The 144179-nt window shown below is 44.5% G+C and overlaps 1 protein-coding gene across 2 annotated transcripts; it reads left to right on the top strand.

The window, feature by feature from the left end:
* Positions 1-2134: 2134 nt before the first annotated feature.
* On the top strand, positions 2135-116508 carry SCAF11 (SR-related CTD associated factor 11). Of its 2 annotated transcripts, XM_040410600.1 has the most exons (15): positions 2135-2378; positions 19164-19236; positions 23273-23427; positions 28098-28175; positions 30807-30898; positions 31251-31303; positions 32486-32520; positions 37494-37588; positions 79906-80001; positions 82022-82116; positions 84126-86987; positions 96711-97069; positions 107440-107658; positions 114068-114187; positions 115792-116508. In XM_040410600.1, the coding sequence occupies exons 2-15, from the start codon at positions 19176-19178 to the stop codon at positions 115903-115905; spliced, it is 4434 nt and encodes a 1477-aa protein (XP_040266534.1). In that variant the 5' UTR covers positions 2135-2378; positions 19164-19175; the 3' UTR covers positions 115906-116508. The 2 variants fall into 2 exon arrangements, with proteins under 2 accessions (XP_040266534.1, XP_040266543.1); XM_040410609.1 differs by lacking the exon at positions 107440-107658.
* Positions 116509-144179: the final 27671 nt, after the last annotated feature.

The raw sequence follows: 144179 nt of genomic DNA on the forward strand, positions 1-144179 counted from the left end.
GGAGGTGAAGTTCTGGATCTGTTGGCCAGTCTGTTTCAGAAGCTGGATGAGTGCATTACCTTTACTGAATCAGTCCAAACATGACCTCCATAGTCCTCTACCATCTGCAATAAATCAATGCTTTTTTTTTTTTGTCTCAGAGGTTAATCCTCTTTCTGGCAGCTTTAACAGGAACAGTGTTTTTCTGGAGTACGGTTTGCCTTGGCCTACTTGTCAGGCACACACACCGAACCAGTCTTCAGTCTAGCTTGCTGGCTTGCACATTCTCTACTAACCAGGGGAAATGGGACCAGCTGATAACCAGGCAACCAAAACAAATAAACCGCCCGTTAACTGTTTCTTACCTATACATAGCCTTTTTGGGTTACATGGTGCATAGATCATAGTCAGTAGCACAATGAATGTTTCAAACACTTTAGCAATGAACTTTGTATTAAAAGGTTTTCCAAGACTTAAATAATGAGAACCTATCCTAGGTCAACACTATCTGAATGGTGGGGGTCCAACACCCAGGACCCCCACCGATCAGCTGTTTGAGAAGGCATTGGCGCTCAAAGTGCCGCAGCCTTCTAGCAGCTTACCAAGCCGAGCGCGGTACATTTGATAGTGGCTGTGCTTGGTATCACGCTCAGCCCCATTCACTTGAATGGAGCTGTGCCTAGGCCACATGATCGATGACTATGTCGTCACTGGCCTAGGAAAAGCTGAGAGAAGGCTGCGGCGCTACTGCAAGCACTGCTGCCTTCTCAAACAGCTGATCGGTGGGCATCCCTGGTTTCAGACCCCCACCAATCAGATACTGATGAACTATCCTAGTAGTTAGCAGCAGGTCTCTGCTGTTTGAAACAGCAGAGAGCTGCCTGCTATGACGCCTGCTGCATTTGCGAGCAGGCGCCATGTTTGCCTATCGCTCCAGCGCCATACATGCACGGAGCTGGTAACGAAAGGGTTAAAGTATCGGAAAACCCATTTAACCATTTAACAGTGAACAAGCGGGTCACTGCATGTGTGTGCTTAATCTGGCGCTCCGTTTATATGGGAGACACGCTTCCCCCTTTCTTATACTTATCTTGAGGATAGGGGAAAAGTCTGTAACTTGGAACAACCCTTTAAATATCTCTGGCAGGCTGGAATAGTAAAGAGGTTAACAGAAATATCAAGGTGTCAGGTGCATTTCCCTACGCTTAAAGGGGTTGGCCACTTTCTGGCTACTTGTGACCAATGTGTATAAAAGATGACTATATGACACTTACTAATATAGCCTTTGTTGATATTGTGTGCCGTTTGCTATAAGTCATAGAGGTCGTGTCCATAAGATGGCCGCTGATGGAGGGTCATGTGACCAGACACATGACTTGGCCTCCTCCATTCTAACACACTGCACCTACACTAAACTCCCACCTGAACAAATGCAGGTGCAGTATATTTGGATGGAGGAGACATCACATGGAGCTGATTTTTTTTTCTGGTCACATGACCCTCCATCAGCAGCCATTTTATGGACAAGACCTCTGTGTGGACAGCACAAGACTGGCAAACAATGGGGCATACCTTATGAAATATAGAAAATGGCACAGAAATTCAAGGCTATATTAATAAGTGCTGTATAATTATTTAGCATACACAGTGGTCAACAGTAGCCAGAAAGTGGACACCCCCTTTAAACTGAAAAAAATGTTACCCTGTTATTCGTTGGTTCGCTATACATTTCCTTCCAATACAATGGGATATTTTCTGTTTTTAAATGTTGATATTTTTACATAAATGTGTGCATAAAACAATTAAATTAAATTAAGTTCTGTTTGGAATCCATTTACTAGAATATTATAAACGCACCAACACAGTTCTATTCCTCCAGCTGGAAACATTCTATTAGCATGGTTGTTATTCTTCTTGTGACCAGCAGGAGGCGAACCTACGGAATATGAACACTGTATAAATGCAAGGAAAACAAAAAAACCTAGAGAAATGGAATGACCCACTCCAGCCCCCGTCGTCGGATTTTCCGGAAGGCGACGTCAATGACTTTCTTCAGTTTGTCCCGCCTCCTTTGGCGGGTTCTTGCTGTCAATCATTCTACGTCGTGTAGATGGTGGCAGCTGATTGGCTGTGTGAAGCAGAATTGTCCCCCTCATTGGCAACCAAGATGGCGGGGGCTGTTTTTGTGCTGTGAATCAGGCCGTCGAGCGCCGCCGTGCGGTTGTGTCGCTCAGGCTTCCCATACTACGTTAGGACTGGCATGTGGCCCATGTGAATTCCGCCTAAAACCAAGTCTTCCGACGCTATCGATGAGGTGTGCGGCTGCCGCGCACTGACACACGGAAGGCAGCGGCCCTGATAGCGCAGCACGCGGCGGCCGGGACGGGCTGCCCTCGCTGGTGAGTTGTGTGCGGCCTGCTCGGTGTGGGGATGGGTGCCGCAGCTGTGCGTGCCTCTGGCCTGGCGTGGCCTCCACGAGACCATGCGTGCAGGTGCGGTCTGCCCTGCGGTCTCATTGTGTGCTGAGCGCTGTTCACACAGCTGACGCGGCTGATCAATGGTAGTGACAGGAGCCTGCATCACGAGTAATGGCTACTAATGCAGATGAATGGGCGATCTGCTAGTTGCCTAGACACTTGCAGGAAATCTGACCTACTGAATTTCTTTCAACTGATGTGTTGTTTTTTTTGTTTTTATTGGCCAGCCACATGAGCCTGTCTGTCAAATATTTTTTTCCCCCATTACGGAGGCAGATTATTGGGAACGAATGCTTGTACCTAATAACTGCCCTGTGAATTTATATATATATATATATATATATATATTTTTTTTTTACACAGGGACATTATCGGGATTGAACCTGGTCCTGATAATTGCCCGATCAAGGTGAGAGCTGCTTTTACATGCTACAGTATCTCCTTTGGATGGGGAGTAGCGATCCCCATAGAGCGTCACTGGTGATTGTTGGTGCCCTTACACAGGCCAGTTATCTACAAACACTCATCCCCCGATAATTGGCCAGGTCCCAGTAAAAGGACCTTAAAGGGGTTGTTCACCCCCCCCTAGGGGCTTTCTGCCAGACCCAACAGAGCGGCCTGACCTGTGGAGAAAATCATGCCTGATCTCTACTGCTTCAGCTCTCTGTTCTCCTCATATCAACATCCTTTTTGATGTGGGTCACGTGGCCACTGCAGCCAATGACTGGCTGCAGCAGTGACACTTCCTCCATGCATCACACAGAGCATGGGGGGACACTTGACCTCTGCAGCCAGTCAGTAACTGCAGTGGCCACATGATATAAATGTGTAGTGACCGGAGATCTGCAGTGGCGCACGCCATGCAAAGGAGCAGGAACCTGGCATCATCCATCCGGTAAGTATGATATCCTCCCAAAAGTCCCCCAGGGGTGAACAACCCCATTAAGGCCTCATGCACACGACCGTTGTGTGTTTTTGCGGTCTGTAAGTTGTGGATCTGCAAAACACGGATGCCGTCTGTGTGAGTTCCGCAATTTGCAGAACGGCACGGACGGTCATTGATATAACTACCTATGCAAAACGGACAAGAATAGGACAGGTTATATATATATATATATATATATATATATATATATATATTTTTTTTTTTGCAGACCACGGAACGGATGCGGACAGCACACAGAGTGCTGTCCGCATCTTTTGCGGCTCCATTGAAGTGAATGGGTCCGCATCCGAGCCGCAAATACTGGGGCTCGGATGCGGACCAAAACAACGGTCGTGTGCATGAGGCCTAGGTGTGCTACTGATCACCTGATGAATGAGCAAAGCAATTGGCAGCCTGGGGCTTGTGAAGGCTCCCAGTCCTACCATAGCAGCAGAACTTAAAGGATAGGTCATCACTGTCCGATCGGTGGAGGTCCGACACCCAGCACCCCCGCCGACCATAGACGGCAGCTGACGGGAGGAGACACGGCACGTGCGCACTGCATGCACAGTCTCTGCATACAGCTGACCGGTGGGGGGTGTCGGACCCCCGTCAATCTGATATTGATCACCTATCCTGGGGATAGGTCATCAATACTTAAAGCCTGGAAAACCCCTTTAATAGGAAGCCTGTAAAAATCCTATAGTAGTATACTATTGCAACCTATGGTATAAATGATCTCATATTCGACTTCCCTTACAGGGACTTAAAAAGTAAAAAAAATGTTCTTTAAAATAAAAGATCAAATTACCCGGTTTCACAATTTTACCTATAAAAATACACAATTAGTATCTACACATCTGAAAATGTCTGAAATATTAAAATCTGAAAGTATTTATCCTGTAATGATATTGCCCCAATCTGTGTTTTTTTTTTTTTTATTACCTATCCCCCAGAGAAAAATTGAATAAGTCATTTTTACCTCAAAACGGTACCAATAAAACCGACAGTGTCAGAATATGGTGATACAAAAAACTAAAAATTTATCAAAGGTTATTTCCATAGGCTGTTTTCAGACCTCCATTGTGAATTCCGTCAGGCTGTTCCAGAAGAGAATTCACCGGGTCCGGCACTGCCGGATGCCAACAGAATGTCCGCCGGCCCCATTAAATATAATGGAGATCCGTACGCATTCGGGCAGACACACGGAGAATCAGTCGGACACGCGGTGGTTTGTGTCTGCTGGAACAGTTTCACACAACACACACCCTAAGCTAATGTCTGTGGTGTTGAGTGAACTTGTGTTTTAGGTTCGGCGTCCAAAGTTCAGGTTATCGAAAAATCCCGTTACGGATTCCAAATTCCGCTATGGTCCGTGGTAGAGGAGTCCATAACAGGATTCTTTGATATCCCAAACTTGAACTTTGGACGCCGACCTTAAAACACAAATTCGCTCAACACTAAATGTTTATAACGCCAATCGCGGACGTTTAACTCCTCAGATGCCGTGATCAAATGTGACCATGGCATCTGAGTATGGAAAAACCTGGCAGCGCTTAAAGCCGATGGTTGTTTCTGAAAGCAGTGTTCTCTCTGAAGAAAGCAGGGCTAAAGCTCCATTCACCCGTCCGTAGCGTGTTTTACAGATCCGTAAAACACACCCGGCAATGTGCGTTCCGCATTTTGGGGACCGCACATCACCGGCACTAATAGAATATGCTTATTCATGTCCCGGACAGGAATTGGACATGATATATAGATCCGGGTGGCAGTGCGGCCCCATAGAAATGAATGGGTCCGCAATTCCGTTCTGCAAAATGCGGAAAGAAATTGCGGACGTGTGAATGGGGCCTAAAGCTGCAGTTCAGGGAGCGGCAGCCTCCTTCACTCCAGGTGTTAGGAAACCCTCAGCATGCACACTTGCATAGCTGTGATTGCTTTTTAGTCACCTAAGGCTCCATTCACACGTCCGCAAATGGGTCCGCATCTGTTCCGCAATTTTGCGGAACGGGTGTGTACCCATTCATTTTCTATGGGGACGGAATGGATGCGGACAGCACACAGTGTGCTGTCCGCATTTGCGGAGCGCGGCCCCGATCTTCGCGTCCGCAAAAGATAGAACATGTCCTATTCTTGTCCGCAGCTTGGCCCCGATCTTCGGGTCCGCAGCTCTGCAAAAGATAGAACATGTCCTATTCTTGTCCGCAGCTTGGCCCCGATCTTTGGGTCCGCAGCTCCGCAAAAGATAGAACATGTCCTATTCTTGTCCGCAGCTTGGCCCCGATCTTTGGGTCCGCAGCTCCGCAAAAGATAGAACATGTCCTATTCTTGTCCGCAGCTTGGCCCCGATCTTTGGGTCCGCAGCTCCGCAAAAGATAGAACATGTCCTATTCTTGTCCGCAGCTTGGCCCCGATCTTCGGGTCCGCAGCTCCGCAAAAGATAGAACATGTCCTATTCTTGTCTGCAGCTTGGACAAGAATAGGCATTTCTATAGGGGTGCTGTGAATGGAGCCTTAGGTGACTTAAAAAATTTAATATAAACATTTTTTCAATCATCACCCTTTCCCATAATTTAAAATAAAAAGAAACCATAAAAAAAGATAGGCATCGCCATGTCCCAAAATGCCCAAACTATTAAAATACAAACGTATTATTCCCGTGCGGTGAATGCCAGAATGGAGAACAATCTAAATGGTCGATTTGCCATTTTTTTTATTGCTTTTCCAACCCCCACACCCCCCAAAAAAATATGTAATCAAAACACATCACACACACACGCCAAAATGGTATCATAAAAAACTACAGATCACCCAAAAAAAAAAAGACCCCTTACATTGTCTTTTTTTTTCTTTTTTCCCCCTGTCTTAAAGCAAAAATGGTGTGGTATTACTGTAATTGTACTGACCTGGAGAATGAAGGGAACAGGTCAGTTTATCACATAGGGAATACTATAGAAGTGTGACTGAATTGTATGATATATATATATATATTTTTTTTTTTCCAGCTTAGGGCTCTTTCACACCTGCGTTATTGTCTTCCGGCATAGAGTTCCGTCGTCGGGGCTCTATGCCGGAAGAATCCTGATCAGGATTATCCTAATGCATTCTGAATGGAGAGTAATCCGTTCAGGATGCATCAGGATGTCTTCAGTTCCGGTACGGAACGTTTTTTGGCCGGAGAAAATACCGCAGCATGCTGCGCTTTTTGCTCCGGCCAAAAATCCTGAAGACTTGCCGCAAGGCCGGATCCGGGATCAATGCCCATTGAAAGGCATTGATCCGGATCCGGCCTTAAGCTAAACGTCGTTTCGGCGCATTGCCGTATCCGACATTTAGCTTTTTCTGAATGGTTACCATGGCTGCCGGGACGCTAAAGTCCTGTTTGCCATGGTAAGTGTAGCGGGGAGCGGGGGAGCAGTATACTTACCGTCCGTGCGGCTCCCCGGGCGCTCCAGAGTGACGTCAGGGCGCCCCAAGCGCATGGATCACGTGATCACATGGATCACGTCATCCATGCGCATGGGGCGCTCTGACGTCATTCTGGAGCGCCCGGGGAGCCGCACGGACTGTAAGTATACCGCTCCCCCGCTCCCCGCTCCTACTATGGCAACCAGGACTTTAATAGCGTCCTGGGTGCCATAGTAACACTGAAAGCATTTGGAAGACGGTTCCGTCTTCAAATGCTTTCAGTACACTTGCGTTGTTACGGATCCGGCAGGCACCTCCGGCAACGGAAGTGCATGCCGGATCCCAACAACGCAAGTGTGAAAGAGGCCTTACCGCTACATAATATGAAATGTTAAATTAGAAAGTACAATTTGTCCTGCAAAAAACAAGCCCTGATATGTGAATGGAAAATTTAAAAAAAGCTATGGCTCCGGGAACACCGGGAAATGCAAAAATGCGGCTGAGTTAAAAGTAGTAAAACATAAAAACTACTAGTACGGAAATTACATTTTATATAATTGTTCTATAGCCGAGCGATAGAAAATGAATGGAGGGAGGCTGCGCATGTGCAGGGCTCCGTTCTCGATATAGGTGCGGGTCCCTATAAGACAATGGGGGCATATCCTAGCGATATGCCCCCATTGTCTATGATGAGACAACCCCCTTTAATGTCTGGTTACACTTCTAGTACTCCCATCTAATGGGAGAATACATGAAAGATGCATGTGAGCAGCCATAAGACATGGACATATATGTCTGTTACCAGTTGGTTGGGGGCCCCACAGAATGGTATCGAGGGCTGCCGATTGTGCACCCCTGATCTGCCCCAATGTTTCTACTGCACTGCGGGATATGTCAGTACTCGGCACTACAATAAGTCACTGGACTCCTCTGGCTGGGGCGCACATATCTTCTTTCAGTTTCTTGCTCTCCTAAGGCTGGCCATACACTCCAGGTCACTTCCTTGACATGGGGACAGAATCATGCAAAATGGGGAAAAATCTTAAAAGCACCTCCCTAAGATGTGTAGTGGCAGATTATAAACTATCACCAGAATCTCTATACATTTGCTGACCACGCTGATCACATTGATGCTTTTTGGAGTAATCCTGCAGCGGTGGTCTGCCCTTGTGCACCTGATACAGTTATCCCACATTATAAATTTGCCGTCTGCTACAGTCCTGTCTGCACCATGTCAGCTCTGCTGTTTCTGAAGGCTCTCCTAATAATCTTTCTGTGTAAAGGGTGACTAGTGTTTTCCCAGACTCGTGAGGCGTCGCTGGCTGTCCTGATCTAGGGGTGTGTAAACTTGCTGCCTCGCTGATACAAAGTACAGGTCTGCCGGGAGGGCACGTAGTAAAACAATGGCTCAGGAAGTTCGCAAACGCTGAACAATGTACGTAAATCCTCTTGTACGGCTAGTAGAGGCATAATGAGCAGCCTCAAATGTAATGTCTACTTCCACATCAAATCCCTCTCCAAATGTTTTAGATGGGTACTACACAAAGCTGACATGGGGCAGCAGTGTCGGACTGGGGCGCCTAGGGCCCACCAGTAACATTTATTTTTGGGGCCCACCGTACGGATGCATTCAAATATTACCTGCTCACACAGCAGCAAGATGCTATCAGATGATTGAATATGGGGGTCCCTGCAGAAACATTGAGAAGGTAGGTCCTGGGGAAAAGAGGATGCTAGTAGCTTTCCTCTAGACCTAGAAGTCATCTCAGCTATCAGATTGTGTCTATGATAATAAACTGGGGAGTTTCTTTAATAATCTATCAGGTTTTTATATGAACATGGGTTGTTTGAGGTTCTGTACATTCAATATACATATGTAGTGCAGTAAGTCTACTGTGTTATGTGCCACTAGTGCAGGGGTTGGGAGACTAGGGGCCCACCTTGCTCAGGGGCCCACAGGGGGATTAATCTGTACCCCTCTGGGCCAGTCCGAGCCTGTGGGGTGGTAGTAGTGTACCTCCTTGCAGAACTGCAGCAGTTTGCCCCAAATTGGCGCTGCTTCTTCAGATGAATCGTCTGTTTAACCCCTTAAAGGGGTTCTGCACTTTCATTTAACTGATCTATCCTCTGGATAGATCATCAGCTTCTGATCGGCGGGGGTCCGACACCCGGGACCCCCGCCAATCAGCAGCGCCGCGGCCTTCTCACTGTTTACTGCCGGCCCACTGACGTCACGACTAGTATCAACTAGCGTGGGCACGGCTAAGCTCTGTTCACTTGAATGGCGCTTAGCCACGCCCAGGCCCAGTGTGTGGATTAAGCAGTGAGCCAGGCCACACGTTTTTCATTAAATAGAGACACTTTTTTGGAACAATACTACCAGTGGGGGACAGCAATTGGATTTATTCTCCAGAGATTATTTATTTATATATTCACGATTTTATTTATTTACACCATATTGTTGATTCAATATATCTTGCCACTTTTAGTCACTGTGTTATATCACGCATTGTCGATTTTTCACATATTATCTATTGATTTATTTGACTATCCATTCACTCACAGATTTTCCCTGGAGGTATATTTGCTGTTAGCCACTGTTGTAGGTAACGGACTATATTGTGTCCGTCCTATTAACGCAGGACTGGACCTCTGGCCTTCCATTAGCTATAACAGTGGATAGATCTATGCTTATTTTATCTATTAATTTTATGTGAGTTTTTATCAATTTATCCAGAGGGTTAAGCTATTAGGTTTTCATCATCAACTGTATATTGATATAAACCTGCATATATTTATCGCTATCAATAAATTAATATATCATTACTATATTGCTTGAGTCGCATTGCCTACCTAGTGAACTAGGTATAAGAGTGCCCATTCCATTTTTACTACGATAGATCATCAGTTAAATGAAAGTGCAGAACCCCTTTAAGGACCTTGCCATATTTCTCCTTAAGGACCAGGCCATTTTATTTGCAAATCTGCCATGTCACTTTATGTGGTAATAACTATAAAACCCTTTGACTTATCCAGGCCATTCTGAGATTGTTTTCTCGTCACATATTGTACTTCATGACACTGGTAAATTTGAGTAAACATTTTTTTATTTTTAAAAATTTCAATTTCTCTACTTTTATAATAGTAATACCTCCAAAAATTATTACTTTACATTCCCCATATGTCTACTTTTATGTTTGGATCATTTTGGAAATGCCATTTTATTTTTGGGGGACATTAGAAGGCTTAGGGGCTCATTTATATTTTTTTCGTGATGAGATGAGTTTGATTGGAACTATTATAGGGTGCATATGACTTTTTGATCGCTTGCTATTACACTTTTTGTGATGCAAGGTGACAAAAATGGCTTTTGTGACACCTTTTATATATTTTAATTTTTTTTACGGTACCCGCACCTGGTTTTGGCTCACAATAACTGATGGAAATAACTGACCAAATAACTGTAGTATGAACTCCGCCTAACTAGGCCTTGAGACATGACTCCCATCAGCCAGCATCCCATCTGCAGACAGCTGTTTCAGCGTGATTGGCCCTCATCAGAGCAGAGTACTGGCTTAACTGGGTTAGGGCTCTTTCACACTTGCGTTGTCCGGATCCGGCGTGTACTCCACTTGCCGGAATTACACTCCGGATCCGGAAAAACGCAAGTGTACTGAAAGCATTTGAAGACGGAACCGTCTTCAAAATGCTTTCAGTGTTACTATGGCAGCCAGGACGCTATTAAAGTCCTGGTTGCCATAGTAGGAGCGGGGGAGCGGTATACTTACAGTCCGTGCGGCTCCCCGGGTGCTCCAGAATGATGTCAGAGCGCCCCATGCGCATGGATGACGTGTCCAATGCGATCACATGATCCATGCGCTTGGGGCGCCCTGACAACACTCTAGAGCGCCCCGGGAGCCGCACGGACGGTAAGTATACCGCTCCCCGCTCCACTTTACCATGGCTGCCAGGACTTTAGCGTCCCGGCAGCCATTGTAACCATTCAGAAAAAGCTAAATGTCGGCTCCGGCAATGCGCCGAAACAACGTTTAACTTAGAGGACCTTTCACCGATTCTTACCCTATGAACTAAGTATACATACATGTGGAGCGGCGCCCGGGGATCTCTCTGCACTTACTATTATCCCCGGGCGCCGCTCCGTTCTCCTGCTATGTCCTCCGGTATCTCCGTTCCCTAAGTTATGGTAGGCGGAGTCTGCCCTAGCGCTGGCCAATCGCATTGCAGAGCTCACAGCCTGGGAGAAAATAACTTCCCAGGCTGTGAGCTCTGCGCTGCGATTGGCCAGCGCTAGGGCAGACTCCGCCTACCATAACTTAGGGACTGGTATCTCCGCCTACTATAACTTAGTGAGCGGAGATACCGGAGGGGAGAACGGAGCGGCGCCTGGGGATAATAGTAAGTGCAGTGAGATCCCCGGGCGCCGCTCTACATATCTGTATAGTTCATAGGGTAAGAATCGGTGAAAGGTCCTCTTTAAGGCCGGATCCGGATCAATGCCTTTCAATGGGCATTAATTCCGGATCCGGCATTGCTGCAAGTGTTCCGGATTTTTGGCCGGAGCAAAAAGCGCATCATGCTGCGGTATTTTCTCCGGCCAAAAAACGTTCCGTTCCGGAACTGAAGACATCCTGATGCATCCTGAACGGATTTCTCTCCATTCAGAATGCATTAGGATAATCCTGATCAGGATTCTTCCGGCATAGAGCCCCGACGACGGAACTCTATGCCGGAAGAAAAGAACGCAGGTGTGAAAGAGCCCTTAGAGGCTTAAGTCAGGATTTGGGGGTACTATCTCTCCTTGGGGAGAAAGCGCCTAAGTCTGTGTGAGGAGCCTTATAGACTATACATTCTCCTCTGCAATTCTGGGAAGAAAGGGATGCAACTGACAAAGCATCCTGGACAGGAAGTCTGTGTCTCTTATCACTCCTGTGACAGCTTGGACGTCCGTCTCCTAGGTGTGAATAGAGAACAGACTTCCTGTCCACACACATGGTGTATCAGTCACATGACAGAGCTGAGGACCAGAAGGAAGGAGATAACTCGACTAAATCCACCAGTAAGAAGATTTCCTTCACTGCAATTTACATCATATACCTTTCTGATGTGGCAGAGAATAAGCATTTTCCCCTCACCCTGACGGCACCCTATGCGACCAGGGACCTCCCATCCGGGACAGGAAACCTGAGAAGATAAAAGGTTCACACCCCCACCAAGCACCAGTTCAGGTTTCCTGTCCTCTGGATGGGAAGTCTCTGGGAAGCTCATGTTGGTTCACGTTGGTTCTTACCTACAGCCGGGGGGAGGCCCAGGTTCTTATCCGGTGGGTGGCCTCCCCCAGGTGGCGTCAAGCTCTCCGGGGCTGCTGCCTACAGTCTGGGCCTCTTCCCCCACATTCCGGCGCTGGCCTGAGGAAGCCGCCGTGGCCGTGTTCAGGCGGCTTCTCTCCTTGCTCCCGGGTTGCCTGTCTTCCTGTCGGCGTCGGAAGGGGCGTCTGCGCATGCGCACGCCCCGACGCGGGGGGGCGGGGCTTAACCCGGAAGTCGGGTTGAACGCCGATGTGTGCCCTGGCGCGTCTTTTAAAATATAAATGGGGCAGAGGGGGGGAACCCAGCCGGCTGATGTGGCACACAGTGTGGTGCTGAAGAGGCTCTTTGCGGTCAGCAAGATGTCGGAGCCTACAGACGGACGCGCCGAACCCCTGGAACCCTCAAGGCCCGTGAGTCCGGTACCAGTCCTGAGGAGTGGGGGCTAAAGAAGGCTGGTGAGATATATCCTTCTTTATTAATGAGGTGTTATCTGCTTATTTGTGTAGGTGGCAAAGCCCCCCAAAAAAGCGGCCTCAAAGACGAAGCATAAGGAGTGTGCAGGATGTAAGACCCCCCTAGCTTCCTCCTATTCTAAGCCGTTATGCACCCCATGTATTGATAAATTGGTGGCAGAGGAGTCACGGAGTCTTTCCAGGAATATGCGATCTTTAATAAGATCTGAAGTGAAAGCATCCCTTAAATCCTTAACTACGAATCGCCCGCAGTCTCCGGGAAGATCTCCGGATGTGAGGGGTTCGGATATAGACCGCTCTGACGCGGAGGAAAGAGAAGCAGGCCAGTTACTCTCTGATGATAATACTTCATCAGCAGAAGAAGAAACAGGGGGATCCCTTTTCTCGCCTGAGGATACCCAAAACCTCCTTAAAGCGGTCAGAGCGACGATGCAATTAGAAGAGGTGAAACAGCCTAAATCAACTGCAGACGTTGCCTTTCAGGGGTTAGGTCCCAGAAAGCAGAGAGTTTTTTCCGTTCATGAAAATGTGCAGGCATTAATTAAAAAGGAATGGAAGAATCCTGATAGGAAATTTTTTATTCCAAGCTCTGTCAAAAGGAAATATCCCTTTGATGAAAAGGTAGCAGCCTGTTGGGACAAGGCCCCTATTGTTGATGCTCCGGTGGCAAAGATTGCCAAGAAGTCTGCTCTTCCGTTCGATGACCTGGGTAACTTATCCGATCCTCTGGATAAAAAAGCGGATTTTTATTTGAAGAAGACCTGGGAATCATCCTCTACCTGCTTGAGGCCGGCGGTTGCAGCGTCATGGGTCTCTAGGTCACTACATATCTGGCTGGAACAGCTGGAACAGCATCTCAGTGAGAAGAAACCAAGAGAAGAAGTTCTGGCCTCTCTTCCCACCTTTTTTAAGGCTGTTGATTTTTTAGCCGATGCCTCCACAGATATAGTTAGGTTTTCAGCCAGATCTTCCGCCTTATCCAATGCAGCTAGAAGAGCTATTTGGCTGAAGTCCTGGAAGGCGGATCAGGGTTCTAAGGCTAGGTTATGCGCTATCCCCTGTGAGGGTGACAGGCTCTTTGGGTCTTCCCTTGATGATATACTTGAAAAAGCCTCAGATAAGAAGAAGGGTTTTCCAGCTCCTCAACGCCCCCCCTTTTTTCGTCTTTTCCTCCTTTTTAGGGATCAGTCCTGACCCCTTTTCTCCTCCAGATGTCTCTAGGGTTCTAGATTTTTTACAAGCTGGCTTGGATAAGGGGCTTAGGGCTTCCACCCTAAGAGTACATGTGGCAGCCTTGAGTTACTTCTTCGATTCCCAGCTGGCCCTGCATCCTTGGGTTAAAAGGTTTCTGTCGGCAGCCTCCAGAATCCGCCCTTCGATAAGACCCTTGTCCCCTCCTTGGGACCTAAACACGGTCTTGACGGCCCTGTCACAGAAACCTTTTGAGCCCCTGTCAGATTTGCCATTGAATATGCTCTCATTTAAGATGTCCTTTTTACTGGCCATTACTTCAGCTAGGAGGATCTCAGAGATTCAGGCTTTCTCGGCTTTTCCTCCTTATACCCAGGTCTTGGATGACAAAGTTATCATTAGGCCTCTCCCGTCCTTCCAGCCAAAGGTGGTTTCGGACTTCCATAGAAGTCAGGATGTTGTCCTTCCATCTTTTTGCCCTAATCCCTCTAATAGTTTAGAAAGGGAGTATCATTGCCTAGATGTCAGAAGATGTCTGCTTGCTTATTTAGAGTCTACCTCGGCCTGGAGGTTGGATGAAAACCTCCTTATTCAGTTTTGGGGTAGAAATAAGGGGCGGAAAGTGTCCACGGCGGTTATTGCCAGATGGGTTAAAAGGGCCATTTCCGAGGCCTATTCAGCGCAGGGTCTCTCTCCCCCTTCAGGGTTTGGAGCCCACTCCACTCGAGCGGTAGCTACGTCCTGGGCCGAGAAGGCGGATGCCTCCCTGGCCCAAATTTGTAGAGCAGCAACTTGGAGCTCTCAACATACCTTTTTAAAACATTACAGGCTCCATCTTCATGCGGATTCCGCCTTTGGTAGGAAGGTGCTTCAGGCGGTTGTCCCCCCCCTAATTTCTCATTAATAGTCTATCTCGCATGGGGTGCCGTCATGGGTGAGGGGAAAACAACATTGCTTACCGGTAATTGTTTTTCTCGATACCCATGACGGCACCCCCGAAATTTTCCCTTCCCTATAATAGAAGTATATTTAAAAAAAACTAAAAAGCCTTTAGTTGTCCTTTATTAGATTATATGCGGAGTAGCCCGCTACTTCCTTATTGGTTTCTGAGAGTTCTCTCTCAAGTATTGAAGAGATATAATGTACCGTATTGGATCTCTCTCTCTCTATTTTTCTTACGTGTATTCACCTCCGGAGTACTGTTTATTACTATCACTGGTGCTTGGTGGGGGTGTGAACCTTTTATCTTCTCAGGTTTCCTGTCCCGGATGGGAGGTCCCTGGTCGCATGGGGTGCCGTCATGGGTATCGAGAAAAACAATTACCGGTAAGCAATGTTGTTTTCTCGTGCATGGCATTGGGGGACACAGCACCATGGGTATATGTCCAACTACCACTAGGAGGTGACACTAGACATAAAAGTGTTGGCTCCTCCCCGTTGGGCTATACCCTCTCCACAGACACTAGGCAGATCAGTCTTGTTCTAGTGTCCGTAGGAGGCAGACCTGACCTGCCCTTTTTGTGCAGGTCATCCTGCTACTTTTTTATTATTTTTTCTTCAATCTTTTTTTTTTTTTTTCTCTTCTCTGCAGTTTCCGGCCTGCTGCAGGGGTGGCTCCATCATGTTCCACTTTAGTTGCCCCCCTGCGGGCGCGTACTAGGGTACCTGGCAGCCACCCAGTCCCCAAATCTGCTTCTGCAGTGGAATTCCGGCTGTCCCACGGTTCCCGTGTTGAGTCCGCCGAGGGGGTGGTTATTGCTGCGCCTGAAGACGTCTGAGGGTGAGTATGTTCCTTTAGATTAGGGTCTCCCATCCTCCTCCCCGGGCCTGGGCATGTTCCCCCCCTCTCCTCTCTTCCCAGATACCTGCATAGGCCTTCCGTTTTTTCTCCTCTGGGGGTCGCTTCTCCAGTTTTCTCCCCCACCTGGCCCCCGTTCGTCGCGGCAGCTCCGGAGCACTTTCACGATCGCAGCCGTTCGTTCCCGGCTGCGCTCCACTAATCGAGGTCCCAGCTTTTCGGGCCAACTAGGCCGCAACTCCCCGCCCACTTTCTGGCTTCCCGGGCTTGCTCAGTCACCTCCCCTCCGTGGGGGGAGCCTGGGAGGGGCCTCTCCTGCCTGCCTTTTCCAGCTCCAGGTTCCCTGCTCTTCTCAGAGGGGCGGTTCTTCCTCCGGCTGTTGGCTTCTTTTCTGACACTGGGTCGCCATCTTCTGCTATCCTGCATGGGCCGTGCTGCACAGCTCCTGGGGTCTGGTAGGCAGCCTCTGGCTGATTTGCTCTGCAGGCTCCCCCCCCCCCCCCCCCCTCTCAATTGCCGCGTTCTCCTGCAGCCCTGCACCTGTTCTATAGCTGCTGCAGCACCTCTTGGGAACGTGGCATCCGGGGACAGATAGGACAGCCCTGCTGCTCTGAGGGCCTCTTCTCCCTGCCTCCCTACGGAGGTTTCCATGTGGTCGGCTTGTCCTCCTCTCCCACCCTTTTGTGTAGGTCCCCCCTAATGGGCTCCCACCCTGTCGAACCATGGGAACCTTGCCTGACTCTCCCAATCACTGGTGGAGTCGCTGGAGCGCTACCTACAAATTGCGGTGTCCTCCTCTCTCCCCCCCCCCCACCCCCTCCCCAGGGTCCTCCCTGCAGATGGGCCACGCTCACGCTCAAATACAGGGTCACGCAAGGAGTAACCCACGGACCTTCCTTGGGTGGTCTCAACTAGCTTCCACCCCTCCTCGGGTCTCCCAGGACAGGCCTGAGGCTGATGACAAAGCCTTCTCTGTCAGTTGCCTCTGGGGACACCTCTGCACCAATTCCCTCGGAACAGAGCATCAGGCGGTCTTCCACCATGCAGAATCCCTCTGTGAGGTCTAGACAAACGTGCACGGTGGAACCTACCCTACCCAGGTTTGGTGCCCCTCTAGCGGAGGGGGAGACCTCTTTCGGATGGCGCTCCCCTGCCTGCACAGGTAATTACCGCACAGGTAACGCAGCCGTCACCGTGCTTGGCAACTGGGACACCTACACAGTGTCTCTGGTACGTGCGCCCTCGTAGGCTGTACACGACAGACCTTCCTGGTTCCCCTATCCAGGGGCTATGTTCTAGGCAAGCTGATAATTCAGGCAAACGCCTCTTGTAGGGTTGGTAACCCTTCTCGGCCTCTGAAGGTTCTTTTGTAGTGCCTGTACCAGACAATACAGGCCGGCTTCTATTGCCGTGGCGATTACATCTGTCTGTTTCCAGTTACTTCCATGATGCCTATAATTATTTTTGTTTTTATTATGGGGAAAGTGAGGAACTAAACTATAGCTGTAAGAGCTCTGGTTTCGTCAAAGAGATGGGAAATTTACATCTAACCAACAGCTCCCCCGATAGCTGCCCAGTAAGCCTTTCAGGCTCCTGGAGCACAGCGCACCCGGGGAAAGTTGCTTTAGATGCCATGGTCACAATTTACCACAGCATCTGTGTGGTTATATGTCTTCGATCAGCATTATTGCCAATCGCAGACATTAGCCCCGGGTGTCCACCAGAAATCCAGGGGCTATGGCCCTTGTAAGCTGGCGCCATTTTTAAAGACCAGACTTCCACCGTATCTGTATGACAGTCGGAAAAGGGTTGAAGAGTACTTAAAGGGTTTCTACCACCACATTTTGGCAGAAATGGTGAGTGGACGGAGTCTCTAGGTGCTGAAAAGACACCCCCATAGCACCTAGAGGCTCATTTGCATACCAATAAAACAAATTTTTTTAGGGTAACCGCTGCAGAGAAAGGAATTACAATAGCATGGTTAGGTAAAGCAGACTCTAGCAGATCGCTAGTGTCTGACAGCTAATTAGGTCAAAATGTGGTGGTAGAAACCCTTTAAAGTAAAATTCCTTGAATCAGTAGGACACAGTAGGTTATACATTGGTTCTCTGCTAAGTGTTCTGGCAATGGCCATTAGAGATCAGAGTCTCCTAAAACTGGTGCACTTTTAGGCCCCTTGCAGATGAGCGTGTCCAGATACGTTGTGTCTGCGATCAGGGAAAATCGTGCGAGTAGATACGCAATTGCAGTCAGTTTTGACTGCGATTGCGTTCCGATGTTCAGTTTTTGTCACGTGGGTGCAATGCGTTTTGCACGTGTGCGATAAAAAACTGACTGTGGTACCCAGACCCGAACCTGTGGGGGGGAACGCACCTCATCCACTTGATCGCGCAGCCGGGCTCGTCTTCTACTTCTTGCAGGACCTGGCTGGAAAAGGACCACGAGGTGAGCGCTGTGACATCAGCGCAGGTCCTGCTGAATGAAGATAGAAGGTTCTTCTATCTTCATTCAACAGGACCTGCGCTGACGTCGCCGCGCTCACCATGTGATGGCGTCACCGAAGGTCCTTTTCCAGCCAGGTCCTGCAAGAAGAAGAAAAAACGAGCTCGGCTGAGCGATCAAGTGGATGAGGAGAGTTACTTTTACTTTTGTGGGGTTAAAAAATAAATAAAAAAAACTCGCCTCATCCACTTGATAGCTCAGTTGAGCTAGTCTTTTTTTCTTCTTGCAGGACCTGGCTGGAAAAGGACCTTCGGTGACATCATCGCGCTCACCATGTGGTCCTTTTCCAGCCAGGTCCTGCAAGAAGAAGAAGAAGAAGAAAGAAGACGAGCCCGGCTGCGCGATCAAGTGGAAGAGGTGCATCCCTTGTCTCCTTAGCAACCCTGCGTGAAAATCGCATTGCATCAGCACTTGCTTGCCATTTTCACGCATCCCCATTCATTTCTATGGGTCCTGCATTTTGTGAAAAACGCAGAATATAGAACATGCTGCGATTTTTCACGCAACGCAAAAGTGATGCGTGAAAATCACCGCTCATGTGAACAGCCCCATTGAAGTGAATAGGTCCGGATTCAGTGCGGGTGCAATGCGTTCACCTCACGCATTGCACCCGTGCGGAATTCTCGCCCGTGTGAAAGTGGCCTTATGTAACTTAGTCAGAATTACAAGAATTCTTCAGCTTTGAGGGGGCTGTCCTCGCTGCTGAAGAAACTCAAAGCTCACCCGCCCTCTTTATTGACAGCATAGACATCTCGCCCAGCCCTGACAATCTCCCACCTGCGCTGCTGCTCCGAATGGGGGGAAGCAGAGCCTCTGTGCTTATGCCGTTAATTGGGGCAGTGGCACAGGTGTTAGATTGTCAGGGCCAGGTAAGATGTCCAGCCCTGTAAAAGCGGGCGAGGGGCCTGAGCTTCTTCAGCAGCGAGAACACTCCCTCAAAGCTGAAGAACTCTTGATGATGAGACGATTCGATTTGCTTATCTATAGTCATGATTAGTAATTCTGCCCCACCGTCTCCCAACCTACTATCTTTTGTGAAGTAGTGCAGTCTTTGACAATTTCAACGCATTTTTTATATTGTAGTTTGAGGAAAAAATGAAGAACAAGAGTGTGTGCTCCCCAACTTCAAGAAATGAGCAATGTGATGAAAAGGATGGTAAGTGTTCTCTCCCTCTTTCTTGTACAGGACGAGTTGTTGCGGATAGCTTAGAAAACAATCTTCATAGTGATTGTAATCAGCGACATTGTAATCCATCAGGTATTTCTGTGCCACCTATATGAAGAAGTCTTTCAGATGGCAATATTGAAGGGGGGGGGGGGGGGGGCGTGGGGCTCTCTGCTGCAGTTCTCTCCCTATCAGGCAGATGAAGGATGGAACTGATTGTCCGTCCACCTCAGGTGAGATGAACAGAGAAAGAAGTAGAAGAACAAACAGCAGGTGGCGCTGTACAGTTACATTTCATTGAATAACTCAGCGGTTATACTGAACTGTTAATGACATGCAATTACAAAAGTACCTGTAGAATATTTTTCGAGTGACAACCCCCTTAACTCTGCAGGTTTGTTCTGTGGTAGTTAATACCTTGCTTGTTCCCCATATGCAGTTATTGGCAGCTTCCAGTTTGGATATCTATCTTTTTCAAATCAGCGGCCTGGTATTGCATTTGTCTGTAGTAATCTTCACATCTCAGACATTTATGACGAATCTGTGTTGGGAAAATACGGGTCCTCTGCTCTTAAGTTTGGTATGAAGGAGAAGACCACTCATTAATGTGGTTCTCTTCACTGTAGTCTGTGCTGGCGAGCTAAGCATTTCACAGTTCCCTTTCCCTTCTCTCTTGAGTGCTGAACGGGGGAGCCCAGAGTTGGAACCCTAGCCTAGCACTCATTTTTGCCATGTCCTATGGAACAATGCCAGAAGATGCCAGTAGCACAAAGGTTAAGAAATGACAAGCTCAGATTCTTATCTACAAATGCTCGCAGTTTAGGGAATAAGATCAATGAACTTGAGGCTATAATGGCATCTGAGAATATAGATGTAGTGGCTGTTACTGAGACATGGTTCAAGGGGAATAATGACTGGGATATATCAATACCAGGGTTCTCTCTATACAGGAAAGACAGAGAAGGGGGGAGGGGTGGCCCTGTATGTGAAAGACCGCATAAAATCAAATTTGATACAAGTTAGCGAGAACAATTTAAAGTCAGTTTGGGTTACCTTGCAGCTTGATAATCATAAGGTAACTCGTGTAGGTGTGATATATAGACCACCTAGCCAAGTCAAAGAATTAGATGATCTACTAGTTGAGGAAATAGCTAAAATGACATTGAAGGGGGAAGTTATCATTATGGGAGACTTCAATCTTCCTGATGTAAACTGGAAAACCAAAATAGCTAGTTCTGCCAGGAGTACAGATATTCTAAATTCCCTACTGGGATTATCTCTACAGCAAGTAGTGGAGGAGCCAACCCGGAAGGAGGCCATTTTAGATTTAGTATTCACAAATGGGAATTTGGTATATGATATTACTGTAGGGAAAAGCTTGGGATCTAGTGATCACCAGTCAGTGTGGTTTACTACAAGTACAGTGACTGAGTCACACCACACAAAAACAAAAGTTTTAGATTTTAGAAAAACTGACTTTTCTAAAATTAGATCAGTGGTATACGAGTCCCTATCATATTGGAACAGTTTCATTGGAGTCCAGGAGAAATGGGACTACTTAAGAGGCACTATTGAAGGCAACAGAAAATTGCATTAGGCTTGTCTGTAAAAGCAAAAAAGGAAAAGACCACTGTGGTACTCAGCAGAAGTGACCAAAATCATTAAAAACAAAAAGATAGCCTTTAGGAAGTATAAAAAAAAAACGAGGATGACAGGCTAATTTACAAGATTAGGCAGAGAGAGGCCAAACAAGTTATAAGAGCTTCTAAAGCACAGGCAGAAGAGAAATAAGCTCAGTCAGGGAAAAAAGGCGATAAGGCATTCTTCAGATACATAAATGAAAAAAGGAAACTAAAACAAGGAATTACAAAATTAAAAACAAAAGAAGGAAGGTATATGGAAGAAGATAAAGAACTAGCTGACTGCCTCAATGAATACTTCTGTTCAGTCTTTACGAAGGAAAATGAAGGAAAAGGACCTCAGTTAGGAAAGAAGACTAATGAATCTTTTGATGCATGTGTCTTGACAGAGGAAGAGGTTCTAAGTCAGCTGTCTAAAATCAATACAAATAAGTCACAGGGGCCTGATGGGATACAGCGGTGAACTAGCAAAACCATTAACAGATTTATTTAACCAATCACTGGCAACAGAAGTCATCCCAGAAGATTGGAAATTAGCAAATGTTGTGCCCATTCACAAGAAAGGTAGTTGGGAGGAATCGGGCAACTATAGGCCAGTAAGCCTGACATCAATAGTGGGGAAATTAATGGAAACCATACTTGAGAGGATTGTGGAACATCTAAAATCCCATGGATTAAAAGATGAAAAACAGCATGGGTTTACTTCAGGGAGATCATGTCAAACTAATCTTATTGATTTTTTTGATTGGGTGACTAAAACAATAGATGGCGGAGGTGCAGTAGACATCGCTTATCTAGACTTCAGTAAGGCTTTCGATACTGTCCCACACAGAAGGCTTATCAATAAATTGCAGTCTTTGGGCTTGAACTCCCATATTGTTGAATGGATTAGGCAGTGGCTGAGGGACAGGCAACAGAGGGTTGTAGTCAATGGAGTATGTTCAGACCAAGGTCTTGTTACCAGTGGGGTACCTCAGGGATCTGTTCTGGGACCCATATTGTTTAATATCTTTATCATCGAAATTGCAGAAGGCCTCGCTGGTAAGGTGTGTCTTTTTGCTGATGACACAAAGATTTGTAACAGGGTTGATGTTCCTGGAGGGATACACCAAATGGAAAAGGATTTAGGAAAACTAGAGGAATGGTCAAAAATCTGGCAACTAAAATTTAATGTGGATAAGTGCAAGATAATGCACCTGGGGCGTAAAAACCCAAGAGCAGAATATAAAATCAGTGATACAGTCCTAACCTCAGTATCTGAGGAAAGGGATTTTGGGGTCATTATTTCAGAAGACTTAAATGTAGGCAGACAATGTCATAGAGCAGCAGGAAATGCTAGCAGAATGCTTGGGTGTATAGGGAGAGGCATTACCAGTAGAAAGAGGGAGGTGCTCATGCCGCTCTACAGAGCACTAGTGAGACCTCATTTGGAGTATTGTGCTCAGTACTGGAGACCATATCTCCAGAAGGATATTGATACTTTGAAGAGAGTTCAGAGAAGAGCTACTAAACTGGTACATGGATTGCAGGATAAAACTTACCAGGAAAGATTAAAGGACCTTAACATGTACAGCTTGGAAGAAAGAAGAGACAGAGGGGATATGATAGAAACTTTTAAATACATAAAGGGAATCAACAAGGTAAAAGAGGAGAGAATATTTAAAAGAAGAAAAACTGCTACAAGAGGACATAGTTTTAAATTAGAGGGTCAAAGGTTTAAAAGTAATATCAGGAAGTATTACTTTACTGAGAGAGTAGTGGATGCATGGAATAGCCTTCCTGCAGAAGTGGCAGCTGCAAATACAGTGAAGGGGTTTAAGCACGCATGGGATAGGCATAAGGCCATCCTTCATATAAGATAGGGCCAGGGGCTATCCATAGTACTCAGTATATTGGGCAGACTAGATGGGGCAAATGGTTCTTATCTGCCGACACATTCTATGTTTCTATGGATATGCTATGAAGGTGAAATCTGGGTAAAACCGATGCACTCTTATGACGGTGCAGGATTTGAGTTGTGACAGCCACACAATGCCCCCTATACCAGGACCAACCACAGAACATAGCTACTGTCTTTTGACAGCCATGTGTTTCAGATCTGTCAAGATGGTCAAGCATGCCTGTGTCCCGATGATTGGTGACTGTTATGCACCCCGTCCTACATATTTGTGACCATAATTTGACTAGTGGAACTGAACTGTATGTAGCTGGCCCACTGGATTTCTGGCTTTTTATGCACGATTCATTTCTTTTAATAGCTGTTTGAGTAACTTGGCATTGCAGTATCAAACTGGTCCTATTGAATATTGGCCTATGCTCTTCCTAAATGTAGATTTGGTGAAGTATCTAACTGAAATATGACTAGTATTGTTTCTCTTGTTTCCCAGGGGAAGGAAATAAAGATGGTAATGCTGCCAGTGCCGACATGTTGAGTACATCGGAAAGATGCCCGATATGTCTTAATATTCTCACCCTAGAAGTTGGATTTCCGGAAGAGTGTCGCCATGCATTTTGTATTCCCTGCATTCTTAAGTGGTCTGAAGTAAGTTTAAAGGGGTTGGCCCATCTCACACATTGGGGGCATATCGCTACCCATATAGGAGTGGAGCGGTGGCTGCGCTTGGGTGGTGTGTTTCCCATGCACTTCTATGGGACTTCCAAAGTTAGCTGAGCGCGCTGTTCGGCTATTTTCGGCATTACCATAGAAATGAGGGGAGGACAACCACTCCTTTTATTTTACCGGCTGTGTTCTAGAGATCTATTACACAGAGGTGATATCAATAAGACAGGATCCACCATTCACAATAGGTGATTGTCAAAGCTTATCTATTCGTTTCTTGCACAATGATCTCTGCACAGGTCACACAGCATGTCTAAAAAACTCTCCCATAGAAGTCAATGAGGTCCCCTCCTGACCATTCAGTCTATGGCCCATGTGGCTGCCGTAAAGCTATTCTTTAAATGCGTTCTAAATGCTGTTAAGAACAGCTCAGGCAAGAAGGCAGCCCCTGTAATTGTGTTTAGAAAATAGAACAAATAAATCTGCAATCAGAAAATAAAAAGATTAGAAAAAATGTTTTTGCTATCTGATTTTAACTGGCAGGTAAAAAAAACTGGCGGCATATTTCCTTTTAAAGGGATTATCCAAGAGTGAATAATTTTCCCCCAACAATGCCTGGACCAGCTATATTGACAATACTTACCTGGTCCCAGACACTGGTTTCCTCCTGGATCGCTCTGCGCCATCTTCACATCTCCTCTGCCTGCAAAAATCAATGACTGAGGGATAGCAGCCATAAGCAGGCAGGCCGGGGACCAGGTGAGTACTGTCAAAATGGTGGGTCCGGGCGTTGTCGGAGGGTGGGTATTCACTCTTATAACCCCTATAAATGTTCTATAGTACAGACGTGTGCCAGTGATTTTTGTTTAAAGGGTTTTTTCAAGACTTTACTATTGATGAGCTGTTCTTAGAATCTAATATATAAAGCTGAGTGTATGTGTGTCGCATTTACAATCACGAAATTTGGCACACAGGTACATCAGGTGTCCGGGAAGGTTTTAGACCAGTTCTTGGCTCTCTAGGGTGTACCGTTCCTGAGAGATCACCAAACAAATGCAAATATGGCACATCACATGACCTACATTAGCCAATAGAAGCCTGCAGGTCTTTCTCTTCATATCCCAACTGCCATACACCCAGTTACATGACCCTTATCAGCCAATAGAAGCTTGTAGGCCATTAGTCTCCACATACACACTGGGTTTCCATAACAACCCAGCCATTTTTCTTCACTGCTGTAGGTCCGCTTTAAATAGGCAGGGTGCTGGTGATGACACTGTTAAAGGGGTTGTCTTATCATGTACAATGGAGGCATATCGCTAGGATATGCCCCTCTATTGTCTTATAGGTGCAGGTCCCACCTCTGGGGCCCGCACCTATATCCAGAACGGAGTGCCGCAAGGTGGTGGCTGGAAGACTGCGGTCCGTCCACCACAAATCCGGCTCCCCATAGAAGTGAATGGGAGCGTACCATGCATGCGCGGCCTCCACTCCCATTCATTTCTATGGGGAAGACGGAAATAGCCGAGCCAGCCCTTGACTATCTTCGCCGGCACCATAGAAAATGAATGGTGGGCGGCGGCGCATGCGTGGTGCGCTCTCCTTCACTTGAGGGACTCCGTTCTCGATATAGGAGGTCACGGTTAAGGGGGCAGGTAGGGTGGCCATTTAGGCCACCCTCAAAAGACAGACCTAAAAACCACGCCCCCAAGTCTCACTAAGCCATGCCCATCACACTCAGCGGCTGACGGGGATTGAAAAAAATTAAGGTAAATATAAACTTCTGTCAGCCACAGGGGTGGGAGGAATGGTGACGTTCTCCCTGCAGCTCATGCTCAGACAGTACAGTGCTGCTGTCTGAGAGTGAGCTGTTCAAAAGGACATCCCTCTGTCTGTCCAGGCCTTGTGCTGGACGGAGGACAGGGAGTCTGAAAGCCGGACTGTCCGGCTTAAAACTGGACCTCTAGCCAACCTAGGGGCAGGCTGCTGTGAAGGTCACAGTTAAGGGAAGGTCCGCTATGGAGGTCAGTGTTAAGGGGCAGATTGCTGTAGAGGCAACTATTAGGGTTTCTGTCATCAGAAAAATCGTTATGTATCTGGCTGACATTAGCGATGTCAGCAGAACATAACTATGATTTTTTTTTTTTAACTCCCTGCCTGCCGCCGTTCCCTCAAAATAAAGACTTTTATAATATGCTAATGAGCCTCTAGGTGCTAGTGGGGTGTTGCTGCAGCACCTAGACCACGCCCATGTTCAGTTGATTGACGCCCTAGTTCTCTGTGCCCATAAAATTCCACTCCTGCGCCGTCCCATTTAGTATTTGGCGCATTGAGTGAAGCCGGCAGCAGGAGAGCGTCCTTCACTCACTGCGCCGAATACTAAAGGGGACAGAGCAGGATTTTACGGAAACGGCGGCAGGCAGGGAGTTAAAAATCAGTTATGTTCTGCTGACATTAGCGATGTGCTAATGTCAGCCAGATACATAACGATTTTTCTGATGACCGAAACCCTTTAAGGGGACGGGGTGTTGTGGAAATCCCTGTTAGGGAGATGGGGTACTGTGGTTGTCACTAATAAAGGGGCAGCTGCTGTGGAGGTCACTGTTAAGGGGGCGGGGTGTTGTGGAGGTCACATTTTAAGGGAATGGAGCTCTGTGGAGGTTACTGTTAAGGGGGTGGATTATTGTAGAAATCACTTAATGAGACGGGGTACTGTGGAGGTCACTAATAAAGGGGTGGCCACTGTGGAGGTCACTGTTAAGGGGGCGGGGTGTTGTGGAGGTCACATTTTAAGGGAATGGAGCTCTGTGGAGGTTACTGTTAAGGGGGTGGATTATTGTGGAAATCACTTAATGAGACGGGGTACTGTGGAGGTCACTAATAAAGGGGTGGCCACTGTGGAGGTCACTGTTAAAGGCGAGGGCGCTGTGAATGTTACTGTTAAGGGGCAGCCCGCTGTGGAGGTCACTGTTAAAGGGGCAGAGGTTTACTGTGAGGTCACTTAAGGGGGCGGGGTACAGTGGAGGTCACTTAAGGGGGCTGGGTGCTGTGTACTACTGGCCCCTCAACTTGTGAAAACAGCTGAGTGGTAAGAGTGTGGTAAATTGGGCCCTTCCCGCACCAATCTAATATTGATGCCCTTTATCAGGGATGGTCAACCTGAGGCTCTCCAACTGTTGCAAAACTACAACTCCCAGCATGCCCACAGCAGGGCATGGTGGAAGTTGTAGTTTTACAGCAGTTGGCCATCCCTGCCCTATAGTCTGAAAAACTTTAGTGTGCAGTCTTTTAAAGGGTTTCTACCACCAGAATTACTGTTATGTAGCTGACTGATATAGCAATGCGCTAATGTCAGCACTACATAACAGTGTTTCTAACATTAGTCCCTGCAGCCGTTTTTGTTAAAAAAAAAAAAAAAACACTTTCATTATATGCTAATGAGCCTCTAGGTGCTATGTGGGCGTAAAATCAGCACCTAGAGCCTCCGTCCACTCACCCATTATCCCGCCCAGGTCCAGTGTTGTGCCCGCCCCACTCCTCTTGATTGATGCCACTGTTCCCTGCATCGTGAGCTGTGCGCTGCAATTGGCCAGCCCTACAGCCTAAGAGAAGGACTACCACAGGACAAGGGCAGACACCGCCTACTATAACTTAGTGAGTAAAGATACCGGAGAGGATAGCGGGAGAACGGAGCGGCGCCCAGGGATAATAGTAAGTGCAGCGAGATTCCCGGGTGCCGCTCTCCATGGCAGCATACTTAGTTCACAATGTTTTTGAAGGTGAAAGGTCCTCTTTAAAGTGTACATGTCATATTTTCACTCAAAAATCTATTTATTCATATCATATATTTTGTTTCTGCTGTGGTGATATACCATAATGACTAATTATTGTGTTCACGTACCACTTGTTTAATATGATTCCATCCATAGCAACCGCTCCTCACAAGCCTACATTCTCATAATCTTCTCAAGATGGCCGCTAATGCCCTTACCCTGAGGCTAAGACCGCCCTCCCTAACTACCCAGAATTACTTAGGATCATCTCAGGAACTCGCAGCCTCACCCAAACCAGTCTGCTTTCCCCACAGTTAAAGGGCTTTTGTCACCCCCTATTGTGCAATTTTTATTAGCCGACATTAGCTATTTGCTAATGTCAGCTGAGTGCAATCATACATGTCCTACCTTTTTGTCTGTGGCTTATTTCTTGTAAAAAATCATACTTTTATCATATGCAAATTTCTTCACTACCAGCAAGTTGGGTGTGTACTTGCTGGTAGCCGCCGCATCTGCCGCTTCTAGACACGGCCCATCTCCTCTTGATAGACAGGGCCAGCGAGCGCTCTCCTTCTCCCGCTGGCCCCGTCAGCTGCTGAATTCCCGCGCCTGCACGTTCTTCGATCAGCCAATGACTCCGTGCGCTCCTGCAATGCCAGTCCGGTATCTCACAGACCGTGTTCCATGGACTTCTGCAATATTTTTTTTGCGGGGCCACGGAACGGTGCGACGGATGAAGTGAATAGGTCCGCACCCGAGCCGCAAAAAAACGCAGCTTGGATGCGGACCACAAAAAACAGTTGTGTGCATGAGGCCTTAGTTGGACATCAATGTATAAAAAATACTCAATACCAGCTTATTTTTTTTTTTCTCTTTCAGACTTCCACTTCTTGTCCTGTTGACCGTAAACCATTTCAAGCTATATATAAAACAGACCCACTCGGCTCATGGACTAAGGTAGGTTTATTTTAAAATGGACAAACCAAAGTATAGGCTTAAAATCTACTTTGAACCTTTCTATAACATCTAATTGAATATTGGTGAAATCAAGTATTTGACCGGCTCTTCACTGGGCTCTGATTTTATATACACTGCTCAAAAAAATAAAGGGAACACTTAAACAACACAATGTAACTCCAAGTCAATCACACTTCTGTGAAATCCAACTGTCCACTTAGGAAGCAACACTGAGTGACAATCAATTTCACATGCTGTTGTGCAAATGGGATAGACAACAGGTGGAAATTATAGGCAATTAGCAAGACGCCCCCAATAAAGGAGTGGTTCTGCAGGTGGTGACCACAGACCAATTCTCAGTTCCTATGCTTCCTGGCTGATATTTTGGTCATTTTTGAATGCTGGCGGTGCTTTCACTCTAGTGGTAGCATGAGACGGAGTCTACAACCCACACAAGTGGCTCAGGTAGTGCAGCTTATCCAGGATGGCACATCAATGCGAGCTGTGGCAAGAAGGTTTGCTGTGTCTGTCAGCGTAGCATGGAGGCGCTACCAGGAGACAGGCCAGTACATCAGGAGACGTGGAGGAGGCCGTAGGAGGGCAACAACCCAGCAGCAGGACCGCTACCTCCGCCTTTGTGCAAGGAGGAACAGGAGGAGCACTGCCAGAGCCCTGCAAAATGATCTCCAGCAGGCCACAAATGTGCATGTGTCTGCTCAAATGGTCAGAAACAGACTCCATGAGGGTGATATGAGGGCCCGACGTCCACAGGTGGGGGTTGTGCTCACAGCCCAACACCGTGCAGGACGTTTGGCATTTGCCAGAAAACACCAAGATTGGCAAATTCGCCACTGGCGCCTTGTACTCTTCACAGATGAAAGCAGGTTCACACTGAGCACATGTGACAGACGTGACAGAGTCTTGAGACGCCGTGGAGAACGTTCTGCTGCCTGCAACATCCTCCAGCATAAACGGTTTGCCATTAGGTCAGTAATGGTGTGGGGTGGCATTTCTTTGGAGGGCCGCACAGCCCTCTATGTGCTCGCCAGAGGTAGCCTGACTGCCATTAGGTACCGAGATGAGATCCTCAGACCCCTTGTGAGACCATATGCTGGTGCGGTTGGCCCTGGGTTCCTCCTAATGCAAGACAATGCTAGACCTCATGTGGCTGGAGTGTGTCAGCAGTTCCTGCAAGACGAAGGCATTGATGCTATGGACTGGCCCGCCTGTTCCCCAGACCTGAATCCAATTGAGCACATCTGGGACATCATGTCTCGCTCTATCCACCAACGTCACGTTGCACCACAGACTGTCCAGGAGTTGGCAGATTATTTAGTCCAGGTCTAGGAGGAGATCCCTCAGGAGACCGTCCGCCACCTCATCAGGAGCATGCACAGGCGTTGTAGGTAGGTCATACAGGCACGTGGAGGCCACACACGCTACTGAGCCTCATTTTGACTTGTTTTAAGGACATTACATCAAAGTTGGATCAGCCTGTAGTGTGTTTTTCCACTTTAATTTTGAGGGTGAATCCAAATCCAGACCTCCATGGGTTAAAAAATTTCATTTCTATTTTTTTCTTTTGTGTGATTTTGTTGTCAGCACATTCAACTATGTAAAGAACAAAGTATTTCAGAAGAATATTTAATTAATTCAGATCTAGGATGTGTTATTTTTGTGTTCCCTTTATTTTTTTTGAGCAGTGTATTTTTTGATATTCATTGTTGGAAAGAAATCTGCAATCTAATTGGTTGCTATAGGCAACTTCTCCACTCTTCCTTTGCACCAATTGTACTAAATCTCCCCCAATTTTTTAATAATCTATCTCCACTCTTGCTCACAGGGAGAAATGTGAGACGGGAACCCCCAGCTTGAACAGAAAACAGCTTTTAACCTCTTTTAAAGGGGTTGTCCTATGACAAACACTATTCCTTTTATGGAGAGGATATAAGTGACCACTGGGCCCCCGCCAATCACAAGAACAGGGTCCCGTGTGCACTCTGCCACTCCTTTCAACTTCATGGCTCTGCCGGAAGGTAGCCGAACACTTGTAATCTGCAGCCCCGTATAGTTGAATGGAGCATGAAGCCAAAGCCAGCCAGACTCTGAGCCCTCCCTTGTGATGCTGGTGTTGTTAATGGCAGCATCACAGTAGTTGAACATTCATGATTGGCAACTTCTCTGATTCTGACCATTGTGTATTCTATCTGCTGGTTTAATTAATTTTTCCATCACCTTATGCACTACTCATATCCAGAGGTTATGACCACTGCTGCAGCACAGATACGAGGTGGCCAGGACGGGAGCTTCTGCGCATGTGTGTATGCGTGCTCCCACTGTTCCGGTCACCAGTCCTTTAGTGCATGAGTAATCCAGCAGCAGAGGCTGTAACCCCTGGATACGAGCAGTGTTTAATGTGATGGAAAATTGAATCCAGCCAGTAAAGGAGGCAATATGGACAATCACAATAAATTAGTGAGTGCCTTGTATTAAAGGGGTTGTCTCACTTCAGAAGTGGCATTCCAGACTTTTTGTTGAAGTAAGAACCCCTGTGTGATCTTGAAACTTTCTGGTTATTATGACGTGTGACTGATTTACTACTTCATTATTTTTTTTCCCCCCACTTTTAAGATCTATGTAAAGGAAAGAACACCAAGGGAAATCCTGACCTGCATTTGTGATCAGACGTTAACACACTGTACACAAGGGAAGCTTTGTTTCAGGTCAGTGTGAATAAGTTATGACTATCAAATAGCTATGAGAGAGCGATTTGCTTCATTCTTAGATTTTCCATTTCAGTTAGTACAATGGGAAAATAACTTTGATTTTTTTTTTTTTCATGGCTTGAGCTTTGGCAAATAGAAATTGTAAGCTACATGCAATATAACAGACTGGTTTCTGTCTGCTTAGATAGTGATTTGTCTAATTGACCCTGATAGGACAGCGCTGAACAAGTTCTCCATTTTCAGCCATAGAAATCTGAGTGCACGTGTCTAAGCAGGCAAACATTTGGAGTTTCCAAAAGTGTCTGTGTGGTTTCTTGAGGTGTACATCTGAACATTCTTACTTTTACAGAATCTGTGTGAAAGAGGAAGCAACTGAGGTTGCAAGTCTGCACAAGGAAAACAGTAAGTTTAAAAAAAAAAAAAAAAAATTTTACTTTAAATTTTTTGTTCTCCATAAAAAAAAACTCCTGGTTAGTGCAAATTTTTTACGACTAATAAAAAACCTGGTTGCAGAATGTATTTTTACATACCTGGTGCAGGTTCATGCAACTGTGTGTAAACGTGGCCTGTGTCACCCAATTCACCTAGACAGACTGCATTTTAGTGATTTTTATGGTGCAGTGAGATCTGATCACGGGTCTATTGTACAGTACTCAAATCGTCATATGAATACAGTACAATAGACATGTGGTCAGACTCAACTTACTGCTTTGTAAATCTGTCATGCAGTGAGTTCAGGTCAGATGAGCCGCTATTGATCTGAGAGATACAGGCTACACAGTGACTGATTTTTAACTATTGAACTACAGCTGCAGTCCAAACGAGTGCATTTAGTTGAAAGTCTTTATATACAATTCAGCCGTATATTATTCTTCATATATATTTGTAGGTGAGAAATAGATATTACTCACTTTTATGAAGTACGATCAGCACTTTCAATCCTTTATTTCAAAGTTAAAAACTATTCATGGCTCGCAGGCCTATGTCTTTGAGAACGCCAAGTTGTGTCCTATTCCATCGTGCGATCTCAAAGACATAGGCCTGCAAGCCATAAATCGTTTTCAACTTTTAAATAAAGGATTGAAAGTGCTGATCGTACCTTATAAGAGTGAGTAGGATCTGTTCTATATTCTGAGATTTTCACGCAACGCTGGCCCCATAGAAGTGAATGGGGCTGCGTGAAAATCATCGCACCCGCAAGCAAGTGCGGATGTGATGCGTTTTTCACGGATGGTTGCTAAGAGATGTTTGTATACATTCCTTTTTTTATCACGCGTGTGCAAAATGCATTAAATCTCATTGCACATGCGTGATAAAAACTGTACGCGATCACAAACAAAGCTGAATGGACTTGGCTGTGAAATCGTGCAGTTTTCACTGAGTGCATCCGGACGCGCTCGTCTGCAAGGGGCCGAAGTCAGATCGGGGTGAATAACACGTGGGAGCAATTTGATTGCATTTAGTTGAACACAATGTTGTGGACTGCTGCTGTTACTAGTTAAAATCAGTTGCACTAGTTGCTGTGTAGCCAAGGCCTTATTTTCCTGATGTATTTCTGCTTACTTTGACTTATTTTTATTCCAGGATGTCTGGAGCATAAAGAAAAGTCTGAAACTGAGGTGAGATCAGTTTTACACAACCGTTCTATATATGATAAATCATATTTTGTTTTTGATAGAGATATTATATATATATATATATATATATATATATATATATATATATTTATTTATTTATTTTTTCCCCATCTCCTGGCCGCTCAAACTGAGAGATATATAAAATGAATTTTTATTCATCTTGTCCAGATAGTGGAATATACATCCAGTCAATTAAAGGTCTGTAGCATATTGTAACAAATTGAAAGTAAAGGTTAATTTAGACGCTCGGGTGTACAGCTGATTGTCGGGAAGAAAGGACAGCCAACGTTCAGTGGAGGACACTGCTGCATGTAAATGAGGCAATCTTCACAGTATGAGGACGAGAGATCGCTATTGCAATGGCTTTCCCCTACAGAATCATTGTTTCTGGGCAGCATTTCACTGTTTACACAGTACGATCTGCAGCCCAAAAAACGATAATTGGCGTGCCTGCACGAACAACAGGATCACCTGATGAACGAGCGGGTGATCGGCAGCAGATTGTTGGGAATGAGTGGTTATATGAACATCGATAATCTGCCCGATTATCGGGCAGTATCAATCCACCTTTACAATTTTTATACGATTTGTGTTTTACCTATTCATCCCCACTCTGAAACAGACACAAGCGCAAGGTGTGCAAATAGAAAAGATGGAAGAAAAAAACAAATCTAGAGCAATACAGAAAGAGAAAATAGTATTAGTTAGGTTTGAACAGGTGGTGAAAGCCAAATACCAAATACGGTGAGCTACAAAAAAGTGTGCAAACCGGGTGTTGCGTTCAACAAATTTTGAAAAGCACTAGTTAAAAAAAATTTTTTCCTTGGGTAACGATGCATGAACCTGTTATTGCCCAAATGCGCCAGGGACATTTTCTGAACAAACTGGGTTGAGATAGAAAAGTTACTAGAGCCAGCAGCAGCATCTGTGTGTCTGCCTTTACTTCCAGCAGCTTAGTCTTTGCCATGCAATCTGACCCCTCACTTGTGGTTGCCAGCTATACTAGTTAGCTGACATCCTGCTCTCAATGTTGGGTTCAGACTGAAAGTGGTATTCCAGCAGAATAACATGAAAAAAGCTTTTCTAGGGACTGCAAAAGCTGTAAAAAAAAAAAAATTAAAATGACACAATTGGGGGAGTTGTTATGGCAGCCTATCAGGCCCTCAAAAATCTTGTTTGGTTTAAAATAAAGTAAAAAAATTGACTTGTGTTTAAAATGTTTCACCACTTTTATCCCTGCTGGGCCTGCAGTAGTCGCAAGCTGTTTATTGCCCAGGAATGCTACAGTCAGTCACTGGCGTCAGTGGTCATGTGCCGTTGATATACATGGTCTCTGACTGTTGCATCGGGAATCAGAGCAGTAGGACATTTTAAAAGTTGAGTAAGGTTTTTCCCTTTATTTTATACCACCCTCTGGTCTCTTTACAAAACTCCTTTAATGCCTGATTAAGCTCATCATTTTGATTTAATGTCCGCAGATTACTGATGTATCTGAATCTCAATATAGAGTCCGGTTTCTTCTAGGGCCTATTACTTTTAATACTTTTCCATCAGAGAATCATTCAAACTGCTGCGCGCTGCAAGTGTTTGTCTGCTAAAAAACCGAGGTGTACAGTGTAACTCCATGTGCAGTCAGGACAGCACATGGACAAAAAATACTGTTGTCTGAATTGGATTGTACCTTTTCAAAAGCTTTGCAGACAATAGCAGAATAAGCACCAGTGTATTTGTGCCAACAGTTTTTGCTTTCCACCACTTCCAAGGATATTGCCAGGAGGAGTTAACTTGTTCACACAGATTTTATTACACCTAAGTAAAGCTTGAGGGGGGTGATTCGGCCCAAATATTGATTGCATATCATTAGCAAGAACTTTTTAAAGAGGACCTTTCATGTTTGTTTTTTTTAGTTTAGATAAATAACTTTACTTGCAGGGTACCCCGGCTGATGCTGCCACCCTGCCTGTTTTTTTTTTTTTTTTTTTTTTTAAATCTCGCTCCTACACCCCAATGTGCAAACCCCCCAGCAGTTTTCGCACTTAGTATGTTAATACTGGGCATGGGTACAGGGAGGAGGAAACGCCAGGGTTTCTCAATGGGCGTCTTCTTCTCCCAGGCTGTGCCGCGGTCCAATCACAGCGGAGCGAAGAAAAAAAACTCGCCTTCTCCCTGGCTGTGACGCTCTCTGCTGTGATTGGATCGCGGCACAGCCAGGGAGAAGGAGACTCCCATTGAGAAACCCTGGCGTTTCCTCCTCCTCCTCCCTGTACCCATGCCCAGTATTAACATACTGAGCGGGGGGCACAGCGGGGCGTAGGAGCAAGATTTGAAAAAAAACTGGCAGGGTGGCAGCATCAAGTAAAGGTATTTATCTAAACAAAAACAAAAAAAAAAACATGAAAAGGTCTTCTTTAAAGTCCAATAGACGTGAACGAAGAGCCCACCGCTCAGGCGCCTCTCCATTCACTGCTATGAGACTTCCAGAAATAACTGAACAAGCGCTTGGCTATTTTCGGAGCTCCCATTGAGGTGAACGGAGGTTGGCCCTGTCAGACATATGATGCCATATTGTTAGGATGCCAACAATGTCTGTCTGAGATGAGCCAACCCTTTTCAGTCAAAGTTTCTTATATGCTGTAAAATCTGTGTGAACAAGTTAAAGGGATTCTGTCACCAAGTTTTGGGCTATAGAGCTGCGGACATGCACGGCTAGATCGCCGCTAGCATGTCCGCCATATACCTGTCCTAGAGGGATGTGTGCTTTTATTTTCTTAAAAAGATTTTAGAGATATGTAAATTAGTCTTGTATGTGTCCAAGGGGCTGTACGAACCTTCCTGGTGCCCAGCCAGGCCCGCCTGTGGAGGAGCCCAGCACCGCCTATGTCCTCCGAATCTCCTCCTTTCAGCAACGATAGATTGCCGTAATCTCGCGATGCGCGAACTCGCGCATGCGCAGTTCTTTCCCTGAGGCTGATGCCAGCACAGGGAAGGAACACTATACCGGCACTGCGCGAGCTCGCGCATCGCGAGATTACGGCAATCTATCGTTGATGAAAGGAGGAGATTCGGAGGACATAGGCGGTGCTGGGCTTCTTCACAGGCGGGCGTGACTGGGCTCCAGGAAGGTTTGTACAGACCCTTCGGCACCTTACAAGACTAATTTACATATCTCTAAAATACTTTTTTAAAGAAAATAAAAGCACACAGCCCTATAGGACAGGTATATTGCGGACATGCTATCGGCGATCTAGCCGTGCATGTCCGCAGCTCTATAGCCCAAAACTTGGTGACAGAATCCCTTTAACTCCTCCTGGCAATAGTTTTCAAAGTGGTACGAAGCAAAAACCATTGGTGCCCAGTACACTGGAGCTTTTTTTTTTTTTTAAATCTGCATCCCTCACCTATTCTCCGTCGAGCAAGGTCCTACGTGGAGTCCAGATAAAATAACAATGTACTTTTTTCTAGTTGTTTGTAAACAGTCATGAGACTTTTTTTTATTGCATTGCTCTTTCTAATCAGTGCAAATCTGTACTGGTTGCGTTTGGACTTATCCCCTGAAATGAATACACTGCACCTGGTAGTGCCCCTGTTTTGTTCCTTTGTGTTTTCTCGATCTAAACTAATCAGTGGTGTCATATTGTGATGCTTAAGGCAGCACCACTTTGGTGCGGTGTGATATAATAGGGGAAAAAGCAATTCTGCTATTTTATTTTTTTAATTCGTGGGTCAGTAGCATTAGCTCAATACCAAAATTATACTTTTTATGCTTTGCTGCTTAAATAAAAACCTTTTTTTTAAAAAATTGCTTTGTGTTGCTAGAATGATTTTATATTATTTGGAAAGTTGTTGCTATTTATATTTTTTTAAAAACTTAATATTGTAATTTTTCAGTTGTGGAAATACAGTGTGTGTGTGTGTGTGTGTGTGTGTGTGTGTGTTTTTTTTTTTGTGTAAAAGTAGGTGAAGGGTTTTTACATTTTTGTAAATATTTTAAAAAATGAAAAATAGTTTGGGCTGTATCTGTAGGTATTATGTAGCACAAGCTGAGTAGACTAGAATAGTTTCAGTAAAACTTGTGACTTGATATAAGCCTTTGGTAACTCTGGCTTTGGGTCCTGTGATTGACAGCCTTCCTTCCCTTTTGTAAATGGGAGTGCAGAGAGCCCACAGCGTGCAGCCATTTAGTGCGAAGCCCCCCTCCCCAGGGATATTCTGGTTAGATTGTTATCCCCTATCCACAGGATGTACCCCCTGCAGCCCCCCTGAAATGAAAGGAGCTGCTTGTCGGGCCAGCGTGCGGCCGCTCCACTAATTTCTATGGAAATTCCAGGGATAACCGAGCATAGTACTCCGCTATCTCCGGAACTCCCATAGTAGTGAATGGAGCAGCAACGTGCGTGTGCAACTGACCTCTCCGCTCATTTCAGGGTGTATGGCCCCCCTTCCCCCCTCTTGTGATCGGTGGAGGTCCTACTTAATCTAACCAGAACTTCTAACGTCAGCTGAAGTTGTGCCCTTTCCATTATTAAATTGAAGCGGAGGGGGGGGGGGGGGGGGGGGGGTGTCCGTCCGACTGCTAGGACCACCACCAATCTCAAGAACTGGGGCCCTGAAATGAAATGGTACTTATACTGTGAGTATAGGGTAACTTCATCTAACCGGAATACCCCTGTAAGGTTGAAAATGAATAGTGAAGCTACTTAGGCCATTTTAATAAAGACTATTTGCAGAATGGTTTTATTTTAGATGTATTGGGGGGGGGGGGGAGGCTGTGAAGGTGGACATAACCTTTAAATATATTACAGTTCTACTGAATCTTTTCCTGCAAAACTATGTCAATCTGCTCCACTCTTCCTGCTCTATAACCTGCTGCCTGCAGATAACAGAGTTGGCACATTAAACATACTGCTCTAACTGCATAAAAAGAATGACTACTAATTTAGTGTTTGTTTCCGCAGGTCGTGAGCCTAAGCTGGCCCAGCTGTTTTACTGGAGATAACATTGCCGTATGTCCTTTCACCCTCTCCGAGGGAACAGCTTGTTTTACGAACAGGTAAGCAATAGAGAAACTTTTGAGATGTAAATTTCTTTGCTCATAGATTTTTTTTATTACGTTTGCAGATTGGCAGGAGGAGAATATTTAGTGGTGTAGTTGTTAAAGTTATCTGATCTCAGCAGTCTGTCAATGCTGTGATGGCAGTCAGTACTTTTATAGTATTGACCTGCAGAAGCCCACAGCATGCACCAGCGCTGCGAGAGGAGAGTCTAATGCTGCACGCTGCCCCTGGACGATTAGTGACGGGTTTCTTTCCTATGTACAACAGGAAAGACACCAGTCACTCATTGTCCAGAGGTGGGGAGGATGGGTGCAGCACTAGTGCATGCTGTTGGCAGTCAGTACTTTTATAGTATTGACCTGCAGAAGCCATCACAGCATTGACAGACTGCTGAGATCATCGGGTCTGTCACTATACTATGCTGCTCTCAGTGGGAGCTGACCGGTTCTGTTTAACAGCTACACAACTAAAAATTATCCTCCTGCCCAACTGCAAATGTAAACTAAACTTTTCTACTCTGCATGGCTGTATTACAGTTCCATTTTGTGCTGAGCCGTAATAGTGTTTTTTTTTTTTGGTTTGTTTTTAATCACTGAAAATCCTTTGGTTGTCCATCCTGAAATGTTATAACTCTGATATGCCATAACATTACGATCGGTGGGGGAATGTCCTCTGAGACCCTGCTGATCCACAGTCCAAAAGGACTAAGGGCATTTTCACACAAATGAGTTTTCCGTCCGGGTGCGATGCGTGTAATGAGCGCTTGGCATCTGCATTAAATCTTGACCCATTCATTTCAGTGTACACCTGAGCTGAGCTGTAATGGGTCTTTTCATGCATCATCTCTGCATTCAGGAAAAATTGCAACATGTTTTATACTGGCTCCATAGAAGTGAATGGGGCTTGCATGAAAAACAGAAGTTACCCAAATGCAACATAATTTTCACTGAGGGTTGCTAGGAGATGTAGATGGTGGTTCTTCAGTTTTTCTTCACGCACGTGAAAAACTCATCAAAACTGATTACATCTATGTGGAGAAAATTGAAACACTGATTTAACTTGCATACAAAACCATCCATTTTTCCTGAACCGATCCTGCTTCTGTAAAAAAGCCGCCAATTTCTTGTGCAAGCAGCTGCGGCAGTTGTAGTTTGGAAAGTGCTGCTGTGCAGGAGAAATCGGTGAAGCAGCCAGATCACCTAACTAGTGATGCAGCACTTTAATTCTAAAGGTCGTTTTTGGTCTTGACTGTAATTTTCACAATATCCTACCAACCTGCTATCACTTACTTTATTGGGGAAAACCGCTTAAAATGACTGTAGCACATAGTTAGTACACCGTAGCTGCAATTTTTATGGGTGGTCACGAATCGTCTGGTGGTGGGAGTAGGAGGCCTTAATGGCAGCAGTGTGTTCGGCACCCAGCAGGAGTTCACATAGATTTCCTAGACCTCGGGCAGTGCAAACAGCGAGCCCACTTTGTCAGCCACCCTCGGTGTAGACACGGAGCACGTGGTTTCAGAGGCTGTGATGGAGGAGATAATGAGATTTTTGTGAACTCACCTGTAAAATCTTTCTCGCTTGATTCATTGGGGGACACAGGACCGTGGGTATAGCTTGCTGCTTCCACTAGGAGGCGACACTAGGCTGAAAACTGTTAGCTCCTTCGCTGCAGGCTATACCCCCTCCAGCCTGGAGAGAGCATTTCAGTTTGTGCTCCAGCAGTAGGAGAGACCAAATTAATGTAAAAATCAACAGAAAACCGTACACTGTCATGAGACCGAACCAAACACAAGGTCCCAACAGACAAAACAGGAACCCCACTTGCCTCACAACAATATGTGGGTGGGTTCTGTGTCCCCCAATGAATCAAGCGAGAAAGATTTTACAGGTGAGTTCACAAAAATCTCATTTTCTCGCTCATATCATTGGGGGACACAAAACCGTGGGATGTCCTAAAGCAGTCCCCGGGGAGGGAAACTAAATTCTCCCAAACCAACTCTCTATGGAAGTCACTGAACTGCGGCCTGCAAAACCCTGCGGCCGAGAGAAGCATCCGCTGAGGCCAATTAATGCACCCAGTGAAATTTAGTAAAGGTGTGTAGAGAGGACCAAGTCGCTGTTTTACACAACTGAGACGCAGAAGCGTGGTGGAGGTGTGCCCAAGAAGCCCCGACCGCTCTGGTAGAGAGCCGTGATCCCGGGTGGAGGAACCTTGTCCCTGGAACGATAGGCCTCGGCAACGGAAACTTCACTCAGAGGTTCGAACGGCGCTGTCTGGAGTGCACCAAGAACCAGGTTCAGGTCCCAAGAATGTAATGGGGGCCGATATGGGGGAACGGTATGAGGTACTCCTTGCAAGAAAGTCTGGACCTAGGACGGCTAGAGTACGTTGGGAAAAAAATGGACAGGGCCGAGACCTGCCCTTTGAGGGAACTGAGGGCCATGCCCAGGTCCAATCCCGACTGAAGGAACGCTAGAACTGTCGGAAGGGAAAAACGCCTGGGAGGAAGAGCTTGTTCCTCGCAGAAACGCAAGAAGGATTTCCAGGTCTGGTAGTAAATCCTAGAAGAGGAAGGTTTCCTGGCCCTAATCATGGTTCGAATGACCGCATCAGAAAAACCTCTGCATTTCAACAGAGGTTTCAACAGCCACGCCGTTAAACGTAGCGCATCTAAACTCTGATGGAAGACTGGGCCCTGGGAGAGTAGATCGGTTCTGATTGGCAGAGGTCACGGAGCATCTCCTAGCAGAAGAATGAGTTCTGAGTACCAAGCTCATCGAGGCCAGTCTGGGGCGATCAGGATCATCTTGATGCCTTCCTTCCTGATTCTGCGTAGGATCCAAGGTAGAAGTGGTAACGATGGGAACACTTAAAGAAACGCAAAGCTGTCTCAAAGCGCCACAAGAGCGTCAACGCCGTGTGCTGCTGGATCCCTTGCGCGTGAGAGGAAGCATGGGAGCTTGTGATTTGAACCTGGACGCCATCAAGTCCACTTCCCGACGTCCCCACCTGAGACAGATGGCCTCGAACACCTCCGGTTGGAGGGACCACTCCCCCGGGTCCACTGTTGTCCGGCTGAGAGAGTCTGCCGTCCAGTTGTCCACTCCCGGGATGAAGACTGCCTAAATCATTGGAACATGGGACTCCGCCCACTGCAAAATCTTCGCAGACTCCTGCATCACCGGAAGGCTGCGAGTCCCTCCTTGGTGGTTGAACTAGGCCACAGCTGTGGCATTGTCCGACTGCACCCTAATCTGACGACCCTGCAGAAGTGGAGTCCAATGGACAAGGGAGAGATAAATGGCCCGGAGTTCCAGTATATTGATGGAAAGTTTGGACTCCGATGGAGACCAAACACCCTGCACCGTCCGTGTGGCAAGAACTCCGCCCCAACCCGAATGCTGGCGTCTGTTGTAATCGTCCATATCACTGGAAGGAAGGATTTCCCCGCCAACAGATGCGCAGACTCTGTCCACCAACTGAGGGCTGTACGCGTTTGGAGGGACAGCCAGATCCGGCGATCCAGAGAATACGGGGTTTTGTCCCAAGATGACAAAATGGCTCGTTGAAAACACCTCGTGTGAAATTGAGCGAAGGAAATGGCCTCGACGGAGGCAACCGTCATGCCCAGCACCCGCATGCAATTGCGGATAGACGTATTGCGGCGTTGGAGTAATATGCGTATAGATCTCTGAATGTCCACGCTCTTGTCCAATGGCAGGCGTACCACGGCTGCACCTGAGTCTAGTATCCTGCCCAGAAACCTGATTTGTGTGGTGGGAGATGAGCAGGATTTCTGCCGATTGACTGACTATCCACCCGAAGCGGGACAGGGTGCTCAAAGTGATCTGAAGACTCTCCTCGCATTGGGAGACTGTATATGCTTTGATCAAGATATCGTCTAGATACGGGAGGAGAGTGATGCCCCTGGAGCGCAGGAGACCCAGGAGGGGGGCAAGCACCTTTTGTGAACACACTCGGAGCTGTCGCTAGGCCAAATGGCAAGGCGACGAACTGGTAGTGACATGAATGGATGGCGAAACAAAGAAAACGTTGATGAGCGGGTGCGATGGGAACGTGTAAGTAGGCGTCTTAGATGTCTATCGATGCCATAAGTCCTCCCTGTACCAAAGAGGCAATCGTGGAGCGGAGTGACTCCATCTTGAACTGTTGAATGCGGAGGAAGCGATTCACTATGTTTAGGTCCAGCACTGGGCGAACATCGCCTTCCTTTTTGGGTACTACGAAAAGGCTTGAATAGAGACCTGTAAACCTTTCGTGTAAGGGGACCGGAATTCACGCCCCGTATGAGAAGGGACTTGACTGCTTGGAAGAAAGCAGCCGCCCGACCTGGATCCTTGGGCGGCTGGGAGAGGAAAAAACGGTTGGCTGGGATAGATTTAAATTCTATCTTGTATCCTGATGTCACTACCTCTCGTGCCCAAGCATCCAATATGAGTTTGCCACATTTCCTGAAAAAGGAGACTACCCCCCCCCCCCCCCCCCACCTGTAAGGGTGGGGCCGCACCTTCATGCTGAGGGCTGTTTCCCGGGAGCGGAACGAGGCTGTTGTGGACGCCATGCTGGCTGGGGTTTGAAGGATGGGCCTTTTCGCTGGTCCTGATTAGGTAGCCTAGATGCAGGTGAGGCCGCCAGACGAGTGCCCGCAAACCTACGAAAGGACTGATAACGGGAAGATGTGACCCTAGGACGAAAGGAATGTTTCACCTTAGGTTGCGGTAAATGAGTGCTTTTTCCCCCTGTTGCTTCCGAAATAATATCATCTAGCCGGGTACCAAAGAGTCGAGACCCGGCAAAGGGAAGTCTTGAAAGAGAACGTTTGGAGGATGAATCCGCCGACCAAACTTTAGGCCACAGTTCTCGGATAGATTCCGCGAGAGCCGAGGAACGGGCGACCATCGTCCCCGCGTCCAGAGCCGCTTCGCAGAGGTACTTTCCTGCCTGCGAAATTTGTACCGCCAAGGACTGGAGTTCCGCCGGAGGAATATTGGTCGCAAGGTCTTGGTTCAAACGGAGGGCCCACTCCGAAACCGACTTGGCTACCCATGCAGATGCGAAGATCGGGCGTAAGGCTGAACCACTGGCTGCAAAGACAGACTTCGATAGCGAGTCAATGCGCCGATCTACTGGGTCCTGGAGAGAGGAGCCACCCGCCACCGGAATAGTCGTGTTCTTTGCGAGGCGACCGACAGGTGGGTCTACCTTCGGAGGTGAGGCCCATTTTTCCACACAATCAGTTGGAAAAGGGTAGAGCAAGTCTAACCGCTTTGGGACAATGAAGCGTAAACCTGGCTGGTCCCAAGCCTTTGCGACAACAACGGAAAAATCGTCGTGTACAGGGAAGGACTTGGGGGTCTGCTTTGTACGCAAAAACGACACTCGCTGGTGGAGGGGAGTTCCTCCTGAACTTGGAAAAAGTCTGATTTCAGCTATCCGGGACAATCTACCATAGACGCAATCTGGGAAGACTGCTCCAGGTCCATCTCCGTATCTGAATCCGCAATCTCACCATCTGTGCGTCACCTAAAATGGAGGACGTCTGAGAAAACGGGAGGGGATGCAGAGGCGTCAGACGAGGAATGACGACCTGATCTGGGACGCTTTCTAGTAAGCCTGCTCCTAGTTTGTGCGCCTTGCGAAGGTGAGGGCTGCACTGTGGGCGATCTCTCTACCAAACGACCCAGTAATGAAAGGGTGGAATGGGAGACTTTAGAGAGGTCTTCTACTGCCCGGGACAGGGACCTTGCCCAGTCAGGTTCTCCACAGACAGAGGGGTCTTGAACTCCTGTGGGTTGTGACAATATGGATGGATGGCTCTGTGGGGCTGCCTGACTTGCAGAGCATAGAGAGAGTGACTGCCCACGAGGGAATTTAACAGAACATGAAGTGTAGGCATAATAAGTGCGATCTCCTACCGTTAGAAGTGCCAGGTCCTGTGTCCTTGTGGCAAGGGAGCGCTGGAGAGGTCTTCTGGAGTGCCACGGTGGGAAAATAGGCTCCGCCCCCGCACAGGAAAATAGGCTGTTAAAATGTGACCATGTTTGATGCCCAGCCCCCGGAAACCTTAGCTGCAGTTTTTAATTTAGTTTTCTTGGTAGACAGTTATACCATTTCTACAGTGTGAGTTTGATCATCCTGCTTAGCGTTTAAAGTGCCAGATCACCTATGCTTTACTAGCTGGAGGCAGCATTGGTCTGAGGGTTCAGTTCGGACATTTGTTTAATTTAATGCCATTAGGACCGTAGAGTAAAGCAGTGACTACTTTGTCCAAACCACACACACAACTTTCTTTTCATACAAACTTGGACTTGAGTGCTGGTCGCCTTTAAAGAGATTATCCCATGACTAATGTTGAAAATGAAAATCAGACATTATATAGAACACGACTAGGTCTTTCTAACACAGCTTGAACCAGCCCTGTACCTCACATGGATCCAGAGATCTCCACATTTATTGCTCTACTAGAGTTATCTCGATCTGACAGCTCAAGGAGCGCTGAGACACACCCCCTTAGCTGCAGCAGAAAAGAGCTCTCCTATCACAGCTCAGGGGGCGTGTCTCAGCTCCCCCCTATCACAGCTCAGGGGGCAGTTGAAGGATGAAACTGAGCATGTGCGGCCATCTCAATGAGCAGGTCAAAGGAATGAGAAAGTACAGCAGATGGTGCTATGCAGATACTTTAGTGAATAACTCACTGGTTATGCTACATTTTTAATTACATACAGTTACGGAAGTATTCAGATCCAGATGCTGGTTTGAAAACTAGAATATTTTTCGTGGGACAACCTCTTTTAAGTAGCTTTTCAATTGAAATAATTTAATCGTATTTAAAGGACTTCTGTCACCCCACTAAACTTTTTTTTTTTTTTTTTTTTTTTTTTTTTTTTAGTTATTTATAATCCCTATACTGCGATTTATGCATACATACGGTAATTAATCATTTTGGTTCAGCAGATTCTGTTAAAAACGTACTTTTTAAAATATGTAAATTACCTTGCTACCAGCAAGTAGGGCTGGTAGCAGCCGCATCCTCCTATCCTAAAGATGCCCCCTCCGCATGTTTGACAGGGCCAGCGGACGGGACCTTTCTCTGCTGGCCCTGTTTGCATTCAAAATCTGGCGCCTGCGCCGTACCTGTCTTCAGTCGGCGCAGGCGCACTGAGAGGGGAACGCTCGCTCGGCCACTCCTTCCTCAATGCGACTGGTGTAGATGTGACGTCATCGGCGCAGGCGCCTTGAGGATGGAGCGGCTGAAGGAGCGTCCTCCTCTCAGTGCGCCGACTGAAGACAGGTACGGCACAGGCGCCAGATTTTGAATGCAAACAGGGCCAGCAGCGAAAGATCCCGTCCGCTCGCACTGTCAATCAACATGCGGAGGGGGCGTCTTTAGGATAGGAGGATGTGGCTGCTACCAGCAAGTAGCCGTCCTACTTGCTGGTAGCAAGGTAATTTGCATATTTTAAAAGTATGTTTTTAACAGAATCTGCTGAACCAAAATGATTACAGTATGTATGCATAAATCGCAGTATAGGGATTATAAGTAACCAAAGAAAAAACTGTTTAGTGGGGTGACAGAAGCCCTTTAATTTAAGTCATAGAAGGAAGGTTTATAACCTTTTTCTATTTTGTGAGCTACATTCAACTTTCAGTGATGGTCGGGAGCAACTACCAATTCAAAAATAGGGGAGAGAAATTTTGAATGTGGATAGGTCTGCCACAATGTTAATTACCAGTACATAACTCAGGACTGCAATGCATCTGCTTGGGGACCACTGCTCTAGCTCAATTCCCCCCCCCCCCCTTCATCCTATGCCCTCTTCTGGGTAGCATAGAAGACAGGACAGAGCCACTTAATAGAGTGACTGGGTGTGTGTGGCACCTCTTCTTCCTGGGTCTAGGTTTCTGTTCTTGGGACTGGTTGTGTCCTCTCTTGTAACATCAATGATATGTCTACTAGATATGATGTAAAGTAAACCCTGTTGCGCTGAAAGTTTTGAAGGTAATCCTTTTGATCGGAGTTAGGCCTCATTCATACAACCATGTTGGGTCCTGGGAAACGAGGCTTGTTTGTAGGCTGAATTTCCCGGACTGACCTCACCTACCCTGACCCAAACTGACTGCATCATAGTGATTTATGATGCAGTCAGTTCCTGTCTCATCTTTGGGTCTGTTGTACTGTGCTCAGATCATCATTTCAGTACAGTACAATAGACCTGCGATCAAATAAGAACTGACTATCAGATATCACTGTGATGTAGTCAATTCGGGTCAGGGGAGCTGCGGTCAGCACGATCATGTGAATCAGGCCTTAGTGATGGCTGAAAAGTCAATAGCATATATGTATATAGAAAAACAATATTGTACCAAGAAGGCTATACATTTGTTTGTAGGATTTATTTATTGAATGAGTTTTTCAGTAAGGCCACATTCACACATTGGTCCAGATTTGCTAATGTCAACACTAGAATGCTATAATCAGTCTAAAAAGTAGTTTCTAGGTGGCTCCTCACCACTACTTTTGAAAAAAGTGCCAGGGCTTAGTGGGAGGGGGTGACTCTTTGCTGGAAAGGGACCCAATATGCGATTGTGCCACAATTCTAGTGTAAAATTCTGCCTCGAACGAAGCTAACAATAGCTGGTATAAAGTGAGACACAAGTGTCTATTTCTGCACCAGATTTATCACCCAGCCTGAGCCACTGTGATAAGGCTACTTTCACACTAGCGTTCGGGGCTCCGCTTGTGAGTTCCGTTTGAAGGCTCTCGCAAGCGGCCCTGAACGGATCCGTCCAGCCCTAATGCATTCTGAGTGGATGCGGATCCGCTCAGAATGCATCAGTCTGGCTCCGTTTGTCCTCCGCTCAGCAGGCGGACACCTGAACGCAGCTTGCAGCGTTCAGGTGTCCGCCTGGCCGTGCGGAGGCAAACGGATCCGTCCAGACTTACAATGTAAGTCAATGGGGACGGATCCGTTTGAAGTTGTCACAGTATGGCTCAATTTTCAAACTGATCCGTCTCCCATTGACTTTCAATGTAAAGTCAAAACGGATCCGTTTGCATTATCATGAACATGGTAATGCAAACGGATCCGTTCTGAATGGATCTAAGCGTTTGCATTATAGGTGCGGATCCGTCTGGGCACATACCAGACGGATCCGACCTAAACGCAGGTGTGAAAGTAGTCTGCTACAGGTCTAGACAGCCTATGTAAATTTACAACCTGTACGGGATTTGTATGTCTGCCCCAATATGTAAATATGCAGCCTAGAAATCCGCACTGAAATCTGTCATATACCTGCAAGGCAACAGACTATGCAGTGGTTGATATGAGAGGGCATGCTGCAGATCTGTTAAAATCCTATTCACTTATATCTTATTGGACTTTGCATTGGAATTCTGTACCTGACTAATCACGACTAAGGCGAATAATTTTCGGTTAGGACCAAAGAAATATAATCACTGCCTGGCAAAGACTGTTAAAAATAAAGTTTAAAAAAAATACCTTTTTCAATTGACTACTAAAAGTAGGGTGTCAGTCCCCGTGGCTATCCTCAGATAATTTACCAGGTATATGGTGATGTGTTGGCCAGTTTTTTCACTGTTTACTATCACATGATGTCTTTTTTCACCATGAACACTCACTCATCAGACACAGTTGATCACTTGGTACAAATAATATGAAATGCACCCCACTCATCTTTCCACACACCCCAATCACACAACACATACAAATAAATGCGGGGGGGATTTCGCCCCTAGCATTCTCAAGCACATGCACAATGGAGGCTGGACTGGGATCTGTGCTCTATTGGAAGGGCCATACATATGCCTGAAGATGAAGTGAGTGAGATGGCTGAGTGAGGGACCTGTGTAGGCGTATGTATGGCCGTTCCAATAGAGCACAGATCTGATCGCAACGCCTGCGATTTCTGGAATGGGATGTTCAATCTAGGGTTGAGCGATATACCGGTATCACGATATACCGCGGTATTAGAAAAACGGCGCTATGGCGATATCACCGTTTCGTAAATACCGCGGTATTTTGTGACGTCATAGAAGCGGTCATGGGCGCTGACCGCTTCTAAATCTGCGGCCGCCCGCCCCAGCATGAACCGATACGGGACATTTGCAGAGTACTTGTACTCGTGCAAATGCCCCCGATACCTGCTGGCCGCTTGCGGCGGCTCTCTCAGCAGTTCGGCCAACGTGGGGGAGGGAAGGAATTCTGTGACTCGCATTTCCTGCACCCGACCTTTGAGAGGACGCTGTGATCCACGCAATTAACCCCTCAGGTGATCACAGCGTCCTCTCAGAGGTCGGGTGCCGGGAATGTGGGCAGTGCCCCCCTCCTCCCTCCCTCCCCAGTATTAATCATTGGAGGCCACAGGGTCGTCCGCCCATCATTGGTGGCAGTTTGCAGTTCTGATTGGAGTCCCATCAGTGTAATGCTGGGGCTCCGATCGGTTACCATGGTAGCCAGGACGCTACTGAAGTCCTGGCTGCGATGGTATGTTAGTGAGCAGCATTATACTCGCGTGCGTCGTGGCCGCCAGGCGCTCCTTCTCATAGGTCTGTGCGGCGCATTGCTAATGCTATAAGCCTTAGCAATGCGCCGCACAGACAGAAGGAGCGCCCGACGGCCACGACGCACGTGAGTATAATGCTGCCACTAACATACCATGGCAGCCAGAGCCTTAGTAGCGTGACTCCTGGCTGCCATGGTAACCGATCGTAGCCCCAGCATTACACTGCTGGGACTCCGATCAGAACTGCAAACTGCCACCAATGATGGGGACGACGACCCTGTGGCCTCCAATGATTAATACTGGGGAGGGAGAGAGGAGGGGGGACCCACTGCCACCAATGATTGGGGGACGACCCTGTGGCCTCCAATAATTAATTAATACTGGGGAGGGAGGGAGGAGGGGGGACCGACTGCCACCGATGGGGGGGAAGACCCTGTGGTTTCCAATGATTAATACTGGGGAAGGAGGGGGGGCCCACTGCCACCAATGATGGGAGGGGGACCCTGTGGCCACTGCCACCAATGATTAATACTGGGGGGGGGGGGGGGGCGCACTGCCCACTGCCACCAATGATGGGGGGGGGGGGGGGGGAGACCCGGTGGCGACTGCCAGCAATGATTAATACTGGGGGGAAGGGGCACTGCCACCAATGATGGGGAGGGGGACCCTGTGGCCACTGCCACCAATGATTAATACTGGGGGGGGGGGGGCGCACTGCCCACTGCCACCAATGATGGGGGGGGGGGGGAGACCCGGTGGCGACTGCCAGCAATGATTAATACTGGGGGGAAGGGGCACTGCCACCAATGATGGGGAGGGGGACCCTGTGGCCACTGCCACCAATGATTAATATTAGGGGGGGGGGGGGGTTACCAGAGGGGGCTGATAAGAGGGAGAGGCTGGGAGGCACATGAGGGGCTGATCAGAGGCTGGGGGGGCTGATCAGAGGCTGGGGAACTGCCCGTCTGCCCCCATACAGTGTAATGTCTCCTGGTGGCTGCCCCCATACAGTGTAACGTCTCCTGGTGGCTGCCCCCATACAGTGTAACGTCTCCTGGTGGCTGCCCCCATACAGTGTAACGTCTCCCGGTGGCTGCCCCCATACAGTGTAACGTCTCCTGGTGGCTGCCCCCATACAGTGTAACGTCTCCTGGTGGCTGCCCCCGTACAGTGTAACGTCTCCTGGTGGCTGCCCCCGTACAGTGTAACGTCTCCTGGTGGCTGCCCCCGTACAGTGTAACGTCTCCTGGTGGCTGCCCCCGTACAGTGTAACGTCTCCTGGTGGCTGCCCCCATACAGTGTAACGTCTCCTGGTGGCTGCCCCCATACAGTGTAACGTCTCCTGGTGGCTGCCCCCATACAGTGTAACGTCTCCTTGTGGCTGCCCCCATACAGTGTAACGTCTCCTTGTGGCTGCCCCCATACAGTGTAACGTCTCCTTGTGGCTATATAGTTCAAATAGCCAGAGGCTACAAAACTCCTGTTTCTGGTCAGGTAAAACGTAACGTTTATTTCTATCAATAAAACTAATACAGAACAGGAGAAAAAGAAAAGAAAGAAAATGCTTTTTTAAAATATAAAGGTGCTATGATGATACTCTCGGCAGTAGACTGGGATATGATTCCCATAAGTGTGTCCTAATTTGCTTTGGGATTATTCCCTCTTAACGCCACTTAAAATATAACTGCTGCCACATAGTGTCCAAGGATAACCTCATATATATTGCTTGGAATGATTCCCTATTAGCGCCACTCTGGGTGCAGCTGCTGCCGCTGGTGTGCCCAAGTGTGGTGAGTCTGCAGTTCTCACCACTCAGACACAGTATCTATCATGCACCTATTTTAAAAGATCAAACTAGAGCTCCCCCAACATGTTTCGCCACTAGATGTGGCTTCATCAGGGGATGGAGCTACTGTCTTCTTGTTGCCCCCCATACAGTAAAACGTCTCCTTGTGGCTACCCCATACAGTATGTCTCCTTGTGGCCCCAAGTGTTTTTTTCTCCTAAATGGGCATTTATCGCGATATATATCGTTATCGCGATAAATTTCTTAATATCGTTATCGTGGGAATATTTTTGATATCGTCCAACCCTAGTTCAATCAGATGCCAACATCATTTTGGACACCTAGTATGTATCCAAAGTTAACACGTTGCAACATACTGGTCAGTTATAACTCCTTATCGGGAAATATTCATCTGTTTTCACACTTCTTACTTTTAGTCTCTCTGGCAAATGGGTCTTCAAAGCTATGTACACCTTTGGTAGCAATCTTTTTTTTATTTTATTTATTTTTTTTACTTTTTTTGCATTGTACTCATTTTGAGCTAAAAATCATTTTTTCAATTTGGTTTTTATTAAAATTTAGCCATTTTCCGTGCATATCTGAGTTTATCTAGTAGCTGGTTCTGATTTTTCTCTGCTGTCAAGGCTCCTTATCTCTGATCTCAGACCTTTTATAAACACTCATTATAGTGTTAAAGTCGCCCTAAATTAGAGCATTTGAGATGCACTCCGGTGCTCCAAATCAATGTACCCCCAAGGGGTTAATATCCACACATGGTTGAGACTGGACACTGACACAGAAGCTGGTCAAAGCAATCTCTACTTTATTACAGAAAGTAAGCGGTATATAAATCTTCAGAAGAGGGCAGTCCTCTCTGAGGCTTAAACATTGTTTCATTGGTCAAAAAGGAAAAAGAGATAAGAGAAAGAGAGAACACTAACATCTGTGCACTGTGCACTACTTTGGAATGTGAGCATCATGTAGACACCTAAGTATCCGCCATATTATAATGGCGTCTATTCTAACAATAATACTGCATACGTCATATGTGACACTTCAAGGAGGTGCTTCTCTATAGGCAGTGAATAATATATATATATTATCAAGCTATGTGATTGGCTTATGCATTCCACCACAGTCTGTCTATACACCTCCCTTGGGACACCTGTACAAAGATGAGAAAACACACTGCCCACAGCACAGCTCTTTATCTCTCCCCCCCCCCCCATCCCTTCTCCAGTCTTGAAACAAAGAGGGGAGTGGGAGGCACTTGTAATGAGAAGAAGTTAACTAATTACAGTCCTAGAGATACAAAATATAGAATAAAATTCACACATCTCTATCAGTCCCCCCTTGAATTTCATGCTCTCCCTAAACATCTGTCCCAATGCTCCGACATCCTCTTCACCAGCTTCCACGACAAGCCATTCCTAGTGAAATGCCTTCCGTGACACTGGATTTGAGCACGGGGAAGTCAGATCTTTCCCTAACTGGCGTTGACATTATATGGGGGGGAGACTGGAGGTCATCAGTGCTCCTGATTTTCTGGATCGAAGTCTTCATACAATTCTCCTATCATCTCTTGTGCTGCCTCATCAACTGCCTTGTTGAACAATTTTTTTTACACAGGGAATAATACAGCAGATAATTAGAACAAGCAAAATCAAAACAATGATGATACCAATTTGCAACAACATCTGCTTCCAATTTTTGAACCAGTTCTCTAGCCCTTCTGCCCATGAATTGTCTATTCCTGAATTTCTTTTTAATTATTCAGATAGGGAGGTCAATCCCTTTAAAGCATTTATGACCTGCCCATTGGGCCCTAGATTATCGGGTATGACAGTACAGCAGGATTCTCCTATCATTTTACAAACTCCTCCTTTCTCTGCCAGCAACATGTCCAAAGCCATTCTGTTCTGGAATGCCATAGTACTGGTGGGACCCAATTGTTCCATTATACTTTTTAGGGCATCCCGAGTGTAATTCACAAAGCGTTGCTGGTTATAGTAGATATAATTTATCCAATCCACATTTTTGTTTACCACAATTATTGGGAATATAGATTCGAATCCTGCTGCAACTTGATTCTGTGCCTTAAATTCATCAGGGACCATATACATGGACGTCCAAACTACCACCTGGAATAGTCTCCTGTTTTTTCCTTGTCCCTATGTGCCCCTGGGATCTTGGAGACTGCTGTATATGACCTACAACCTTCTTCCAATCAGGGATATTGAAAATATGGAAGGGCATCAATACCATGGCTAATGCACACTGACCATGCCATTGTACCTCTATTTTTGTTCTCAATTTCATGTCTGCACATATCCATATTATATCTCCTAGAGCCTGGGTTTGATTCACCAAATGGTTTTTATACTCCTGTCCAGTGGTATTTACTATCTCACCACAATATCCTTCTGGGAACTTTCCCATCTCCTTTCCTTCCTTGCCCTCTATCTCAAAACAAGTGTAGTTGCCCTTGTATATAGTAATACCAATTATCTTGGGGCCTTCATTAAGAAGAGGGTACTGGTTTTTCCATCGTTCACAGGCTATATCTTTAGATGTGGAGTTGATGTATAGGCCAAGGAAACAGGTGAAGTGATCTCGAGGGAGATGCAGAGGAACGGTACCTAGGTGGGGCCGGGCTGCAGCACAAGTTATACACGCACTCCTATTGACCTGGGCTGTAGTATATCTCACCCAATCAAGCCACACATTACGATCTGCAAAGCCAGTTTCTGTGACTAAGGTTTCTTTCACTGTGTAGGGTTTCCTTCCCTCCTGACTGCGATCAAGGGGGCAGTAAGGGGTTTCCAGGGGTTGGAGTGGGGCCGGTGAACCTACTTGCCAAATCCTTTAGGTAGAACTGCCCTCAAGGTGCATAGTTTCTATAATTTGACAGGTATCTTCTGAGTACGTACATGCCCAGATCTGTCCTTTGTGGGTTCTGCAATGTTAGGGTCAGGGGGTAACCTTTTTGGAGACCCTTGCAAGTTATAGTATTTAGATATAGCCGACAACCACTGGGCTGAGTTTTCCCCACATTTCTGTCAAATAAACGCATTCTATGTATCAGGTTCTTTCCCTGTTTATCCTTTTTAAAGCCTTTTGGGCCTATATCCCCAATCTACCCATGTGTTAGTGATGACATTGGACCAGGAGGAACAGTAAGTTACCTGCTTCAGTAACATAAATATAGTATTGGAACAGTTTATACTCCTGTATTGTCATCAAATCATAACATTTGCAATCAGCAACATCACAGTATTCAAAGTCATATACTTGAAGTTCTTTGGTTAAGTTGACCCAAAAGACCAAAGAACTTCTGAATGTGGTTCCCAATAATGACATTTCAGCGGAGGTTTAGGGCACACATCTTTGTAGAAACATTTGTCTGAGCTTACATAACCCCCCCTTCCCCCATATGATAGAATGAAAAAGGATATCATCATTGTTCAGGAGGTGGGTCAGGATTCGCATTTGGATGTGGTCGATTTGGATCCTTTGGAAAGGGTACAAGGGTTTTGCTAGGCACTTTGTGGGAACCTTCTCCAGCTTCCCTGGATTGCACTTGGCACAGACCATGCAGCTGTTCACATATCGAGAGGTGTAAGTGGAGATGGCGGGTGCAAACCATATGGAGGATATGAGGTTGTTCATGGCTGTCTTTCCTAGATGTGTGGGTCCATGGGCCCAACAGACTACATTTGGATATAAACTTCTCGGTAGGCACAGCAGGTGGCCCAATCTCCATATTTGATCTATATCTGGGCCAGCATCTTTCTGAGCCCACACATCATACTCATCTGTAGCCTCACGTTGTCTGTCTTCCAAGATCTCCTTAGTGAGGAAGAATCCCTTTGGAATTCTACTTTCTCCTCTGGCCACTTTACCCGGAGCGAAAGCCATTATGGTGCTGAGATCCTTCATTTCCCTCACTGCCGCTTCTTTAGCTGCCTTGTCTGCTAGAGCATTCCCCTGGACCTCTGGAGTTTCCGCTTTTGAATGGGCTTTGATCTTCAAAATTGCAGCTTGTATGGGGAGGCTCAGAGCTTCCATCAGTGCCTGCACAGCTTCCACATTCTTCACAGGTGTGCCTCCTGCTGTCAGAAACTTCCTGCTTTTCCATATTTGTCCAGTCATGGGCTACTCCAAAAGCATAACGTGAATCAGTATAGATGTTTGCAGTTTTTCCTTCTGTCATTTTGCAAGCCTCAGTCGGCTATTAATTCAGCCTCCTGTGCTGATTTATCTGGTGGAAGGGGTTGTTGCTGTAATACTGTTTCCATTGAGGTAACTGCATATCCTGTGTGGAATTTTCCTGTTTCATCTGCGTATCTAGATCCATCCACAAACAGTGTCAAGTCTGGGTCCAGAATAGGAGTTTCTTTGATATTCCATAAGGGCTCAGTTTCCTGTTCAATTAATTGTAGGCAGTCATGGGCTTCCCCGTTATAAAACATCTGAGTATGTGGAATCGATGTCGTCCTTCCCTTCTGGAGACCCCCTTCTTGAGGGAAAGGAAGGAGTGAAGCTGGATTGAGGACATGGCATCTGCCGATAGTGACCGTGTACGGAAGTAAGAGAGAACACTGCATTCTGAGATGTCTAGCTGCAGACAAGTGTTTTGGCTGAGTCTGCTGAAGGATGGCTGATATGTCATGAAGGGCCAGGATTTGAAGTGAATGACCCAGGACAACATCAGCCGTTTTGTCCAATAGCAAGTGACATGCATGAATGGCTCGGATACATGATGGACTTCCTCTGGCCACTGGGTCAAGTCTGGCCAAGTAGTCGCCCAGAGGGCGACTGCGGCCTCCATGTAGTTGGGTTAGCACACCTGTGGCATATCATGGAACGTCAAGGATGTAGAGTCTGAATGGTAAGTTGTAGTTCGGGAGGCCCAAGGCTGGAGAGGATATGATTGCTTGTTTTAATTGTTCAAAGCATTGTTTGGCCTCAGAGGTGAGGTAGAAAGGCCGAGTAGGAACACAATCATACAAGGGCTGCATGAGGATTGAAGCATCCAGAATCCATGGTCGGCAGTATGAGATTAGTCCTAGAAAGGCTTGAAGTTGTTTTGGTGTTGTAGGCTCAGTCATCTTCATGACCGCTGTCTTCCTATCTTCAGTCAGGTGTTTAGCCCCAGGGCTGAGACAATGGCCCAGAAAGACCACCGTGTCCTGACACCACTGGATTTTCGCAAGACTGACCTTGCATCCTTGTTGCGTCAAGAAGAGTAGTAGTGCAACAGAAGCTTCTCTGCATGTCTGTGCAGTGTCGGCACACAAGAGCAGATCATCCACATATTGCAGGAGTGTCACTGTATCATGCTCCATTCTCCATTCATCCAGTATGGAAGACATGGCTTTACTGAACTGAGAAGAACTGTTCTGTGCTCCTTGGGGCATGACCGTCCAGGTATATTGGCATCCAGCATGTGTGAAAGCAAACAGATATTGACTGTCTGGATGAAGTTGCACTAAGGCATTTGCCAAATCAATTACAGTGAAATGGGTGCCTTCTGGAGGCACACATGACAAAAGGGTATATGGGTTTGATACCACTGGTGTTTCCAGGACTAACTTTATTGACAGCCCGTAGATCTTGTACCATACGATAAGTGTCTGGCTGTCCTTTTTTCCCCCTTCTTTTTAACTGGGAAAAGGGGCGTGTTACACGGAGAGGTTGTTTTAATTATTGCTCCCTTTTCTTGAAATGCCAGGATTTGCTTCGTCAACGCATCTATTTGTGCCACTGACAATGGATATTGGGGTTTGCGTGGTAGGATGGCACCTGGCTTGAGCATGACTACCGGCTGGACCTTTTAGTCTTCCAATATCTTGTGGCCCTGAGGACCATAAATGGGGAGGTATCAGCTTTATTACATCTGATGGGATAGTTGTTCCCGATATCTTATCCTGTATTATTTGTAGGGCAGCAAGCATAACTGTCTCTTCTGGTTGTAGGAGGGAAGAAAGTGTAATTGTTCCGTCTTCATGGAACTGGATGTTTGCTTGCATTTTTTGGAGTAGGTTTGCCCCCAAGAGGTTGAGGGGGCAGGTAGTAGACACTACAAATTGTGACAGGACCGTGGGAGAAAGGACTAAACCTGAGGACACAGGCAATGGTTTAGTCAGCACAGATGTTCTTGCCTCTCCATCAATGCCAATACATTGTACAGTAATATTGTCAAGAAAGGACGGGTCATAGATCTCTTCAAGTCGGAGCACACTTCTGGCTGCACCAGTATCCACAAGAAAGGTGTGTGGGTCCCCTCCCCCCCTTCCCTGCAGCTGCACAGTTGGTGTAGGGCCACACTGGGGAGGACGAAAAACCATAGTATTAATGGCCTCTCCGATGTGTGGATCTGGCTTGCCCCCGTCCTACGGTTGATTTGGGGCTGCCCCCATTTGTTGAACTGCCTGGGCAGTTTGGGCCATTGCCCAAGGAAATTGGGGAGGTCTCCTCTGCCTGGGCGCTGGCAGGGGGGGGGCATGGGCTGAGTTGGCTCCTGTGTTTCCCCAAAGGAGATGAGAGGCGGTACATTATCTGGAGCCACAAGGGGGGGGAGCTGAGGGGTTTGCAGCTACTGCTATCAGAGAGGAGGTGCTACAAGGCCTGGGGGCTCCACATGCCAGGCAAGTGTTATGTGTATCTGGGTTTTTCTGCCTGAATATATTACAAACCCACCCCTCAGGTCTCTGTTGGGGGAGGGCACTTTTCAACAGGGGCTGCGAGTTCTTTTGTTTGTGAGCACCATAATAGGGTGGTGGCTCATCTGGTCCCACAGTACACATATACATCTTTGTTTTTTCATCCCATCTTTCTGTCCCTCCAGTTGCCATAAATCGACTTGCCGCTCGGTGCCATGCCTGTGCTGCACCTAATAATCTTTCATCACTCGGCTTTCCCTGACATCGCTGTACCAGTCTTTTCAATATTTCAACATTCAATTCTCCATTAATCACATTCTGCAATCTTCATTAACGTCTTATAATTTTTTACATGTTGACTTCCTTCTTCTCTCGCTACAAGCTGAGGAGCAGTATATTCTCCTTCATGTGAGTGGGACTGGCCCATCTCAACAGCAGTATTTCAGACTGACACACACAAAATCTGACTATCACGTCTGACTAGTCAGCTGGGACTCCCTGCACGTCTTCCCCTCTCCGGGGGTCAGGCGGCTCCGCACGCGTCTTCCTGGGGTCAGGTCAGGTGGAGAATATCTCCGCAGTCTTCCCTTTAGAGGGTCAGGCGGCTCCACGCGTCTTCCTGGCCAGGTCAGCCGGAGTTTACTTTGTCCCACACCTCGGCGCTACATCGCCCCCTTCCAAACCAGGAGGTTACTGTCCACTCCCTTTTGTCTGTGGTCTTACAGTCTGTGCTCAACTCACTCCTCAGATAAATTTACAGACACACACAAAACATATACACACCAGAGTGAAATATAAATTCAGACTATTGGTTCTATAGACTCCAAGCTTTCAGCATTACAGCCGATTACTATACTTACATCGGTACCACCATCACAGCAGACTGAGCTATATGAACATGACGAAGTAAATAGCAGAAAGGCAGATAAGATAAAGTTTTCTCACCCTTCTTTTGAGGCTGCAGTCCTCCCCCCTCTGCCGTTCATCAAGCTCAGGGGCCCCTGTGGTCAGCTGTTGGATGCTACCTTCGCTTAGAGTCCCATCTGGGGTGCCAACTGTTAAAGTCGCCCTATATTGGAGCATTTGAGATGCACTCTGGTGCTCCAAATCAATGTACCCCCAAGGGGTTAATATTCACACGTGGTTGAGAGACTGGACACTGACACAGAAGCTGGTCAAAGCAATCTCTACTTTATTACAGAAAGTAAGCGGTATATACATCTTCAGAAGAGGGCAGTCCTCTCTGAGGCTTAAACATTGTTTCATTGGTCAAAAAGGAAAAAGATAAGAGAAAAAGAGAACACTCTAACATCTGCGCACTGTGCACCACTTTGGAATGTGAGCATCATGTTGACACCTAAGTATCCGCCATATTATAATGGCATCTATTCTAACAATACTGCATATGTCATATGTGACACTTCAAGGAGGTACTTCTCTATAGGCAGTGAATAATATATATATATATAATCATCAAGCTATGTGATTGGCTTATGCATTCCACCACAGTCTATACACCTCCCTTGGGACACCTGTACAAAGATGAGAAAACAGACACTGCCCACAGCACAGCTCTTTATCCCCCCCCCCCCCCCCCCCCCTCTCTTCTCCAGTCTTGAAACAAAGAGGGGAGTGGGAAGCACTTGTAAGGAGAAAGTTAACTAATTACAGTCCTAGAGATACAAATAAAATTCACACATCTTTATCAATGGCTCAATTTTTATCTTGCTGATAAGAATGTGGCTTAAATAAGTGTTTATGGCCTTTTAGTAATTTAGGCTACTTTCATGGATCTGCACAAATGCATCCGTTCAGAACGGATCAGTTTGTATTATCTTTAACATAGCCAAAACGGATCCGTTTTCTATTGTCAGTGAAAACTAATCTGTCCCCATTGACTTACATTGTGTGTCAGGACGGATCCGTTTGGCTCCGTTTTGTCAGACGGACACCAAAACGGAATGGAGAAGGAACAGATCCAAACTGATGCATTCTGAGCGGATCCTTATCCATTCAGAATGCATTAAGGGCAAAACTGATACGTTTTGGACCACTTGTGAGAGCCCTGAAACGGATCTCGCAAACGGAAACCAAAATGCCAGTGTGAAAGTAGCCTTACAGATAAGTGTTATTAGATGACTGGCAAAAAGTGAAACTACTAGTCGCACAGCTAGAAAAACACTTAACCCTTTGACAGAGCAGCTCAATATATAGACCAATTGGAAAAATTATTTTTTTAGCCCAAAATGAGTAAAATGCAATCCTAAAAAAAAAAGTGGGTTTATATATTACAAACTGGTATGCTTATCAGGTAGTGCAGCTCCCATAGATGCAAACGCTTTTTATTTATTACTTTTTTCCCCAAAAAAAATGCTCAGCCGGTGTGCCCCCCGCAGTTTTTGCCACCTGATATGCTAATTTGTTTCCGGGAGGAGGAGACATTTGGTTTTCTCACTTGGTGCATTGTTCATCCTGGCTGTGACACCGTCTAATCGCAGTGGACCACATCACAGCCAGGGAGAAGGTGAGACTTACAAGAACAGGATATGTACATGAGTATAGTACTTACTGTACTTGCTTACATAGCCTGTTCTCGTGAGATTTGGTAATCTACACACTATATCAGATGTTGAAAGTGAGATATTTTAAAATTTCATGAAAAAAAAGAACTATTACCACAACGCATCTCAAAAACGTTGGCTCAAGGACAACAAAAGGCTTGATAAGTGTAAGTTGAACACCGACTTATAGGATGGCCACCTTACATCTGGTGGCGTTAGAGGCAGATGTTAAGAGCTCATTTGCATATCCTCTTCCCAGAATTCCAGAGGACCATTGTCTGGTCTGTAAGACTCCTTTGCAGTGCTTTCGATGAGGAGATGCACTACTCCCTGACTCAGGCCTCTCACCCAGTTAAGCCTGTATTCTCTGCTTTGCACTGATGAGGTGCTGGCTTATTGTCCAAGTCATGTGTCAAGGCCAATTAAAAGGTTGAACACTGACTTATAGGATAGCTGCCTTGCATCTGGTGGCTTCAGAGGTACAGCTTGCTAAAAGCTAATTTGCATATCCTCTTCCTTCTGTATAAAATAATCTCGCATCTACAGTACTTAATAACAAAATCCATGTGCGCAAGGGACCAGAATGACTGTCTGTATTGGATGCTTGTTATCTACAGGCCCTCATCACTGCATGGGACCAAGAAGATGTCCAGAAATCATTGTCTGTGAACACAGTTCACTGTACAATACACAAATGGAAGGTAAACTGTATCATGTAGAGAAGAATCTGCCATCTTCTCTGGGCCAAAGCTCATTTAAAATGGACTGAGGCAAAATAGAAACTGTTCTGTGGTCAGACGAATTACAACTTGAAATTATTTTTGAAAACTACTGATATTGTGTGCAGTGGACTCCAGGAGAAGGACCATCCAACTTATCAGCACACAGTTCAAGACTCTGCCTCTCTGATGGTATGGGATTACATAAGTGCCTACGGTGTGGCCAGCTTACACATCTGGTAAGAACATCTGCTCCCATCCAGACATTGTCTCCTTCAGGGAAGGCCTTGCATATTTCAGCAAGACCATGCTTAACCACATACTGCATCCTTTACACCAACATGGCTTCACAGAAGATGATTCCGGGTGCTGAACTGGTCCACCCGCAGTCCAGACCTTTCTCCAATAGAAAACATTTGGCACGTCATGAAACTAAAAATATGGGAAAAGACCTAGGACTGAACAGCTAGAAGAATGGGACAACATTCCAAAACTTCAGCAGTTCTCCTAATTTCCGAGACATTTACAGACTGTTAAAAGAGGGGATGCTACACAATGGGAGACATGGCCCTGTCCCAACTCTTTTCAGATGCGTTGCTGGCATTAAGCTCTAAATGAGTAAAAAAAAAAAAAAATCATACAATGGTAAAAGGCCTTCATTTCAACATCTGATCTAGGATCTATTGTGAATGTCTCAGATTTGCAAATCATTGCATTGTTTTTATTTACATTGTACACTGCAAGCCAACTTTTGGGAATTGGGGTTGTAGAAGATGTGGTGTTTTTTTCAGTGCGTGCAGAGATTCTGAATAGTTACTTGTAGTTCAGCAGCCAAATATAGGGATAAGTGGAGAAAGCATCATTTTCCCTTAAGGATTATCTTCAGGAGTTGTGGTGTGTGTTTGTTTTTTTTTTTTTTTGGGTAATTTTCTGAGAAACCGCATCACAATGTGATGGTCTTACAGACATGCAGCAAAACCACTGCATTTGGTAAAAAACACAAGTTAACTGCACTGCTTTAGCAGGATATTACTAAATTTAAATAACTAAAAAAAATAAAGAACTCTACATTATATATGCGCTAAAGTATTCAGTGATCATTAAGCAGTGTTTACTGTATATGAGGATTTTTTTTTATATTTTTATATCCTGCTTTTTAAGGGGTTATCCAATTTCTCAAACACCCCCCCCCCCCCCCCCCCCCCCCATCTTCCCCCCCCAAATGTGTCGGGCCCCTCACCGGTAATATACTTATCCCGCTGCTGCTTTTCCCTGCACACAGATGAAAACAGCAGCCCATAGCAGACTGAGACGAGCCCCCCTAGCATTGCAGGTGACATTAGGGAGGCTCATCCCTGTCCCCGCCTACCATTGGCCGCTCCCCTCCCTGACGTCGGGTGTTTTCATCCATGTGCAGGGAGAAGCAGCAGCGGCGGTGCGAGGACCAGGAGTGCAGGGTAAGTATATTACCGGTGAGGGGCCTGGCACATGTGGGGGGGTTTGAGAAATTGGATAACCCCTTTTTAATTTCAGATAATCCTTTGATTTCCCTGTATTGAAGGATTATCTCAATGGGTTTAGTTATCCTGATGTGTTTGCTACTGAAAATGTCTTTTTGTTAGTATTTTGGCATGACTTGTAAGTAAAGGCTTCTGTCAGGATCTGTGTTGTGATAACCGTTTTAACACCCTGAGCTTAGGAAGTAAAGATCTCAGCCATCTTAGAGAAGTGTCAGAATTCCTAGATAATTATTAACATACTCCTGCAGTCAACTATGGCCAGTGTGGACTCTGGGAGTTTTCAAGCTAGTAAACTGAAACTCCATTGTAATATGACATGCAGAATGTTTGCTTTTACTACACATTTTGATATGTTAGTATTTTTTTACAATACCTTTGCATCTCTGCATGTTTATTTTATGTAACTTGCCATATTGGGATTAAAGGGACCTGCAGGCCTATTGAGTAAATATTAACCAGCCTGCATTTCGGGCACATATATTTTGAAGGTGTGCTTTTACAGCATAATTTACCATAGTATTGGTTTCTTTTGTTATAGATAGATATATTTATTTTTTTAGTAACAAAGAAGTTCAGATTTTAAGTCTGTTACTACAGCGGGTTTTAAATCTGTTTTGCAGGCATTAACCAGGCCAACACATGAGCTTCTTGATGATTATTGAAGACTTCCTCGCACTTAACTGTTTTCGGTTGTGAGCAGATCCTCAAGAGTGTGGAAGACATTACTTAATTTATTTTGCAAGCAGCTCAGCTCACTGTAGCACTTTTTTTCCCTTTCTGATAGCTGAAGTAAGAATCGACTTTTTCGAGTGTCTGTAGTTATCCCGGATACCTTGCCAGAAGCCTTGAATCAAGACCTTTTGCACTGCCAATATATTAACAAGTGCATGTAATAATGATGCATGTTAGTTTGTCTTTTTTCCAGTGGTATAAGTAGCAAATGCTTGGTTTTATTGCATTGAATCAATGACCTGTACCAGCACTTCAATAGACTTAATGTAAAGGAATTGGGTAAAAGCTAAACAAATTTGTGCCAAATTTATTAGGCATTGCATATTTGTTAAATTTGGCGCATCTTTAAACATGACATGTGTCTAGGACAGGTATCAGCAAACTCTCGAACTCCTGCTTTTATGAAACTGCAACTCCCACCATGCATATTTGCTCAGCTGTTGTCGAACTCCCATGAAAGTTAAAGGGGTTGTCACTTCAGCGAATGGCATTTATTATGTAGAGAAAGTTAATACAAGGCACTTACTAGGGATGTCCCACGGTCCCAGCCACCAGAGGGCCAGCGCTTTTTCCTATATTGTACAAGCACGACCACCGCTGCTGGATTACAGGGTGGTTGTAACCATGGAAATGAGCAGTGTATAATGTGATAGAAAAATGAAGCCAGCAAAGGAGGCAATATGGATAATCACAATACATTAGTAAGTGACTTGTATTAACTTTCTCTACATGACTGATGCCATTTGATGAAATGAGACAACGCCTTTAACCACCTCCCGTCCGCCCCGTTCAGAAACTGCAGCTGCACGCTAATCGTGCAGCTGCTGATCGGGTTGCCCTCTGTCAGTGACAGCAGGGCAACCCTCAGAGAAGGCAGGGACAGTGCCCAGGTGTCCCTGCCTTCTAGATCGCTGCTATGCGCTTCCTGTTCCGGCCCGGCGGTCATGTGACCGCCGGGATCGGAGAGTGCAGGAGCTGTGTGAGGTCTTTTACAGACCTCGATCAGCCCTGCACTGAGGCTGTACAGTGTTGTATTCTGCTGTACAGCCTCTCTGGGGGGTGTATTTCTCCTGTAACTGGGGCTACTATGTCAGCCCCAGTTACAGGAGAAATCAAAAGTGAAAAAAAAAAAAGAAAGTGAAGTAAATGTCCCCCAGAGGTCTTGTATGACCTTTTATGGGGGCCGAAAAGTGTAAAATTAAAAAAATAAAATAAAGGGTTGAAAAAATTAAATAAAAGAAGTTTCACATGTAAAAAAAATAAAATAAAATTCCCCAAGTAAGGAATAAAAAAAAATGTTAAATAGAAAAAATTTAATAAAATAGACATATTTGGTATTGCCACGTCTGTAAAAACCAGCTCTATAAAAATATCACATGACCTAACCCCTCGGGTGAACACCGTAAAAAAACTGTCAGAACAAGCAATTTTTGTCATTTTGCATCACAAAGTGCAACACCAAGTGATCAAAAACGCGCATGTCCCCCAAAATGGTACCAATAAAAGTACCCTCATCCCGCAAAAAAAATGAGCCCCTACATCAGGGCTTGACAAATTTCCTTGGAATCTAGGAGCCAGCTAAAAAAGTTAGGAGCCAGGCGGAGCCGCGTCATAAAGCCCCCAGTAGGTGCCCCCATAGTGCTCCCCCCCCCCCCCCCCCCCCCCCCACTTTTCCATAGAGCCCCCCAATAATGCTGTATGCCATGTTACATATACCGTCGCTCCGTCCCCGTACCCTATTGACTATAATGGGGACGGGGCTGGAGCTCCGGCGCAGTTCGCGGTGAGAGGCCCCCGGATTAAAAAGTTGGACATGCAGTACTTTTAGTCTGGCGGCCTTTCACCATGCACTGCCGTGCTGCGCCAGAGCTCTGCCCCCATTATAGTCAATGGGGACGGAGCGGTGGTCCGGCGAAACAGAGGAAGGACGGATCCGACAGGGTGAACAGCCTGCCGGATCCGACCTGCCGCAAGTGTGAAAGTACCCTTAGTTATATAGCTACTGAATGAGACAGAAGAAAGGATGCCTTTAACATATATATCTCCTTGAGAAGCCAATTTGATCCTAAAGGGTTAATTCAAACTGTAATCTAAACTGTGTCTTGTCACTTTTATCTCTATGCTCCTGTCCCTTAATCTTATCACTGCTGCAACAAAAGCATCAGCCTCAGTGTAACCTGTTCTAGAGTCTGACTCACGGTTCTTTCAACTCAAAGAGTCTCTAAGTCGGATCTTTAGATTCTTTTAACCTGAGACTCATTCGATTCTTTCTAGACTCCCTCCTGTACTAGTGCTTGCATTGCCTCAGCTCTGATTGGTGGGTGGGGAGGGGAGGGGCTGGCAGAAGCAGCTTCCACTATAGGATCAGATTACACTCCTCCCGAGTCCCTCCCCTCCCTGCTGCCAGCGTCTCACTCTCTGTGTGTGCTGTGACTCACTGACTCAGACTGAGGAGCTGTTTCACACTGTGCTGCCTCCGGACAGAACGGCAGCTCCGCACCCATCGCCCGGGCACCTTTGAAAACGGGCTGACAAATACCCAAGCGCCAGGACTAAATTCCTGGTCGCCATGGCGATCTGGCGCCTGGGATTTGTCGAGCCCTGCCCTACATAAGAAAATCTCTCAAAAAATAAAAACTATAGCTCTCAGAACATGAACACATTAAAACATAATTTTTTTTGTTTCAAAAATGCTATTATTGTGTAAAACTTTAATAAATAAGAAAAAGTATACATATTAGGTATCGCCGCGTCCGTAACAATCGGCTCTATAAAAATGTCACTTGACTGAACCCCTCAGGTGAACGCTGTAAAAATAAATAAATAGAAACTGTGCTAAAACAAATTTTTTGGTCACCTTGCCCCATAAAGTGTTATAATGAATGATCAAAAAAATCATATGTACCCAAAAATACTAGCAATTAAACTGGCACCTTATCCCCTAGTTTCCAAAATGGGATCACTTCTTGGGAGTTTCTACTGTAAGGGCGCATCAGGAGGCTTCAAATGGGACATGGCATCTAAAAACCATGTGGAGTTCCTTTTCTTCTGCGCCCTGCCGTGTGCCCATACAGCAGTTTATGACCACATGTCGGGTGTTTCTGTAAACTACAGAATCAGGGCCATAAATATTGAGTTTGGTTTGGCTGTTAACCCTTGCTTTGTAACTGGAAAAAAATTAAAATGGAAAATCTGCCAAAAAAGTGAAATTTTGAAATTGTATCTCTATTTTCCATTAATTCTTGTGGAACGCCTAAAGGGTTAACAAAGTTTGTAAAATCGGTTTTAAGTAACTTGAGGGGTGTAGTTTCTACAATGGAGTCATTTATGGGGGTATCCACTATGTAGGCCCCACAAAGTGACTTCAGACCTGAACTGGTCCTTAAAAAGTGGGTTTTGGCAATTTTCTTAAAAATTTGAAGAATTGCTTCTAAACTTATAAGCCTTGACATTTCCAAAATGATGCCAACATAAAGAAGACATATGGGGAATGTTAAGTAATAAATATTTTATGATGCATCACTTTCTGTTTTAAAGGGATTCTGTCATGAGATTTGAGCCCTATAAGCTAAACATATGGCCAGGTCCGTACTAACATGAATCCTAAACTGCCCTTATTAAACCTGCTTGTGGCTCTATTAGCCCAAAAAACATTTTTTTATAAGCTGTCACTCACCTACCTAAGGTGCCCAAGGGGTTTTACGTTAACCCAGGGTACCTGCCCGCACCCCTCGCCGTCTGGTGCCCAGCGCCGCCTTCCTCGCCTCCGCAATCCTCCCGTCCCTCTGCTAGATCCGGCGCCTGCGCACTAGGCTCAGCCTGATGCGCTGTGGACTCCTGGCAGCGGCTTCATTGAGCGAAATGCGCATCAGGCGGCGCATGCGCACTTCGCTCATCGAAGCCGCTGCCAGGAGTCCGCTGCGCATCAGGCTGAGCCTAGTGCGCAGGTGCCGGATCTAGCAGAGGGACGGGAGGATTGCGGAGGCGGAGGCGAGGAAGGCGGCGCTGGGCACCAGACGGCGAGGGGTGCGGGCGGGTACCCTGGGTTAACGTAAAACCCCTTGGGCACCTTAGGTAGGTGAGTGACAGCTTATAAAAAAATGTTTTTTGGGCTAATAGAGCCACAAGCAGGTTTAATAAGGGCAGTTTAGGATTCATGTTGTTAGTACGGACCTGGCCATATGTTTAGCTTATAGGGCTCAAATCTCATGACAGAATCCCTTTAAAAGCAGAGAAATTCACAATTTTCTAAATTTCTAATTTTTTACAATTTTTGGTAAATTTGGGATTTTTTCATAATTAAAGGTGAAATATTTTGACTCAAATTTATGACTATCATGAAGTACAATGTGTCACGAGAAAACAATCTCTGAATGACTTGGATAAGTAAAGGCGTTCCAAAGTTATTACCACATAAAGTGAGATGTCAGTTTTGCAAAATTAGGCCTGGTCAGGAAGGGGGCAAATGGCCCAGATGGCAGGTGGTTAATGGAACTTGCTGTAGCATCACAACAGCTGGTGTGCCGAGGGTTGCTGATCCCTCATCTAGAAGTTTTTACTCTAATATACAGCTAATTAACAGCTAACCACACCTACTTTTCCACCCATTTGTTTAAAGTGGAGAGTGCGAAGGAAAATCATGACATCACAAATTTGGTGGTGTGTGCCAAAACTTTGAATTTTTCTGACACAACAGAAATAAGTTCCCCTTGTATTAAGTGTTTACTGTACTACAAAGTATATTCCCCTAAGGTACTGGGGCACAATCTCCTGATTCCATCTGGAGAGAGAAAAAGCAACAACTGTCATTGTTTGGGAACTCCGTATCTGATTTCCTTGACCCAGAGTGTATGTAGTGCTGTATTTTACATGTACATGGCTGAGTAGTCTCCAAAATGGCCTTACATGGGTTCTCTGGTGACCATGGAGCCAAGCTAAAGAGAAAAAAAATATTTTTAAAGCTTTCCCAATCCAGCACCAAGCTCTTATCTCTGCCACTTCTGGGCCTTGCTGGACAGGAAGCATGGTGTGCTGTTTACATGCACATCAGTGGTTTCATTGAGCCTCACCGTTCAAGTGGTTTTACTGCACAGCTCACTGCTGAGGCCTTGGTGATTTGGCCGGTAGAAAACCCACTTTAACAGTGACATGCATGGAAGCCGTGGAGTAGGGAGCTTGGACTGGGAATGTGAGGTGTTTTTTGCCTCCTCATGGACACTAGTTCCCAGTATTGGACACATCCCCTTTCAGCTGGCTATTAAAATTAGATGTATACTGATTTTTGCGAGACCCACACACCCCCAATAGGAGATGTTGATGAACAGAAGCTTTGGGGGCATGTTGGATTTCAAAATGCCCAATTCTTTTGTTCTTGGGGGGGAAGAAATAAGCCATCACCAGAGGTTTCTGGCAGCAACTTCGTCCCCTATCCCTACTGAGAACACATGCATGCTCAGCCAAACTCTGTTCTCAGTTTTCCCCAATCCTCATGTGTAGTAAGTTTTGCGTTTGTTTGTTTTTTGTTTTTGTTTTTTCTCCCCCAATCTTTGGCTGTTCTTCCTCCAGACCTGTAAATGTTTATATTAAACCGGAATGCGTTTGTCCTACTTGATGCCTCATAATACTGTTTATATGGTCGTCTTGTATTACAAGCTTCAGTAATTGCATCAACATGTTTCCTTGAGCACTTTCTCCCCTTCATGTTTCTCTCAGTATTTTGCCTTTATGGCCTTTTTTTGCTATTTAGAAGAAACAAAATGTGAACAAATGTATCAAAGTTTACAAGGAGCGCAGAGAGCAGCAGTATGCCTTTAAGTAAGGATCTCAAAAGGCTGTACCTAGATGTTTTCTAATAGTGTGTGCAGAAATGTGTAGATCTTACATCCTGGAACAAAGTCCCACAATTTTTGCGAGACCCACTGTAAAATAAAAAAATAATGCTGATCAGACAGACCAAAAATATGGTTGTGTGCATGAGGCCTTAATGTGTATAATTATTAGTAATGGCTTTTGTAAGGTAAAAACTTTAATATGGAAAATTTGTTTTATGCTCTTTATATTGCATCTTGAGTGTCTGTATAGATTAACTATATCACGATGAAGGAAGTTGGCATCTGACCTAAGTAAATACTGTTAACTGCCTGAAAGACTGTCGCTAAAATATAACTTTTATTGAAGAAAATAGAAAGAGGGGTAATCGTTCAACAACTAAAAATCGGGCAAGGCGCCAGAATGTACTAGGCAACAACTCCATACACTATTCATCACAACTGCACCTACAACAATTTCTTAATATCCTAATGTGCCCAATTAAATGCACGGCACAGGGATGGCAGAGTAATATGTATATTATTGACTCTCCAACCTATCCTAGGATATACAAGTACAGGGAGTTAGGGGTGACCATGCTGGATAGGGTTAATGCTGTACACAATACCAGCTTCTGTAACTTCCAGTGTAGTCCCCTGTTGTGTAAGCCCTCTTGCCTGTTTGCCACTACGGCTCAGGTATAAAATGGCACAACAGATACTTATCACAAATGCTACCCTGTAACTAAATTGCCATAGGATTTCTTAACATGTTTCCCCTAAATGAATAGCGCTCAACGCGTTTCTTTGACTGCATTTTATAAACAGCCTATTCATCAGGAGCGTAGTTTGGAAACAAAGACAAACATAAAAACAAAAACACTGCACGCTACTGATTGGTGAGCGTGCAGCCTGTAGCCAGCGGCTCCAGGTGCCGCTCAAGAGTAACAGATCCTGCCCACCTGGGCTGAGCTTACCTCGCGGGAGCCAATACACTGGAGGGAGTGTCAAACTCAGCACTCCCCCGTTCCGCCTTAATACATCACAAGTAGCACAGGAGGTTAGTATGTATTAGAAGTGACTAACTGCAGTAATATAGGAACGGCGATAATTATTGACATAAGGAGACCCAGGATGGGTACTAGGAGACCTATCATGACACCTCAAAAGGCTAAAATGTCTAGAAGATCGCTAAGCCAAAGAGACCATTATTGTAGGGAACTCAAAAGCGGATGCACTAAGCCTCAAACATGCAATTAGGCGAACAGGCCAAAAGACTGACCACAAAAGTCCCTCCATAAACGTGCGATAGATAATGGTTATGTAGTTAAAACCCCAACACAGAGGTACCAATATAGGCAAAGAAAGGTGGGCCAGTGGAATGCTAATACTGCAGAACTAACAATAAGAACATCAATATCCATAAAGGATAGCTGTCATGATCAGATGAAACATGTAAAGGAGAGGAATTTATTGAGTCCTTGTGGCTTAACCGTTTGCAGGGTAAACTACTACTGAGCTTCCTTCTGGGGTAGCAGGTTGTCTGTTTCCCCCCAATTCATCATGCCAGGATGATGCTTCAGGACATGCTGGGCGATGGGAGTATCAGCTTGCTTGGCTATTTCCCGCAAGTGGTCACCTATACGCCACCTAAATTTGCGCTTTGTTTTCACAACATATTGTAGATTGCAGATGCATGTTGCTATGTATACTACACCCACCGTTCTGCAATTGATAAAGGATCTTATTGTGTAACTCCTTTTCGTGATGCTGCACACTATAGTTTAATCCTTTTTGAACGCCTTGCAGGCCACACATCCACCACAATTGTAGGTGCCCAATGGTTTACTTGAAAGCCAAGAGCTTTGTGTTGGGGTAACAAATGTGGTGGTTATTTCGCTAGTGAAGAACAATCCCAGATTGTTATTGAGAGAGGACACTAAGTCTTTGAAATCAGATTTGGGGACATTCCATAAAACAGTGTATGTATACCTTGGGAGTCAAGAAGGCTCCCTGCATACATAAAATGGATGCTACTCTGTTGCATCTGAAGAGAAAAATGATGATGCAGCACTCCAGCGTAGGTAAAAGGTGTCAGACCTTTTTATTACCCCCCTTTAGCAATGTTTCAGCCCAACTCAATCGAGCCTTTGTCAAGCAAACAAATGATGTCCAGTGCATCCATAAATACCCACAGTGCTTAGCAACAATGTAATTACATAATTGATTGTCAATATTTACAAAACATGCTTCAAAATTCATAAGATGAATTCTTTAGTGTTACAACATAATTAGTATCTAATGCAATTCATTCAGAATTATCTGTAATATGTACATTAATACAACAAAGTGCCTAGTGCATAATTGACCAATTGCCACCACCTGTGAGGTGCTCTGGTTGTGCAATATAAGAAAACAGCAACAGCTGTATTAAATAAAATATATTACAAACGACTACTACCTCGTTGGTGGTTCCAGTGTGGGTCATGGCGCATGCCCCGGCGTCCCTGCTGTATCCATTAATCACCCGCTGGGACGCGAGTCACGTGACCCAGGCGCGCCAACACGTGACCGTGGTCACGTGGGTGTTCCCTAGGTAACTCGTCTGGGGGGAGGGAGGAGAAACTGACACGTGATCACCTGGCTGTCACAGTTACATTTTCTAACAGAGAAGATTTCTCTGAATTCAATATTAGATCCTTTATTCAGTTATATGCATTAGGGGTGGGCGATATGGCCTAAAATCTATATTGCGATATAATTTTAAGCATATGCGATATAGATCGCGATATATTCTATATTTGGGGGGGGGGGGCAAACTTTATTTATTTTTTACTTTTTATTTAACTATTAGCCTCCTTAGGGGCTAGAACCCTTGTCCTATTCACCCTAATAGAGCTCTATTAGAGTGAATAGGACCTCACACTCTCCCTGCTGCCCTGTGCATAGTTCACAGCAGCAGGGAGCTGACTATGGTAGTCAGGGCTTGAGTAGCGTCCTGGCTGCCATGGTAACCGATGGGAGCCCTGCGATTACACTGCTGGGGTTCTGATCAGAAGCTGCCACCCTGGGGCCACTGCCACCAATTATTTAATCGTTTGGAGCGGGGGCGGGCATTTAATATAATACTTAGAAGAGGGGGGAGTAGAAGGAAGGGGCTGTGGCCACTGCGCCACCAATGAATATAGTTAATATGCCTGAATACAAACGTAGCCTGCATGTGCCGGTCATATCCCATACCTGGTCTCTCTTACTGCGCGCCGTGATCCGCTGCAATTTACCCCTCAGGACCCGAGGGGTTAACTGCAGCGGGTCACGGCGCGCAGTAATAGAGGCCAGGTATGGGATATGGCCAGCACATGCAGGCTGCGTTTGTATTAAGGCATATTAACTATATTCATTGGTGGCACAGTGGCCACAGTCCCTCCCCTCCGCCTCCTCTCTGTTCTCATTGGTGGCGCAGTGGCCACAGTCCCTCACCACCTCCTCCTAGTATGTTCTCATTGGTGGTCAGCGGCAGCTGCACACAGTGGGGAGGGACTCTCTCCTCCACTGTGCCGGCTCAGGAGAACATGGTGCGTGCCGAGAGCGGCGCATGCCATGTTCTACTTTGATATAAACGAAATCTATATTGTTTATCGCATATCGTCTATATCGCCCACTTCTAATATGCATAGTAACTAAACGGTGCCAATATTGATGTGGCACCTTAAAACTATATCCACACAAAATGGGTATTTTGGCTAGATCTGAAGTGAATTTATCAATACTACACACGCATAAAAATCATACATTACCCAAGAATGTAGGTGATAGGCAGAGTCTAGGGGAAGTCGGCTCTCAAGAGTTTTCCTGATGATCACGATCCTTCTCCAGGCTCTTTCTTTGTTCCTCTTCTTTCATTCTTTTTTTTTTTTTTTTTTACCTCCTCTATGTGGGTTATTATCCACAAACTTATCAGTTAAACACACCTTCCTAGTTTGGAACTTTCCAATCACTGTCGGATAGGCATGTACATGTGATAAGGGTGGTGATGTCACTACATCACCCAGAATGCAGTTCTGCTTCTGTTGTAATGTCACCTAGTCATACCTAGGTGGCACTGTTGTATAAGCTATTAGCAGCATACTATAGTGTTAAAGGGGTTTTGCACTTTGTTTAAACTGATGATCTATCCTCTGGATAGATCATCAGCTTCTGATCAGCGGGGGTCCGACACCCGGGACCCCTGCTGATCAGCTGTTTGAGAAGGCAGCGGCACTCCAGGAGCGCCACGTCCTTCTCACTGTTTACCGCTGGCCCAGTGACGTCACGACTAGTATCACTGGCCTGGGCGCGGCTAAGCTCTGTTCACTTGAATGGAACTTAGCCGTGCCCAGGCCAGTTGATACTAGTTGTTACGTCACTGGACCTGCAGTAAACAGTGAGAAGGCAGCGGCGCTGCTGGAGTGCCGCTGCCTTCTCAAATAGCTGATCAGCGGGGGTCCCGGGGGTCGGGTTCCTGCCGATCAGAAGCTAATCTATCCAGAGGATAGATCATCAGTTTACACAAAGTGCAGAACCCCTTTAACTACGCAAGTCTGACTTCATCTTGCATTTTATACATTTCACATCTAGAACTTAAATCAAAGCTAGAGAGATTAATTCTGACACTTCTTACCAATTAAGGACAGACTTCTAGGCGCCCCTTTGAATGTTTCTCACACTCCTAAACTTGTCATAGATAATAAAATTATTAGCTGGTTTTCTCAGATATCTGTGCCTCCTCTGCTATACCAACGGTTAATTGATTGTGGGTAAAAACACCACATCTTTACAGATACTCATTAACAGAGTCCATACCCAAACTGTCTTCATCATTATAATAGGAATATATGCGTTCCTAAGAATATATATACGATAGCAAATACATAAATGTCCTTAATACGTAACAATATAAAACAATACATGTCTTATTGATTTTCTTATACAAAACTAAGGTTGATTATAAGCATATATAGATATCACAGATTTTCTTCCTCATTAATAAATACCAAACTGTAGAGGTAATTAGCACCAGCTGTGTCTAGAGAGCACCCTGATCTCCTGTAATAAATCCATAAGGAGACAAGAGGGCCTCTTTTCAGACTGGTACATCCATGAGAAGAAATCTTATTAACAGTGACCTTTCCATGAACTTCTCTTGGCCATCTTTAACCCCTTCCCGACTGCAATCCGTTTATATACGTGATATTTGCACATGCCCCGTGCAGCTATCACGTCTAAAAACGTCAAGCCAGTTCTTTAATCAAAGCGCTTGGATTAAAGCTTCTGCTGCTGTCACGCCCCCTCCCCTACCCATACATTCCTCCTGCCCCAGCCTCCCTCAATGTTGGCGACCGTACCCCCCCCCTCTTTCCAGCGCTGCCCCCGGTACCCCTTCTGTGTGTGATGGCGCGGCTCCATTCCTGAGCCGCCATCAGCAGAGTGTCGGCTCTATGCTGACACTCTGCTGTAACCCCATAGATGCCACGGCAGTGGCATCCGGGGCTGCCCCCGCTGTTACCACCTACAAGGCATCTGATAGTATTATACTTTGCAATGCAAGAGCATTGCAAAGTATAGTACAGCCATCAGCCCCACTGGATCTTCAAGATCCAAGAGGGACTTACTAAAAAAAAAAAAAGTAAAAATAAATAAAAATGTAAAATTAAAAAGAAAATTGCCTTTTCCTATAAAAAATGAAAAAAATAACCATATTAGGTATCACCGCGTCTGTCTCTATAAATATATCACATGATAGACACCGTCCAATAAACACCATAAAAAAATAAAAAACTGTGTGAAAAAAGCCTTGTCACCTTACATCACAAAAAGTGCAACAGCAAGCGATCAAAAAGGTGTATATCAAACAAAATGGTACCAATAAAACCGTCACCTCATCCCGCAAAAAGAGACCCTACATAAGAAAATCGCTCAAAAAATAAAACTATAGTTCTTAGAACATTGAGACACTAAAACATCATTTTCTTAACTTCAAATATGCTATTGTGTTAAAGTCAAATAAATAAAAAAGTGTACATATTGGGTATCGCCGCATCCGTAATAACCAGTGCTCGATAAAATATCACATGACCTAACCCCTCAGGTGAACACCGTAAAAAAAAGTGCCAAAAATGCCTTTTTTGTCACCTTACATCACAAAAAGTGCAACAGCAAGCGATCAAAAAGGCTTATGACCCCCAAAATAGTACCAATCAAACAGTCACCTCATCCCGCAAAAAATTATACCCTATTTAAGACAATTGCCCAAAAAATAAGCTATGGCTATGGAGACAATAAAACAGAACTTTTTTGGTTTCAGAAATGGTATTATTGTGTAAAACTTAAATAAATAAAAAGTATACATATTAGGTATTGCCACGTCCGTAACAGTCTGCTCTATAAAACTGTCACATGAGCCAACCCCTCAGATAAACGCTGTAAAAATAAATAAATAAAAACTGTCCCAAAACAGCCAATTTTTTGGTCACCTTGCCCCATAAAGTGTAATAATAAAATGATCAAAAAATCCTATGGACCCAAAAATGGTACCAATAAAAACCAACTTTCTGCAAAAAACAAGCCCCTGCACAAGACTATCGGCAGAAAAATAAAAAACCTATTGCGTTCAGAAAATGAACACACAAACATAATTTCTTTTTCAAAAATGCTTCATTATGTAAAATTGAAACAAAGTAGACCTATTTGATATCATTGCGTCCATAACAGCCTGCTCTATAAAAATAGCACATGATCTACCCTTTCAGATGAGTCTTGTAAAAAAAAAAAAAAAAAATGTGCCAAAACAGCCATTTTTCGGTTACCTTGCCTCACAAAAAACGTAATATAGAGCTATTAAAAATCATATGTACCCCAAAATAGTACCAATAAAACTGGCACCTTATCCCCTAGTTTCCAAAATAGGGTCACTTTTTGGGAGTTTCTACTGTATGGGTGCATCAGGGGGGGCTTTAAATGGGACAAGGCATCTAAAACCAGTCCAGCAAAATTTGCCTTCCAAAAACCATACGGCGTTCCTTTTCTTCTGCGCCCTGCCGTGCGCCCTTGCATCAGTTTACGACAACATGTGGGGTGTTTCTGTAAACCGCAGAATCGGGGTAATAAATATTGATTTTTGTTTGGCTATTAACCCTCAATGTGTTAAAGGAAAAAATGTAATAAAATGGAAAATCTGCCCAAAAAGTGAAATTTTGAAATTTCATCTCCATTTTCCTTTAATTCTTGTGGAACACCTAAAGGGTTAACAAAGTTTTGTAAAATCAGTTTTGAGTAACTTGAGGGGTGTAGTTTCTACAATGGGTTCATTTATGGCGGGTTTCCACTTTGTAAGCCCCACAAAGTGACTTTAGACCTGAACTGGTCCTTTAAAAAGTGGGTTTTTGACTATCGTGAAGTACAATGTGTCACGAGAAAACAATCTCAGAATGGCTTGGATAAATAAGCGTTCCAAAGCTATTACAACATAAAGTGACGCATGTCAGATTTGTAAATTTTGACCTGGACACTGGGGCATCAATGACCCTTGGTCATGAAAGGGTTAAAATACATACATATAACAATATGGCCTCTTTATAGAGGTGTGTGTATGTATATATCACATCACTATGGATATTTAGATGTTTTATACGCTTATGAAAAAGCACAACACACCTGTTACGGTCCCATGGAGAAGGGCACAAGTTCATGTCCATCACCATGAGATGAAATTCTCTTCCCAGACTCCCTAGGTAAAATCACATAAGCTCACCAACAAAAGGTGTTTACACAAATTAGAACCTTATTGCAGAGAAGTGTGTGTATATATACATAATTAAGCCAAAATAACTATAATATATCTGATTAAGTGTATATGTTGTTCTAATAGTAGTTCCCAGAAGGCCAAACCAGAGAGGTTGAAACTATAATAACGTTAAAACACAAGACTGAACCATCAAGGTGTAGTGGTGACGGAATGATAAAGATGATGTAATTCTGAAAAAAAAGGTAGATTAGCTACATAATACAGATGAATTAAACATCATTTGTAATTTCCTACAGTTCATCACGGTGAGAAGATTCAACCTCAGTGGACTACAGCACATCCCAATATCTCAATCAAAGAGGCTCCATTTGAACTGTGTTCAGGCCTCTAGGCTTAAGGGTCTGTAAACGATGAATCCACTGGAGCTCTCTCTGCTTGAGAAATAACTCCCTATCCTCCACCTCTTAACAGTGGAACATGATCCAAAATTCTAAATTTCAAATCTGGCATTGCAGGAGTGCACGGCGTCATAGCAACCAATGACTCCGTACGCTCCTGCAATGCCAGTCCGGTATCTCGCGGACCGTGTTCTACGGACATCTGCATGAGGCTTAAAGCTAAAAAAAAAATGCCCATCTGTGTACTGGAACAGCTGGGTGCTTTCTTGGTGCATATGGTAAACTGACATTTAGTGTAATGTGAATAGAGCCTTAAACCCACTGTGTACTTGACCAGTGTCTAAGGCCTGTATTAGACCAGCAGATGATGCTGACTATGTTGGGAATGGAGTGTTCCTTCCTGACGAGCATCTGTTCATCACCGGAGTGGAGGACACCGCTGTATTTACGTGGAGTGGCCGACTGGTAAAAATTGCTGCAGTTTTGAAAAACATATTTTTTTTTTGTTTAAGCCCCCCAGAACCAAGAGGATTCTTCATAGAGCTGTCTGCCTGTGTCATATGAGCAATCGGGGGAGTCAGAGATGACTAAGAACCTGTCAGTAGCCACTCTTCAATAAAAGGCACTTGACAGCTTGCTTTGTTGTTTTTTTGTTTTTTTTTCCCAAAAGGCCTTTTAAGAACTCTCATAACATGATAAACCAAATTTTCTAGACTGATGAAATCAAAATGGAGTTCTTTGGCCTGAATGCCAAGACTTTTGTGTAGAGGAAATCCCTACAAATTTTCGCCTGGCCAGTGCCATCCATATAGTGACGCATGGTGTAGGCAACATCTTCCTCTGTGGATGTTTATCATCTACAGGTACTAGAGGGGATTGAGGTAAAAAAAAGAATGGTAAAACCTGCTGAGTACACGAGGGCTCTGACTGGGGCTGAGAAATACCTTCAAACATCTCTATACAAATATCTGAAAAATATCTATTGATGCTGCCCACCCAACCTAAAGGGAACCTGCAGAGAATAGGTGAATATCCCCAAAATACTGGTGTGCTTGTAGCATCTTACCCAAGATGACTTGAGGCTGCAAAAGCTGTCTTAAAGAGGACCTTTCACCACTCCTGACATGCCTGTTTTAATAGCTTCATGCATTCCCCATGTAATAACAATTCTGGAGCATCTATTATTATGTCTGTATGTTGTACCATTCCTGTATTATTTCTACTAGTAGTTATGGATGAATTGCTAGCAGTCTGCAGTAAGAGTACAGAGGGGAGGTAACCAGTTGTGGGTGTGTACCTGTACAGACTGACTCTATCCAATCAGTGCTGCCATTTTCAGACTGTGCAGGTACAGACCCCCAACTGGTTACCTCCCCTCTGTACTCTTACTGCAGACTGCTAGCAATTCATCCATAACTTCTAGTAGAAATAATAAAGGAACGGCACAACATAGTCATAAGAACAGATGCTCCAGCCTTGTTATTACATGGGGAATGCATGAAGCTTTTAAGACTGACATGTCAGCAGTGGTGAAAGGTCCTCTTTAAAGTGGTAAGGAAAAGGTCTGAGTACAAAAATGTGTATAAAATATATATATATATATATATATATATATATATATAATAATGAACATTGTAATTACTGTATGTAGTATTGTAAATTGATGAGATGATCCCATCTCTTCCTGATCATTAGAGATCTGACTTTTGCCAATCCCTAATAAAGGGCTGCATTGCTGGTTTAGTGAGTTGGCGGGTGCTGTGGGGCTCCTAATCAGACATTGCTTTCGAGTGGATGGGCTGAGCTGCAGTGCTGTGTATGGTGTCACCGTTCCCCTACACAGTGAGTGGCCAGGAGGGCTGGAGGCCTGCACTGTCCTTCCTTCTCAGGTTTGGCAATAGTCCCAGAATAAATGCCATCATTTTCTTTTGACAAGAAAACTCTTTAGGTTGAAACCTATCAACATGTGGCAAAACTGAAAGTTTCTGAATACTTTCTTAATGCTCTGCAAGTTATTAGACTGCTGTATATAAAATGTTGGTTTAGGGATTTATTCTGATTATCATATTTGAAGCCAAATAGAATGGTTTCGCCTCATATGAGGCAAATTGGCTTCCTTCTCATGGGGCTTGTTTTACCTCCCTCTGAACACTTAAAAGCCATCTGTCAGCAGATTTGTACCTATAAAACTGGCTGACTTGTTACATGAGCGCTTAGAAGCTGAAGACATCTTTGTTGGTCCCATGTTCATTGCTGAGAAAAATGATGTTTTAATATATGCAAATTAGCCTTTTGGAGCAACGGGGGCGTTGTTACACCTAGAGGCTCTGCTCTCTCTGCAACTGCCCCACCCTCTGCAATTTAACAGGACCAGGCAGTTAAATCATCATGCCTGGCCCCATCAGTTAGTGAAGCACAGAGAAAGCAGTGCATCTAAGTGTAATGGCAACATTCCCGTTGGTTCCAGAGGCTCATTTACATATAAATGCGGGCACATGAACATGAGACCAACGCAGATGCCTAGTGTGCATGCAAGAAGTCAGTCAGTTTGATGGGTACAAATCTGCTGACAGATGCCCTTTAAGTTTGAAAACCAGTCTATCAAATTCTGCCTGACATCTTATGTTATTGTGTGAATGAAATAGGCTGCATACTACTTTCCTGAGTAAGAAAAGTCTTTTTCTAGTTTCAGGCAAATGTGTCCTGTGCAGAAGTCGCGCTCTGTGTGTGAGCATGATTTCCTGTTATGTACACTGCTCGTTTCGCAGGAGCGCATGGCATTATGATTGACAATGCTGTATATGTCTGCATGACTTTGCTTCTACAGAGTTAGGCCTCATGCACACAGCAGTCCCCAATGCACGGGCAACATCCGTGCGGATTCCGCAGACCACAAATTTTTTGCGGTGCGGAGGCACGGACGGAAGCACTCCGTGGGGTTCCGTGCCTACTTTCCGCACAGACCATCCGGATTGCGGACCCATTCCAGTGAATGGATCCGCATCCGTTATGCCAGGTGCACACGGCCGGTGCCCGTGTATTGCGGGCCACAATATAGGCTCCGTCGGACAACAGCCGTGTGCATGAGGCCTTATAGTGACAGATATGTCAGTATAATCCTGTAAGAGTAAGGTCATGCAGAGACGCACAGCATTATAAATCATCATAACGTTGTGTGTTCCTGCGAAACGAGCAGCATCTAGAACAATAAATCACTCACGGAGCGTGATTTCCGTACGGGACACGCTCTTCTGAAAGAGGCCTTAAGGTGTTAATAAAACCTTCAGTAGCAGTCAGCCCAATGCTTGTTCAGCCAGCAGCAGTCTTTCCTGACAACACCCCATCCTGAGGCTAGGTCCTCAATATCTGGAGCCCAGAAAACCACTTTTTTCTAACATCATAATTTGTGATCAGTGTGGGTCTGGGTGGTAAGACAACCACCGATTGCAGGAACAAAGAAGCTACGTTGCTCCACCTAGCGCAGTGCCATTTAGAATCCCGGGATGCTGTCCTGAGAGCAGTTGGTGCTCCTCTCATACACGCCAGCCTTGGCAAAAAATAATCCAGTGGAATTTTCAACCAGTTATCTGGCATAAGTTAATGAGAAACGTGTCGAGCACAGGCAGCCCATCACTTTTTCCATGCCCTGCCTGTGGTGTGAACGGCATAAAATACAAAAGTTATACATTTTTACAACAATAAAGTGGCATTAATTTCCCCATGTTTTTTATGCAAATATTTTGCCCATTTAACATTTTTGAATTACTGATTATTGAATTTAAAATCTATTGTAGAACTGAACAAGAGGAAAATGAAATCTGTTTGATACGACGTAAGAGGGAAGCACTGAAGCACCTGAGGATACCACTTGGTGCTGAAGGAATTCAGTGGTAAGAGCTTTTGGAATTGTACTGTAATAACTAGAGATGAGCAAAGTTTTAGAAAATTTGATTCGGCTGCTTCGCCGAATTTTAGAAAAAAAATTTGCTTTGTGACTAGTTACTTTGTCACGAAGCACTTTTTTGGAAGTAGCAGGTGCAATGACGGGGAGCTGCGATAGCGTGGCTCCCTGTCATTGTACCCCTCAGATGCCACCTTCATACATGATCACGGCATCTGAGTGTAAAAACAGTGTAAAATTTAACATTAAAAAAATAAAATCAAAATTACCGCCTCCATTTGCTCACGATGGGATGGTTGCCGCCATATTGCTTGAAGATCTGGCGAGATGACGTCATCAAGATGACGACAGCCGGCCTGTTGCGAGCTAATGTAGAAGGTAAGTATGTTGTGTGTATTTTTTGTTTTTACTCTATATAAGGGTCCTTTCACACGTCCGCAATTCTGTTCCACATTTTGCAGAACGGAATTGCGGACCCATTCATTGTGCGGCCCGTATACGGAATTGCAGAACGCACATCGCCGATGTCCGTGGTTTGCGGACGTGTAAATGGACCCTTACAGGTTAAATTGATTCGCTACCACGAAGCACAAGGAAATGGAATTTATCCTGAAATGAAATTTGGATCAAATTTGTTCTCTTAAAATAAAGACTTTTAAAATATGCTAATGAGCCTCTAGGTGCTATTAGGGCGTTGCTTCAGCACCTAGAGGCTCGGTCTACGCACCCTTTGGCACGCCCAAGTCCAGTTGATTGACTTTCGAGTTCTCCTCAGTGTCCCGTAAATTCTGCGCTGTCCCTTTTAGTATTCGGCGCAGTGAGTGAAGGCAGCAGGAGTGCGTCCTTCACTCACTGTGCCTGCGCCGAATACTAAAAGGGATGGCGCAGAATTTACGGGACACTGAGGAGAACTTGAAAGTTAATCAACTGGACCTGTGTGCCAAAGGGTGCGTAGACTGAGCCTCTAGGTGCTGAAGCAATGCCCTAATAGCACCTAGAGGCTCATTAGCATATTATAACCTTCTTTATTTTAAGAGAATGGCGGCAGGGAGTTATACATCATACTGTTATGTACTGCTGACATTAGCTAATATCAGTACGCTACATAACGTTATTTCTCATGACAGAAACCCTTTAAGTTGCCGCAGGTTGTCTTAAAAGACCAAAATGTCAAAGCAATAGCATTAGGAGTTATGCACACATCAGGGAATTGCAGGCCTGTGCTGCCCATGTTCTCCAGACATATCTCATATATCAGTTTTTTTCTCGGTCTGGTTTAGTAGAAAAGCAACAGAAGCACTCATTTTAGTTTGTGGACCATACTCTCCCATTGCTGTCTGTATGAAAACAAGACCAACATGAATGGCATCCATATTCTTTCTGTGGTTTTGGACCATTGGTAGGAGATGCTCTGGACATCCACTTTTCAGCCTGGCAGGGCACATGAAAAACAGATGACACATGGAGGGCAAAAACACAGACCAAAAGCAGACCCTTTGTGGACATGGTCACAGATGAACCATTGACCATTGTTTATATGCGTAAAAATATAATTTTGGGGGTGGGTCAGTATAACTTCAGCGATCCCAAATTTAAAGTTTTTTTTTATATTTATTGACAGTTTAACTACTTTTGTACAATAAAGCTGCTTATTTCACATTATTTGCTTTTATGCCACAGCATTCCAAGACCATCACAAATTATTTTTCAGTTGACTATATACTTGGGCATGTCATTACTAAGAGGCAAAACAACTGATTCAGGCTGTTTCAGCAGCAACATTATTGAGGTGGACAGGGAAATAAGGAAAAGAACAAATGGCAAGTGGCACTATACAGATAGATAGATATAATTGAATAACTCGCAGGCTTTACTAAATTTTATTACATCAGATGCAATTACAAAAGTATTCAGATCCAGGTGCTAGTTTGAAAATTGTAGAGTATTTTTCTTGGGACAAACCCTTTTAAACTAGTTCTAAATTTGAGTAACTTGTTGTTGTTTTCTAGCAATTCCACTCTACCTGCTGAAACACTCATCCATCCACCATCATCTTTGGAGGAATATGTCTTTCCATTAAGGCCTATTTCTTTTAGAAGAAAAGGTAAAGCCTTCTACTTTATCTCCTAATTGTTGTAACATAATACATAAGAAGTAAAGTAGTAGTTGAAATGATTATTTGTTATTTATTTATTTTCTAGGTTTTTGTGGTAATGTTTGGAGAGAACAGCACCCTTTTGTGGATAAATTACATTTTGATGTCTACCTAAAGCAGTGTTTTGGTTGTTTAACGTTATGCCCTATACCCAGAATAGGGGATAACTATATGTATTAGATTGCTGGGGGTCCTACCGCTGGAACCCCCACTTATCACGAGAAGGGGGCACCATACTCTATTGCTTCCCTGAAATGGCCAGAGCAGCCGGTCGCCAATGCATGCGATCGCTCTATTTATATCTATGGGAGTTCCGGAGATAGCAGAGTACAATACTTGGCTATCTCTGGAGCTCCTGGAGAAATGAAAGGAGAGGCCGCATGCATCTGCGACCGGCTGCTCCGGTCAAATTATAGATGTTACTTTCACACTAGCGTTTTTGCTAGATCCGTCATGGATCAGCAAAAATGCTTCTATCGTGATAATACAACAATCTGCATCTGTTATGAACGGATCCGGTTGTATTATCTGTAACATAGCCAAGACTGATCCATCATGAACACCATAGAAAGTCATTGGGGGACGGATCCGTTTTCTAATGTGTCAGAGAAAACAGATCCTTCGCCATTGACTTGTATTGTAAGTCATGACGTATCCGTCTTGCTCCGCACCGCGATGGGGACGCAACCAAATAGAACGGAATGTATTCCAGAAGCGTTTTCCGCTATTGAGATCCTATGACTGATCGCCATAGCGGAAAAGGAAAGTGTAGATGTGAAAGTAGCCTTACACTGTTCCATTGTTGCTTTACAGTAAGACTTAATCATTAAAGGGGTTGTCGCAAGGTACAAATTTATCCCATATCCACAGGAGAATGGATAGATTTCTGATCAGTTGGGGTGTGACTGCTGGAATCTTCTTAAATCACAAGAACAAGAGTGCCATGTCCCCATATGAATGGAGCAGTGGTTGAGTATGCATCCTGCTGCCCCATTCATTCGGGTCTGCTAGAAATAGCAGAATGAAGCATTTAGCCGTCTCCATTCATTTCGTAAAGAATGAATGGAGCAACAGCGCATAGTCTCAGCCTGCTGCTACATACATACGGAGAAAACCTGAGACTAATTAGCTATAAAAATAATTTTTATTGGAATACATGGTTAAAAAACATATAATGGGAGATGACAGACAAATCAATATCAAAAGTGTGGTACAACCCTGGGAGATATGGGTAAGAGGTGTGACATAAAACAGAGCCTGAGAAGAGAATGTAGAGAGAGATCTATTGGGTAAACATCTAATGTGTGCAGTCTTCCTGTGGAGATATTATTTTGATTAACGGTATGTGACCATTTACATCTATATTGAGTCTACAATATGTACTACCTATGAGGCTTTTAGTAGGGTAGAGTCGTTATACGGCACTTTTTGCACTTTACTGATTAGATGTTTACCCAATAGATCTCTCTCTACATTCTCTTCTCAGGCTCTGTTTTATGTCACACCTCTTACCCAGATCTCCCAGGGTTGTACCGCACTTTTGATATTGATTTGTTTGTCATCTCCCATTATGTTTTTTAACCATGTATTCCAATACAATTTTATTTTTATAGCTAATTAGTCTGTGTTCGATTTATAGGTTTTCCCAGTTATTTCTGAGCTAGCTTCCCGCTAGAGGGGCTTATGCCATTTGTTGTTTCACGCACTTTTACGTAACCTGTCTTTATTCATACATTCATATGGAGATGCAGGGCTCCTTTCCTCGTGATCATAGGTGGGGGCCCAGGCGTAGGACTCCACCATTCACTTATCCCTTAATCTGTCTAAAGCAAAAAAATGTGAATGCTTCAATTTCTTGTCTAAAAGTGCTTATATGACTGTTTATGAAGAAGCAATGTATATCATGTATTTTGTTTAACTGTAACTGCAATTTGATTTTTGTTTTTATCCGAAAATAGATTTTTCACACAGAATGTGTGCCCACACTGGTACACAAGATGGCACTGAGAAAAAGCAAGCTGCATCTGGCACATCAACCAGCAGAGGAACCAGAAAAAAATCAGTACAATCCAGCACTAGACGGAGATCCACACGAAATAGCAAATCTGGCACAAGCAATCTCCAGAGCTCCCCAAAATCCAATAGCTCTGATAATGATACACCTGGTTATGATAATGCTGCTACCGCCACTACAAATACTTCCTCAGCCGAACACCCAGGAAAGCAAACTTCGAAACAACGGAAACAAGCTCCTAAAAAGGGATCTCAAGCTAGAAAAAGACTCCGCTCAGCAACACAATCTCAAGAGGATTCTAAAGAAGATAAAGAAGATTCGGAAAGTGAGCAAGAGAAGAAATGTAAAATGTCAGAAGATGACTTGTCAGAAACTGAACAGTGTAAAATGAATCAGTCTCCCAACCATAGCAATGAAAAAGAAAACAGTCATGCAGATATGTCCTCTCCTCTTGAACACTCTGAAGAGAAACATTTGCTGGATTCCTCACCTGCAAACAATGTGCAGTCTGTCGATGAGGATAGTTTGGCTAGTCCTGATTTGCATATAAAGCATCAGTTTGATACTGAACACTCATCCCCTTCGCCAAGCTTTAAAAACTGTCAGACTGATTTGGAGGACAGTCAAACAGATTTATTAAGATCTGTAAATGAGCCAAGTTATGTGGAATCAGCTGAAAGTCAGCTGGAAATAAAAGGAAAACTTTCTTGTGAATCTGAGAATCTAAATGCTTCACATGGTGAAAGTTCCTTTTCTTCTCCTGGGTCAGCAGAGCACATCATTTCTGATCATACAGACTTGCCACCTTTGTCATGTAATAAAGTAGAGCAGGTCAATGTCGAGGAATCTGCATGTTCGCCACCGCCGCCTTGCACAGAATTTAAATCTATAGAACATTTGCAGGACTTGCCATCACCTGAAGAGATTACTTTTAATGCAGAAAACCATTTGCCCACTAGTCTAAAGGCAAATGAAAGCCATTTTGAAAACGAGTCAAGCTCCACACCGTCTACACATCCACTTGAGTCAGCAAAACAGTATGATGTGGACAATACCCCAACCTTTCCCGATGTATCAAAAGAACAAAGTATCCAGAAACCCCCAAACATCCAACAACTTGAGCCTGATGAGTCTTTAAAAACAATGCACAAACAAAACGAGCAAGAAAAACTTTCAGAGGTGAACTTGCAGTCAGCAGAACAGGAAGAGCGCATTGGAGAGCAAGATGTTAAAACAAGTGTGACTTCTGAGGTAGACGATCAAGACACTGCTGGTTGTTCTGTTAATAGAGTAGAGCTTACAGAACAATCTTTGACATTATCAAAAAATACCCCTGCTGAGGAGTTATCTGATATTGGAGAAATTCAAGTCAATAGCTTAGGAAATGATGAATTAAAAAAACCTGTTTTGACTGATGATAAAATACATGATACCGAAAAAAAAACTGATTTAAAAAATGACCTTCAGAAGGCTTTCTGTGAAGATAACATTGAACCAGTAGCAATGGAGTGTGATTCAGCATGTAGTGAACATAATGATTCAGAAGTTGAGCAATTGGTGAGCATTACTGAACCTACGAAAAATCTATCAGATACCTTGGTTACAAGCAAGGTACCTCAATCTCCTCCAAAGCAGTCATTACCTCCTTGTGATACACCCAAAAAAGAATCGCGAACAAGGAAATCTAGATTTCATTCCCCATCAACAACCTGGTCACCTAGCAAAAATGATGTTAAAGAAAGACCAAGATCCCGTTCGCGCTCTAAAGTTAGAGACTCTCCCACTAAACGTAAATCTAGATCACCTAGTAAAGAGAAAGATGGAGAGCGTGGTCATGGTAGTCAAAGAAAAGGGAGGAGCAGAGACCGACACCATAGGAGGCATTCGAGATCTAGGAGCAGACATTCAAGATCTAAAAGTAGACATTCAAGATCTAAAAGCAGATCAAGGTCTGGATCACGTACCAGACACAGAAATAGAAGTATTACAGTTGATAAAAGTGAAAAAGATTGTACTTCTCCACCATGGAAAGAAAGACGTTCAAATGAAAATTGGAGAAGTCCTCGGGGAAGTGAAAAATATAGAAGAAATGAACACGACAAACATGAAAATTTCAGAAATGAAAAATATGATGCTAGAGATTCAGCTGAGGCATATCCGGACAATAGAAATGATTATCCTGATTGGGTGGTAGAAAAGATGAAATCTGCAGAGAGCAGAGAAAGAGGTGATACTTGGATGAGGGGAGATGGCCGAGGGAGGGGGGACCGGGGATGGGGTGATGCCAGAGGAAGAGGAGACCGAGGTAGAGGAAGAGGTGATTTCAGGGGAAGGGGAGAGGGGAGAGGCAGGGGGGACAGAGGCAGGGGGGACAGAGGCAGAGGAGGGAATCGAGGGAGAGGTTCCCATTGGGAGGATAGCCACTATGGGTCTGGGGATTCATGGAACAGAAATGTAAACATGGACTGGAACTCGCCTAGAAGTCGTGGTGGACGAGGAGGTTTTAGAGGTGGCTTTAATTATGGAGACCAAAATGAGAATAATTGGAGCAGTAGACAGCCCTACTCAGGAAATTCTAATACTTCAGGGCAAGAGTCTTCAAGGTTTCCAGAAAGTAAAAATAAACCTAAATATGAGGATTCGTTTGACCCGCCCGCTGATCGATCTGGGTGGTCTTCTGCATCAAGTTGGGCTGTGAGAAAAACCCTTCCTGCTGATGTGCAAAATTACTACTCAAAAAGGGGGAGAAACTCTACAGGCACTCAAGGAGGTGTATGGCCTAAACAAGAGGAGCCTCAAGAGCAAGGTTTGTTGCTTCATAAAACTAATACCTGTTCAAAGTATGCTTGACTTGGAGACAGCCAGCTGCATTGTTGACTAGAAAATATCTTTTTGGTTAAGGAAATGCAAGCCTTAAATGTGTGAGGAAATCATGTTATATAAAAATTTAGTTAGAATGCGTTTAAAGGGAACCGGTCACCTCCAACAAACATCCCAAGCCGGCAGCAGTACCTGAGAGTAGCCAGCAGCATGTTTGTAACGATCATTTTCTTCCTGCAGGCAGATGAAGCAAAAGCTGTAAAAACGTTCTTTAATCCCCTGCCGGTGCGCTTCTCTAGTCGGGCTTGAAGTCATGGAGGCAGCAGCCTCCTTGCTACAAGTCACGGTAACCACGCCCCCTTCGCTGTGACTGACAGCCGGCAGTTCGGCAAAGCCAGCCGAACTGTCGTGCATAAGCGCTGTCAGTCACAGTGAAGGGGCAGGGAAGGGGGCATGGTTACTGTGACTTGTAGCAAGGAGGCTGCTGCCTCCGTGACTTCAAGCCTGACTAGAGAAGCGCACCGGCAGGGGATTAAAGAACGTTTTTACAGCTTTTGCTTCTCTGCCTGCAGGAAGAAAATGATCGTTACAAACATGCTGCTGGCTACTCTAAGGTACTGCTGCCAGCTTGGGATGTTTGTTGGAGGTGACGGGTTCCCTTTAAAGGGAGCCTGTCACCTCTGCTATGCTGCACTCACCTGCAGCATAGTGTAGTGTCGGGTCAAACAACCACCCAAAAGGTGGTAATACTGAGACGTCCAAATGGAAAAATATGAATTGCCCAAGAAATGGTTTGGGGTTGCCTCTGCAGGTTACCATCTGGGTGTGAGAAACTTCATGCATATTCCCACGAAACTGCTTCCTCAGTAGTAATGTGTTACTCCAAATTTGCACTTTATATCTTAAAGGGCTTGCCCACTTTTTGTTTACGGTTTATCCAATGAGTATGTAAGATGATTATATGACACTAATACAGTCTATTTTCTGCACCATTCTCTATTTCATAAGGTATGGCTCCTTGTTTGCCAAATCTTTTGTGAAATCTGCATGGAGGTTCTATCCATAAGATGCCTGCTGATGGAAGGTCGTGTGACCAGACACCACAATACACTACACATGCCATCTGCATTTGCACTGTTAGGAGTTTAGTGCATTGTGTTTGAATAATGCTTGGTCATATGATCCTCCTTCAGGCGCCATGTTATGGACATGACCTCTATGCAAATAGCATAGATTTGCCCAGCCAGCTGACGTGGTTTATGAAATATAGCATACGGCACTTAACAAATGGTTATATTAGTAAGTGCCATAAAATCCTCTTTTGTGTATGTATATTTTGGACAACAGTAGCCAGAAGGTGGTCAACCCCTTTAACCCTTTCAGTACCGAGCCACTTTTCACCTTTAAATCCCAGGCTGATTTTTGCAAATCTGATGGTAATAACTTTGGAACGCTTTTACTAGGGATGTCCCGATACCGAACATTTGCACGAGTACTTGTACTCGTGCAGATGTCACCGATACCACTGCCGATACCTGATGGCAGTGCAGCGGCTTGTCCCAGATGATCAGCGGTGGGGATGGTGGCTGCGGCGATGGGGCCTGTGTCGGCTTCCATGCGGCAGCGGCGCTCCTAGCCGATCAGCGTGGGGACGGCAGAGTGTCCCAGCTGATCAGCGTGGGGGTGAGACTTCTGTGCGGCAGCTCCCAAGTCCTGTGCGGTTGCCTAGCAATGGAAGGAAGTTAAAGCCACTTCCTCCCAGTACTCTGGTGCATCCGCATGGGAAGGATTACAGCAGGTGGGTATGGTGCATAAAATTGAGGAGAAATTCAGTTAATTTCTCTCCATTTCATGTTCAAACAGTGAAAGGCTGGTCGGGCATGCTGGGAGTTGTAGTTTTGCAACAGCTGACGGCACATTGGTTGGGCAACACTGTTATATGCCCATTTATTAATGTATTAACCCTTGTACAAAGGAAAAGTAAAGCAGTTGTCCATAGCAACCAAATTCCAGCTTTAATAGTTTTTTATTGCTATCAGCAACTGCACCGCTGTTTCTTTGTACAAGGTTTGATAAATCTCCCCTATGACTAAATTAAATTGGTTGGTCAGTGGTCACAAAATAAATGTGTTATTTATTTCATTGTTATATTTGTGAGTATGTAAATAAAAGTATCTTTACTCGTACTGTCTTAAAATAAAATGGTATCTGGACATCCCTAGCTTTTTACTTATCCAAGCCATTCTGAGATTTTCTCGTGACACATTGTACTTCATGACCGTGGTAAATTTGAGTTGCTTTATTTCACCTTTATAATAAAATCCGAAAATTTTTAATTCACAATTTTTTAAATTATGTTGGCATAATTTTGTAAATGTCATTTTGTTTTTTAGGACGTTATGAGGCTTCGAATTTTTAGAAGCAATTTTTTGAATTTTCAACAAAATTTCCAAAACCATTTTTTAAGCACCAATTCAGTTATAAAAAGTGATTTTGAGGGGCTTACTTAATGGAAACTACCCATAAATGACCCCCTTTTAGGAACTACACCCCTCAAATTATTCAAAACTGATGTTACAAACTTTATTAACCCGTGAGGTGTTCCACAAGAATTAAAGGAAAATGGATGTAAAATTTTACTTTTTTAATAGATTTTTTTTAAATCTTTAATTTTTTTCTTGCAACACAGCAAGGGTTAACAGCAAAATAAACCAACATACATTACTCGGATTCTGCAGTTTACAGAAATACCCCATATGTGGCGGTAAACTGCTCTATAGGCACATGGCAGCGGTCAGAAAGAAGGGAGCGCCATATGGATTTTGGAGGCAGATTTTGCTAGAATGGTTTTTAGGCACCATTTTGTATTTGAAGAGACCCGGACGTACCCCTACAGTGGAAATCCTCAAAGTGACCCCATTTTGAAAACTACACCCCTAAAAGAATATATTGTGGGGTGTACTGAGCACTGTGTACTGAGCACTGTACCGAGCACTTTGAAGTGTTTTACGGAATTTGGAATTACTTGGCTGTGAAAATGCAAAGTTTAATTTCTTCCAATAAAATATTGCTTTAGCTCCAAATAGTTTATTTTCACAAGGGGTAAAAGGAGAAAAAGCACCCCATAATTTGTTACCAATTTTCTTCTGAATACAGCAACACCCCAATTGCTGGGGGGGGGGGGGGGGCACACATGGCAGGATTCAGAACGGAAGGAGTGCCATATGGCTTTTGCAGCGCAGAGTTTGATGGATTGGTTTGCGGGTGCCATTGGTTTTTATTTTTTGAGTGATTGTCTTGTAGGGGCTCATTTTTTGCGGTATGAGATGATTGTTTGGTACCATTTTGGAGTACATAAGACTTTTTGTTCGCTTGGTATTACACTTTTTGTGTGGCTAGGTGAAAATAATTGGCATAGATTCTTTGTTTTTTATTTTTACAGCATTCACCTAAGGGGGCATATCATGTGATATTTTTATAGAGCAGGTTGTTACGGACATGGCCGTACCCAATGTATTTTTATTTTTAATTTTTATTTTTAAGTTTTACACAGTAAAAGCATTTTGAGCAGAATATAATCTTGTTTTTGTGTTGCCATTTTCTGAGAGCCTTATTTTTTATTTTTTTTTGGGGGGGGGGGAGATAGTCTTAGGTAGACTGGTACCATTTTGGGCTAAATACGCCTTTTTGATCACTTGGTATTACACTTTTTGTGAGGCAAGGTGACCAGAAAATGTTTTTATTTATAAATAAATAAAATAAACTTATCTCTTCAGCTTCGGATGGCGCTGCCACTTGGCAGATTCACTTACCCTCCCTGGTCTCTTCACTGCCGCGCTGTACTGTGACCTGATAGCGCACAGTGTCAGGTCATAGTGCGCATCTACGTGAATTACGTCCTGACACTGTACGTGTCAGGACACCGAGCGGGGCCGGAAGAGGACAAGGGAAGGTGAGGACAGCCAGTGCAGCGCTGTTCTCATCTTCCTGTCGCTCCCGCATTCTAATGACCGCTTCCATAATAGAAGCGGTCATTAGCATTTTCACAATATGTTCTGGCCGGAGACCACATGAAATGGTCCCCACCCCTGCCTTAGAACATTATGTTATGGTTTGGCATTTTAAAGGGAGTCTGTCATCAGCATTTCACATTTGTAACCCTTCCCATAGCTTTCAAGCATGCTTACAGTTAATAAAAACGTTACCTTTAGCATCAATCCTGGACTTATAAAACCGTCAAAAAACATCTTTGTAGCATATGCAAATGAGGGCTCGCAAGTGCCCAGGGGCAGCGTTACGCTCGTAGGTGCCCTGCTAGCTCAGCCTTTTCTTCGCTTCCCTCCGCCTGCCCATCCTTTCCCTCTGACCGCCCATCTACTAACTTGTTTCGCCAAGGTCCTGCGCAGTCAGTCCGGCCGGCGCATGCGCACTGCGATGCCCATTCCTTGTACGGCATCACAGTAACTATTGTGCATGCGCCGGCTAACGGCACGAAGTCGGCGCATGCACATTAATTACTGTGATGCCGTATAAGGAATGGGCATTGCAGTGCGCATGCACCGACGGACTGACTGCGCAGGCGCGGGATCTCGGCGAAACAACAAGTTAGTAGATAGGCGGCCAGAGGGGAAGGAAGGGGCGGGGGGAAGCGAAGAAAAGGCTGAGCTAGCAGGGCACCTACGAGCATAACGCCACCCCTGGGCACTTGCGAGCCCTCATTTGCATATGCTACAAAGATGTTTTTTGACGGTTTTATAAGTCCAGGATTGATGCTAAAGGTAACGTTTTTATTAACTGTAAGGCTACTTTCACACTAGCGTCGGGGTTCCGCTTGTGAGCTGTATATAGAGTTTACTACACTGATATTCAGGGCAGATGGTCATGTACAGTGCTTTGCAAAAGTATTCACCCCCTTGAATTTTTTCGTATTTTAGTGCCTCACAACCTGGAATTAACATGGATTGTTTGAGGATTTGCATCGTTTAATTTACAGAACATGCCCACAACTTTGAAGATTTTTTATATTGTGAAGCAAACAACAAATAGGACAAAATAACAGAAAAAGTCAATGTGCATAACTATTCACCCCCCACCTTTTGTGGCAATCACAGGTCCAAGTCGCTTTGGATAAGTCTATGAGCTTGCCACTGGTATTTTTGCCCATTCCTCCACGCAAAACTGCTCCAGCTCCTTCAAGTTGGATGGTTTGCACTTGTGAACAGCAATCTTTAAGTCTGACTACAGATTTTCTATTGGATTGAGATCTGGGCTTTGACTAGGCCATTCCAACACATTTACATGTTTCCCCTTAAACCACTCAAGTGTTGCTTTAGCAGTGTGTTTGGGGTCATTGTCCTGCTGGAAGGTGAACATCCGTCCTAGCCTCAAATCGGGCACAGAGTGGTACCGATTTTGCTCAAGAATTTCCCTGTATTTAGCACCATCCATCTTTCCCTCAACTCTGACCAGTTTCCCAGTCCCGACTGCTGAAAGACATCCCTACAGCTTGATGCTGCCACGACCATGTTTCACGGTGGGGATGGTGTTCTTTGGGTGATGTCATGTGTTGGGTTTGCACCAGACATGGCGTTTTCTTTGGCTGAAAAGTTACATTTTTGTCTCATCAGACCAGAGCACCTTCCTCCATACATTTTGGGAGTCTCCCACATGCCTTTTCGCAAACTCGCAACGTGCCTTATTGTTTTTAGCTGAAAGTAATGGCTTTCTTCTGGCCACTCTGCTATAAAGCCCAACTCTATGGAGCGTACGGCTTATTGTCGTCCTATGTACAGATACTCCAGTCTCTGCTGTGGAACTCTGCAGCTCCTCCAAGGTTACCTTAAGTCTCTGTGCTGATTCTCTCTGATTAATGCCCTCTTTGCCCGGTCCGTGATTTTTGGTGGGCGGCCATCTCTTGGCAGGTTTGCTGTTGTGCCATGTTCTTTCCATTTGGTTATGATAGATTTGGTGGTGCTCCTGGGGATCATCAAAGATTTGGATATTTTTTTATAACCTAACCCTGACTTGTACTTGTCAACAACATTGTCCCTTACTTGTTTGGAGAGTTCCTTGGTCTTCATGGCAGTGTTTGGTTAGTGATACCTCTTGCTTAGGTGTTGCAGCCTTTAGGGCCTTTCAAAAAAGGTGTGTATATGTAATGACAGATCATGTGACACTTAGATTGCACACAAAAATGAAATAAAATGAGTCCCTAGGTTTCAACGGTACTTGCGCTGCTGGTCTCCCGAAATGAAGTGGGTTCTTCACAAATGCAAAGTGTTAATATAGTGGGACATAGATTTGCTGAGCTTCAATCTGGGTTGAAGCACACCACTATCCAACTGAAGGGTGTCTGTCTTGAGCCAGAGAAAGTGATTACCTGCATTCCTGGAAAAACGCTTTGTGTGAACAAGGAGCAGCGCGGTCCCACTATATTAACACAATAGATTGCACACAGGTGGACATTATTTCACTAATTATGTGACTTCTGAAAGTAATTGGTTGCACCAGAGCTTTTTATGGGCTTCCTAACAAAGGGGGTGAATACATACGCACATGCCAATTTTCTGTTTTCTATTTCTAAACAATTGTTTTATTTATATATTTTTCTCATTTCACTTTACCAACTTAGACTATTGTGTTCTGATCCATCGCATAAAATTCAGATTAACAAAACATTCAACGGGGGTGAATACTTTTGCAAGGCACTGTATATGCCGTATTCTCCTGATATCCTTGAGAGAAACTGTACATTGGACAGTGTTAATTGACCACAATTAGTGAAAAACTGTAGTAGGACATCAAATTTAGAATATTGACCATTTACAGGTTATGATGCGGTTATTGCTATGTTTATTGTATATTTGAAGCCATTTATGCTTGGTGCTCAGCAAGCAGCACCACATTCTCTTCAAACAGCTAAGAGGGGGTTGTCACGAGTCGGACCCCCTACTAATCAGATATTGATGACTTGTCCTGAGGATAGGTCATGAATATTAAACATCTTGAAAACCCCCTTAATCCATGTGAAGGGCTTATAATGCAGAGACATAAAGTGGACATTATGTGTAGATATTTTTCACTATGTGGCACGTGCATTTGTATAAGTAAATCTAGCACAGGTGGAGGTGTGGCCCTACCAACTTTTGCTGTGAGGGATACGTGTACAACCCCACACCGATCACATGAAGTGTTCACTGATACAAATAAGTACTTAATGTTGGGGAATCATCTTGATATCCAGTGCATGGCAGTAATATAGGTATGACCCTTGCTCTTGTTTAAAACAGCCCTCCAGTTCAAGAGAAAAAAATTCATCTTAGGGCTCGTTCACACGAACATGTTCTGCCCGTTGCAGTATTGCAGACCGCATTTGCGGATTCGCAATACACTGGCACCGTTCCGTGTGCATTCCACATCACGGATACGGACCCATTCACTTTAATGGGTCCGCAAATCTGGAGATGCGGAACGGAAGCACTGAACAGAACACTATAGAAGCACTACGGAGTACTTCCTGGGGTTCCGTTCCGTGCCTCCGCACTGCAAAAAGATAGATCATGCTGTATCTTTTTGCGGAACGGAGGAATCGTGGACCCATTCAAGTCCACGATCCCCATGCAGCTGCTCCACAGATGGTGCCCGTGCATTGCGGTCCACAGCACGGGCTTTACACGTTCATGTGAACGAGTCCTTAACTGGCGAATGAATCATACACTTACCTGGTGACCTCCTTTTCGTCTTTTTAACTGCAAATCCGTCAATTCCTGGGTTCCTCTTCTGTCCTAGTTGGCCACACCACTTTTCAGACTACCTGATCTATACTGTGCATCGGTAGCCCAAGACACTTCCTGCTGCCCTTGGATTGGTCAGTACAACTCGTTTGACAGTGCTGGCTGATCCAAGAGCAGGGTTAAATAACTAGGATGTGTCTTGGGCTGCCGATGGACAGTATACATAAGGCAGTCAGAAAAATGATGCAACCATCTTGATGGTAACAGACCCCTGAGGAAGCAGTTTAGCAGCGATAAACTTGGAGTTTCTCACACCCACATGGTGACCTGCAGAGGCAACCCCAAGCCAATTTTTGGATAACTCATGTATTCATCTGGACTGTTGTAACTGTTCCTTTTTTTTCCTTTTTTTTTTTTTTTTTTTTTTTGTGGTGATGCTTCATTATTTTTGAAGGTATGTTTATTTGCTTTTTTTGACCCTGCTTATCGATTGCTTTCTCTGTATATATTTTTATACTTGGGGGAAAGCCTAATGCCAGCCTATATCCACTTACCGTTTGTGATATGTAATCAATAATATAAATTGTTTTGTGTGTGCTTTTGCATTGGTTTAATGAACAGTTGAATGCATTTCACCAATATTGTAGTGGTGCCCACCATAAAAATTATTTTGTTTGTTTTTATAACTGCTCCGTTTGGGTCCTCCGTCACAGATTCTGTCAAAAGAATTGCATTAAGAACTTTTCCGGCTAAAAAATAAATAAAAAAAATTTGATTCTTTAAAGGGATTCTGTCATCTGGATTTTAGCAGAGCTTTTCACATCACATCAGTCTCCTCGATTTTAGTTTAATTTATTCTAGTCTTAAAAAAAAACTATTAGGTTAATTTGCATATGTATCAGATGAGGACTCATCTCAGGTTATTTTGCATATGTATCAAATCGTTTTTTTTACACACAGCACACAGAGCTATGGGGACTGGGGATTGCTTTTGTGCTAGCGGCCATCTAGCAACCCATGCCCTCGGCTCTCTCCACAAAATCCTGGTGACAGGTTCCCTTTTAAATATAGATAGGAATTTTCTATGTCACCAATGTCATAAAAATTCTGTGTAGCAAATAAAAATATATTTAGCATAAAACTTGATATAAACAATGTCATTTTTGGATGAGACATTCCAATTTAAATTAAATATTTCCTGTAGATTTAGAAGGAAAATTTCATTGTATTAATGTTTATATTTTATTACATTAGATCAGAGTATAATATAGTAAAGTCTAGGTGTAGTCTTCTTTATTTTGAATAGAGCGTTGCATGGTGTGTGACCGTAGCCCAGGGATCAGCAACCTTTGGCACTTCAGCTGCTGTGAACAACAACTCCCAGCATGCAAACTTACTCGGCTGTTCTTGTAACTACCACAGAAGTGAAAGGCGGGTTCTTGGACTTGTAGCTTCAGAACCGCTGGAGTGCCAGAGGTTGCTGATCCCCACACTAGCATATCCTTCTAGGTGAACTCAATCCAGTTATAGGTTAAAGTTTCAGGTAGCTGCTATTCTGTTCTGATATTTCTGGCCTTCAGGACTAGATTGGCAGAGGTCTGATTCCCTGTGCTGCGACTTCTTCTTCCTAGGCCAGTGACATCACGTTCATCGGTCACATAGCTTAGGCGCAGCTCAAACCCATTTAAGTAAATGTGGCTGCGCTGCAATACCAAGCATAGCCACTATCCAATGGGTGGCACTCCTCAAACAGCTGATTGGTGGGGGTCCTGAGTGTTGGACCCCCACCAATTTGATATTGATTATTTATACTGAGGACAGGTGATCAGTATCAGAATCTCTCTTTAAATATCATGGTGCTTTTTGGGGACGAATGTGGTTACAGTGTAAGAGTATGTTCAGCTCAGAACAAATGTGATATTTGAACTCCTATAGAAATGCTTTTTTTAGTTTAATTCATGTCCTCCTGTAAACAGATCAAGCAAGTAAAGATCAAGCAAGCCAACAAAATGAAAGTACGCCAGTCCCTGTAAATGTGGTGCAAACTCAAATGAATATTGTACCACAGCCAATTGCTGCACCTCCTCAACCAATGAATATGTTTCCCTATCCGATGAGTGTCCATCCTCCTCCTCCTCCCCCCATGGTGAACATCCAACACAATCCATTTAATCTCCCCCCACCAATTCCAATTCATCTCCACCCAGCACTACCTCTTGTTCAGGTGTCTGCACCATCTAGTGTACCTCAGGGACTACCTCCACCACCACCACCACCTCCTCCATCCCAGCAGATCAGTTACATTGCTCCACAGCAAGACGGAAAACCACTGCAGGTACCTTTATGTTTTTATTGTATTTCATGAGCTCATTTGTTTAATGTGCTACTCCTTTTATACACAAGGCTGTTTGACATTTTCTTTGCTCAGTATTGAGCCATACTGGCATATAAACTGTCAGTTTATCAAATGCTTACAGTGCTGGCATACACTATTCAGTGGTGCTTGAAAGTTTGTGAACTCTTTAGAATTTTTTTATTTCTGCATAAATTTGAACTACACTAGATTTTCACAGAAGTCCTAAAAGTAGATAAAGCAAACCAAATGAATCAAAAATATTGGGCTTGGGCATTTATTTATCGAGGAAAACGATCCAATATCGCATGTCTGTGAGTGGCAAAAGTATATGAATTTTTTCTTTGAGTGTCTGGTGTTATCCCCTTGTGCAACAAGAACAAAGCCATTTTAACCCTTTCGCTACAAGTGCTGTATATGTATGACGCCTGAGCGATGGGCAAACATGGCGTGCAGCGGGCGCCATGGCCGGCAGGTCACCGCTACTTCAAACAGAACAGCAGAGACCCACGACTAATGACTATAGTTACATAGTTAATACGGTTGAAAAAAGACAAACGTCCATCAAGTTTAACCAAGGGATAGGTGGGGACGCAAATCCCAGAAGGAAGTGAAACTCAGATTTCTACACGTTTTCATAAGCATTTATATTTTTTATTTTTAAGAATTCGTCTAAACCCTTTTTGAAACTGTCCACTGCTCCTGCTGTGACCACGTCCTGAGGAAGTCTATTCCACAGATTCACAGTTCTCACTGTAAAGAAGCTTTGACTCTTCTGGAGACTGAACGTTTTCTTCTTCAGTCGGAGGCAGTGCCCCCTTGTCTTTTGAGCACATTTTACATGGATCAGCTTTTCGCTGTATTTTTTGTATGGCCCATTTATATACCTGTACAGGTTAATCATGTCCCCCCTTAGACGTCTCTGCTCAAGACTAAATTCAATTCTTTTAATCTTTCTTCATAACTAAGACCCTCCATGCCCCTTATCATTTTAGTCGCTCTCCTCTGTACTTTTTCCAGCTGCAGTGCATCCTTTCTATGTACTGGTGCCCAGAACTGAAATGCATATTCCAGATGAAGCCGCACCAGCGCTTTATAAAGTGGTAGTATTACATCCCTGCCCCCCAAGTCCATGCCTTGTTTAATGCATGACAATATCCTGGTGGCCTTAGAAGCAGCTGATTGACATTGTATACTATAATTTAATCTACCATCCACAAGGACACCCAAATCCTTCTCTATAAGTGACTCCCCCAGTGTTCCATTCCCTAGGACATATGTAGCACAGAGATTACTACCAAGATGCATAACTTTACATTTAGCCACATTGAAACTCATTTGCCAAGTTGATGCCCAATCACTGAGTGTTCAAGTCAGCTTGTAGTTTGTGGACATCTTCCATAGACCGTGCAGTTCTACACAGCTTAGTGTCATCTGTGACGGCAGTAATGCCGATCGCAGTCATTAAAGCCTTTAGATGCCGCAATCTAGTGTGATCACAGCATCTAAAGGGTGAAAAACCCAGAATCTCACTCTTCCAGGCTTCTTACAGGCATTCTCTGCGGCCAATGAGGATGCTGGTAATTGATTTTAATACGCTGGATCTCTCTGAAGAGACCTAGGGTATTGAAGCTGCAATTCTTATTTTGGCCAGCAGGCAGGCCAACATAAGAAATAAGCAATTCTTTACTATTATGGATATAATAAGAATAATGGTACAAAATAAATAAAAATACATTTTGTAGCCTCAAACACGTTTTACAAAACCATAAAGAAAAAAATATAAAGTTTAAATTACCCACCTTTCTGTAGAATAACAAAATAAATGCATAAATGACCAAATCTAAACATCATGGGCATCACCGCATCCGATAACGCCCGTACTATTAAAATATTTCTCCAATACGGTGAATGTCGTAATGGAAAAAGTCAAAATGGCCAATTTGCAATTTTTTCATTGCTTCTCTTACCCCAAAAAATGTAATAAAATGTGATCAAAAAGTGACACTCCATAATGATATCAATAAAAACTACAGATCATCCTGTAAAAAACGAGCCCCCACATAGCTCAGTAAATATAACTATAAAAAAAAGTTCTGGACGTCAGAATATGGTGATGTAAAGTTTTTATTTTTTTTCAAAGTTAAAATTAATTTTTACACTATTTAAACATAAAAAATCTATACATATGTGGTATCGTAATCGTACTGATCCAGAGAATGAAAGGCATGTGTCAGTTTTGACGCAAAGGGAACGCCGTAGGGACAAAACCCGTAGAACTGTGGAGGAATTTTTATTTTTTTGAATCCACCCCATTTGGAATTTTTTTTTTTTTCCCCACTACATTTATATGCCATATTAAATTGTGGCATTAGAAAGCACAACTTGTCCCGTGAAAAATAAGCCTTCAGACTGTTTTGTGAACAGAAAAATAAAAAGTTATGGCACAAGGAAGATGGTGAAGAAAAATAAAAACAAAAAATGAAAAACCTCCGGTATCCTAAGGGTTTAAGGGGGTATTCCGGTTATAGAAAGTTATCCCTATCCACAGAATAGGGGACAACTATTATTACATCAATGGACGTTCTACCACTGGGGCCTTCCCTCTACCCCAGGGAGATAGACGAGCTGGGACCCGCACCGATAGAGTTAAAGGGGTATTCCACTTGTAGAAAGTTATCCTCTATCCACTGTTAGTGAGTCTTCTCCCATTTTTTCTTCTTTAACTATTTTTTGGTAGAATGACTCGTGTGATTATGGTTGTTGTCTTGCTACTTGACCCACATTTTCTTCAGATTCGGCTCGCTAGCAGGTCCCCTGACATTTTCCCTTGGAATTTGCTGGTATAATTCAGAATTCATTGTTCCATCAATGATTGCAGACTGTCCTGACCCAGATGCAGCAAAACAAACCATGATACTACCACCACCGTGTTTTGTAGATTAGGTTTTTATTTTGAAATGCAACGTTTTCTTTTCTCCAAACCTAACACTTGTAATTTAAACCAAAACGTCCTATTTTGGTCCACCCAAAACATTGTTCCAATAGCCTTCTGGCTTGTCCAGGTGATCGTCAGCAAACTGCAGACGGGAAGCTATGTTCTTTCTCTGATGGTGAACTCATGAACATTACCTTGGGTTTGGGACTAGGGACTCCAGCATAACAGAAACCAGTCAGATCCGTTATGCAGCCCATAGACTTCTATTATGACAGAATGAATAAAGGAATGCCTCTAAAGGCATTACATTATGGAATTGCGTTATGGTCCATGGTAACGGAATCCATAATGCAATTCGCATTATACCACTACCCGAACCGAAAAGGAATTTCAAAATATGAAATTCGCTCATCCTTATTTGAGACCTTGTGGACTATTACAAGCCTTGCTCTTGTTGTGATCTTTATTTCTCAACCACTCCTGAGCAAGGTAATAATGCTCTTGCATTTCCTCCATTTGTACACTGAGTGTGGATAGTTGGAGTCAAAACTCTTTAGACATGGTTTTATAGCCTTCTCCATCCAGATGAGCATCAACAACTCTTCCCAAGTCCTCGTAAATCTTTTTTGTTCATGCCATGATACACTTCCACAAACCTGCATTGTGAAGATCAGACTTTGATAGATCCCTGTTCTTAAATCAGATACATTTTTATTATTATTTTGTAAAAATAAACTCATTTTACAAAATTCTTGTCATATATTATGTTCAACACAGTGCAAAAATACTCATTGTACAAAACAGGATAGTCAATAAACAGGATCCTTAACATAAAGATCCCAACAACCAAATTTTGTTTAATAAAATGATTATATCTGTCCAATAGCCCTGTAGCGCACTGCAATTCCACATCATATGGAGCAATCCAGCCCCTTCTTCCCCACATTTTGGACACTTGGAGTCAGATCTATATTCCACCTTTCATAAGAAGATTGGAGTTCTATATACCCTGTGTATCATATAGAGTTGACAGTCTAGCCGCTTCGCTAGGGGTTAGAGTAGGAATCTGTGCAAGGACTTCTTCCCATTGGCTGTCTGAGATGGGGACCACATCCCTCACCCACTTCAACTTAACTTTGAGCGGATATTTTTTCAGCTGCTCATATAGCAAAGTACACTGCTCAAAAAAATAAAGGGAACACTTAAACACAATGTAACTCCAAGTCAATCACACTTCTGTGAAATCAAACTGTCCACTTAGGAAGCAACACTGAGTGACAATCAATTTCACATGCTGTTGTGCAACTGGGATAGACAACAGGTGGAAATTATAGGCAATTAGCAAGACACCCCCAATAAAAGAGTGGTTCTGCAGGTGGTAACCACAGACCACTTCTCAGTTCCTATGCTTCCTGGCTGATGTTTTGGTCACTTTTGAATGCTGGCGGTGCTTTCACTCTAGTGGTAGCATAAGACGGAGTCTACAACCCACACAAGTGGCTCAGGTAGTGCAGCTTATCCAGGATGGCACATCAATGCGAGCTGTGGCAAGAAGGTTTGCTGTGTCTGTCAGCGTAGTGTCCAGAGCATGGAGGCGCTACCAGGAGACATGCCAGTACATCAGGAGACGTGGAGAAGGCCGTAGGAGGGCAATAACCCAGCAGCAGGACTGCTACCTCCGCCTTTGTGCAAGGAGGAACAGGAGGAGCACTGCCAGAGCCCTGCAAAATGACCTCCAGCAGGACACAAATGTGCATGTGTCTGCTCAAACGGTCAGAAACAGACTCCATGAGGGTGATATGAGGGCCCGATGTCCACAGGTGGGGGTTGTGCTTACAGCCCAACACCGTGCAGGACGTTTGGCATTTGCCAGAGAACACCAAGATTGGCAAATTCGCCACTGGCGCCCTGTGCTCTTCACAGATGAAAGCAGGTTCACACTGAGCACATGTGACAGAGTCTGGAGACGCCGTGGAGAACGTTCTGCCTGCAACATCCTCCAGCATGACCGGTTTGGCTTGGGTCAGTAATGGTTTGGGGTGGCATTTCTTTGGAGGGCCGCACAGCCCTCCATGTGCTCGCCAGAGGTAGCCTGACTGCTATTAGGTACCGAGATGAGATCCTCAGACCACTTGTGAGACCATATGCTGGTGCGGTTGGCCCTGGGTTCCTCCTAATGCAAGACAATGCTAAACCTCATGTGGCTGGAGTGTCAGCAGTTCCTGCAAGACGAAGGCATTGATGCTATGGACTGGCCCGCCCGTTCCCCAGAACTGAATCCAATTGAGCACATCTGGGACATCATGTCTCGCTCTATCCACCAACGTCATGTTGCACCACAGACGGTCCAGGAGTTGGCAGATGCTTTAGTCCAGGTCTGGGAGGAGATCTCTCAGGAGACCGTCCGCCACCTCATCAGGAGCATGCACAGGCGTTGTAGGGAGGTCATACAGGCACGTGGAGGCCACACACACTACTGAGCCTCATTTGGACTTGTTTTAAGGACATTACATCAAAGTTGGATCAGCCTGTAGTGTGTTTTTCCACTTTAATTTTGAGTGTGACTCCAAATCCAGACCTCCATGGGTCGAAAAATTTTATTTCCATTTTTTATTTTTGTGTGATTTTGTTGTCAGCACATTCAACTATGTAAAGAACAAAGAATTTCAGAAGAATATTTAATTCAGATCTAGGATGTTATTTTTGTGTTCCCTTTATTTTTTGGAGCATTGTATTATAATCATCCGAAATAGCTCCTTTTACAGGACCTGGTTCTATCAGTTTTTTAAGCATGAGATGTGATACAAATTGTAGGGGGCGCACTTTATCCTGCGAACTGATAGCGTGTCTTAATTGAAGGTATTTATAGAAATGGGTAGACACTAGACCATATTTAGTGCAAAGTTGTGCAAATTGTTTTAGGATACCTTGTGAATATAGTTGCCCTAAATTCCATAGTCCTTTACGTTCCCAATCAGAAAACCCCTGCAGTTTGGACAATTCTATTAAATGAGGGTTATTCCAAACAGGAGACAGGTCCAATAGTTCCCGAACACCCAGAATTTCCATAACCTTTCCCCAGACCTTCCTCATTAATCCTACTACTGGGAGGGGTTTAAAAGAGTCGGGTAAATCTTTCTCCATAATCGAAATAAGTTGGCAGACCCCAGATGCCCACTTCACCAATTCTCCACATCTTCCCATCTCTCTCAGGGACCCCCAGCCCTTAAGGTTTTGCAATTGAGCTGCTAAGAAATATTTAATGGGGTTAGGTAACGCCAATCCCCCCGCTTCTTTACCACGCTGTAATGTTTCATATCGGATTCTACTATTTTTATTTTTCCATAACAAGGATCTAAATATTCTCTGCAACTTATAATAATAATGCATGGGAATCCATACTGGTGAGTTATGCAATATGTAGAGCAATTGCGGCATCCATATCATCTTAAGAAGATTACCTCTACCTATCATTGACAATGGAAGCTTATGCCAGGTGATCGCTTTCTGTTTAAATCTATCCATTAGTGGTAGTAGGTTATTCGCTATATAAGCTCGGGGCTGTACTGAAATAGTGACTCCAAGATATTTAAAGGAGGAGACCACTTTCAGGTTAACATGATCTAAGCAAAGAGATTCCAGAAGAGGGGACAGCGGAAGAATGACTGACTTATTCCAATTGATAAACCAGACTGTTTTCCAAAGTCTGAGATTAATGATATAACGGGATCTATTGATGATGTCAGATCGAGACTCTTTCCTCCACCGTCCCCCTCTCCAGACCTCGAATCAGTGGCGTAGAACGCAAAATACAAGCCAGGGGCTCAATAGCAATGGCAAACAGGACGGGTGACAAAGGGCACCCCTGCCTGGTGCCTCTCTCCAGTGTCATCATTGGGGATAGCTTTCCATTTATTCGCAGCCTAGCTCTCGGTTGACTATAGAGCAATTTTAGCCAATTAATGTATCCAGGGCCTAGTTTTGCCATAACCGCCCATAAGTATTCCCATTCAACACTATCAAAGGCCTTTGCAGCGTCTAAAGAGACCACTGCAGGGCATCCCACATCCCATTCTGTTCCCCTCATCTGAATATTGAGGAACAGACGCCTAAGGTTTAATGTGGATTTTCCTGGCATAAACCCGCACTGATCTTCATGTATAATGTGGGAGATAACATTCAGGAGCCTATTAGCAAGTACTTTTGCCAACACTTTTTTATATCTACTGTCAAGAGTGAAATGGGTCTATATGAATCTACCATATTGGGATCCTTATTTGGTTTAGGGATCACCACCACCAATGCTTCTCTCATAGAGATAGGTAAAATACCTGTCCTATAAGATTCAGTAAACACCTGTAGGAGATGCGAGAGCAAAACTTCTTGATGATTTTTGTAGAATTCCCCAGGTAAGCAATCTCCCCAGGTGCTTTTCCGCCAATACCATCTCTTCCAATTGAATGTCCCCATCAAGTAATAACCTCTGATCATCAGACAGACTGGGCATCTGGATATTATGCAGGTATTGCTCTCACTACAGTCAATCCCTAGTCTGGACTTATAGACTTCTGCATAGTGCTCATGGAATATGTTCATTATGTTATCATCTCCCGATACCTGTATGCCCATTTTATTAGTGATTCCCAACACACGAGGGGCCCGATTGGGTTTTAATAATAGTAGCTAGTAGGTGACCTGTACATTCCCCTTCCATAAAATAATGTTGAGTCTTAAAGTTGTTTGTCCCCAGCTCTACTAATCAAATGTTCCTTCAGTAGATTCTGCGCCGCCGTCCAGTGCGAGGAATTTTCTAGGGAGGGGTCAAAGATGTACTTAGCTTCTGTAGTCTGAATTCTATCCAGTAGTTCTGTCGTAAGTGCCCTGCTTTTAGTTTTATGGGAACTAATGCATTTAATGTATATCCCTCTAATATAAGATTTCATTGTATCCCAGATAATGGAGTGACTAGCTGAACCTTCATTATTGGTTAAAAAAAAAAAAAAAGTCAGAGCAGCAGATATCACAGTACCAGTATCAACTAACTGGATCCAAAAAGGGGTTTAGTTGCCATGGTTGTCTCGGACCCAATAACTCTCTCCCTAAATCCAGTACTACTAACAGGGAGCCAGTACTACTAACAGGGAGTGGTCAGAAATACTACGGGGTAAGTACCTAATATCCTGGACCTTATCTAACACTCCCTTAGATCCCACAGCGAGATCTATCCTAGAAAGAACTATGTGATGACGAGTAGCAGGAGTATTGCTTCACACCAGGATTTCTGGACCTCCACAAATCATACAAGTCTATTTCAGCGAGCGTCTTGGCTAATGAGGATAGAGAAGGGCCTGAGACCCCACTATCAAATTGGAATTTATCTAGGGATTTGTCCAAGAACGTGTTAAAATCACCAATTATGAGAACTGGCAGGTCTGGAAATTTGGAAGTGAAGGATAATACTTTTTTGAGAACTTCACAGGAATATAAACGGCCACTAGTATCATTTGGTAATGAAACACAGAACAGTTAATACATATAAAGCGACCCTCATCATCCTCATGTACCTCCCTCGATATAAAGGGAACATTTCTATGCACCAACACCCTCACCCCTCTCGATTGCGTGGAGTAGGAGGAATGACATTTCTGTGCCACCCAAGCCTTATGAATAAGATGTGTTCTCTCAGAAGTGAGATGAGTTTCTGAGAGGCACTGAATTGCCGGTTGATACGTTTGCAAAGCATAAAAGACTGCATTGCAGGTTGGTTCAGCCCCCTCGCATTCCAGGTAATTTTTCTAAGGGTACCCATTTATATTTTTAAAAGATCCCGGTTCTTAAAATAAAGCGCGTCGCCCACTTACATCTGATTGCCATCCTATTGAATGGAAACGCCTGACTAAATTCACCTTCCAGTTATCTGCTAATCAGTCATGTGATATTGGATCATTTTCCTGCAATAAATCAATGACCAAGTCTTATTTTTGGCTTCTTTATTTGATTTGGTTATAGTTATCTACTTTTAGGACTTGTAGGAAATCCTGATGTAGCTTTTGGTCAAATTTATGCAGAAATAGAGAAAATTCTGTACGCTTCATGTATCCACATGAGTACAGGCATCGTTGGTCATGTGTAAAGTAACATTCCCCTTAATATTAAATGGGTTATCCCATATCTTCAGGAGTTAGACGCAGAGTAGCTTGTTCTGCTAAGCGGTTTGCATAGCTCCCTTTTTACTTCAATGGTAGATATTGAAACAGCGGAGCACTGGCCCACTTGGCTGTTTCCATAAGCCTGGCCACCTAGGAGTGGCGCTTAGTCCAGTCTCGCTATGGAAACGGGTTAATTCCTTTCCAATTTGCTCTACAGTTAGTAAAACACACTTTGTGTATCTGTCTTCTGTAAAACGCACTGGTAAGGATGCTAGAAATACCAAGGTATTGTATGATTATTTCCTAGTTTGCGGCATAATCAGAGCTGCCATTCAAGTTTCGTTGTTCCTTATGGCAACCTTGAAACTGACTTGGGTCTGTATTACACTGACAGATTCTGACCGATTTTCTGTCCAATCAGACCAATAGTTGGTGCGTATAACAAACGATTGGTGTGTGTAATTGGCCATCTGACCAATGATTGGTCAAAAAATCTGTCACATAATCTGTTGGTGTAATATAGGCCTTAAATTATAGATGTTTTTTCTTTTGAGTCCAGCTTTATTTTTGTGACCATTGTAAAAAAAATAACAATTGGAGTCCAATTTTACTTACATGGTTTTGGTTCCTGCAATTTAGAGTATTTAGTATTCTCAGCTAGCAAAATGTGTTCCTTGCCAAAAACCATAACTATACATTTAAAAGTTGCTCAGTTTTTTTACTTTTTGTTAACTTTTTTTTATTAATGCTGATAATAAAAGCTAAAGCTTCAATGTAAGAAATACTTCCTTCGCTTTGAAGTATAATTCTTGGAATTGGATGCTGTGTGCAGGATCAGAAAAAGATTCAGAAAGCGCTGGCAGGTCTGTGTTTTTTGTGTGTGAGTGATCCTGGTTGGATGGAGGTTTTTGGCTGCATCCTCTCCAGTAGCAGTCATACTGGATAATGCATGGCTACCTTACTCTGGACACAAATTGTAGTTTGTCAGCAGATCTTGCTGAGGTCTACAGTTTCTTCTTACAACAATCATATGTCTTTTTAGGACAATCCCACCAATCCCTTTTATGAATAAAAGTTACATAACTATTCACCTATCAAAACTTCTTGAGCATAGAGGGTTTCAGAAATGGGCAGAAGCCCTCATTTGGCAGCTTCAAACAGTCCATTCGCAGTGGGGAACACCACTTTAATATTTTCATAGCTTGAGATTTGTCATTATATTGTTTCTAATGTCTAACATTGACATTGTGTTAACTTTTAAACAGGGTAATCCTGGTGCTACTTACGCAAATAATAATGTAAATGCGCCACTCTTGCCTGCTCCAGCAGCAGTCCATGGAACAGTTGGGGTTGTACAGGCACCACATTCTGGCAGTGTGGCAACATCCACTTACAGCAGAAATTCCCATACTTTTGTTAAATCTGCACCTCGAAAGGAAAGTGTAACAGTGGAAGCCAGTGCAGATAGCTCCAAAAAGGAAAAGGTAACCATAGCTGTGTGATGTCTGAAGCCTTGTGTCAAACATAGCGTTTAGCTTTCTCGCCCATATTCATTGGGGGACACAGAGACCATGGGTATAGCTATGTCCTCTAGGAGGCGTTGACACTAGTAAAAAGCTGTTAGCTCCTCCCCTGGCAGCTATACCTCCTCCAGCCTGGAGAGAGCGCTTCAGTTTTTTTATAGTGTCAATAGGAGGCAGACCTCCCTGCTATGCAGGGAATCTCTGGAAGATTTTTTTTTTTTTTTTTCCTTTTTCAGATGGGAAAACGGTGGACGCCTCGCCTCCCTGTTCTCCCGGGGTCGAGTTGTGCATGTGCCAGTCATCCGCACTGCTGCCTCCCCCACAGAAGACAAGGTGGACCAGGGCAGCCTCGCTCCCTGCATCCCGCCAGCCAAGGGGTCAACCATCCAAGCCCCCCTTTTCCAGTGTCCTGCCACTACGGTGGCAGTAGCTGAAGGGGTGACCCTGCTGGACCAGAGGAGGGATGAAGATGGCGGCAGAAAAGAGAAGAGAGGTGAGTACATGGGACTAGGTGAGTATGTTTGACCCTCTGGGTTGGTCTCCCCCTCCCTCGTGGTGGCAATAGTCTGCGAACAGACAGGGCTTCAGCATAGCCCAGCACCTGCAGCCATTCCAACACCCCTGAAACATTCCCCTCTGGCACAGGCAGTTTGGTTGAGGATTGAGTGGAGGACATAGGGGGTTAATAGTGTGCTGTATGCATTACTGGCGAGAATTAGGACCTGCCGTATTAACATGCAGGGAGCTGAGCGCAGCTCCCGCTCTCCTACAAGGCGGCATCTACCCTTCGGGAGCAAAAAAAATAATTAGAATAATGCACATTCCGCCGAGTTAACCCTCCTGGCCCTCCCTCACTCTTGGTGGTGATAGTCAGGGGTATACTTATGGCCTTAAATCATTTCCAGGACTACCCTGTCTGCCTGAGGCCATCACCAGCTCCCCTCAAGCCATAAGCACCCCTCTTGTCATTACCTTCACACCAAGAAGGGACATCGGCACATGGGGGGGTTAATATGCCATCCGGAGCGCACATGCAGGGAGGGGAGCGCAGGAGTCTTCTGCTCCCCTCCACCCTCAGACTTGACTACTGACTGGGGCCGGCGCCGTCCACTATTACGGCACCTTCCTCATTGCCACCCCCTTTGGGAGCGGACGCCGGTCGCGCTTCTCCGGAAGCAGTTAGCTGTATATGTTCGGCCGGCATCGCATCAGTGCTTCGGCCGCGATATTCTTTGCCCGGCCCGCACTGGCGTCCACCCGGCCCAACCGGCGGACACACAGAGTGCAACACCACGCCAGGCCCCCGTCCGTTGCCGGGCGGGCGCATTCAACTGCTCTGTTAATGCACTCTCACTCAGGTCCCTCTGCACTCCGCCGTGCGCTAATGCATAGTCCCGACCTCCCCCGCTGCAGACCGGGAACATACACCGGCCGACACACAGGGAAGGGAGCGAAGGAGGCTCTCCCCTATCTGTGATCTGCTGTTGTCAGGGCTCTTAGGGGGTTAATAACTTCCCTGACAGGAGTGGGGGGTGCGCTCTGGCACGAATCCTTCCCGCCAATCCCCCCCCCCCCCCCCCCAGAAGCCGCTGGGCCCTGCCCCCTCCAGGACACCTTAACCCTTTCTGGCCAGCCACTGAGGGCCACCACCAGAGTATTCTGAGGATTCTATATCGGTACAGGTGCTTACAAGTTATATAGTTAACCCCTTCCTGCCTCTCTACCCACTTGATGTTGGGCATCCAAGTTTTTTTATAAAAAAAAAAAAAAGGAAAAATGCGCATTCATACGGGCCTCCCTCAGCCTCATCACCGCAAGACCACCCTGTCTGTGGGTACCAGGCTGGGCCCGTGTCCTATAGCGGGCAAAGGAGAACATCTCATAGTTCCCAATCCGCCCTCCTGGATATTCTTCCACCTGCATAGATCCAGGGAGGACAGCTGAAGTATTCCCAATCCACCCTCTGTGTCGTGTGGTTGATAGTTCTCCAGCGCACTCCAGTACAGGACCTCTGGATTCCCAATACGTCCTCCAGGGGCCGTTTGGTTGATAATTCTCCAGTACAGGACCTCTGGATTCCCAATCCTCCCCCCGGGGCCGTTCGGTTGATAATTCGCCACCAGCGCGATCCTGTGCAGAACCTCTAAAAATTCCCATTCCACCCTCCGGGGTTGTCTGGTTGATAAAAATCTGCCTGCACCATCCAGCGCAGACCCTCTGGAAGTTTCCATTCCATCCTCCGGGTCGTCTGGTTGATAATCCTCCACCTGCACGATCCAATGGTGGACCTCTGGATCTTCCCAATCACCCTCCGGGGTCGTTTGGTTGATAAGCACTGCCTGCGCACTACAATGGTGGATCTACGGACTTGTTAAGCACCGCCTGTGCAATCCGATGAGTGTACCTCTAGAAGTTCCAATTCCACCCCCGGGTAGTTAGTTTGGTTGATAGCTCCCACCGGCGAGCCTGCGACTGCCATGGACAAGATTCTGAGTTAAGACTGCACACAATGGGCCAGAGCAGGATATTTTCCTCCTCTGTCACCTCCACACCCCCACCCTTCCTCCCTAGGGCGGAGTATTGCGCTACTACTGGATGCAGTACTCCCTTGGATATTACCGCCCTCCATTGGGGTCTAACCACACTAGAACTGTTTCAGTGCCGGCAGTAAGCGTTCCCCTTTAGATAGGTGATTCCGACTGGGTTCAGTACTTACTGTATGCATTAGCCTCTTCCATAGGTGGCGCTATGGCATTATCCCTGGTTCAGTGTTTACTGTATGTCTTACCCCCTTACGTAGGTGGGGTATTGATACGGGACTCTCCATATACCTTGCCCTTTTACGAAAGAGGCGTACTCTCTCTCTACTTGGATTCGGTTCCTGCTGGATGCATTACTGCATTGCCACCCTTCATGGTGGCGTACTTGCACTACCACTGTGCAGTGCTTGCCGCAAGCATTACCCCCTTTTCATTGGTGGGATAATTGCAACATTGCCCCTTCCACAAGCGATCCACTACCGTGGGGAATGAGTACACATCTTGGATGTTGCACTTCAACTACGCCACGGCTATAGAGGCCTTAGCTTCTTCTACAAGTGGGGCGTAGCGAGTATCGTTACGCTGGTGCCCTGTACTCTTCTTCTAATGGTATTTTGGTGCCGCCAGTGGATACTGTGGCTGTTTCCACGTTGTGTCCTTTTCCTTCGGTGCCGGTTTGGGGCAGAAATATGACGACCTCTCTCTTCAGGGGGTTGCCCAGCGTCACTTATGTGTCCTAGCATCCCTATATCCATGGTCCTCCACTGTTCCAATATGTTATCCACCATTCCTGATGTGGGAAGTGGTTGTGCTGGCACTCTGGTTTGGCTTTGCAGCGTGTTCTCTGCTGGTGTGGTTTTTACGCTGGTACTAGCGTTCGCAGTCTCTGCAGTGGGGCATCCCCTCAGGTAAGGGTTCCACCCCGACGCTGGCTTGGCGGTTGTTCCTGTTCGATGCCCTTCCCAGGTGGAGTGTTAAAGGTTAGCTCTCCTTCCCTGAGGCGGTATGGTACCATGGCTTCTATCGGATTCCTCTATTCTGCCCCCTCAGTTTGGCTGGCGGGGCACGCTGCGGCTCCTACGGTACGGGCGTCCTGGAGTAGCCATTACTCCTCCTGCACGGCTCCTTCGTCAGGTGATGGATTCTTCTAACGCTGAATTCGGTGGCGTATGCTGCATGGCCTCCTCCTTAGGCGGAGTATGGCGCCGCCACTCATCAGGTGGCTACTTCTGTGTAGTGCCAGTCTCAGATGGGGAATGGGCTTCGCCCTGCCCCCCTTTTCCTTCCGTTTTTTCCTTCTCTGGCTCAGGGTTCACGGTCACTCCGCAAACCTTGGTAGCTCATATGTTACTACTTCCCCTCATCTACGTTGATGCAGGATATTGGTTCTGTGGTTTTTTTCTTCCAGTTTCGTTCCGGACTGACTGTTGGTCTGTGATATTTTTTTTCCATATTCTCCTTCTACAGGTGAATCCTACCCGTTGGTCCTGGGTGTCCTACCCGTATCTACAACTACCTCTCGAGACTTGACTACTAACTGCCACGTCAGTCCGATGGTGGTCATGCCTTTCCACTGCACTTTCCGTGGCTAGACTGAGACACGCCAATTGGAGCGGGGGTGCTGTCTCTACTCGCCACCGTTGCTGGAGTTTTGTTCCTGGAACAGAACACCCCTTCTATTCTTCCTCCTCGAGGCAGGAGTTTTTTCTCTTCTTGGTCTGGTCAAAATTTCCGTCGAGCAGCATTGCTACACCGTCAATACACGGTCGCTGACGGAACTCCTCACCGCTGGTGATTCTCATATAGTCTCTACTTCTACCTATCCAATGTATTGATTCCTTGGTTTGCGGTTGGACACGCCTCATTCAGGCGTTTTTTTCTTGGTAGTTTATCAGCCGGCTTCTCAGTCTCCCCACAAGCCTCTTCGGCTCGAGGGACTTCGGTGGACCAATTTAGTTTCCGGAATTCCCCCCTTGAACCCTCGCGGGAGATGTCTCTCCAACTCCGGTCCTGGAATGTAGTTTTTTTTCTTGTGGCTATCACATCCATCAGACGGGTGTCCGGGTTGGGGCGCTCTCTTGCAGAGAACCTTCCTGGTTCTTCACAGGGATAAGCGGTTCTCCGGCCCGTTCATTCCTTCTCCCGATGGTGGTCTCTGATTTCCATTTAAATGAAGAAATTGTCCTTCCATCACTGTGTCCCTCCCCTTCACACCCTAGGGAACGGGAGTTACACCATTTGGACGTTGTCAGGGCTCTGACTATTTATTTGCCAGCCTTCAGTTCCTTCCGGCGTACGGGCTCCTATTTTTTGTGACACCGGAGGGTCCTCGCAAGGCATTGGTGGCCTCCAGGGTGGCAATTGCACGTCTGCAATTACTGAAGCATACTGCACCCGGGGCAGGGTTCCGCCCTTTGGTGTCTCCGCTCACTCCACCAGAGCGGTGGGCACGCTTGGGCTCGGAGGATTCAAAGTTCGGCTACTGACCTACTTACGCACATTCACGAAAATTTGCCAGGTGCATACTTATGCATCGGCGGGCACTGCCTTGCGCCGCATGGTCTTGCAAGTGGCAGTTCTTAGTTGCCTGCAGAGGCGCTTTCTCCATGTGTCTGTGGTTTTCCCTCCCTGTGGACTGCTCTCGGACGACCCATGGTCTGTGTCCCCCCAATGAATATGGGCAAGAAAAGGAGATTTTTGTATAACTTACCAGTAAAATCTCTTTCTCGCTCTTCATTGGGGGACACAGCACCCACCCAGTATTGTTGTTCGGCCACAGTTGTGGCTGTTGCTGGTTAGAACCTGGTTTGGTTCTCGGCATTGTTGCTGTTCCACGTTTTTTCGTTGGTTTGCTTGCTTCTCCTACTGCTTCTCACAAACTGAAGCTCTCTCTCCAGGCTGGAGGGGGTATAGCTACCAGGGGATGAGCTAACAGCTTTTTACTAGTGTCAACGCCTCCTAGAGGACATGGCTATACCCATGGTCTCGGTGTCCCCCAATGAAGAGCGAGAAAGAGATTTTACTGGTAAGTTATACAAAAATCTCGTTTTTTCCCCTCTTCCTCTCTTTCTGGCATTAGATGTATGATTAAGGTGGTTACTTACTTTGGTGCATGCAAAGCATGACCTAATTTAACATTTTTTGACATGACCTGAAAGGTATCTGCCAATAAAATACTGGTGTTGTGTTCAAATTAAACCAGGGTTTCTGAAGAAAAAGATGTATTTGGCTTTTCTGTTTCTTGTGCAGTGGACGATTTTTAGACAGCTGCTGGCAATACCTTGGCTAGTGCTCCCCTTGCACTCTTGTGGAGATCAGTTGTCATTATTCCGATTAAAGACCACCTGTCACCATACAAATGATATGTATGCTGTTGAGCAGATTGAGAGCAATTTCAGGGGGGGAAATATTCAGTATAACTTGTACCTTGATTGAAATCCCTGCTTTTTCCATGCTCAGGAGTCCAGTAGGTGGTCCTACTTAGTGAATGGCAGTAAATCATTAGGACCACCCACTGGACTGCTCAGTGTGGAAATGGCAAGGACGTAAATGAACATGCAAGTTCTACTAAATCTCTTTGCCTAAAAAAATTATCAATCTTCTCAGCTCCTCCTGCTCTGCAGACTAGACACCATGGTCAATGTGACAGGTTCCCATTAAGGTGTGCATACGAATACATGCTGCAGAGCCCCAGGACTAGATTGTAGATTTGTAATTTAGCAAGTAAAAGGATGGTGAATATGCATAATATGTCCGTGATAAAATGTTACTGATCAGAATGCTTTTACCAAATAGATTTGTCTTTTAATGACTTCTCTTTTTAATGGCAGAAAATTCAAATTCAAGAGAAAGCAGCGCACGAAGTTAAAATGGCTATAAGACCATACTATCAAAATAAAGATATCACGAAGGATGAATATAAAGAGATAGTTAAGAAAGCTGTGGACAAGGTAAGATGAGATCAAGTATCTACTTATATTTGTAGGCTATGTTCATGCTGTGAATATTTTCCAAACTGCAGCCAAAACTGGTGGCTTTTTTATATATATTTTTTTTTACATTGTCCCAATCCGCAGTTTGAACACGGCCCACGTATAAGGGCCCTTAGGCTGAGGACTTGGCAAATTATTGGGTGTGACTGCTCGTTCCTGATAAACAGCCCGTGTAAATGTGCCACCTATCACACAACTTCAATAACTAAATTTTCCCTTTAAGTACAAGGATAAGGTGTATTGTGCAACAATTTATTACTTTTAATGCCTGTTAGGGCTAGATTACACCTATTGATCCTGTACCTACCAATAACTAAGACGTAACTTTTAATTGATACTGCTGCTAATACTTAAATAAGTGACTAACTAAACTAAATGGTTAAAACTTCCAGCGCCCGCTGGCCTTCCAATATCAGTTTCAAGTGCACTGTCAGGATGTCACCTGACCAGGGTTGTATGCTACTGTGTGATTCCACACTAGTGTCTAACTGGCTGCGCGCTGCCAGTGTAGCTTGTGGACACTGTGTGACTACTAAACACAGCAGTACGAGGCTTCAGCGGTATGCTGAGTTAAAAATTAGAGGCTCACACTGCCCCCCAGTGTGAGCCTCTAATTTTTAACTCAGCATACCGCTGAAGCCTCGTACTGCTGTGTTTAGTAGTCACACAGTGTCCACAAGCTACACTGGCAGCGCGCAGCCAGTTAGACACTAGTGTGGAATCACACAGTAGCATACAACCCTGGTCAGGTGACATCCTGACAGTGCACTTGAAACTGATATTGGAAGGCCAGCGGGCGCTGGAAGTTTTAACCATTTAGTTTAGTTAGTCACTTATTTAAGTATTAGCAGCAGTATCAATTAAAAGTTACGTCTTAGTTATTGGTAGGTACAGGATCAATAGGTGTAATCTAGACCTATCACACAACAAACGTGGTATTCACAATATTCAAAGTGAATTGGAGATGACTATCGTATTAATGATCATTGGTCCCCCATTCACTTTGTATCTGGCTATTGAAAGACCCTTTAAATAAGCACTGATCGACTTGAATACCAACGATCAGCGCTAATCATTGGCTTGGCATTAGGCCATTGAAGAGGATGCATGCATCTACAATAGACTAGATCAAGGATCAGCAGCAACTGTTTTACCACAGCTGGAGTGCTAGAGGTTACTGAACCCTGGACTAGATTTAGAAGCACCTTTTCTCTTTGCCCAAAGCAGTGTTCCCATCCGAAATAATTATGGTATATGAAAAGTATATGCCATAAATGTCTAACAGGTGAGCGCCCCCCTTTTGTGGACTATTACGAGAGAACACAAACGGTTGAGTGCTTCACAATTCCCATAAAGTACAATAGAGAACATCCTCGCCTATCAGATATTCAGCAAGCGCTACAGTTAGTGCAGGTATTTAACCTGATGCATTGCAAGTCATCTTCTAAAATACTCATGTTTGTCCCATTAAACAACCAATACAATTACACTTCAGTTAGTTAGGAGTTAATGTGAATGTGCTTTTATTAAACGCTAGATTTCTTTTTGTTTTTTCTTTCTAGGTTTGTCATAGTAAAAGTGGAGAAGTAGATTCGTCAAAAGTGGCAAATCTGATAAAAGCCTATGTGGATAAATATAAACACTCCCGCAAAAAGGGGACCGATGACAAACTGTGAAACGCAGCCCCTCACTGGAATGACAACAGTAGACTAAGGACTGTGACATCAATTGTCAGAGTGCAATTTCAGTGTCCACAGAAATGGTTACAACTGTGATTGGAACTGGGTTTTGATAAATAATTTTTCAACATGGAAACCTTTTGATTTAGAGCCCTTTACCCCCTTCCCCAAAGACTTAATGGATTTCTGTTTTTATTAGAGTGAACATATGAATAATAATGTACAGCGTTTTGACCTTCTCAATGATGTGTGTAATATTAGAGGTGTTAATCTCAATACTTGGCTATCAGCTGGATATTGTGTGTACAGTACATGTAATCTGTTGGTTAAGAAGTCTGATCATAAGAATCTTTGATTGTGTTTTCATCTAATAATAGTGCGATGCTTTTCTTGGCTCCTTTCTTTCTAGACTAACTGGACACGCTGGTCTTTAAGTGTACCCAATGTATGCAGGTGTCTGTACCTTCATATCGAATCTGTTTAGAAATAAACTTTCAGAGTAACAAAATGCCTACTACAAAATACTATGTCCGACAAATATATATATTTTTAAGATGGACATGATCTATGGAAACACCAAATAAATAAATATGCTGCTTGCTTGGGTTGTCTTTCTTTACTGAACTTGTATGCACTCAGTGTGTGTGTGTGCAGAAAGAGGCCTTGAGTCCTCCATCCAAGACCTCGCAGAAATGGGCAATTTGTTGTCGGCTTTCCTAACATGGCTGTGTAAAGGGAATCTGTCGCCACTTTTATGCTGCCCTAATTTTTAAACCCTAAGGCCCCTTTCACACAGGCGAGTATAATGCGGGAGGTGAACGCATTGCACCCGCACTGAATCCTGACCCATTCATTTCTATGGGGCTGTGCACACGAGCTGTGATTTTTCACGCATCACTTGTGCGTTGCGTGAAAATCGCAGCATGCTCCTCTTTGTGCGTTTTTCACGTAACGCAGGCCCCATAGAAATGAATGGGGTTGCGTGAAAATCGCAAGCAAGTGCGGATGCGGTGCGATTTTCACGCACGGTTGCTAGGAGACATCGGGATGGAGACCCGATCATTATTATTTCCCCTTATAACATGGTTATAAGGGAAAATAGCATTCTAAATACAGAATGCTAAGTATAGGGATGGAGGGGTTAAAAAAAAAAAATTAAACTCCTTAATCCACTTGTTCGCGCAGCCCCACATCTCTTCTGTCTTCATCTGTGCTGTGAGCAATAGGACCTTTGATGACATCACTGCGTTCATCACATGATCATCTCCATGGTGAGGGATCATGTGATGAGTGTAGTGATGTCATCAAAGGTCCTATTGCTCACAGCACAGATGAAGACAGAAGAGATGCGGGGCTGCGCGAACAAGTGGATTAAGGTGAGTTTTATTTATTTTTAACCCCTCCAGCCCTATTGTACTATGCATTCTGTATTAAGAATGCTATTATTTTCCCTTATAACCATGTTATAAGGGAAAATAATACAATCTACAGAACACCGATCCCAAGCCCGAACTTCTGTGAAGAAGTTTGGGTACCAAACATGCTTGATTTTTCTCACGCGAGTGCAAAACGCATTACAATGTTTTGCACTCGCACAGAAAAATCACGCATTTTCCCGCAACGCACCCGCCTCTTATTTGGGCCAAAAATATGACGCCCGTGTGAAAGAGGCCTAACAGCTCCAGCACATGCCATTGAGTCCTCATATTCATGAGCTCCAAGTTTTCTCCTCCTCACTGACTTTTTTTATTTTTTTTCCTATTGAAAGCAGCAGCACCACCATTTATCGTGTATTGGCAAACGCCTGGAAAAAATCTGTCGGATGAAATTGTATTTTTTTCCCAATGGGGTTTTATAGTACAGTATTCACTGTACGCTAAAAATGACATGTCCTTATTCTGCAGGTCAGTACGATTACGAGAAGCAAATTTTGTATACTTTGTTTTACTACTTCTAAAAACAAAAATAAAAACCTTAAAAAAAATACAATTTGCATCAGCATTTTCTGACACAACTTTAGTTTTTTATATTTCAGTCTACAAAGCTGTATGAGGACTTGTTTTTTGTGGGGAGAACTGTAGTTTTTATTGGTACCATTTTAGGGTATGACTGATCACTTTTTGTTCAGTTTTTTTGTGGGGGGGACAAGGTGACCAAAATTGGATCGTGTTTTGTTACGATGTTCACTACACAGGAAAAATATTTTAATAGTCCAGGGGTTTTGGGGTGTTATGTTTATTTTATTTTTTATATATAAAATTGGATAAGTTTTACACTGACTTTTAGTACCCTTTGGGGACTTAAACATGCAATCTTCTGATTGCTTGTCCAATAGACTGCAATAGAATACTATTACCCTAAGTTCACACTTGCGCGTTTTACAGCGCGTTCCTACGCGCTGTAAAACGCTTAACAAGGAGAAACCAATGCTTCCCTATGGGAATGGTTCTCACCTGGGCGTTTTACAGTGCGTACGATCGCGCTGTAAAACGCCCGACGCTCAAAAAAGTTCTTGAGCTTCTTTGGGGCGTTTTGTCGCGCGTTCCCGTACATAAACTTTCGGGAACGCGCGACCATGGGCGTTCGCTTGTCTCTGTATGCGCGATTGTAAACGCCGGTACAATCGCGCATACAGAGCACTCCATCGCGAACGCTCAGGTCTGAACCCAGGGTTAGTCTAAGGGATTCTCTTAGGCTACTTTCACACTTGCGTTCGGGGCTCCGCTTGTGAGCTCCGTTTGAAGGCTCTCACAAGCGGCTCCGAACGGATCCATAGAGCCCCAATGCATTCTGAGTGGATGCTGATCCGCTCAGAATGCCTCAGTCTGGCTCCGCTTGGCCTCCGTTCCGCTCAGCAGGGGGACATCCGAACGCAGCTTGCAGCGTTCGGGTGTCCGCCTGGCCGTGTAGAGACAAACGGATCTGTCCAGACTTACAATGTAAGTCAATGGGGACGGATCCGTTTGAAGTTGACAAAATATGGTGCAATTTCAAACGGATCCGTCCCCCATTGACTTTCAATGTAAAGTCTGGACGGATCCATCTGAATAACTTTCAGACTTAGATTTTTTTCTGAACTATAATGCAGACGGATCCATTCTGAACGGATCCCAACGTCTGCATTATAGGAGCGGATCCGTCTGTGCAGAGACCAGACTGATCCGCTCTGAACGCAAGTGTAAAAGTAGCCTAAGTGTCCATTCACACGTCCGTTGTTTCTTTCCTGATCTGTTCCGTTTTTTGCGGAACAGATCTGGACCCATTCATTTTCAATGGGTCCTGAAAAAAAATCAGACATTGAGCTGTCTGTTTTTTTTCAGGACCCATTGAAAATGAATGGGTCCAGATCTGTTCCGCAAAAAACGGAACAGATCAGGAAAGAAACAACGGACGTGTGAATGGACCCTTAGCCTGCATGAGAAACTGCCTCGGGCGCAACTTTCAGGCAGTTAACCATAACAGGCCTGGGAACCTTCACAATGGCCCAGGCTGTCATGGCAACCGATCTGGATCATAGACATGAGATCATAGTCATGTCCTTAACCGGTCACTGCCGGTTGGTGTTAAATGTAATATACAGCCAGCATCCACCATGTATGGAGGGAGCTCACTTCATACATACCCTTACCACTAATCCTCCACATGTATGTGATTGTGTGTTAAAGAGTTAAGGTCCAGAGTTTTTCGAGTTGCTAGCTGTTATCCCTAATTTATGCTGCCTTAGTGAGGACATTGTAAAACTGGTAACAGATTCCCTTTAACTAAATACTTGCATTCCCCATAAAGCAGCAATTCTGTTGCCTCTTTTTTTTAAGAACTCAAAAGATGAATGGCACAATGCAGTCTTTCTTGCAATGTAACAATACATTTAGTAAAATGCAGTAATTGAATCAGTGGTTGTTGTCGGGTATATAAAGCAATTGCCTTATCTCAAAGAAAGGATCAAAGGGAAAAAAATTAAGACTTTTGATCCAAGGGGGACATATAAACCTCTTATTTTTTTTATTTGATTGAGACCCTAATTAATTTGTGCAATTATTAAAAAATACAGTACCAGTGTCTATGCAAAAATATAAATGATTTATTATACAGTAATTTATATACAATAAATATATGACCAATAATGCAAAGACAATACAATGAAATGTAATACCCAAAATATGCCACTAGATGGTGCTGACACACCACAAATTTACGAACTCTCTAATAAACCAATGCGAAATATGCCAATTCTGCTTAAATATGAAAGCTTATATCATCAACTGATTATATACAGAAATTCATGAAAGAAAATTATGGCTATGAACCCTTGCTCTGCCAAACTATGAACAAATTTGGTAGTATTGCAATAAACTTATAAATTATCGGCTTGCTATCAGACTAGGGAATATAAAGATTCCCAACAGTTTCCTCTGAAAATCAATATACATTTTTATTCAGCAATATGTATAGTTGCTGAATAGTGATAATATTGATGTAGCAACTAATCTTATCCGTCCACAATAAGTGTGAAAACTACGTATAACAAAAACATACATTACCCAGAGGCAGATATTTTGCAGAGTCTTAAGGGAAGTCAACGCCAGAATTTTCTGATGATCCGAATCTTTCTCAGGGCCCTGTGTTTTTTTGGTTTTGTTTTTTCCCCCTTTGGTGGTCTCTTTACTACTAGCATGTGGGTAATTAGAACTTAAATTAAGTACCTAGAATACTCCATATATAAATGTTTACACTTATGAAAAGGCACAACAAATCCCCCTCCATTACAATAAGTTGGAATGTCCAAAAAACTTTTCATACGGATCCTTCAAGACATTAGTTCTTATTTAAACTGTTTGTTACTCTCATGAAGCTTTATTGAGTTAGTTAATAACTTCGAATGTAAGTTGGTGGTCATGACAGTATCCTCTACAATGTAATATAAGTCCTTTTAAGTGTTGCTATTGATTTTCCATCTCTGTATGAATGTCCATTAGGTTTCTTTTTAGCAAACAGATCTCAAGTTCCAATGTCTTAATAGAGATGGAATTAGCAGCTAATACACTGGTGGCAACGACAGTGCCTATTATGCCAAGGATTATGGCGACTGCAATCGCAGAAATCGCTTTGGTTGTTGACTTGTGGAAATCTGATCTCTGATCAGGGTTTTTCTTGTCTGTTCCAGGAACTCTGTAATCCGTTCTTGGGAATAGCCGACGTGCATTTGATACCACATCTTTATCTCTGGTGACTGAATCCTGGAAACGTTGAACGGTCTTTCAACGGAGATGTGTGGATCCAAGCTGACGTAGATCTTCTGGGATAGAATCCTCTTATTTGTCAAAATGAATTCTGTGGTATTCTGCAGCATGAGCTGAGATTAAGGGCCTGGTACAGCGATTGGCTCAGCATGGAACTCCTTCCCCGAGATTCGGGTGACATAGATAACGGCAACAATCCTTGATGCCATCTTGCGCCTATAATATATTGCATGACAAAAATAAGCACATACATCTTCCACTTTTTATCAATCCTACAAGAAAAGAGTTTATACTACCATACATCTTCGATTTGGCAGTTTCTTTTCTTGAACAGAGCAAGTTCCCGATTCAGAAGTGAGTCAAGAGATAATTAGTTACAGAGGAAAATACATGAGGATAGGCTAGTACATTTGTATGTTCATACTATACCAATCCTGGGTTTCCATCGTTAGCTGGAACCTTGATATCTCTACTCTTCATCATCCGGTAATCCTTCTATCTCGCGAAGTTGTGACCTAGGATGACAAACACGTAAGTGATTAATATGCACCCATTTCTCTATAAACTCATCCCCCTTAGGAATTTTGATCTTGTAGACCACAGTTGACAATTTGTCAATGACGACATGGTCCTTTCCAAGAAGGCAAAAATTTCCGTTCCTTCATTTGATCCCGGGCAAAGTTATAGAGACAAACCTGATTGGAAATGTGGTACTCCCTTTGAGTTGTCCTCAGATCATAGTAGGTTTTGGCGCTTACTGCTGCTTTCTCCAGATTTTTCTGGTCAAAAGCATGCTGAAGGTGCTTGGTACATTTTCGATATATTGATAATCTGTTGAAGCATTTCACGTTGTGGTCTGTTGTCCCGTAGAGTAAATGCTGGGGTAACACCATCTTCCTGCCCGTGATCATTTCGAAGGGAGTAAGTTTGGTTGCCGCGCTTGGGGTGGCTCTGATGGCCATGAGAACGAAAGGCAACTTCACATCCCAGTCCTTACCGGATTCACTGACAAACTTCTTTAGAATGTTGACAATTTTTTGGTTGTAACGTTCTACTCCACCACTAGAGGCTAGCGGATAAGCTATATGTAGCTTTCTTTTTACCCCCAGTATCTCCCACATCTTTGTCATCACCTCACTAGTGAAATGACTACCACGATCGGACTCGCGTTGTGGAAGACCAAACCTGGTTAATACGTGGTTGATGAGTATAGACGCGCACATACTTGAACTGCATGTTTTACAAGGCAAACATTCCACCCATTTTGTGAACAAACAAATCACGGTTAACATATATCTGTGGACATCCCCCTTTTCATTAGCGGTGCTTGTGGCTGGAATTGAGGACGTCTTGCAACATATGAGGCCAATAAGCCGTAATACTGTAATAATTCATATATTAACTTCTAACCTCGATGACCAGCCGTCATGGGCACCACCCATTGTGGTATGCCATTCTTTGAGGTTCTTACCAGCAATCCATCCTGTAACAAGAATTTGGACTTACCCTTTATCAAAATCCGTAACTCTTCTTTTCCTACACAGTCTTCCATAGTTATGGGACAATTCTGTGGATCTTCAATGTGTTTGTAAAAGATACCGATAACCGGATCCCCCTTTTGACTCGCAATGAAATCCCCATTGTACCACATTTGCTTCGGCTTCCTTTTGGGCCTGTCTTCTTGTCATGGCATCCACTTGGACAGTTCCCATGAGGTCATCAACGGCCAAGACTTCTCCATTAATGGCCGCTTGTTTGGCGAGGGAATCGGACAATCATTCCCTTCCTTGTCCATACCTGGATATTTTGAGTGACCACTTACCTTTTTCCAGTAAATGGTGAGACCGTGGGTGGTAAACATCTTGTCGATCCTGCAAAACATTTTACCATGCTTGACAGGCTTATTGTTACTTCTTACCATGCTAGACCTTTTCCATCCAGGGAAGTACTCCACAAAGCTGTTGCGAATATAATTAGAATCTGTGATTATAACAAACTCTTTAAGACCAGAATCTATAGCCATTTGTACGGCTTTATACACAGCGGTAAGCTCTGCGACCTGGCTACTGTTAGAACCAATTTTGTATCCAACGGACACAAGGCAAATCGGTGTAGAAGGTCATTACCTGGTACCGTGGTTCATTCAACACGATGAATAAATGTTCCGTAGTCTTATTTTCTATGGAAATAGACATCTTGCAATCACATTATGACTCTGTGAATCTCCATCCAGATCATGAATCCATTGGTCCTGTGGAGGGGAACTTTTAATCACTTTAGGATTAGCGACCTGTTTTAAGAGACTTAGGCTCATGTAACTGGCTTCGGATTTCAGATCCAACTTGGCGTATTTCACCCTGGCCATATTGTTCACCTGTATGAATATCAATAAGTTATCATTGATCTTTTCAATCCATACCATCGATTGAGTATGCTTGGTCAAGCCTGCAACTTTGTAACTTCTCCCTTTAAGAGAAATAGTTAATGAATCCCCATCCAAGGTTACCTTTTCCATTCTATCTTTCTGGATGGTTATGGTATGAGCGGTACCATTGACAGCTTCCTCGGGCTTACTATTTTTCAGGATCGTGACATCCGGCGTTTGATCGTTCCTAAAATGAACTTCAACAGAGTTAAGCCTTTCCTCAATCACATGACAACTACGTTGGGGTTGTGCATTGCAAGAATACTCATAGGCAATAGGTGTCTTTACCTGAGTCCAGACTGCTTCATTGATGAAGTCTATTATGGAACTCAATCTTTTCAGGAGGTTGATTCCTATGATCAGCCGATCAGAGGGAAGGTCCACAATCAATGTGGGATGTCTAATTATCTTCTTGCCAATTTTAAGTTTTAACCATGCTGTAACTTTTACCTGCAAAGCGTTTCCACCTACACTTATCAAAGAGCCATCAAACGATTTCAATCTCGGCCTCTTTGCTGTGACATCCATAACCTGTTGGAAGTAACTATAGTGGGATGCGAAAGTTTGGGCAACCTTGTTAATCGCCATGATTTTCCTGTATAAATCGTTGATTGTTACGATAAAAAAATGTCAGTTAAATATATCATATAGGAGACACACACAGTGATATTTGAGAAGTGAAATGAAGTTTATTGGATTTACAGAAAGTGTGCTATAATTGTTTAAACAAAATTAGGCAGGTGCATAAATTTGGGCACCACAAAAAAGAAATGAAATAAATATTTAGTAGATCCTCCTTTTGCAGAAATTACAGCCTCTAAACGCTTCCTGTAGGTTCCAATGAGAGTCTGGATTCTGGTTGAAGGTATTTTGGACCATTCCTCTTTACAAAACATCTTTAGTTCATTCAGGTTTGATGGCTTCCGAGCATGGACAGCTCTCTTTAAGACACACCACAGATTTTCAATTATATTCAGGTCTGGGGACTGAGATGGCCATTCCAGAACGTTGTACTTGTTCCTCTGCATAAATGCCTTAGTGGATTTTGAGCAGTGTTTAGGGTCGTTGTCTTGTTGAAAGATCCAGCCCCGGCGCAGCTTCAGCTTTGTCACTGATTCCTGGACATTGGTCTCCAGAATCTGCTGATACTGAGTGGAATCCATGCGTCCCTTTGACAAGATTCCCAGTCCCTGCACTGGCCACACAGCCCCACAGCATGATGGAACCACCACCATATTTTACTGTAGGTAGCAGGTGTTTTTCTTGGAATGCTGTGTTCTTTTTCCTCCATGCATAACGCCCCTTGTTATGGCCAAATAACTCAATTTTAGTTTCATCAGTCCACAGCATCTTATTCCAAAATGAAGCTGGCTTGTCCAAATGTGCTTTAGCCCACCTCAAACGGCACTTTTTGTGCTGTGGGCGGAGAAAAGGCTTCCTCTGCATCACTCTCGCATACAGAATATCCTTGTGTAAAGTGCGCCGAATGGTTGAACGATGCACAGTGACTCCATCTGCAGCAAGATGATGTTGTAGGTCTTTGGTGCTGGTCTGTGGGTTGACTCTGACTGTTCTCACCATTCGTCGCTTCTGTCTATCCGAGATTTTTCTTGGTCTGCCACTTCGAGCCTTAACTTGAACTGAGCCTGTGGTCTTCCATTTCCTCAATATGTTCCTAACTGTGGAAACAGACAGCTGAAATCTCTGAGACAGTTTTCTGTATCCTTCCCCTAAACCATGATGGTGAACAATCTTTGTCTTCAGGTCATTTGAGAGTTGTTTTGAGACCCCCATGTTGCTACTCTTCAGAGAAAATTAAAAGAGGAGGGAAACTTACAATTGACCCCCTTAAATACTCTTTCTCTTAAGTGGATTCACCTGTGTATGTAGGTCAGGGGTCACTGAGCTTACCAAGCCAATTTGAGTTCCAATATTTAGTTCTAAAGGTTTTGGAATCAATAAAATGACGACAGTGCCCAAATTTATGCACCTGCCTAATTGTGTTTAAACAATTATAGCACACTTTCTGTAAATCCAATAAACTTAATTTCACTTCTCAAATATCACTGTGTGTGTCTCCTATATGATATATTTAACTGAAATTTTTTATCGTAACAACCAACGATTTATACAGGAAAATCATGACGATTAACAAGGTTGCCCAAACTTTCGCATCCCACTGTATATGACAATATAGTGGCTTGTGATCCTGTATCGAGTAAACCCCTGATTGTCCCGATATGTTAATCTTGGAGATAAGAATCAACAAAATATCAGCCTTCAACCTGAAATAATTCACACAAGAAATTGGGATGTTCACTCATCTAATGCTTTTTGAGAGCTTGACCTCTGCAGCGTCGCTACCTCTGGTGAATCCTGGACATTCCTGATGCACGGAGCAGGAGTAGTAGCCCCCAGCTTTGGGGAAAGCTGGACTATATCACAGCTTATTGACGGCAACTCAGATTGACGCTGAGATGATAGGATCACTCATTGGAGAAGACACATTCGTGCAGGAATCATCATGGCTAGACTGTAAGATAAATAACATGTTCGACATCTCATTGGCTTCGGTTTTAGGGTCAGGAATGCTGCAAGGCAAAATAGGATTAGGCATCACATTAGATTCTTCTACGGCCATCTCTGTAGCCTTGCATCGGCCTGGGCTCTGACCCTGCCCTGCTTTTTTTATGAGGGACCTGCAGTTGCTCCTAAAAAAGGCACAGGTAGTTTTTCGTGGACACCTGGGACAGCTTACTAACAATTTTACTTAACTTAGCCACTTGATCTGCCAACTGATCAAACCGATTATTTGATTTGCGCACATTTTGGTCTTGTTGTGTGCCCTTGTTAGAGGTGGGTGACCGACTTCTAGGTGAAGTAGGGGGTTCAGGCCTACTTTCCTTCTGTTGTCTGGGCCTGTTATTCCAGTGCCTGTATCCCTGGGGACCCCTATTGTAATATTGGGGACAGTAGTTAGACCTCCCAGCACCAGAGTTATCCACCTCTGGTCCATTGGGTTTGTTGGACAGGTCCTGTAGACTGAGGGTACTTACATGGCTGTGTTTCAAATCTCAAGCTAGGGTTTACCTTAGCTTCTGTTACGTTTTGTTCTGGGGACTTTTTTATATCTCCTCTCACCTGTAGCATAGCATTCACTGATCTTATACAATGAAGTAGCACCCGTCACCAACCTATCGTAGGGAGTTTTAAGATCAAGGACTCTAGCGAGGCTAAGTTTAATTTGGGTCGGCATTGCATCATAAAACAGCTATTTGAACTCCTCAGACTCCCAATTTAGGGACCTATACGCCAACCCATAGACATTTTTAAGGATAGAGAGGAATTCCGAGGGACTTTGATTGGGTCTACATGTGAGTTTATAAATATCACGTTTTGCAGCAGTAATAGTACGGTAAGGGCCAAATTTTACCTCGTGCAAAACGTCTTGCCAATTCCGGATTCCTCTGTCTTTAAACTAAATAAGGTAGTGGCGATATTTACCATCAAATGCCCATGGTAGGAATCTGATCTTGTCAGAATCAGAATACACCTTTAAATAGTCCATGGTGGACTGGTACAATTCTAAGTGATTGGCAATTTCAGGAGATCCCTTTTTAGAGAATTTAGGTACAGTAGCATTTAGAAACTAAATGATACTTGAGTTCTGATCCCTTTCTGAACATTGGACATTTTTCTTTCTAGAGACCACCTCAGCATATGTCGGTCTCCTCGAACCCTTGTTCCCCTTGTGGACAATCTCATGTGTGCGCGGTACGGAATAAATCACACGCTTTCCCACATCACTGTCACAATCACTCATACTCCGCTCACTTCCATCAGACCCACTTGGCACAGGTGACTTAACCCTAACATCCCTCTCTAGGGGAAAGTGTGGAGGGACACTTCTATGGCCTTTTGTGCTGCTAGCACTTAGTAAGGCGGTCACAGCTTGAAACGCCTGACTTAGTTGGGCTAATGCCTCCTGTGTAACCATACCATCACCCTCGGGTGGCTTAGGGTCTCGACTGTAATCCGCTTTAAGTGTAACTGCCGTTTCATTTTTTATTCCCTAATGGTATAGTACACCCTGATGTATAAGTGCTTTTGTGATTTAAAATTTGATCATTTTCAGTTTTACCTGCTAATAGCTCCCACAAATGCATGCTACTTTCCTATTCAGCAGCTCTCATCTCACAGTGTTGCCATGTGCAATCCGTCTTCTCAGTATTATAACAAGAGACAGAGGAGCTCTGGGAGGAGGAGCTCAGCCCTGATAGCCTGGAGCTGGGCTGAGGCAGAAAGTGGAGGGGGGGGCGCGCTGCTTCAGAAATATGCAACTGGTCTTGTTTGAAAGCTGACAGTCCAGGCTTTCATACAAGACTAGAATGACCGCTCTAGTCCAAGCAACAGAGGAGAAATCACTGTTATAAATAGAGTCGGGAATACTCGTGGGTAATATCTGCTTCATTCACAGCATCCTGATTTCTATCATTGATATCTTCCCCTTTACTAAACAGATTATGTCATTCTGGTATTGTCTGAAAGCTTGGAATGTCAGCTTTCAGACAATACAAAGCCCATATTTCTAGCTGGTACCAAACCAGAGATATAAGCAGCTAAAGTAGCTCCCTGTCAGTCTGGAAGAGAATGAGGGACAGCTGGCTATTAAGAGGTTAAAATAAATGCTTACTGATTTAATGTAATTGCAGGGCTTGTCTCTGGTTAGCTGTATGTGAGGATACACACTGCTCTGGGTACTGTGGGAAGTTATCTGCGTTCTGATTGGTCTTGCTAGTTCATGTGAGGAGAGCAAGGGCTTATGAGAAGTGAGGGAAATATAGGACGGCCTCAAGAAAGGGCAAACATCATCACAGGAAGAGCAGCAGAGGAAGTTGCTGAAATAGAGGCACAGAAAAATATTGTTGCTAAGGGCTGAATACAGACATCAGAAAGGTAAAATTAGCTGAAAAATGCAGCTTCATGAATATCTTCCCTTCAGCATCACATATGTTAGGAATTTCATATTTGGTAGTGAAATGGCAGTAACACTTTAAGAGCATGTGATGCTGACACATCTATATTTTGGGGTCTAAGAACTGGAGGACTCAAAGACCTCTCATTATCAGACAGATTACTTTCAACATTGACTACGGTATAGCTGGGTATGTCTGTCTGCCGCAGAGAGCTATAATCGAGGTTCAGCATCTCTGCCTCTTCTTTTAATTGATCATAGGGAGTACGGCCGAGATCGAGCTCACGCTTTAAGCTCTCGATCGATGCTTCTGCAGATTCTATCTTTGCTTCTATATGGGATATATAGGTCTGCATTTCCGTTATACGTTATGCATATGTCTACTCTTTAAGAGAGTACTGACCTCTAATAATGCATACAGAACTGGTGGCAACGTCTCTAAGAGGTGTTGGTCTTTACTGTTGGTACCTTGAAGCATATTAAGATAAGTTAGATGTCTCCTGACTGTGCCAAGTGGTGTCCATACAGCCACAGATTCTCTTTTGGCTTCTGCCTGCAACTTACTTATCCATGCAGCCACATCATGATCCAACTCTAAAAGTGAATTTACATATTCAACATCATGGATATACTGCTCTGGGCTAGAAGGACTATCTCCTGCAGCCTCCTCAGAACCAGCTTCGCTATTGGCTGCGCTAATTTTCCTTACCAGTAATCAGTACACAGATATACAAACAATCTGTTTAGCCAAAAGGAATATATAGAATGTGTTACTTTTTGCACAAATAATTAAAGAATTAACTCGATCTCAGCAGTGCCTCCACTTATGTCGGGGATATAAAACAAGTGCCTTATATCAAAGAAAGGATAAAAGGGAAAAAATTATCCTTGATACTTTTGATCCCTTTTTTTTTTATAATTTGATCGAGAACCTAATTATTTTGTGCAATTATTAAAAATACGGTACCAGCGTCTATGCAAAAATATAAATGATTTATTATACAGTAATTTATATACAATAAATATATGACCAAGAATGCAAAGACAAGACAATGAAATGTAGTACCCAAAATACGCCACTAGATGGTGCTGACACACCACACATTTACCAACGTTCTCTAATAAACCAATTTGAAATATGCCAATTCTGCTTAAATATGAAATGTTATATCATCAACTGATTATATGCAGAAATTTTATAAAGAAAATGATAGCTATGAACCCTTGCTCTGCCAAACTATGAACCAATCTTGAGGTGTTTGGTAGTATTGCAATAAACTTATAAATTATCGGCTTGATATCAGACTAGGAAATATAAAGATTCCCAACAGAGAGTTTCCTTTGAAAATCAATATAAATTTTTATTCAGCAATATGCATCGTTGCTAAATAGATGTAGCAACTAATCTTACCCCCGTCCGCAATAAGCGGGGATTGGCTAAGAATCAAACCAACTAATTTATATGAATACTACGTATAACAAAAACATACATTACCCAGATGCAGATATTTTGCAGAGTCTTAAGGGAAGTCAACTTTCCTGAATTTTTTGATAATCAGGATCTTTCTCAGGGCCCTCTTTCTTTGTTACTTTCCTCTTTTTCCTTTGGTGGTGGTCCCTTTACCACTCGTATGTTAGTAATTATCCACAACCTTATCAGACGAAGACACCCTCCTAGATTAGAGTTTTACAATCATGTCGGATGGGCGTGTACCTATGATAATGGCTCATGATGTCACTGCATTACCCAGAATACATTTCTGTTACTGGTGTAATGATACCTACTTACAGCTAGGTGGCACTGTTGTTTAAGCCATTAGCCTCATACTAGAAATGGTTAACTTATACATGCCTGACATCATCCTGCATTCTATACATTTGACCTCTGTACTTTAAATCAGCGACAAAGGATTTAATTTGACACCTTTTCTAAGAGATGCTATCTTGGAGGATCTCAATGAAAATAAGCAAATAACACCATATCAGCATGGCTTCATGAAGGATCGGTCATGTCAAACTAATTTAATCAGTTTCTATGAGGAGGTAAGCTCTAGACTTGACAGTGGTGAATCAATGGATGTCTTTTATATCTGGACTTCTCCAAAGCATTTGACACTGTTCCACATAAAAGGTTAGTATATAAAATGAGAATGCTCGGACTGGGAGAAAATGTCTGTATGTGGGTAAGTAACTGGCTGAGTGATAGAAAACAGAGGATGGTTATTACTGGTACACACTCAGATTGGGTCACTGTCACTAGTGGGGTACCTCAGGGGTCAGTATTGGGCCATATTCTCTTCAATATATTTATTAATGATCTTGAAGAAGGCTTGCACAGTAAAATAAAATTTTTGCAGATTACACTAAACTGTGTAAAGTAATTAACACTAAAGAGGACAATATACTGCTACAGATGGATCTGGATAGATAAGAGGCTTGGGCAGAGAAGTGGCAGATGAGGTTTAACACTGACAAATGTAAGGTTATGCACATGGGAAGGAATAATGCAAATCTGTACATACTAAATGGTAAAACACTCGGTAACACTGACGTGGAAAAGGACCTAGGAATTTTAATAAACCGCAAACTAAGCAGTAAAAACCAGTGTCAGGCAGCTGCTGCCAAGGCAAATAAGATAATGGGTTGCATCAAAAGGGGCATAGATGCCCGTGATGAGAACATAGTACTCCATGTGTGGTCTGACTAGTGATTTGTAAAGTGGTAGGACTGTGTACAGTTCTGGGCTCCTGTGAACAAGGCAGACATAGCAGAGCTGGAGAGGGTTCAGAGAAGGGCAACTAAAGCAATAGCTGCAATGGGGCAACTGCAGTACCCTGAAAGATTATCAACATTAGGGTTATTCACTTTAGAAAAAAGATGACTGAGGGGAGATCTAATTACTATGTATAAATATATCAGGGGACAATACAGAGATCTTTCCCATCATCTATTTATCCCCAGGACTGTGACGAGGGGACACCCTCTGTGTCTGGAGGAAAGAAGGTTTGTACACAAACAGAGAAAAGGTTTCTTTACGGTAAGAGCAGTGAGACTATCGAACGCTCTGCCTGAGGAGGTGGTGATGGTGAGTACAATAAAATAATTCAAGAGGGGCTTGGATGAATTTCTGGAGTGTAATAATATTACAGGCTATAGCTACTAGAGAGGGGTCGTTGATCCAGGGAGTTATTCTGATTGCCTGATTGGAGTCGGGAAGGAATGTTTTCCCCCTTTAGTGGGAAAAATTGGCTTCTATCTCACAGGCTTTTTTTTTGCCTTCCTCTGGATCAACTAGCAGGATAACAGGCCGAACTGGATGGACAAATGTATTGTTTCGGTCTTATATACTATGTTACATGTAGCAATTATAATCCAGGATTGGAGGAACCAGCAAGAGTTTCCCAACCTATAAATCCATTGTTATAGATAAGAAATACAATTGAGGCCTATACTACCACAAGTGTTGTGTATCTTTTAGCTGTCTGACAGTGATTAATCTCTAGTTTGAATAACACAGCTTCTTCTGAACGAATCCTCATTAACGCTGTTTTAGAAAGGAATATTCTCCTAGCGATAAATATATACAAGACACTGGATACATCAAGGTCCTTCAGAATATATAACAATATAAGATAAAGAAATATATATATGCCCTGCTGATTGTCTTATGCTAAGGACTAACTAAGGCTCTTAAATGAATACATAGATATTATATTTCTGCTTAATTAATAAATATAATTTAATAATGATATATATCAGATGTGTCCAAAAACTCATCAAACATGAAATGAGATAAGAAACACTCCCTTCCAGATTGGCACACATCTGCAAGGAAGAACCTTTATACTCAGTAACCTTCCTTTGAACTCACTTCAGCCTACATAAAAACAAAATCCATATAGAATAGTGAACTTGATCCACCATGGCTTCTCACAGGCCATGAATACCCATCATAACTAGAATACTCATATATAAATGTTTACACTTATGAAAAGGCACAACATTGTCTCCCAAAAATGGCATTTATCGTGTAGAGAAAGTTAATACAAGGCACTTGCTAATGTATTGTGATTGTCCATATAGGAAAATAGCCAGCCTCTGGTGGCCAGGACTGTGGGAGTGAGCATAGGTATGCCTGCACAGCGACTCCCAGCCACTTTGTATCTGCACTGCAGCAGTGGCCGTAACCTCTGGAAAAGACCAGTGTATGATGTGATGTAAAAATTTATCAAGCCAGCAACACATTTACATGGACCAGTGATCTCTGCAGTTATTGGGAGAGAGCGTTCTAGGAACATTTGTTCCCAATCATTTCCGTGTGTAAAGGTGCCATTGATCAATGGATGAATGTGCAAATGCTCATTCATCGGGTGAAAGCATCACAGGCAGCAGATCATGGTGTCTAAACAGTGATCTGCTGCCCAGAAACAATGGGGGTAATTTATCATTCCCCTTACACCTCTTTTTGACGACGAAAAGTTGCAAATCCAAAGCATTTGCAGTTTTTCTAGTCTCAATCTGAAATTTATAGATGTGAGAAGAGTGGAAACTAGAAAAGAGTGAACAGATTTGTTTAATCAACAATAGTTATTCGCCTGTGTGAAGGAACAGGTTTTAGTTGCTAGCGAGTCCCTAAAGGTAATGAAAGAGCTGTACCTGACACCTTCACAACCAAATACAGATCTGGTGAAGAAATAGCTCCTAACAAATTAGCTTTTCTTTTCCAAGATTTTTTTTGTATTCTCTAGATAGGTCATCAGTATCTAATCAGTGGGGGTCCAACACCTGGGACCCCTGCCGAGCAGCTGTTCTGAGAAGGCAGTGGTACTCATGTGAGCACAGCTGCCTTCTCTCTGCTTACCAGGCACAGTGCTGTACTTGGTATCATGCCTAGTCCCATTCACTTAAATAGGGCTTAGCTGTGCCTAGACCACATGACACATGAATGTGTCATCACTCTGCTTAGGAAAAGTAGAGAGAAGGCCATGGAGCTCACAGGAGTGCTGCTGCCTTCTCTAACAGCTGATTGGTTGGGGTCAGATACTGAAGACCTATGCTAAGGATAGGTCATTAGTGTAAAAATCTTGGAAAACCCCTTTAAACATTTCATAGACACCCTTATCAAAAGCACTTGACAACCATTATTTCCAGTGTCGTACTCTGGTTCTGATACCATAGTAGGCCCCTAATCTCCAAAAAAACATTTAAAGCTGCCTTTAAAGCCAATCACTTGCCACTAGGATCTTTTTTATTATTATTATTATTATTATTATTATTATTATTAATAATAAATCAAAAACTATTAGACTTTATTGATAATTTTGGAGTCTGAGAATAATTTTCTTAGGTGGACCCAATGAACCCCAGTCCAACACCGATTGTCCCTTAACACCTTTGACTGTTGATGGCACTGAGCTGCATGGAGGAGGAGGGGGATGTCCGTTCACAGGTCAACACTGTTGCAGGAATATATGCTTTCCAGTAAGGAGGAGAATGGTAGATTAAACTAGTATTTCTGAACTAGTGTTGGAGCGAGGGGTTTAGGTTCCTGGAGAACTGAGCCAACTTCTCTAGGTTTACAGTAGGGATAGGCTGCACCTTAAATGGAAGGTGCAGTTGTGTTTGTCTAAAGAGTGAATGGATAGAAGGTTGGACTAGTGCTAAAACTAGGACTGAGTAGAGGACAACTACAGTATAGAAAGATAGTGTCGATTGTAACCTAGAACTAAAGGTGGATTTAGATGGGCAGTCCCGACAATCCCTTCCTGTCTAAATGGGCTGCTGTTATTGGGTGAAATGATCGTTAGTGCAGGCACATAAATTATTGTTTCTGAACAGTACATTGTGCTGTTTAAGCACATGTTTTATTTACATACGACCCACTAACACGTGTTGAGACATAAACTTAGTCTTGTTACAATTGGTCACTAGGACCATAGGTTTTCTCTGGGTTGACACGTGTTGCTAATTTGTCATTACTAAAATATAACATTTATTATTTTACCCTTAAAATTATCAGCTATGCCTGTGCTGTAGCTGTTATTCGATATGGTGAGATTTGTATACAGTTGTGAACCTACAGGGGGCAGCCTTGTCTGCTACCTCCTGGCTACTTCTACTATCTCCACTTAGCAACAATGTATATTGTATTTGGTGCGCACTGTTATTCCCACAGTGTGCTACCTTGAGATAGCAGATGTCTTCCTGGTTTGCTCTACTGTTCACACTCCAATCATACTATCTTGCTAGACATGGCATTCGCTGGCTAAAACGACATATATCACTCTCTGCCCCCCGACATGTTTCGCCAAATACACCTGAAGACGCCAAGTATTTGGCGAAACATGTCGGGGGCAGAGAGTGATATATGTCGTTTTAGCCAGCGAATGCCATGTCTAGCAAGATAGTATGATTGGAGTGTGAACAGTAGAGCAAACCAGGAAGACATCTGCTATCTCAAGGTAGCACACTGTGGGAATAACAGTGCGCACCAAATACAATATACATTGTTGCTAAGTGGAGATAGTAGAAGTAGCCAGGAGGTAGCAGACAAGGCTGCCCCCTGTAGGTTCACAACTGTATACAAATCTCACCATATAGAATAACAGCTACAGCACAGGCATAGCTGATAATTTTAACCATGTGAGTTCTAGTTAATTTTAAGGGTAAAATAATAAATGTTATATTTTAGTAATGACAAATTAGCAACACGTGTCAACCCAGAGACAACCTATGGTCCTAGTGACCAATTGTAAAGTTTAAGCACCATGCACACGACCATATGTGTTTTGCGGTATGACATCCATTATTTTTTTTGCGGATGCCTAAAATGGACAAGAATAGGACATGCTCTATATTTTTTGCGGGGCTATGGAGCAGACATACGGATGCGGACAGCACACGGTGTGCTGTCCGCATTTTTTGCGGACACATTGAAATGAATGGGTCCGCATCCTATTCGCTAAAAAAAAATGAACGGAAACAAACAACGTTTGTGTGCATGTAGCCTTAAACAGTGGTCCACTGCCCAGAAACAATGCAGCTGTTTGAGTAAACGCGATCACAATAACGTTCCCCTGTCCTTATACTGTGGAGATGATCACTGCATGTAAATGCAGTGCTTCACCTCCACTTAACAAGCAGCCAACTGTCAGAAAGGAAGGCTTCCTGTGTAAACCCACCTTAAGTAGTAAAACTGGGGGTGGGATGGGTTAGAACAGATAATAGGGATAGGAGGAAAGGGGATACAGAAAACATATTAAAAAGTTTTTCCGAGACTTTAATACTGATGACCTATCCTCTGGACACCACTGCACCTTCCCCATTGAGGTGCAGCCCATTCCTACAATAGAGCCTTAAAAAATCTGATATTGATGACTTATCCTGAGGATAGGTAACAATGGCAGATCTCAGTATAAGGCCTATTGCACACGACTGTATGGTTTTTTTTTCAGTATTTTGCGGTCCGGAAAAAACGGATCCTTAAAAAATACGGATGACGTCCGTGTGCATTCTGTATTTTGCGGAACGGAACAGCTGGCCCCTGATAAAACAGTACTATCCTTGTCAGTTATGCAGACAATAATAGGACATGTTCTATCTTTTAACGGAACTGAAATACGGAAACGGAATGCATACGGAGTACATTCCATTTTTTTTTTTGCAGACCCATTGAAATTAATGGTTCCTTATACAGAACGCAAAAAACGGAACGTAAACAGAAAAATAAATGTTCGTGTGCATGAGGCCTAAGCAGTATGTAGTCAATATAGACTGTATTAGGGAAGTAACCTAAATCCCAATGAGACCACCATCTAGGGAGACCATAATACCAGAAGATGTCACAATAAGTTTATCAGACAATCAAACAAGAAGGCCGTTTGGCTTAGCAGTCTTCGTTCAAGATATAAATCCAGTAAGCCTCCCTTTGGAGGATCTTACAATCCCGGTTACCTCCCTGATCGGTGGTCTCACAAGTTCCATGGCCACAACTCAAACACAATTGGTCACCTTTCTGCATGTTATTAATATGTCTCCTCAGGGGGTTGTCCCTCCTATTGTCAATGTCTTCTATTTGTCTACAAAGTTTGAGTAGAGTTTTACCTGCTTATTCAATGTTACAAACATACATAGTTCAGTTTAATGCTTGTGAATGATTTGCCTACATGTAAATATCCGCAAACAATAGACCCACTACACCTATAGCAACCTTTTATCTGTCTAGCTAAGGGTACTTTCACACTAGCGTTTTTCTTTTCCGGCGTTGAGTTCCGTCCTAGGGGCTCAAATCCGGAAAAGAACTGATCAGTTTTATCCCCATGCATTCTGAATAGAGAGTCAGTCCTTCAGGATGCATCAGGATGTCTTCAGTTCAGTCTTTTTGACTGATCAGGCTTTTCAGAAAAACGTAGCATGCAGTATTTTTACCTCCGGCCAAAAAGCCTGAACACTTTGACTGAACGCCGGATCAGGCCTTTTTCCCATTGACTTGCATTAACGCCGGATCTGGCACTGTGTGTTCAGTCAAAACGGATCAGGCTTTTGCATGTTAAACCCGAAAAATGTGAATAAAAAGTTAAAGTCCATAAATGGCGGATCCGTTTTTTCCAATGCATTTTTTCATTGTGATCAAAATCCTGATCAGGATTCAAATGTAATCCGTTTTCACACGTTTTTCCGGATCCGGCGGGCAGTTCCGGTGTCGGAATTGAACGCCGGATTAAAACAACGCTAGTGTGAAAGTAGCCTAAGACCCTTGTGACTGTTTAGGTAAAAAGTGACTATGCAACAGATGATCTCTAAGGCTGGTGTTCTTCCTAAGGCCTCTTGCACAAAACCGTATCCCCTCCAAGAAATACGGTCCGTGAGCGGGCAATATGTCCCGGAGCAGCATTGATCATGCGCACGGGAGCACACAGCATCATAGATTACAATGATGTTGTGCATGTCGGGCTGCCCACGGGGCTATTGTCCCGCACTCATATGATCTTATGAGTGCGGGAAAATAGCCCGACCTGTGCAGCATCATTGTAATCTATGATGCTGTGTACTCCCGTGCTCACGATCAATGCCTCTCACGGACCGTATGTCTCGGAGAGCATACGGTCGTGTGCAAGAGGCCTAAAGGTAATTTGTGGGTGTTCTCCAGCAGCATCAGAGATATCCTGGTCCATCTTTAGGATAGTTTAGGATCGGTCCTTAGAAATCACCCATCTGGCCTCCGCTACTCCAGTGTCATAATTAGCAATTAACCATATACACTGCTCCTGCAGACCTGTGTTTTAGGTGTAATTGGTTTTGATCACATTTTAATCCCGCCTGGTATGCCGCTTAGGCCTCATGCACACGACCGTTGTGTGCATCCGTGGCCATTGTGCCGTTTTCCTTTTTTTTTCGCGGACCCATTGACTTTCAATGGGTCCGTGGAAAAATCGGAAAATGCACCGTTTTGCAGCCGCATCCGTGATCCGTGTTTCCTGTCCGTCAAAAAAATATGACCTGTCCTATTTTTTTGAAGGACAACGGTTCACGGACCCATTCAAGTCAATGGGTCCGTGAAAGAACACAGATGCACACAAGATTGGCATCCGTGTCCGTGATCCGTGGCCGTAGGTTACTTTCATACAGACAGATTCGAAGATCCGTCTGCATAAAAGCTTTTTCAGAGCTGAGTTTTCACTTCGTGAAAACTCATATCCGACAGTATATTCTAACACAGAGGCGTTCCCATAGTGATGGGGACGCTTCTAGTTAGAATATACTACGAACTGTGTACATGACTGCCCCCTGCTGCCTGGCAGCACCCGATCTCTTACAGGGGGCTGTGATCCACACAATTAACCCCTCAGGTGCTGCACCTGAAGGGGTTAATTGTGCATATCATAGCCCCCTATAAGAGATCAGGGGCTGCCAGGCAGCAGGGGCAGACCCCCCTCCCTCCCTAGTTTGAATATCATTGGTGGCCAGTGTGCGGGCCCCCCCCCCCTATTGTAATATCATTGGTAGCCAGTGTGCGCCCCCCCCCCCCCCGGCCCCCCCTCTATTGTATTAATATCATTGGTGGTCAGTGTGCGGCCCCCCCCCCCCCCTATTGTAATATCATTGGTGGCCAGTGTGCGGGGCCTTCCCCCCCCCGGCCTCCCCTCTATTGTATTAATATCATTGGTGGCCAGTGTGCGGCCTCCCCTCTCCCCCCCCCCCCCCCCCCCAAACATTGGTGGCAGCGGAGATTCCGATCGGAGTCCCAGTTTAATAGCTCTGGGGCTCCGATTGGTAACCATGGCAACCAGGACGCTACTGCAGGCCTGGTTGCCATGGTTACTTAGCAATATTACAATATTAGAAGCATCATACTTACCTGCTGGCTGCTGCGCTGTCTGTGTCCGGCCGGGAGCTCCTCCTACTGGTGACAGGTCTGTGCGGCGCATTGCTTAATGATCTGTCACTTACCAGTAGGAGGAGCTCCCGGCCGGACACAGACAGCGCAGCAGCCAGCAGGTAAGTATGATGCTTCTAATATTGTAATATTGCTAAGTAACTCAAATCCGATGGTATATTCTAACATAGAGGCTTTCCCATGGTGATGGGGACGCTTCAAGTTAAAATATACCATCGGATTGGTGAAAACTCCGATCCTATGGTATATTAACTCCTCACTTTACATTGAAAGTTAATGGGGGACGGATCCGTTTGAAATTGCACCATATTGTGTCAACGTCAAACGGATCCGTCCCTATTGACTTGCATTGTAATTCAGGACGGATCCGTTTGGCTCCGCACGGCCAGGCGGACACCAAAACGACAGTTTTTTCATGTCCGTGGATCCTCCAAAAATCAAGGAAGACCCACGGATGAAAAAACGGTCACGGATCACGGACCAACGGAACCCCGTTTTGCGGACCGTGAAAAAATACGGTCGTGTGCATGAGGCCTTAAGAACATGTTCTGGAAAGCCCCTATCAATAAAACGTTTCAAATCACAGTAATTCTACCATAGCCTCATATACTGACCCTGTGGCAAGGCTGTGGAGTTGGTAAGTCAAAGCTCCAATAATTTAGTAATACGTTTATTTGATGTTGATGGTAACACCAGGCTTTCTATTACTATCATGTAAGTAATCAGGCTACATAGATAGCACATTATACATATTTATTGGAATACAATTTCTGAAATTACTGACATTTTCTTAATTCCTGTAAGTAAATATGCAATGTACTATGCATTTCATAACCTGAAAATGCTGTTATACACTTAATAATGTTAAGAAATCTAAGAATTTCTTAACTAACTAAAAAGTTAGAAAAGCTCTATATGTATGTCCTGGAAATGCAGAGAATCATGTACAAGTGTAAAAGAAATGTAAAAAGTGTAGATGTGCTTTCAGTGCTTGTCATAGGAATAAATTACTTTACTGTGTGTCCATCCTTTATTTTGTGGCTTGTTTACGTCCTGTTGGGCATGATCATCTGCTCTGACGCAGCCAACAAATGGATTCCATGGTGATACGTCCACAAGATAGACATCATGGCTAAAGCCAGTTATTGGGTGCAGCAAGGCAGATGATCATACCCCTTGTGCGGAATATGGATTATTATTTACTGTCAGCCATGTTCCCACACCAACCATCTGTTGAAAGGTAGCCGAGGTAGTGAGCTCCACAGGGGGGGGGGGGCCTGCTTCAAAGACCAGCCAGATGGCAAAAAGCCTCTAGCAATCCACCTTTGTTTACATTTCTCACCTCCATTCAGTCAGCCAGGAACTCAGCTAATGGAACAGGGAAAACTTCCCTGCAGGGGCTCTAGGCCATTTCCCAGTTCAATGAACATCATCAAACATCATGGAATCGGCGGTTCATAAGGAATTATGAATCGCCCGTCCATCACAGACATAAACCAGATGCATATTTGTGTCCCTGTGGCCACGATGAACAGGCCCATAGTCATAGCAGGGTGGTGGAATGCCAGGGAGGGGAGATATACAGTACAGACCAAAAGTTTGGACACACCTTCTCATTCAAAGAGTTTTCTTTATTTTCATGACTATGAAAATTGTAGATTCACACTGAAGGCATCAAAACTATGAATTAACACATGTGGAATTATATACATAACAAACAAGTGTGAAACTGAAAATATGTCATATTCTAGGTTCTTCAAAGTAGCCACCTTTTGCTTTGATTACTGCTTTGCACACTCTTGGCATTCTCTTGATGAGCGTCAAGAGGTAGTCACCTGAAATGGTTTTCACTTCACAGGTGTGCCCTGTCAGGTTTAATAAGTGGGATTTCTTGCCTTATAAATGGGGTTGGGACCATCAGTTGCGTTGAGGAGAAGTCAGGTGGATACACAGCTGATAGTCCTACTGAATTTGTATTATGGCAAGAAAAAAGCAGCTAAGTAAAGAAAAACGAGTGGCCATCATTACTTTAAGAAATGAAGGTCAGTCAGTCAGCCGAAAAATTGGGAAAACTTTGAAAGTAAGGGCTATTTGACCATGAAGGAGAGTGATGGGGTGCTGCGCCAGATGACCTGGCCTCCACAGTCACCGGACCTGAACCCAATCGAGATGGTTTGGGGTGAGCTGGACCGCAGAGTGAAGGCAAAAGGGCCAACAAGTGCTAAGCATCTCTGGGAACTCCTTCAAGACTGTTGGAAGACCATTTCAGGTGACTACCTCTTGAAGCTCATCAAGAGAATGCCAAGAGTGTGCAAAGCAGTAATCAAAGCAAAAGGTGGCTACTTTGAAGAACCTAGAATATGACATATTTTCAGTTGTTTCACACTTGTTTGTTATGTATATAATTCCACATGTGTTAATTCATAGTTTTGCTGTCTTCATAGTCATGAAAATAAAGAAAACTCTTTGAATGAGAAGGTGTGTCCAAACATTTGGTCTGTACTGTACATATCTCACCACAGAACCCAAATAACGGTACCATGCTTGGACTCAACTGGTAGCCGGAACCCTGGCAGATCCATTGGTCCCAGAAACACCTCCCTGCAACATTCCGGTCTGGAACCATGAGCCCTAATCGGTTTTGTGGCTCATGTGCTGCCAGCCCAGCTGGGAGGGGCCAGTTACAGGTTAAAAGGCTTGTGCAAGCAAGCGGGTGTGTCTTTTTTCTGAAGGGAGGTCACATCGTGCCATGTATTTAGAGGGACCTGCAACCAGCTGACATCGCTGCTTCCCATGTGACCACAGCTAAGAACTCATCACAACCCAAAGGACTCCTATACCTGGTAAACTGACTTTTGTTCTGCTTAATCCTGTTTGTACCATACCACCTGTATTTGTAACCTCAGACCACTGTATATATTCTTTGTGTGCATAGTGTTAGTTCTAGTGAGCCCTTAAGGCGATTAAATACATAATTTAATCTTGTGCTGTCTTGTACCTCGATTGCAAATCCCCACATCCAGGTTTCGGCCTAGTTATACGCTACCGCGGGTTGGTTTCTTACCCTATATAATTCCATTAGCGGACCGGGCTTATATCAAACAAGAAACTGGTGGCAGTCTTCCCGGGCTGAGAACGCACTTTCACTGGGGCAGTAAAAAGGCTCTCTCAGCTTGTTGCATCTCTGTGCCCGCGTGGACAAGAGGTGTCTGTGTAAACTGTACCAAGACTGACCTTACCCGCTCCTCCAGGAGAGCGTAACATCACGCCTTGGTAACCAGTGAACATACCGTATCTCGCTGGCTCTACGTATTTGACGTCCGATGTCAGTCGGGGTACGGTATTCGTCACATATTGGTTGCTGCGGTGGGATCGAGATACTAGTGTGTGCGAGTGTGGGACCCATACTCCCAGACACTAAAGACAACCAGCAGTAGCTTTTGCCGCTGAGTCTTAAGATCAGCTCAACATAAGACAGTCTGAGTGCAAATACCATAAGGTGTGTGTGTGTGCATCAGGTTGCAGTGTGTCAGTGACCATCAGTTGCAATGATGGCCAGTATCACAAGGAGCAAAGTTAAGGAGATAGCCGATGCTATGAATGGGGGCGGGGAGGATGCAGTCCAGATGAGGGGCCAAGAGGAGGTGGAAGGCAACTTTCCCCAAGGCGAGGCGGAGCACAGCCAAAGCTCCCCAAGGAGCCAGTTGCTGGAGGTGAGGTCCGCGGTGGGCCTCACTCCACCTGCCCATCCCCCCAGCCAGGCAGGCTCGGCTGCTCTCCTACAAGCTGCCCTGGACCGTCTCCAGGCTGGAGACCAGGCAGCCTCTGAGCTCCTCCTGGCGGCGGCAGAGCGTCGGCAGAAAGCAGAAGCTGCAGAATGTCACAAGCAAGCCGAGCGTGAGCACCAGCTACAAGTGCTCCAGCTCCAACTCTAGCAGCCCTCCCCAGCCCGATGTGAGACTTCAGAGATCCAGATTTAAAAACTGCGGGCGGAGGACTTACCCCTGTTTGAGACGGCCTACCATCAGTACCATCTGTCGGAGGACCAGTGGGTCTGATTCCTAACACCATGTCTCAGGGGAAAAGCCCTTGAAATCTTCAGGTACCTGCCCAGCGAGACCATCCTGAGCTATGAGGACATCAAGCAGGCTCTGGTCCAGCAGCACAACTTAACCCCTGAGACATACCGGAAATAGCTCAGGAGTTTGCTATGGGGTTCTATCCAGAGCTGTGCCGATCACATGCGGGCCTTGCTTAGAGCGGTCAACCAATGGACCACCGGATTGGAGCTCTTCACCGTCCAACAGCTGAAGGAGTTCATCGCCACGGAGCAGTTCTTGTGGAATTGCCTGGAGGTCCTCCAACAGTACATCCGTGACCGAAAGCGAAGGGGGGGCCTCTGCAACAGCAGCCCTGTCCGACGAATACACTAACAACAGGACTTCAGAGGCCCGGAAACCAGTCAGCTGGAGAGGGGGTAAGACACACTCTGCCCCTAGGCCCAAATGGGTCCCGGCCCCTGCTTCACTTTCCACGTCGGTGGGGGAACCCCGACTTTGCCACCTTTGTAAGCAGCCAGGACACTTCAAGGCCATGTGTCCACAGCGCGCGAGGGACCTGTCCCAGTCATCGACCCGGAAACAGTCGACTGTGTTGTGTGGGTGGAGGGTGGTGGGAGGTCCCTGGACAAATTTCAACCAGTCACCGTGGGCCAGGCCGTGGCCATGGGACTTAGAGACACCGGCGCTGAGATGACTCTGGTACGGCCTGAACTGGTGGCACCCCATGTTTTAGTGCCCGGGAAATCCCAATACTGTCTCCGGGAATGGAGGAGTAGAAACGGCGCTGACCGTCGGCAAGGTCTATTTGTACTGGGGCACCGGTAAGGGAGGTGGGGGTATCTTCAAATATCCCTGCCAGTGTTTTTCTGGGGACGAACTTGGGGCGGCTTGTGTCTAAGTACGTGGCCGCTGACACCCAGAGGTCCGATCCCCCAGACTGTGATGCCATGTCCACCCCTGTTGATACGGTTTATGTTCATAACATGCCTGTTGATGGAGATGTGGGGGATGTAATGTGAGCCTATACCCTCAGTGGGGAGGGGGTCATTCACACCAGCTGTGCTGAGGCCCCAGGGTGTGGCCAGCAAGCATGCTGGAACCTGTTGTCCTCAGGTGTAGTGACTGAGCGGACAAGCAGGGGCAGACAGCTGCAGGGGAGGAGGATGCAAATGAG

Source organism: Bufo bufo, chromosome 1 (assembly GCF_905171765.1).
Source record: "Bufo bufo chromosome 1, aBufBuf1.1, whole genome shotgun sequence".
Taxonomy (NCBI): domain Eukaryota; kingdom Metazoa; phylum Chordata; class Amphibia; order Anura; family Bufonidae; genus Bufo; species Bufo bufo.

Excerpts from the sequence above, each read along its gene's own strand:
- SCAF11 (XM_040410600.1), top strand. The coding sequence starts at position 19,176 with ATGAAGAACAAGAGTGTGTGCTCCCCAACTTCAAGAAATGAGCAATGT. Across the intron at positions 23,428-28,097 it reads GCATTCTTAAGTGGTCTGAA|ACTTCCACTTCTTGTCCTGT; the intron begins GTAAGTTTAAAG and ends TTTCTCTTTCAG. Across the intron at positions 37,589-79,905 it reads ACAGCTTGTTTTACGAACAG|AACTGAACAAGAGGAAAATG; the intron begins GTAAGCAATAGA and ends AATCTATTGTAG.